The sequence below is a fragment of the Lampetra planeri genome, chromosome 40 (genome assembly GCF_965212315.1).
Source record: "Lampetra planeri chromosome 40, kcLamPlan1.2.h2, whole genome shotgun sequence".
Lineage (NCBI taxonomy): Eukaryota > Metazoa > Chordata > Hyperoartia > Petromyzontiformes > Petromyzontidae > Lampetra > Lampetra planeri.
Window position 1 is genome coordinate 5,722,238 of NC_136146.1, and position 144,179 is coordinate 5,866,416.

Below are 144,179 nucleotides of genomic sequence, written 5' to 3' on the forward strand. Positions count from 1 at the left end.
TCTTGGTTCTTTCGGTAAAGTCACGTAGAAGGGAAGTAATAAAATAATAAAAATAAAACATAATAAAATAATTCTCACGACGTTTCGGCCACAACGCAAGCAGCCGTGTGGTCGAAACGTCGTGGGAATTACTTGAGTAGTTTTATTTTTATTATTTTATTATTTTTATTTTTATTATTTTATTACTTCCCTTCTACGTGACTTTACCGAAAGAACCAAGAAGATGAATACCTGCAGTCACGAAAGCTTTAAATCGAAACTTAAGCACCCACCGGTGTGTCGGAGGGTAAAACCCACAACATTTACACTTTAAGTACCGTGACGTTTCGCCGGTGATTACAACGACCAGCGTCATCAGGCGGTTTGCCAGAATTGAGAAGAAGTCCTCCCTGCGTCCAACATGACCGAGCAGGAGCACACACGCTGCTTCTCGGCCACGTGACCGAGAAAGCACGAATTCACGCAAACAGGCTGGCACGCCCGCACATACGCACGCAAAGTGCCTTGCTGTACTGCGTGTCCCTTTGGCGAGAGTGAACCTACAAACGCGAGGTGCCCCATTTGGGGATTAATTTCTCCCTAACGCTCAACGTTTGGGAAACTACGCAGCGTTTTAACGGTTACGAAGGAACACGATCCCGTCTGGCTTCAACGTAAACCCCTCGGTCGAGTGATGCGTTTATTTTTGTCTCCGTGGGGGAAATAAACGCATCATTTTACCGCGCCAATTTACTCAATTCTGCCCACCAAGTGCAAACGTTTTGTTCTGGCAGTGGCGGTGTGCCACGCGCTCACCGATGCGCGCAACCCACTCGGAGCAACGGTTTTATGATCGCCGCGTAAAAAGCGAGACGCAATTTCCTGCAAGGTAATACTCGCGCGAAAATAAAACCCCCAATAACCACCACGTGCCGCCCAGCCACGCGCCTATGCGCAGCAATGTTCTGACAAGCGCACGCGCGCGTGTGCGTGTACGTGCGCATGTCTGCAGTGGCTGTGTGAACAGATGTGTGGGTGCGTTTGCGTGTCTGTCTGCGTGTGCCAATGTGTGTGTGTGTGCGTCAGTGTGGGGTAGCGGTGGGGTAGCGGTCAGCGCTACGCTGCGCTACGAAACCCGGGCGGACCCAGTTCGATTCCCGCTCACGGCCAACACCGGTGACGATTGTCCGAACTGGCCCTGGGCCTCCCCTCGGTCGACTCAGCCTCAAATGAGTACCTGGTGCGATGTTTAAACATCGCCACTGGGGAGACAAAGGCGGCCGGGCGTGGTGCTGGCCACCCACCCGCTCGTGTGCCGTGCCGGCCTTCATAGGTGCTCGCTAAGAATTACTTGCCCCAACAGTCTGTTAAGGCTACACGGGGGATCTTTGTCTTTGTTGTTTATCTGTACAGCCACTCCCCTTGCCCACTGCCAAAGCACATTCGCCCAATGTCAGCGGCGTGGCCTGGTTGGCATGGACCGGGCCCCGCTGATATGAACCCCCCTTGTCAAATTCTTAGGTTTTTTCGGTAAAGTCACGTAGGTAAAACATCAAAATTAATGAAAATAAAATAAAACAAAAATCACGACGTTTCGGAGGCAACACAAGTCTCCGTCATCAGGTGGGACCGTCGCAGCCGAATTAGCTGCATCAAGTGTCATATTTACGCCCATTGTTCGTAGCCCGGCACCGAGGCTGGGGTTACCACCCCTTGGGGTGCAACAAAAAAAAAACATCGGGACGTCACATGACGGGAAGACGTCCAAATTTGCCAGATTCTAAATTGACATCACACAAATTTCGATTTAAAGCTTTCGTGACTGCAGGGATTCATCTTCTTGGTTCTTTCGGTAAAGTCACGTAGAAGGGAAATAATAAAATAATAAAAATAAAACTTAATGAAATAATTCTCACGACGTTTTGGCCACAACGCAAGCAGCCGTCCACAGGTAAAGAATGAAACACCACCAAGCTTGGAGCCAGCTTAAATATACGCTCCAAGCTTGGTGGTGTTTCATTCTTTACCTGTGGACGGCTGCTTGCGTTGTGGCCGAAACGTCGTGAGAATTATTTTATTATGTTTTATTTTTATTATTTTATTATTTCCCTTCTACGTGACTTTACCGAAAGAACCAAGAAGATGACACCACAAACTGCTCGATTGAGATTATACACAGCAGTCATTGCACCCTCCTGGCAGATGAATCCCCGATCACTCTTGCAAATGAGACTTGAGTTCATGTTCGCACGTGGCGTTCTCGCGACCATTGTCATGATTTGTAATTGATTTTAGGGTCAAATCGCCATGCGAGTGAAATGCCGGGTTGTGTCGTACACCCTACTCCACCCGACATAGCCAAATGAAACAAAAGCTTAACTTTTTTTGTATCTCTTTTTCAGAAGCGACCTGGCCACGAATGATAGCACAACGCAGTGGCTTAGCACATGCAAATATTTATCAGCCAAATACTAACCTGAGGTGCACAAATCCCTGGGAGTGTGAGATGCCCTTTCTGAGGGTGCGAGACATGGGCAGATTTTTTTCTCGAAGGTAAATCATCGAAACAAAAATTTAAGCAAGGGCACGCACAACTACTTTATTTACTACTCTATTTATTAACATTGTACAAAATTGTAACGATTGGATACCAGAAAAGTCAACGCGACCACGGTTAGAGAGGCCTGCAAACCCCAAATACACAGCAGGCGTCGTCGGGGTTGGGAATGAACCCACGACCTCCTGTATACCAGGCGAGGCGGTTAACATCTCGCCATTGTGGTACCCCGCCGTGGCGACAAATATCACGTCATATGGCCAGTGCTGGATTATCATCGGAGCAAAAGTAGCTACTACACATGTAGCTACTACATATGTAGTAGCTATGGGCCCCGCACTTTCAAGGGACCCGCGCTAAATGCTTTCAAGCTATCAATTCCGGTTCGGTGATTCCGCACTTGCTCTATTACTATAGTACTATACTGCCTTCAACTTTTACGAACGACTGGGTGTTTAAGGTTCGCGATTTGTCGTATTATCTGGCTGTTTAGCAAATGATAGAAATACAATTACTTTACTTAGTAAAACATTGGTGTTAATATTTTTCGTGTTCTTAATTTGATTTATGGCCCCTTTATAACATACACTACAGGACCCGCACTCGCTTAATCTGGCGCTGCATATGACACCGCCAACGCCACCGCCACCGCCACCGCCACCGCATCGCCCACCGGTGGGAGTCGCAGGCAGGAGCCGCTTGTTCCGCTGCACTTGCGGGAAATCCGCGGCGCTGTCCCGGCTGCCACCGGCCCAGCTGGCACCCTGGTCCATCGCGGGCGACACGCGGCACCGCCAGTGCTCCCCCGCGCAGCACTCGCTGCTGCCACTAGGAGTGGGGGGCGGGGGGCGAGATTACAGGGCTGAGTTGGAGCCAGATACCGTAGCAGATCAAAGCGAGCGGAGTCAAATCAAAGGGCTCGTCGTCCGCTTTGATGAATACACCGCTGGATAAAAGTCTCCATTGTGCCCTCTCACAAATCTGCGATGTAACTATTCAACCAAGCGCGTGCCAATCGAGGGGGAGTGGGGGGGGGGTGAGCTCAGATTACAGGGCTACGACATAGCGAGATGGGATACAGGTCAAAGGGTAGCGAATCACATAAATCATCATCAATAGAATTGGCCAAACATCTAAAAAAGTGGCATCCTCCTGAAAAAAAATAATCTTCAGACTGCTGGCATGCTCTGCTGGCCACCCATGCATGTAATAACCAGGCTCAAGCCAGCTTAGCTTCTGAGATCTTTCAGGGTGATGTGAGCTATGCGGCGGCGGTGTGTGTTTCTATGTAGAACTTCTTTCACATCATACTTAGCCAACCATGCTAATCGGAGGTGCGGGGGAAGGACAACAAACTAAGCATGAAAAGCAGTTCTTAAGAAATGAGTTTTCAATCGAGATTTAAATGTTCTTAGCTCCAGCGGCTTCGTAATATCGAAAGGAAGAGCGTTCCAGACGGCCGCAGAAGCGCGTCTGAAAGTGCGCGATGCAGTGCCCGTCTTTGTTCGATGGCCAGCCAAAAGCCCCTGCGAGAATGACCGGAGTTTTGCGTCATGGTTTATGCTCCTTAACGAGATCAGTAAGGTCCATGTGGTTCGTTTGTGGCAATCACTTCGTGTGCAAGTGCGATTTCACATGGCATGCGTCCTAATGCCTTATCATCTGAGCCACCAGATTGTTTCTGTGACCTGTCATTATCCGTGTTCGCATGAACAGAACACTTGGCGCTCATAGAAAACTCACGAGGCTTGCTCTGGAGGCGAACACAATGTTAGAAACGCTGAGCTGGAACTGCTGAGATCCTGGATTTGAATCCAGGCAGACATCGACATTGCAGTTACTTCTCTATCCAGGAGAGGCACACTGAGCCATTGGACTATTTTTCAGGAGGGGTCCTGGATTTTTATGTTTTCAGACAATTGTGTGTTTATTATTATTATACAAGGGAAACGGGAACAAACCCCACGCGCGCGAGAGGGGGCAACGTTCTATCCCTTGTACAGATGGAAACAGATGGAGATTAGTCCACTTCTTGTACTGGCTTTCCCTGGTGAGCCAGGGTATGGCACCACCAACCCTAACCTCCACAGTGCTGGATTACAGGAAATTTGGTCATATCCGGTGCTTAATTTCAGCTGTAGGTTACCAGAAGAGACCAGAACGCAGTTTTTTGTAATGATGCAGTCACACCACGTTCCTTTCTTGCGTGTAAACGAAATGTGTTCATACGATTACGACAATACTCTTTGGTTCTTCCGGTAAAGTCACGTAGTTAGAAATAAAATAGAACAAAATCACGACGTTTCGATTGCAACACAAGCAATCTTCATCAGGCATTGCTGCTACATTGGCATTGCTGTTACATTGGCATTGTTGCTGCATTGGCATTGCTGCTACATTTGCATTGTTGCTACATTGGCATTGTTGCTGCATTGGCATTGCTGCTGCATTGGCATTGCTGCTGCATTGGCATTGCTGCTGCATTGGCATTGCTACTGCATTGGCATTGCTGCTGCATTGGCATTGCTGCTGCATTGGCATTGCTGCTGCATTGGCATTTCTGCTGCATTGGCATTGCTGCTGCATTGGCATTGCTACTGCATTGGCATTGTTGCTGCATTGGCATTGCTGCTGCATTGGCATTGCTGCTGCATTGGCATTGCTGCTGCATTGGCATTTCTGCTGCATTGGCATTGCTGCTGCATTGGCACTCGTGCACCACCCATGCTCCTGGTGTTGTTGATACACTTGGGCTATGCCCATCCCCAAACCTTTATAAACAGTTTGCCTTTAGAGGCTGACTCCTTTGCCTGATGACGACCACTTGTGTTGCGATCGAAACGTCGTGATTTGTTTTATTTTATTTCTAACTACGTGACTTTACCGAAAGAACCAAAGAGTATGGATTCTTGCAGTCACGAAAGCTTAACATCACGATTATGACAAAATTAAATATGAAGATGTCATCAGAGCTGAAGTCAGGAGTCTTGTACTCGAGTAGTAGTGCCTTATGCCGATAATCCCTACTCCAAGCCAGAATATATTGCGTGAGAAAAAATTAGCCCTTTAAAAATCTTATTTTACCTTTTACATTCATGGTGCAATACGGCAGGCAGCCTTACGATCGACAGTTATTTAATTAGCACTGTAAAAACATCGACTCCTAAGCGTGTAAGTCAGAACAATCGTTAGATGTGTAAAGATGAATCACAGTGGAGACAGCCCAGTGCTGCAGGCATCCCTCCTACTAGGATGGAACAACTTTAGACTCACACAAAGACAAAGATCCCCCGTATAGCCTCAACCGACTATTGGGGCAAGTGCTGTTAGCGAGCACCTATGAAGGCCTGCACGGCACACGAGGGGGTGGGTGGCCAGCACCACGCCCGGTCGCCTTTGTCTCCCTCGTAGAGATATTTACGCGCCACACCAGATACAGGTATGTATGCAATTGAGGCTGAGTCGACCTAGGGGAGGCCCAGGACCGGTTCAGATAATCGTGGTCGTGACCTGGAATCGACCTCAGTTCGCCGGGTTAGGAGCGCAGGGCGCTAACCGTACGTCCGGGGGGGGGGGCATTATTCCACGCACGGCTCACCAACCTCTTGTTCAGAGAGAGGATGCTTCTCGCTTGCTCTCTGTAGTAGATCTCTTGCTGCAACATTCTCCTCCTCTCCATGTGCTCTTCCAGAATGGCCTCTCTTTTCGCGCACACAAAGACAAAGATCCCCCGTGTAGCCTTAACAGACTGTAGGGGCAAGTGCTGTTAGCGAGCATCTACGAAGGCCGGAACGGCACACGAGCAGGTGGGTGACCAGCAACCACGCCCGACCGCCTTTGTCTCCCCGGTGGCGATGTTTACTACACACCGCACCAGGTACTCATTTGAGGCTGAGCCGACCTATTGGGGAGGCCAAGCACCGGTTCAGACAACCGTCACCGGTGTTGTCCGCGAGCGGGAATCGAAGCCGGGTTGCCGGGTTCGTAGCGCGGCGTAGCGCTGACCGCTCCCCGCGCTCCCCGCGCTGCTGCGCACGAAGACAACGGAGCGTCGTCCCCTGTCGACGAACATCAGCGACGAGAGCGAGCGTGACAGATGCGCTTCCGAACAGACGCGGATTTGAGAGGCGCTTCGTTGCACCGCTTCAAGCCTGAGCGGAGCTCCGTGACCCAGATCCTCCCCGCCCCCCCTCACCCCGGACTTTGACGCTCCGATCGGCAGAGCCGGCCCGAGAAGGAAGGCAAATAAATCGTCCGCATTGATTCATTTGCACCCCAAATGAGCACGCGGCAATCGCGCTCGCTGCATCTGAGCGACGTCGAACGATCAGAAGTCGCGCGCCATCTCCCACGCGTCGATCCACGGCTCCGCAATCAGCGCACTTCGCACGAAGCGCGGCACACAATGGGCGCGGCGGGACATCTCGTTGGAGTGAGGCTGCTTCCCTGAGCTGCTGCCCGTTCGGGGCGAATCGGGTCACCCCCCCTACCCCCTCCCCTACCCCCCTCTACCCCTGCCCCCCCGGCAATTTGATGACCTGTCACGATTTCGTTTTTTTTTTCATTTATCTAAAAAATGTAGTTTTTTTTTTATTACGATGAACGGCAAGTGCCCCTATTTGTCGCAGGGCAGGACTTTAGGCAAAGTACCTTCAAAGCTCACGACCGCTGCCGTGCGTTTCTTTGTTGTTGCGCTCACGACAAACCCCGTTCGGAACGCTGCAAGCTCGCAGCGCGTCACCGTGCGTTTGAGAGCAGCCTTGGGAGATGATGTCCGCGAAAGTCCTTAACTCAATTCGATATCAAACCAGGGGGACCGGCTATCAATCCGCTGCGAAATATCGTTCGTCGCGTGTCAATTTAAAAAGCCGACAACTCAAAGTTGCACGGCTGCAGTTGGCCGAAGGAGGTGGAAACGCACATTTAACATGATGCCTTTTTATTGTGTGGGCAAGCCATTGGTGATCGGGTCGAGACACTCAACTCGCCACGCTCTACAACACGGTTTGATCACGGGCCGGAATTTAAATCCAGGATCTCAGCAGCGCCGGCTCAGGGTTCTGAGACCTGTGAGCTTCTGGGCCACCTACTGCAGAGAGGGGCCACTGGGAAACCACGGGAAATGGTTAATTGAGTGACAGCACCACGCAACCCGCGTTTTGCACAACAGTCAGAGGCTGCCCTGTAACACCGAGTAGGAGTGGCAACACAACGATTTTGAGTCATAGATGATAATGATTGTGACAGCTGCAGTTTGGCAATTAGTATTGTGACACGTGGAGGTGGGTCGGTGGGTGGGGAACATTCTCACCGCGATTGTAAAATTGGTCATCATTACATTGAACGACCTTCGTTCGAGATATTTTGCGGGTTTCAGTGGCAGAGAGGATGCTCTTAACACATCCACCAGCCATTGTGGTGTTTCTCTATTTTTCCATGCCTTTTTTTTGTCCGCCCATAGCGACTTCAGCGTTTCTGCATCATTACAAATTGGCCAGGTGTCCCGCACTCAAATGGAAGGATTGCATCAATCAGCACCGCGCTATCTGGTTGATATGTGCGCGGTACCAATTTCCACCAACACAGAGCGCCATCGACATCAGTCGGCAGCACATAATCTCATCCAGCGAGACATCGAGGTACGGCCCCCTGTAGTTTTGCAGTATCCAGCCCATCTACTCACTCACCCACCCACTCACTTATGTACTAACCCACTCACTCACCCGCTCACCCACCCACTCACCAACTTACCCGCTTACCCACTCATCCACCCACTCACTCACTCACCCGCTCACTCACCCACTCACCCGTTAACCCACCCACTCACTTGCCTATGCACAAACCCATTTACTCACATACTCACCCACTTGCTCATGTTAGTGCAGTCCAGTCCCTCTACTTCTATAGTAACTCATCTGCTCACTCACTAATCCACCCACCCACTCACCTGCTCACTCACTCACCCACCCACCCACTCAACTGCTCACTCACTCACTCACCCACCCACCCACCCACTCACCTGCTCACTCACTCACCCACCCACTCACCTACTCACTCACTCACCCACTCACCCACCCACCCACTCCGCTCAAAGTAGCGGTGTCGGGCCCCGTCTATGTGAAACTCATTGCCCGTCAATGTCCGTAATATGTCTCTCACTCTCGCCTAGTTCCGCAGTATGTTTAGACTCAAGACGGAAATGCTCTGTAAATCTGACAAAGCATAACCATAGCGCCTTCCTTCGTCGTTGCCTTGGCACTAAAACAGAAGCGAAGACGAAATATAGCGATTCACTTTATTGATTGATTGATTTAATTCCAAATGGATCAGGGCCCGACGAGCAAGCAACAGCATGAGCTCACTGACTCACAGTCCGCTTATTAAAGCTGCATGAGACCTCCCAATGTCGTGTTGGTCACAAGGCCGGTCAATAATTTTGGCACAGGTTTACTACGTAGGCTTTCGCGACACATCTCATCCATAATATAGTTTTTTTGGGGGGGTTAGATCACGATCACGATCTAACCCCAAAAACCCGCGTTGTAAACTTTCATACGCCCGAATTGTTCAGCTCCCTCCACTCCCGAACAATCCGCGGCCGCAGAACCTCCCAACTCGCGGAGCGATCGCGCCGGGCGTCGCGCGCTACGAGAACCCCGCTGACGACCGTCGCGTCGCCCAGGAATCGACCCCCAACCTGCTGGAGACGAGCACGCTGCTGGGAAGGCTGAGCCGGCTGTATCGGTAGTCGGCGGAGAGCGACCGCGGCTTCCGGAGGGTCACGCCGTATGCCTCGCCGCCGCCGCCGCCCGCCCCGGCCGCCCCAGCCCGGCGCACCAAGTTGCCGTTCCTGAAGTCCGAGTTGGAGACGGAGCGAAGGAGTTGCCCGAGCGCCGGCGTGGGGGCCGACGGCGGCGGTCGCGTCGTCCCCGCCGGCAGCGCCCGCAGCGCGTTGGTGGGGTAGCGACGGGCACCCTCGGCCGCCCGGCCCGGGAAGGGGAACGCCGAGGTGCTGAGCAGCGTCGGAGCGGCGGAGAAGGGGGGGCTCCACGGGGCCGAGGGGCGGACGTGCGGCGGCGACGGGGGCGCCCTGCGCGTCTCGGGCTGGCGCCGTCGACGGAAACGCGCGCGGGAAGGTCGAGTCAAGGTCAGGGTCAGAAACCTTTCTCTGTTTTTTTTCCACTGGCTTAACCGACCCGTGCCAAAAAAAAAGACCTGCATTATGGTTTTATCTAGATGTAAAAGCAACGTTGTTGGATTCAAAGTACGTGTAGAGGACGTGCGCGGACATGGTGAGGATTGCGTATCGGGGTCATGCAAGGGTCAAGGGACCATGCCCAGAGAAATAATTAAATAACGGCGCAAAAAGGCGATAGGGGAATGGCGGGAGGGGGGAAACCCAAAAGAAACAGATTGGTGTGAGAGACGAGGGGAGGAGAGAGAAGGGAAATTAAGACGGGTGGGACGAGGGGAGGAGAGGGAGGGGATATGAAGACGGGTGGGACAAAGGCTCTTGGGGGCTGTCCATAAATGACGTCACGCGATTTTGGACGATTTTTGACCCCCCCCCCTCTCGTCACACGGCGTCACAAAAAGTCAGACCCTCCCTCAAATATGACGTCACAAAGCTCTGCCCATCCCCCCAAAACCATATTTCCATTTTGAAAATAAAACACGCTTCAAATCGCTTTAAACTATTGTCATTGTAGTGCGTATTTAATGTGGCGCTGCACTCTGATGTTGTAGGAGAAAACATTTATTAAAAAGTCTATTTAATTAAGTAGAACGTGTTGTCTATATTTATTTAAAGTTGCGCATTTTGATGTGACGTCACATTTCTCAACCCTCCCCCCCCCTCGTCACACATCGTCACAAATGTCTGACCCCACCCCCTCCCCAGATGCGTGACGTCATTTATGGACGGCCCCTTGGGTAGGAGAGGCTGGGCATCAACAACAGCGATGTTCGTGCCCAGCCAGTGAGTGTCGGTGTCCGAGTTGCATGGATGAATAAAGTTCCCTTGGCAGGGCGACACGCGTAGACTCTCGATTTAAAGCTTTCGTGACTGCGGGGATTCATCTTCTTGGTTCTTTCGGTAAAGTAACGTAGAAGGAAAATAATTAAATAATAAAAATAAAACATAATAAAATAATTCTCACGACGTTTCGGCCACAACGCAAGCAGCCGTCTTCAGGTCTGTCAAGTAGACAGACTCTGTCTACTAGACAGACTCTGTCTACTCGACAGACCTGTTCTCCACCTGAAGACGGCTGCTTGCGTTGTAGCCGAAACGTCGTGAGAATTATTTTATTATGTTTATTTTTATTATTTTATTATTTTTCTTCTACGTGACTTTACCGAAAGAACCAAGAAGACGCGTAGAGTCCCTTTCAAATGTATCAACTCTGATCCACTCCACCTTCAATGGTGCTGTTTGCTGTTGGCCGCTTGACATTTCGGGCCCAGCAAACATGAGATTTGAATAAAATATACATTCCGTATGACATCCGCACGTGAGAAAAAAAACAAAAGTGGCCAAAGAAAACGAACACACGGGTGAAGATTGCTCGGCCATAAACAGAGCCGTCTCATCACAATCGCCCGCTAAGTAGAACACAGATGCAGGCCGACAGGAGTTGCGTGATGTCGATGGCAAGTCAAGGATTTGCAAACAAAACTAGATCACTTGACCACTCACAAACCGCACTGCTTCTGCAGTTCCCCGCTTTCAGATTTGAGGGCCACAAAAGCACGAATGCAGTTTGTCGTCCTCAAACACCTCCGGTGGAGCAACAAGAAGACAACTGTCACACCAAACTATTGAACCCGACATTCTTGTATTTCCTTGGGGCTAATTGTTCGTTTGACGGAGCGATGACGTGAGCTCATCAGGCAGGAGTTAAATATACTGTGGCAGCGCGGAACCGTGACGGGAGATGTTTGATGATGAACGTGGGCGGGGTTTTCATCCAGCAGGGAATAGATCACGACTAGTGATGATGGCGAATTTTTTCACTGGTGGGAAGTGGTGGCACTGCCATGAGTGCACTGGGCTGTGAATCGAGTAATCTAAGTTCCATTCATGGCCATGGTTGACATCGGTGGCGAGGGATATGGGGCGCTACGGTGGCGAGATGTTAACTACCTCGCCTGGTATACAGGAGGGCGTGTATGTTGAGTCTGCGTTTGTCTCATCATCATCATCACGGTGGCTAGGAGATGTTAACTACCTCGCCTGGTATACAGGAGGTCGTGGGTTCGATCCTGACCCCTGACGCCTGCTGCAGTATATTTGGAGTTTGCGTGTTTCTCTCCCTGTGATCACGTGGATTTTTCTCCGGGTCATCCGGTTTTTCCCTCCATATTTAGAATCATGCGTTTCGAGTATTTGGGTTGCTATACATGTCCTACATGATAAGCCACTTCATTGACATATTAATTGTGGCCAGGTCGCTTCTTAAAGATAGCTCAGTGGGCCTTATCTGGTAAGATATAAATATGTTTTAGTTTAGATATCAGAATTACTCCTTCATTAATCTGCACTGATCAGCATGGCGAAGTACGGTAAAAAAATGACATAACAAACAAAAAACACAATCACTCATTAATAACACTGCCTTAAAAGGAAAAATATAATGTGGCGTTTCAGGCAATGATGCTTCTGCACACCACATGAAATGTTCTATTATATATGTCATTTTAAGGCCACAATGTGATTGAATTGTTTTTGTTATTTTTCTTTGTGCAACCACTGCCAATGCAGCGTCACTAAATAACCACCATAACAGCCACAGAGCGTGGAAACTTCTTCCAGCAACGGACTTGCAAATGGATGTCAATTATACTGGTAGGAACCTCCTGGTTACACCAGCCCACAGGGGATCATTGTGTCCATCGTGCAGGGAGGGGCTGGGTGGGGAGGGAGGGGCTGGGTGGGGAGGGTGAGGAGGGGCTGGGTGGGGAGGGTGAGGAGGGGCTGGGTGGGGAGGGTGCGGCTGGGTGGGGAGGGGGGGGCTGGGTGGGGAGGGTGGGGAGGGGCTGGGTGGGGAGGGGCTGGGTGGGGAGGGTGGGGCTGGGTGGGGGGTGGGAGGGGTGGGGCTGGGTGGGGAGGGGCTGGTCACCCCGTGGTGCCCTTATAAAACTCAATGTTTAACCTACTCACGCCGGCTTGTGCCCGCCCTCACAGTCGGCCATATTTGCGGAATACACCACGCCGCCGTTGACCCTGGCCATTGACCGAGCAACCCAACATTCCTACCAGCTCCCTCCGCAAGAATGTGTTTATTATCTGACTAGTTTAACGTTTCACTACAAATCGATGACGATGGCTTGAACTTAATTACAATGGCTTCCAATCTGGAAAAAAAGATACTTTCTTCATATATGCTAAGATGTAACAAACCTATCATGAACATACCGTTAGTTGGTTTATACAATTAGTTGATTTATGAATGTAAAATTCCATTTGTTTTCAAGAACATAAGCTAACTAATAATCGCAGTACTCTGAGAGATGGTGGTGGCTTGGAGAGGCCTTCATCCAGCAGTGGATTGACATGGCTGATGATGATGAAGATGATTCACAAATAAAATGCTTAAAAAGAAAAATGAGTCCAGGTCGCCAGTTGCTTAGCACAGCGCGTTATCCACTGCCAAACAATACATTACATTTAGTAATTCGGTTTAACTGAAGACATAACAGTGAACTAGGTGAACAAACAACAAAATATTACATTTGTTGCCTCGAAAATAAGTATCCTTAATTGCAATATTGTTATTGTTATTATCATTGTTAAATTCAGACTGAATGTAATGACATCAATTTTCTTTCTTAAGTTTTTACTCAATAGAACAACTAATGTTTTAAACAAAGGTCATTTTTTTTATCAGTGGCATTTTAATAATCAGGGTTTCTTCTTCTTCTAACGATTGCTGGAAAATGTGGACACTGCAATTACGGTTATTGTCGTGCGCATCCAGACAATCAATGGAAAGATGACACGAAAAAAACCACTCCTAAGGCTACATTAAAAACGAACACACACAGAATGTCAACGTGCCAAAAACCTTCCACTGTATTGTGGGCACGTGTTCCCGATTTTCTGATTAATCTGAACAATGCAAAGTTCGATCCTTGATGTACAATTTTATGACCATCTGAACCTCCCCCCCCCATCATCTAGAATGTTTCAGAAAATTAGATATCAAAAGGAGAAGCCAAGTGCACGATGTCACTTCTGCGTATTTTCCCACCGAAAGTGGTGTCACGTGGCATTGGGCAACGTCACATGTATAGTAATAGGTTTTTACCCTTTCAACTGGTACAAAAACTGACACCTTTATACAAGGGATCATGTTTGCAATAACCACAACACAAGCAGTCAAAGTGCAAACAAAAAGAAACAACTCTGATAATGATAATGATATGCACTGTCCTTGAAGTTGATTGGTCCACACCCGAGACAGCTTTTCTTAGAGCCTAGTCTCCATTGGTGTTGGACCAGATGACGCCAAAAGGCGTACAACTCAAAAACAGCGCACTATCAGAGTATTGAGAGCTCGGGGTAAGAATTTACACTATGAGACATCTCCTTTACCAGTGGCAAAATATAGTAATAGCTTTTTATCCTTTCAACTGTTACAAAAACTGACACCTTTATACAAGGGATCATGTTTGCAATAACCACAACACAAGCAGTCAAAATGCAAACAAAAAGAAACAACTCTGATGATGATGTGCACTGTACTAGCACGGAGGCATTTCAACTTACCGCATGAATGTGAATGAATGTAAGTGATCAGAACATGTGACGACAAAAACAAATACGCGACTTTGTCCTTTAACAAAAAAAAAAGCTAAATCCGAAATGTTGAAGTCCGAAACGCATCCCTCTCGTATTCCACTGTCTCTGTCTGCAATTGTACTCCCTTCAACTCGTCCAGTTTCATCTTCTTGGTTCTTTCGGTAAAGTCATGTAGAATGCAAATAATAAAATAATAAAAAATTAAATATAATAAAATAATTCTCACGACGTGAGAATTACTGCTTGCGTTGTGGCCGAAACGTCGTGAGAATTATTTTATTATGTTTCATTTTTATTATTTTATCATTTCCGTTCTACGTAACTTTTCCGAAAGAACCAATAACTCGTCCAGTTTCGTTCGTTTCGCACGATTGGTGTCCTGAAGAGGTTTGAAGCTTTCGTGACTGCAAGGATTCATACTCTTAGGTTTTTTCGGTAAAGTCACGTAGGTAAAAAAGAAAATAAAAATTAATAAAATTAACAATAAAAATAAAATAAAATAATAAATCACGACGTTTCGGAGGCAACACAAGTCTCCGTCATCAGGTGGGACCGTCACAGCCAGTAAATCTAGCTGTGACGTGACTTTACCGAAAAAACCTACGAGTATGAGTCCTGAAGAGGGCCACACTGGTGTGTGTTTTTGTTGTTGTCGTTGTCGTCGTCGTCACCGCGTCTGTTGTATTTTCCAACCAGCAGAACAATCTGTGCATAATGAGATGTCATTATCACCAGAAACCCCATAGGAATGTTTTGTATCTTTAAGAAGTCATCGGGGAGTCGCTTCCAATTGAAATGTGTCTTTTTTCCCCCTCCAGTTTAAAAATAAGTGTCATGAGCGTACGTACATGCGCGATTCCAATTTAGCAGAACATTAACACATGTTTGATTTGCATCTAGGTATCATATTGACAATAAAGCATTTTCAGTTTTCATCCTTACTTTACATAGTGCGCCATATTGCCTAAGCCCACCGGGCACGACACCGAATTAGCACAACTTGACACGGCAATTTACAAAATTGGCGAAACCCTTTGAGCTCCCACGGCGAACGCATAAAGCTGATGACAATTACAACGCAGGCTGGTGATATTCTACCATTGTAGCCCATCGCGAACCGACGCACGGCAACTGCGCTCGCTTTCACATTACCCGCAGAGCCACGTGCGGACGAATAACTCACGCGCAAAAACGCGGCAGTTCTTCGCATGCAGACAAAAATAAGGTAATGGGGGGGAGGGGGGATGGAAATGCAGTTGCGCGCACTCGTGTGTGTGTATTTTTTAAATATCATTTGGCTCTTTCGGTAAAGTAATGTAGATAGTTCTAAATTTGAAGCTCTCGTGACTGCAAGGATTCATACTCTTAGGTTTTTTCGGTCAAGTCACGTAGATGTCGTGGCTGTGACGGTTCCACCTGAAGACGGAGGCTTGTGTTGCTTCCGAAACGTCGTGAATTTTTCAATTTGTTTTATTTTACTTTAATTAATTTACAAATTTTTACCTACGTGACTTTACCGAAAAAACCTAAGAGTATAATGTAGATAGGTTCAATGATGATGACAAAAAAACGACGTATCAATCGCAACACAAGCGGTCGTCATCAGGAAAACCGGACTGCTTGTGTTGTGATCGAAACGTCGTCGTTTTTAGTTATTATCTTTGAACCCATCTACGTGACTTTACCGAAAGACCCAAAGAATATGAATTCCTGCAGTCACGAAAGCTTGAAGTCAATGTGTGTGTGTGCGTGCGTTTTTTCCCCGCGGCATTTTCCGCGGATCTCCATGCGACACGGATGATTACGCACCCAGGAGCAAGCTGCCTCCGTGTTCTCCTGCAAGCTCTCTGACTCATCATCATCATCATCGACATCGCGCTCATCCCCCAGGGTCACGCTGCGCGTCTTGGTTGGCGTCTCGTGCAGAGAGTCCACTCCCGCCTGCGCCGTGGGGGGTGGGTCACACAAAAAAACAAAGCCATTAACGCTCCCATCTCTCTCTATCTCCCCACCATATCCGTCGGTGGTGGTGGTGGTGGAGGGGAGGATTTTTTTTTAAAAATGCAGCGACGACGCCCCACGCCGTAGCTGTTTATCACGCCGAGTCCCACGCAAGGCAACAGCAGACAAAAAAAACCCCACCACTGTCTTCCCGTTCCTGCCATATATCTCTCAGCAGCATAAAATATTCGGATTTTTCTCAATTTTCTCGCCCTCCCCCCGCACAAGCCGTCAAAGAAACACTGTTTTATGTGCTTGTAAAAAAGAACCCACCACACGTGAAATTGTACACTCATGCACGAAGAGTATACAAAGACAAAGATCCCCCCCCGTATAGCCTTAACAGACTGCTGGGGCAAGTGCTGTTAGCGAGCACCTATGAAAAGCCGGCACGGCACACGAGGGGGTCGATAGCCAGCACCACACCACGCCCCTTGTGGCGACGTTTACACATCGTACCAGGGACTCGTTTGAGGCTGAGTCGACCTAGGGGAGGCTCAGGACAGATTCAGATAACCGTCACCGGTGTTTGGCCGTGAGCGGGAATCGAACCCGGGTCGCCAGGTTCGTAGCGCGGCGCGCTGACCGCTGCACCACCGCTCATGTGCCCACGCACAAAAAAGTATACGCACGCACGCTAATGCACCAGGGGTATTCACACAGCAACACCATGCATTGCTTGATACATACATCTCGTGCAATATAACATATTCAGTGTTTACCACTGGTTTATTTGGGGGGGGGGTGAATGGGGCTCTCAGCTGTCAAAGCTATTTTATGCGCTTGTAAAAATCCACACGTGAGTGCACCCAGAGAAGACACACATGTGCACACATAGTTTATATCAGGACATCTCTACCTTCTCATTCATGTATCTCAACGCGGCATCAAATATTCGCGAATTTCTCTCTCTCTCTCTCGTTTGCTCCCCCCTCTCGCCGCCACCGCTACATCCCACCAGCTGTAAAACCCCCAAGACTGTACTTGCACGCGTGCACCAATGGTATATCCACTTTTAATTTGACATTTACGTATCCATACATTTTGTATCCACATTTTACATAGAGATTTCGATTTAAAGCTTTCGTGACTGCAGGGATTCATCTTCTTGGTTCTTTCGGTAAAGTCACGTAGAAGGGAAGTAATAAAATAATAAAAATCAAAATAATAAAATAATTCCCACGACGTTTCTTCACCTGAGGACGGCTGCTTGTGTTGTGGCCGAAACGTCGTGAGAATTATTTTATTATGTTTTATTTTTATTATTGTGTTGTGGCCGAAACGTTCTTATTATATGCTTTTATTATGTTTTATTTTTATTATTGTGTTGTGGCCGAAACGTTCTTATTATATTATTTTATTATGTTTTATTTTTATTATTTTATTACTTCCCTTCTACGTGACTTTACCGAAAGAACCAAGAAGGTTTACATAGAGACTTAGGCTATCGCGACCAGTGTCCGTATGCAGTGTCATTTGGGTTGGATCGTCACGTCTGTTTCACGCACGATTTTTGTTGTCCACCTCATCGCCCTCCACCACCCGACGGAGGCATTCGAATGAAGTTGGCACGCGATGGGAACACACTGGGCACGCGAGAGCTGGGCTGTCGTTGGCATCCTGATGATGGCCCATGTCATCTCCAGCGAAACGTCGTACCCCATTGTCAAGGTGTCGCTCGCTCGTCAACGTTGCTGAAGGGTCAATAATTCTGCACGTTGGCCCACTTTAACATTTTATTTTAATTGCTATGAATCGTAATTAGGAGGAATTTGGCTGAAATATGATGATTCGCGTAGACTGATTCATGCAAATGTAATCACGCGTACTGTAGTTGATTACATCGGTGTAAGTTTTGTACATTTGCACGTGTAATTGCTATCACTATAGCATGTTAGCACTATCAAAGACTAATGTTATTTAAGACAACAGTATAATTGTGTATATGTATAGATCTGTTTTACATCAGAGCCGTATATATAAACAATCCACGATACATCCACATCGTGCAATCTATAGAATACAATTTACATTCACAATTACAGTCATTACTTAATAAATCATGAATAACCGCCTGAAATTGTGAATATTATTTAAACAAACGTGTCTGTGAAAGAGTTGCTTGTGGCACAACAACAACTCATCTTACTTTGTTTTCCTTCCCAACCACCTACAATTAGCACGGCTGGCTACGTACGGTGCGAAAGAAGTTCAACATACACACACACACAACAACATCGAAATTATTATACAAGGAAAGGACATTGCCCTGCACATCCTCTATCGCTGTATATATCTGTTTCCTTTTAGGGAAAGTAATATTAAACTAAAACATATATTTGTTTTGCAAAGGTCTATTGAGCTATGTAGCTCATTTCCATAGGCGACCTGGCCACAAACTATAGCTCGACAAAGTGGCTAATCACGTGGAAATTGATAGCAGCCAAATACTCGAAACGCACGATTCTAAATGTGGAGGGAAAAACCGGAGGACCCGGAGAAGAATCTACATGACCACAGGGAGAAAGAGAGAGAGAGAGAACACGCAGACTCCAAATATGTAGGCGTCCAGGGTCAGGATCGAACCCATGACCTCCTGGTATACCGAGCGAGGTAGTTAACATCTCGCCACCATGGCGCGCAATATGTTGAGATATTGACCAACGTGTTTAGATATTGACCAACGTGTTGGGATTCTGTAACGATATCTTACTTATATAAACGCACGGAGGGCTGGGGGTAGAAGGGGGGTGGGGGTCACTCACGCTGTAGCAGTGTATGTAGGACATGTAGTAATCCAAGCGCGTGTCTGTCGCGTTGTTGTCAACAGAACCCATGGTCTTCTGCTCCGGCGGCGTGGTTGCTGCCTTTGCTTCACGATCTTTGCCACTTCTCCGCGAGCTGCCCCAGCTCCGGCACTTCGGCTGCTGCTGCTGCTGCTGCCGCTGCTTGTCGCTGATTGCTGCACACGAGCACTCGCGATTGTGTGGAAGTGTCTTGAGACCACGGCTCACACGGCGCGAGCAGCCACGCGTGATGATGCACGACGCACGCGCCTCTCCCGTGTGTGCCCGTGGTTCCGCGTGTGTGTGTGTTTGTGTGTGCGCCTGCCTCTGTGTGTGCCAGTGTGTGTGGGTGTCTGCCCGGATGGGGAGCGGTGGTGTAGCGGTTAGCGCTATGCTGCGTTACGAACCTGGCCACCCGGATTCGATTCCCGCTCATGGCAAACACCAGTGACGATTATCTGAACCGGTCCTGGGCCTCCCCTAGGTCGACTCAGCCTCAAATGAGTACCTGGTGCGATGTGCAAACATCGCCACTGGGGAGACAAAGGCGGCCGGGCGTGGTGCTGGCCACCCACCCCCTCGTGTGCCGTGCCGGCCTTCGTAGGTGCTCGCTAACAGCACTTGCCCCAACAGTCTGTTAATAAGGCTACACGGGGGACCTTTGTCTTTCTATGTGCCGTGATTCTGAGTGGCAGTGGATTTTAGTGTGTGTCAGTGGATCAATGTGTGTGCCAGTGAGTGTGTGTGTGTCTATGCCAGTGGCTATATGTGTGTTCCAGTGGGTCAATGTGTGTGCCAGTGGCGGTGTGTCTGTCCGTGTGTGCCAGTGACTCTGCGTGTGTGTGTGGTTGTGTGTGTGGCTGCTTGTGTGCCAGTGAGTGAGTGTGTGCGTATGTGTCCCGATATGCGTCCGTGCGTGTGGGTATATCAGTGTTTCCCCAGTCTACCCTGTACTCGGAGCAATTCTTGTTGACCTGTGCTGTGTCACTGTGAACACCAAGTTTGCAGGGTGGGGACGACGTCAATGCGATCTTCCCAAGACCTCACTGGGTGGCATCGCTTGTGCGGCAAGACACAAACGTCAACACGTATTTTGTGTAGGCAGCTGTCCCACTATTGAATTACAACAACAACAGAAAAACATTAAAATTAGTTTACGCATTTATATTTTTGAAGGGTGTGTATTTTACTAAACATCTACGAATGTGTAACTGTCCAAATGCCAAATTAAGGCCGATAATCTGGAAACATTATTAAAGCCAAATTAATCTCAGGGCCCCAACTTCTTCTTGCTTTTTCGTACGGAATTTTTTTTGGGGGGGGGGGTGGGGGATTGCAACAGATTACAAATCGATGTCGAGATTTGATATCCCAATTCGACCGCTTCAGGAGTACGCCGCGTGGATTCGTTTCAGATCGCCGTCAAATCAACCGATTGGGGAGGTCGGTTCGCGATGCTTTGCACGGTCTGAGATCAGTGCCGGATTAAGCTAGAGCGGGGCCTGTAGCATATATGTTATAAAGGGGTCCTAAATAAAAAAAAAATATTAAAAGACAACTTTTTAACTTGCATAGTAAAGTAATTGCATTTTTTCATTCGCTATATAACCAGATAATACGACAAATCGATAACCTTAAACACCCAGTCGTTCATAAAAGTTGAAGGCGGTATAGTACTATAGTAATAGAGCAAGTGCAGAATCACTGAATTGGAATTGATAGCTTGAAAGCATTTAGCGCGGGGCCCTTGAAAGTGCGAGGCCCGTAGCTGCTACAGATGTAGCTACTACAGATGTAGCTACTACAGATGTAGCTACTATTGCTACGAGGATAATCCGGCACTGTCTGAGATCTCCAACCACCCACAGTCACAAAACTCGATTCTCGTTAATGTTCCACTCGTCGCGAAAGCGTCCCAAACATCTTCCACGAAGTGTCCGGATCATATACAAGGAGGACCCATGATCTTCCTCGATTGGTCAGATCCTGGTGGGAGGATTGTGGAGTCGTCGACGATGGATTTCTGCAGCAGGGCCCCATGGTGTATATGTGGTGTGTTTAGTGCAGTCTCTCAGTATTAGGCACTCACTCACTCTCTCTCTCGTCGCTGTCGTTTGGCTATGAAGAAGGATCATTGCTCGACACATAACCCGTTCTAATGTTTTTTTTTTACTTCGAGGGCCAATGTGTTATTGACGAATGTGTTGCGTTTTTATTATGTGTGCATGTGCACCCTTGTCAATGCAGTGTCACAAGAAACGTTGACAATATACGATCTTATTTCTTTGGTGAACGTTATTTTTTGAAACGCAGCATTGCTATCGTATTATCATTAGTAATTTTCGCAATGACATAAAATGCAATTAACCGGATTAAAATTCAATTCCGCTTTGCCATATCAGTGCTCTGTGACCTTTAGCCTATTCTCAAAGGGATTTTTAAAAGTATTATTGCATCTGTCGTGTACATTAAAGCTCACTTGGCCAGCTCTTGCAAAATAATTGAGCTCCTGTTTCTGCTGTAATGTACTTGGCCTGGGAAGAACATTGCATGAAAACGAGAGACGCATTTTACTGTATCCAGCAAACAAAAGCACATGGTAACTCGACATTCGAACAACATGGAGATCTTACAAACTGTATCCATTTAAGGTTAAAATAACTCGCAAAAAGCACTTGCCCCAACAGTATTTTCAGGCTATACGGTGGGGGGATCTTTGTCTTTGTAATGTCACGTTGAGCAGAGCGAGGCTCCACAGGGGAAGCACATCTTTTTGGGGGGTTTTAGATTGTCCTTTTTAAGTGCGTGTAATAATGTGCCATGTAAATAAATCATTTTCTGTGGGCATTCAGAAAACATCAGCATGGCTCATGCAGACAGATGGCTTCACAGCAATCATGCCAGGAGACACTATCCCACTGTCAACATTGATGAGTAGGTTCTTCTAAATGGCTCATTAGACACTGCTGTTACATTACTTTTGTTGTTTTCATACACATGTGTTCTATTATGAAAAAAATATTTCCCGAAACAACACAATCTTTGATTATATATTCGGAAGAATGAAACTATTGAACCTTTTGCAACGTATTATTATATTGCTGTCATTTTTTTAACAGCTGCTGGGATAATTATTTAACATCTGATATACATGGACTCCTCGAGTTACGAACGAGTTAGGTTCCAGAGGTCTGTTCATAAGTCGATTTGTTCGTAAGTCCAACTTTACTCCTGTCGATTACAAACACGTTGTACGTCATGTACACTAAACACGGGGAATGGCTTTACAAGTTGTATAATCTCCTGTAGAGGTAGATGCCACTGGTTCTTCATGTCCTGCAGATGCAGATGCCACCACCGCCATCTATTGCGCAGCAGTTGAACTTAGGACTCTCGGTCCGAACAGGAAACTGGACAGATGGACAGGTTCGTTCGTATCTCTGAAACTTCGTAAGTCGAGTGTTCGTAAGTAGATGAGTCACTGTAAAAGTTGGCAATTCTGTAATATCTGTAAACAAAAAATGAAATTAGTCTGCCTGCAGTGGTTGCGAAAGCCACCTGTATCTGTAGTGTTCCGCCAAAGACGCAGATTTGAGGTCGCACGTAAGTCAATGACGAAATGCAAATACACAAAGAGTGACACCCCCCCCCCATCATCATCGTGCTGATGTTAATCCCCCAATGGTTGAAAATGTGTGGCGGCCCTCTAGAAGGTGCCATTGGTTTTGAGCAAACTCTGAATCGGTCCTGGGCCCCTCTTTCACCAACCCACACTATCAACGTGGTGAAGTGTGGTCAAACTACCACCAACGAACACGGAGGCCCTTTTCCTTAGCAGTGGCGTGAACAAGACATTGCAGGGCTGCACCTTTACCCACTACTACCTTTCAGCTCGTTCCTGCTCGATCCTCCCTTCTCTCTGCCCTCCCATCACCGACATATAGGCCCAGTCATTAAATCCTTTATATTAAGTTCACTTGCTTGCGCGCTTACGACCGTGCAAATCTTTCGGTCGTTTTTTAACCCACTCCCCGTGATCCAATCGAGCTGACATTTTGCACACAGACTCGTTGTGCGTGACAATTAATTTTCGTGAATTTGTTTTTCCAAAATGTTACACTTTTTAGGATTTTTTTTTATAATTAATTACCAATTGCTTAATGGTGGCAGGCAATCATCTGACCCATAGGTGGCAGCCATCTCAAGCCAGAGGACGAGAGGACTCTAGCCGCCACGCATATAAAGGATTTATAGTGAAAAACTTTGTTTTTACGGGTTAATTTTTTTTCCTTCTTAATCCATTGCTGCTGCTGCTCATCTTGTGGCGTGCTCCTCTTTGTCTGCCTTAGGAGCATTCATCCCTGAGGGTCCAGTTTCTCCATTCATACGCCATTACTTTTGCCCCTCTTTACCATTCCTTCTCTACTCTCATCCCTTTCTCTGTTTCCACTCAGTATCATCATCCTCTGACTCTACTCGCTGCCAGTCGCGTGCCACGGGTACAGACGTTTTATGTTCAAGAAAACAAAGCATTCTGCAACCCGGGCTGAGCAGCGTGTAGTCAAATTAACAGCGTGGGGGGAGACCCTCATCCAGCAGAGGATCGACACGAATGTAATGTCTACACACACATGGGCCCCACCTAGCACTTGTATTTGTATGCGGAGCTGTACGTGCTGAGTGTGTGTGTGCGGGCAGTAATCAGAGTGCATTACCCCACCACCACCACTGACCATCGCATCCTGGAAAACCCATACCAATCTGCTTGTCAGAGTGTACACGTTTATGACGGATGGACGTGGTTAATTGCTGCACGCATAGCTATTGCAAATAATTCGAGGAATATTGTCGTACCATTAGCGGATGATTTATTGAAGCGCTATTTGGTGATACAGTAGAGCAGTGTTATGCCGTGCGCGCTGGAAATTGCCGTATGCACTGATGCCAGAACGAAGACTATGCAACTCTTGTGTTTGTAACAAGACAACGACAAAAATGTCCGGATAGAAATCAGGGAAACCCACGGCAGCTTTTGACGTAACGACTTTAGCGATTTTTGACCGTAAAGCGTGACTCAACCCGCTCTTTTTGTCGGAAGTCATCGCCGATTCTAAAAAAGGTGTCAAAGGAGAGCATCCCAGCGCGATGACACTTCTTCAACAATTACTGTAATTACAAAATGGCACTCACGTTGCCCGAACAAAAGGGCGGAGGGGGGGTTAACCTCACAATGGTTTATATATATATAAAATGTTTACGAATGCAATGAGAGAAATGGTAATTCCGGCCTTCAGCTTTGCGGAGGAAAACATATTTGGTTTTGGGTGATTTCAAATATCAGTTTTAATTCTGATGCTCAATGGCATATGCCGTGGAAACCCTCCAGCTAAGCTTAGTCCACCCACATGGAACGATTTTGGGGGGGGGGAGGAAACGACTGCGTAATGAGTCTTATGCTTTAGCCATCCATAAATTGTAATTCCGTCAAAAGAGTCACATTTTAGACGCCGCCAACATCGTTATTGGGTTCATATTCTTGGGTCTTTCGGTAAAGTCACGTTGAAAATAGCAAAAAAATAACAAAAAACTACGACGTTTCGATCGCAATACAAGCGGTCGTCTTCAGGAAAAAAAAGATAATGTTCAGAGTGCAGAACGCGTGCACTGTTTCTGACGATGGAGATACATGCAGCGAGTCTCATTTTGCACGCATGCCGTGTGCGAGATACGACTGGGATTTGTCGAATTTCTTGCGGATGAACGGGCAACACTTGTTTAACTTTTTCCTCCTTTTTTATTTTAAGTCCATCGTAAATCCACAGCTTGGCATCCCAACACTGCAGCTGTCATGGGCGTTGTTTGACCATATTTTACAATGCTGGTCAGTGATGTTTCATGAAGGGTGCTGGACATCCAGGACCAGAGGTCGCAACCGGGTACCCGATACCCGTACCCTACTCGATACCCGGCTACCCGTACCCGGCTGGGTACGGGTACCCGTTTGCGACCCTGGTGCGGCCGGGTACGGGTACGGGTAAGGAAGCAAAACCCGTTTGCGACCTCTGTCCAGGACTGATTCAGATATTATTTGCCACTGATATTAACCCTGACTGGGAATTGAACTCAATGTTTTCCGTGTTGACAGGACAGCACGTTAACCCCTGCGCCACCAATGCCCATATGTGAGCCGTAACGTCTCTATTCTAACATGCGTTTGTTAAAATGTAAACGTATTAATTGATACGCAATCAATATATTTTGAACAAAACATGCATCTTCTGCTAAATTCCTCTTGATATGCATATTCTTTTGTCAAGGCGCCCTTTCCCCCCTTCCAACCCAGCTTATATATATGCTCCAAGCACGTGTGCTGTTTCATTCAGACGCTGTCGCCTCGACAGACCTGGTTTTCACCTGAGGACGGCTGCTTGCGTTGTGGCCGAAACGTCGTGAGAATTGTTTTATTATGTTTTATTTTTATTATTTTATTACTTCCCTTCTACGTGACTTTACCGAAAGAACCAAGAAGATGAATCCCTGCAGTCACGAAAGCTTTCAATCGAAATAAAACATGCATCATTTTGCTTGATATTGGCTTACTGTGCGAGGGTTCAGAGACATGCAACATAGAATGGATGTACTTCCAGTGGATCGCTTGAAAAACCCTCCTAGACTCACAGTTCCCTTCCAGACTCCAACGAACACCTCCAAATATATTCAGACGTTTCATTATTATTCCTATTCACACTCTTTAAGCACCAGGATTGTCATAAATATATATTCACACACACACACACACATTGATGGGTTTCGTTTTCATCCGGCCGCTCTTAAGTCTGCGAGTAAACGTGGAGTGCCGTTTCAAAAGAGCTGCTGACACTCCGCCGTCACTGAAAACAGCTCGCCGAAAACGATAAAGAGGCTTTGGTGAATTACGAGGCGTGTGGAGGGGGCCATGGGGTAGATATCAAACGTGGGATTTGAGAGTTGTGGCACAGACGAGTTGCTAATCCCGTCTGATGGACAAGTCAGCCACCCAATTTATAAAGCAGGGTTTAAAAGCCACTGGCTTTGCCATGAGATAAGGGCTTTTGAGCTGAAATCAAAGCGAAAACGGGTGGTGTGGTAGGAGTCTTTTCTTTGTTGGTGCGATGCTGAAATGTACTTTTGGCACTCGTGACTCAACTCTGAAATTTTGAAAGAAATTTGGGTTTTTTTGCATGTCCCCACCCGCCAGAGAATACGAGCTATTTAATGGTGTAATGGTCAGAGGGACTCTCATAGGTCTTTCTAGTGGAGGCCCTTCTGCCAGCAGTGGCATGAGCACATTTCACATTTTGATTCACGTCCCCGATATTGAATGCACACGTTTATCCAATTAAGCCTGAACAAAATATGTAATCACACATTATGAAATAACTGTACAGTGTATGGGTTAAAGGCTGTGATAAACTAGGTAGAGGGCAGTCAACAGCACAATCAATTACCAATCACTCCAATAACTCAACAATCACTGCAATATTGTATCTCGTCTGAGTGGAAGTTTTAAATAAAGCGTTGATGAAATCACTTGCTTACTTTCTCTGGCACGGGGCAATTAGGGGGTAGTTTTTGTAATCATTAAATATGGATATAGGCAAACTATACTAATTTTAATGGCAGGACATTTAGTAGTGAAACAAATAAGGCACGACAGTATTCCCTCGTTATTCGCGAGGGATACGTTCCAGATATGCTCGTGCGTAGCAAATTTCGCGGATAATGAGATTGGCCTGTATTTATTTACCTTAAATAAATACGCAAATAAGCTATTAAATACGTGAAAATGATCATAACTCCAAAAAATGTGGTTAATAAAAAAAGTATTAAATGTCATAGACAAATACTAAAGTATCTCATCAGTTTATCTCTCATCACTTTATCTCGTCACTTTCTCGCATCACATTCTCTCTCGCCACTTTATCTCTCATCAATGTTTTTCTCTCCATCTTTCAAGTAGAGCTGCAGATGCTAATCGCGATAACCAAAATCGCGGATAGCAAGTTCGTGAATAACGAGGGAACACTGTTCACGATTTCGCTCCCTCCTCAGCGTTGTCTCTGGTTTCTTCTGCTCATGCAAAAAAAAATAACTCCGCTGTTCCCGACTGCTGAAAACATCCCGCGAGACGCGGGGTGCATTCTGCGACACAGAGGCAATTCAATAAAAACATTTGAACTGCCACAGCGAAATTCGCCAACGCCAAATGTTACCCCCAACACTCCCTCGGTCCTAATCTTAAAAAATTAACCCGTAAAAACAAAGTTTTTCACTATAAATCCTTTATATGCGTGGCGGCTAGAGTCCTCTCGTCCTCTGGCTTGAGATGGCTGCCACCTATGGGTCAGATGATTGTCTGCCAGCATTAAGCAATTGGTAATTCAATATTTTAAAAAAATTCCCTAAACAGTGTAAAATTTTCAAAGACTATTTTTTCACGAAAATTAATTGTCACGCACAACGAGTCTGTGTGGAAAATGTCAGCTCGATTGGATCACGGGAAGTGGTTTAAAAAACGACCGAAAGATTTGCACGGTCGTAAGCAAGCAAGCAAGCACGCAAGCAAGCAAGCAAGCGAACTTAATATAAAGGATTTAAAAGCAATCAGCATCGCTGCTTTAATCTTGCCGCCTCTAAATGTGCAAGATTGGCTCTTTCTCCGGCAGATCCCAGCATGGGTGAATATCCAGAGCCTCCTGCCATTCGCTCCCGCAATGAGCGGCGTTTTGATGTGCCGACATATAATTACCATGCTAATGGGCCATCAAATGACACGCTCCCGTAATTTAGGGGTGGCCGTGGCACAGTCATGGATTGTGAGAACGGCCACACGATGATTTATTTATTTTGTAACACCTTCGCGTTGTATCTCTCGACTCGTGAGCGCGCACTGCAGCAAAACAAAAAAAAAGTGCTTATTATCAACTTAGTATGATAACAAAATAAAAAAAAATATGTAAGAAACATGCTGTCCACGCCGCCTGTGAAAGATTTGTAAGGTCATAATAATAATAATAATTAATCGACGTGCAATGAACGTGCTACCAAGTTGAGATGTCTCAGAGGGAGCACTGCGTAGCTGTGAGGTTTTAATTTTGAGAGGCATTTTTCGTTGCTTCGGCAGAAAGCTCAAAACGACGGGTCCAGCAGCTGAGGTCGATGTGGAACTATGTTACGGGCAGTATCGATACGTACTCAACTAGAGCTCCCCATCAAGCCACTGCTAGATGAAGTCATCTCCATGCTGTGTCGTTCATGGGGCCTGTTTCACCATATTTCACCATGTGGGTGAGTGGGAGTTATTGATGTTGAACTTCTTTCGTATCGTACGAAGCCGACCGTGCTCATCGGAGGTACATGGTGTGCTGATGGTGGTGTGGTGGTGATGGTGGTGGTACGGTGATGGTGGTGATTGTGATGGTGGTGTGATGGTTAATAGTGGTGGTGTGGTGGTGTAGTGATGGTGGTGATGGTGACGGTGGTGGTCGTGATGGTGGTGCGATGATGGTGGTGGTCGTTATAGTGGTGATGATGGTAGTGGTCGTGATGGTGGTGACGATGGTGGTGGTCGTGATGGTGGTGGTGGTGATGATGGTGTGGTGATGGTGTTGGTGGTGGTCGTGATGATGGCGGTGATGATGGTGGTGATGATGGTGTGGTGATGGTGTTGGTGGTGGTCATGATGATGGTGTGGTGATGGCGGTGATGGTAACGACACGGCGAGGGTGACCCCCGTGTATCGATGTCTCTATCAAGCCGGGTCTCTGCGTGAGCCCCACACCGAAGATCGAGAGGGACGGTGACGAGAGACATCACCGCCACCTCCTCGCTAGCCCAGCTCGGGACGGTGCGCTCTAGCTCACTCATCGACGACGACGAGGAGGGTCGTGGGGCCGAAGTATCCCCCGAACTGAAGCGAGAGCCATCGTGCCCCCCCCCGGCTCCACCACCCTTCGTTGGCACGAAGACACATGACATTGTCACGTCGTATAAATTATCCCAAAAAAATATTTAAAACATTTATCCGAAATGATCCTAAAACAATATAGAAAAATCCTAACTATTTTCATCTGAAATTCATCCCTAATTTGTAAGTATTTTTTCCAAAGCAGCATGGTACAAACATCTATTCATAAAAAAAATTCGTAGTTTATTTAACATACTTGATTTTACGGACTGCAAATTATATATTAAAAAAAAGTAATTTAACCAACAGCATTACCATGGTTAGGATGAATAAGAAAAAAAGAATGTGGTACCGTAGTTATTTTACAGTGTTCAACAAAGCAATGAACACAGTGACCTCTGCAGGACTGTAGGGATATTTCTCCAGAGTGAGATATTAAAACGTGTCAGTAGTGACGGGGCAATTCTTCAGCCGAGTAAAAAAAAACTACTAACCGACTCGTGATGGGTGCAGCAGAACCAGCCCTAGACCTTTGGGGGCCCTAAGCAAAATTTGGTTGGAGGCCCCTTTGATGTATGATTTTTTTCACCCACTAGCTAGCAGTGACTCTAGGGGGCCCTCTGCTGGCCAAGGGGCCCTTTGCAATTGCAAGGGTCGCTTAGTGGCTGGGCCGGCTCTGGGGTGCAGTAATAGAATAACTAAAATTGGGCACACAAAATCCCGGGTCTGACATTCGACATTGCTTGGGATTCAAGGGTTGACTTCGTGGAGATATATGGGCGCAAGGAGAAATATAACGATCCTGGAGTTATATTTTGATTTAAAGCTTTCGTGACTGCAGGGATTCATCTTCTTGGTTCTTTCGGTAAAGTCACGTAGAAGGGAAATAATAAAATAATAAAAATAAAACATAATAAAATTTCGATTTCAAAGCTTTCGTGACTGCAGGGATTCATCTTCTTGGTTCTTTCGGTAAAGTCACGTAGAAGGGACATAATAAAATAATAAAAATAAAACATAATCAAATAATTTTCACGACGTTTCGGCCACAACGCAAGCAGCCGTCCTCAGGTGAAGAACAGGTCTGTCGGAAAGACAGCGTCTGAAGAACAAGTCTGTCGAGAATTATTTTATTATTTTTTATTATTTTATTATTTGACTTCTACGTGACTTTACCGAAAGAACCAAGAAGATGGATCCTGGAGTTGGCTTTCAAAAAAATGCTTTACTGTACATTTTAAGGGGAGCGGTGGCGCAATGCTTAGGGCAATTAAATCGTGACCACTACGGCCCAGTGTCCATGTTAACTGGGTCAGCACTTTCAGTGTTAGCTTCGTCGACGGTATACGACAGGCGTTTGTCTGTGTATTTAATGTTGCTGTGAACATATATAAAAACAAAATATGGTGACGAAATTAAAATTGGACACGGTGGAGTAAGCACGTTTTATTTTAATACTATCCTTGTGTATGATGGCATTATGTTGAGAAGACAAATGCCAATGTCGAGGCCTGTTAGCCACGAGAGGGCTTCAGGAGAGGGAGATCGAGCTGGCATGGTTTTGATATTCCTCCGTTGAAGGAGAGCAGACTTGAGTGGTTTACGATATGGTCCACAACATGGAACCTTTCCTGCCATTCTCAAAGTATATGAACAGGTTTTACCATTTATGGCAATGAAGCAGGTTTCGATTTAAAGCTTTCGTGAATGCAGGGATTCATATTCTTGGTTGCAACACAAGCAATCATTATCAGGTGGTTTGCACACCTGGTGATGATTGCTTGTGTTGCAATCGAAACGTCGTGAGAATTGTATTGTTTTATTTATTATTATTGTATTATTTCCCTTCTACGTGACTTTACCGAAAGAACCAAGAATAAAAAATTAACCCGTAAAAACAAAGTTGTTCACTATAATTTTTTTATATGCGTGGCATTGGTTTTATTTTATTATTCATTTCTGTTTTTCTTGAGTAAGAGTTTCAGTTTGATCACATTGGTATTTTAAATTAAATATGATTTTTTTTTCCTAAAAAGTGGAAAATTTTGGGAATTTTTTTTTTTCACGAAAATAAATTGTCACGCACAACGAGTCTGCGTGCAAAATGTCAGCTCGATTGGATCACGGGAAGTGGGTTAAAAAACGACCGAAAGATTTGCACGGTCGTAAGCGTGCAAGCAAGCAAGCAAGTGAAGTTAATATAAAGGATTTAAAAATGAGACAGGTGTGAACAGGTCCCATGTTGTAGCTTCTCACCACGAGCATTCCCTGATAGTGACGTTGTCTTTGTGTTCGTCGCCTTTTGGCGTTCTCTGGTCTCACACTGTTGAGGCTAGACCCTAAAGAAGGCTGTCTGTGGTGTTAATCCATCAGTTTCAAAGACAATGCCCATATCTTACCAAAGCATGCATTTTTTTGTTTGAATGTTCACCACAAGTGTGTGTGGTTAATGAAGATTCCTTGCAAACATATTTTTTTGGTGTTTCTACATCTTAAAACAACTGTTTTATTGCCAGAAAGGGTATATATGGGCCATAGTTCGAGTTTAATAACCACATGAACTTGACCAAAGTTCCACAGGTTTCCATCGGCTAGACTAAGACTTAAATGCTCCATTAATAACAATGGTATCTCTTCTGCAGCCACTACAGATTCTACATGCTACACAGTTTGGTGTTCAGAATATAACCATCGATTGGGTTACATTCCTATCCATCCCTGGTCGATCTGTTTATACAATCTGATTCAGATGTTGTTAAAATCGGATCGATGTGGAACTTGGATATATTTGTAGTTAAGTGATCATTGACTATCGAATACTCGACTTATCGATTAACACGAAATTATTTGTAAGGGGGGTGGGGGTCTCTCACCTTTGTTCCCACGTGTGCCGCTGGAAGGGAGGTCATGGTCGCGACCTGGTGAAGTCATTGGCTTCATCAGCCACAGACACTGGGGGCGTGGCTTGTAGGGGGTTTCATGCCTTCGGTAGGCAGCAGGAATGTTGGGAAATATTCCAATGGGCGGAAGAAATGAGCCACCAGACATTATCGGCTCATTTTCACGAATTAAAGCCTCATCAACTAATTGGGCCGGCTTTAGATCGCTGCTGAATCCACGCTGAGTCGACGTCTGCATCGTTGTTGATTCTCACCGCATCAGTGCTCCCATCTCTTGTGTAGTCGTGCAGAGAGTGATGATGTCACGTGGTTATGCACGAACTTGTCACGATGCATGTTTTGACACATATTAAAACCCCTCTGGGCGGACACGTAATGCAAAGCAGTGCATCTCAACTTTATGTTCTAAGTTTGCTCGTGACGATATCTCAGCTTGTACAAGATATTGGGTGATTGCTTTCACAGGTGTCTGCCTATCCCTGTTAAGAGGCCACTTGCGCTTTGAACGTGATGAGGCTTTAAGATTTTGTTTGAGTGCCCCAAGGGTCTGACCTAAGACCCTTGCTGTTATCTGCCCTATGGAAGCTGCCATTTCTTCATTTAACTTTCCCTATAACTTCTTCCTTTACCGCTGTGACTTTGCCTCCAGCATTGCCGACTGCTTAACGACTGCCCAATCGTGGATGTCAAGCCACTACCTCTCCATCGGTCCTTCCAAAAGTGAAATCCGTTTCTTCCCCTCTCTTCCCGCTCCACTCCAACCTCTTCTACCATCTCACTCCCTCCCTCCCCCCTCGCTCCTGCTTCCGTGTCCTCTGCTCGCAGCTTCGGGGTCTTCATCATCATCATCCTCCACTCCTCACTCTCCATCCGCATCTCTTGCCACTCACCTGCACTCGCCGCTTTCACCTATTCAATATTCATACAATCCCCCCCCCCCCATCTCACTCTCTGCCGCTAAACTCCTGGGTCACTCCCTCGTGTTCACTCGGCTACAGTCCAGCCAGGGGGGGAGGGGGGACCCCCCAGTGGCAGTTGTCTCTGTGCAGCGCGAACAAGCACGCAGCAAGGGCATGGGGCGGCGGGGGGCATTCGTCTGCCGGTAGGGGGCGAGCGAAGCTTTGGCTTCTGTCCGACGAAGTCATTCTCCAGTTGTGACGTCCGACGTCGGCATGCGGTTGGGAACCGTTGGACCAACGTCGAGCCAACGTTGGCGTTGGCCTAGACCAGGGGTGGGCAAACTTTTTCACTCGCGGGCCACAATGGGTTCTAAAATTTGACAGAGGGGCCGGGCCAGGAACAGATGGAGTGTTTGTGTGAACTAATATAAATGACATGTAAAAATCATTACATGAAAGGATTTGGCCCTTAACAGGTAGCAAAGCATTTATTTGCAAGGAAATTTAGCTGTGGGGTCTAGAACGGACTCGTGAAATTCGGAGAGAACTCGGAGTTAAGTTTTGTTGAATTACACAAAGTGCGCCATCTAATGGGGAAATGGGGTCATTGCAGGAGGAAGGTAAAATTAAATTTAAGAATAATACTGTATTTGGACAAGTTCGGCGGGCCGGATTAAAAAGCCCAACGGGCCGTGTACGGCCCGCGGGCCGTACTTTGCCCATGTCTGGCCTAGACGTTCCATATCTTTGCTGGGATGCCGGCAAGTTAACTATATATGTTTTACGAAATAACGTCACGTGATCTTTACGAGTCCAGCATGAAGCAGGCGGCGCGTACTGAATGGGTAAAATGCAGCACTCCGTATTGACCAGGGCGGCCGCAGGGCTACAACTGCGAGCCACTCATGCGAAACCGAGTTACGCCCAACGTTCTGCGGCAGACCACTCTAGTGGTTTGTATGTCTGTCTGTAGGTACTGTATGTAGGTATGTACTGTATGTATGTAGGTATGTCTGTAGGTATGTCTGTAGGTATGTCTGTATCTATGTCTGTATTTATATCTGTATGTATGTTGTTTGTATGTATGTTTGTATGTTTGTATGTCTATATGTATGTCTGTTAGTATGCATCTATGTCTGTATGTATGTACGTCTGTATGTACATCTGTATTTATGTATGTCTGTATGTTGAACTTCTTTCGCATCATACCTAGCCAACCGCACTAATCGGAGGTGGCGGAGAGAAACGACAACACACTCAACACAAAATCAGTTTTAAAGTACCCAGTCTTTAATCCAGACGATGATTTTAAAGCGAGTCCGAGTCGCGATCACCCTGCAGTTCTCCACAACGGCCAATGAGGGCACGCTACTACCTACAACGTCTCTACGACGCAAGTCGCAAACTTCCTTGGGCTGTCCTCTCTCTGCTTTCACTTCACGAGTACGTGCGTGTGTGTGCGTAACTTACCGCAGTCTTCCGTGTAGGCTCACAAACACACACACAGAGGCACACGGCAAGGCATGAACGCAGACTCGCTCCGAGTCTCGTCTCGGATTCGGCTCGGTGACACGCCCCACGTGGATTCACGCACACAATCAGCCAAAGCACGTGGGACTCGCAGAGTGACTCAGGAGTGAATTGACGCACACGCACGCACGCGCGCGCTAGCGGTCGTACAGGAACGCGGGCGTGGACTCCCGCAAGTGACACCACGAGCACTCTCTCACGTCCACTCAGCGCAGGTCACAGGCGGACGAAGACGCGCAACATCAGCGCTGACGTTGATTCATGCAGGTCGCACAAACGTTCAAAGACGCACGCAGTCGCACGCAAGCTGAGACTCGGTGACACACACAAGTTAAGAGTGACACACAAACTAAGAGTGACACAAACACACAAACTAACACTCAGTGACACACACACACACTAAGAGTGACACACACACAAGTTAAGAGTGACACACAAACTAAGAGTGACACAAACACACAAACTAACACTCAGTGACACACACACATACTAAGAGTGACACACACACAAGTTAAGAGTGACACACACAAGCTAACACTCAGTGACACACACACACAAGCTCAGAGTGACACACACACACAAGCTCAGACTCAGTGACACACACACACAAGCTAACAGTGACACACACACACACGCTAACACTCAGTGACACGCACAACTTGAGCGTAGACTCGTTGACACGCGCAGCCACACACCGAGTCGTCACACAGTCGTCACACGTGACACGCTCACGACGCACACCGCCTCGTTCGCGTCACGCCGCTTGACACTTCATCACAGACTCGCACGCGCGCTCAGTCCATCACGAGCGCCGAGCGCACACTTTGGCCGTGAGCTTCCCCTTACAAAGCAACTCCTGGGCACACGAGGACACGAGGAAGAACGCCGCTGGATCATCATGTAGGGGGGGGGGGATGATCGTGAAGATAACTCCAAGTTTCGGGACGGCTTAACCTAACTTAGAAACAGACACGGTCACAGACTGGCCTGTCGATTTTATACATGCAGAGTAAATAGATATTATAGAGAGGTAGAGAGACTTTGACTTTTAAACAACTTTATTCCTCCAGTGGCAATTGCGCTGGAGTCATTAGTCATAAGCGGTTCCTGGTGACAGGCAGAAAAACCACGGCACAGAGAGCTCGTGGAACTTAAATGCGTAGCCATGGACGGAGAGGAACCGAACTCGGCGTCGGAGGAACGAGACAACAGCAGCAGCGGCAACTCCTCAGCGGAGTCGCCGGAGCAGAGCCGGCTACTACGCAGCGCCTCCTCCTCCTCGACGTCTTCCTCCTCGTCCTCCTCGGAGGGGTCGCTCCGGGCTGAGCTGGAGCGGCTGAGTCGCGAGCTGGCGGCGAGCAGCCGGGAGAAGGTGCAGGCCGCCGAGTACGGCCTCGCCGTGCTGGAGGAGAAGCAGGCGCTCCAGGAGAGATGCGACGCGTTCGAACAGGCGTACGAGGCGATGCGCGCAGAGATGGACCTGCTCAAGGAGGTGATGATGGAGGCCGTGGTAGTCGTTCAATATTGGCGGGGGAGGGGGGTCATTGTGGCGATGATTCGTGATGATGATGATGATCGGTATTCATGTCATCAGCATTAATCAGTGCAACTTACATCGTTGTTATCAGAAGCATTGCCATCATCGTTGGTCAGGATCATTGAGAATCATCATCATCATCACCACCACGAGTGCCATTGTCGTCATCAGTATCATTGCGAACTTTCTAGCCAACTGCTGCTGATGGGTCAGACCTCCTTTCTATTATTAATCTTTGTTCGTCGAGTCAAACAAATGTCGGTATGATGTTTTAACACCAAAGCAGATCGTCATCCTCACTCTCTCTGGTAGCGTTTAGTGTTTGCTTAAAGATTTGAGAATAGGGTTTCCCATTTTTTCTGGCAACAAAACTTTTCTTGCTGTGGATTTCACACCTGATGATGATTGCTTGTGTTGCAGTCGAAACGTCGTGAGAATTTTTATTGTTTTATATTTTTATTATTTCCCTTCTACGTGACTTTACCGAAAGAACCAAGAATAACAAAACAGGTGTTAAGATGTTAGAACACCAAACTGAAACCTTTTTACAAGGAATCACGTCTGCATTAACCACAATGCTTGTGATCAGAATGCATACAAAAAAACGTACTCTGATAATATATGCATTGTCCTTGAGACTGATTGGTCCGCACCAGAGACAGCTTTCTTTTGAGCCTCGTCTCAAAACGGTGTTAGACCAGAGGACGCCAAAAGTCTAACACCTTTTGAGACGAGGCTCCAAAGAAAGCTGTCTCTGGTCTGGACCAATCAGTTTCAAAGACAATGCATACTATCAGAGTACGTTTGTTTGTTTGCATTCTGATCACAAGTATTGTGGTTAATGCAGACATGATTCTTTGTAAAGGTTTCAGTTTGGTGTTTTAACATCTTAACATCTGTTTTGTTGCCAGAAAAAAGGTGAAAACCTCTTCTCATATTTTGGTACTGGCAAAGGAGGTTCCATGATGTTGCTTAAAGATTGTCCAACACTGAGTTTCGTGCGGCGCCCCCACCTCCCCTTGTATTATGCCCCCCCCCCACACTTTTAAACAAGGCCACGCTGCTGTGTTGCGTTATCATGGCCAGGCATTATCAGTATCATTGTCGACAAGTCGGGGGTAAAAAACTTAACGACGCAGGCAGGATGTGTTTGTTTCTAGATTTGAAGCTTTCGTGACTGCAAGGATTCATACTCTTTGTTTTTTTTCGCTAAAGTCACGTAGGTAAAAAATAAAATATAATAAATGAAAACAACTAAGTAAAATCAAGACGTTTCGGGCGCAACACAAGCGTCCTTCTTCAGGTGAGGGACAACGTAGCGAAAGCTCTTTCGCGATTTAATTGAGTTGTTTTCATTTATTTTAAATTTGAAGCTTTCGTGACTGCACGGATTCATATTCTTAGGTTTTTTCGGTAAAGTCACGTAGGTAAAAATGTAAAATTTAAATTAATAAAAGTAAAATAAAAATAAAATAAAAATCAAGACGTTTCGGAGGCAACACAAGCTTCCGTCTTCAGGTGGAACCGTCACAGTACCTACGTGACTTTACCGAAAAAAACCCTAAGAATATTCATTTCTTTTATTTGATTTTTTTTACCTACGTGACTTTACCGAAAAAGCCAAAGTGGTCACAACGAGCACGAGAGGAACGACTCCCGTCCGCGTGCCTTGCGTTGCGTGTCGCGTGCAACCACCACGCTGCGATGTGCAATGTTCTCAGCCCAGCCCGGGGACAGCAACTCAGAAGAGCTGTCAATGCTGCCGTCCTTGAACGAGGCCCGAGCAGGCTGCACCTTGCCCAGCTCGTGGCCTGCATCTGGCGTGCTTTGGTCGCGGGAATGAGCGCCACGTAAACTCGCAAGTTGAGTAGAGTTAAGGGTAACGCGACGACGAGGGTGATGTGTGCCCCTGGTTTGCGTGGCTTAAGAGGTTTTGCTTTGATCACGTTTGACGTGTGGTGGGGCAGTGTGGAGAGGTGAATCTCCGGATGTGGTGGTTGTTGGCTCGCCGGAGCAAAAGTTATTTTTCCCCCCCCCCCACTATGAAGAGATGGAGACGAGAGGTAGAGATGCGTCGTGAGATGAGAGTTGAGAGCGGTGCTTCATTTCAGCTGGAACAGTCCAGAGCCTCGGTTGGCTACATACCGTGCGAAATAATGTCAACATACATACATTAACTAGTGTCCACGTATTTATAAGATGAATCATTCAGCATATTCATATGCGCATATGAATATTTGATACAGTGCTAGGCTGATACATATCGGGCTATTATGAATAGTCCTACATTGTACTCTAGTGGTAGTGCCTTGTGCTGTTGGAAGCGTTGCCTCGCAGCGTTTTGGAAAATCTAGTGAGGTATTAGGCCCCTGTGCATGAGAGACGCGAATTCGCTTTTTCATTAATAAACAGCTTGTTATGTTCGCAACGATCCGAATGAAAGCCGACACTATTTGTTTGAACCCTATTCCCCCCGCCCTCATTAACTCGTGGCCTCCTGAGCTGCTTGGGGCCTTAAGCGTTTTCTCTTGGTTTGTCTTCATGCCAAGTAGCACCCTCGACCACCAATGCTTTTCGAAGGCGGTGGGCTGGGCGTGGGCGGGGGGGCTCCTTGCCTTCCCCGCAGGCTCGGCACAGCGGGGCCACTCCTGAGCCAGCCCGTGATCGCAAGCTGATTCTCAGAAGGAAGTTACGTTTCGGCTGCACCACCATGGGCAATGCGCGCGCACGTGTGTGCAGGCGGCATTCAGCAGCCCACGCGCTAGATTTCCCACGCAGCAGCGCGAGCCGTTCACAAGCGCTCGTCACAACAACAGCAGCCACTGCGTTGGGGGTGACGTCACCACGGCGCTTGTGCCAGGCTAGGTGCACCTCGAGGCTACGTCCGGGTGTCGAAGGCTCGCTGCTGGCAGGAGGTCACGGGACAGCCTTCAGGTGCCATGGGTTTGATTGAGATCACTGGCGGATGCACAAGCTTTGCTTTCCAACTGTGCCACAGCCCTTATCAGACAGGGCACAGCAGGAAACGCATGCCGGTGTTTCCTCAACACGCATTGGCGTTGAGTGCACGGCAAAAGGCGGATTATTTTGTCATCGATTAATATCATAATCGAACACATTTGGGTTTTGGATTTTATACCTGTATGCAATCTGGCCAGAAATGTTTCGTCAGCATGGTTTATATCAGTCGTAGCCTTCGGCTGATCAACACGAATCTGTGGAGTTCGAGTCCAAGTCTCAGGCTGTGAATTTCAAGTAGTTATTATCTCGGCCTAGCCGACGAAAGCTGTCACTTCGCTCACTCTTCATGTATTAAATGTTTGTGTGAGGAGCAGCATGAAATCTTCCACCGCCCAGGTACCACATGCAACGTCGAGCCGACGTTGCCCGCGTTTGAGAGCATTGAGCCCAACGTTCGCCCAACGTTCCACGCTTTACGCAGACCTGCCACCGATGCGATCAGCGCAGCCAATAAGTAACCCGGTCTTTGTCTGCATTGTAACTCGCTCACTTCGTCAAATAAGAGTTGCGCTTTCGTTGGTCTCTGGCGGGCAGTTCAGAGTCATCGTCACGCCTGATGACAGAACTTCACTCGGGCATCATTGCCGAAATGAAAATGTGACACGTACCGTACCACAGGTCAACTTTGTCGCACGAATTTCATTCGCAACGTTGACTGACACCACTGTACGTACTTGCCGGGTGGGCGCGTGGATGGAGTGTGTTACTCGTGAAACTTGGAAGGTTCATCTTCTTGGTTCTTTCGGTAAAGTCACGTAGAATGGAAATAATAAAATAATAAAAATAAAACATAATAAAATAATTCTCACGACGTTTCGGCCACAACGCAAGCAGCCGTCCTCAGGTGAAGAACAGGTCTGTCAGAAAGACAGCGTCTGACAGACCTGTTCTTCACCTGAGGACGGCTGCTTGCGTTGTGGCCGAAACGTCGTGAGAATTATTTTATCATGTTTTACTTTTATTATTTTATTATTTCCATTCTACGTGACTTTACCGAAAGAACCAAGAAGATGAATCCCTGCAGTCACGAAAGCTTTAAATCGAAACTGGGAAGGTTGTGAATTCAAATCGAATTGGGGCTCGACTCAGCCTTGCATTAAATGCACCTTTACAACCCTTTAGTCAATCCACTGCTGGGATGTGACCGTACTTCTCCACACTGCTCAGTTTCAGTTGGTAAAGGCGGGGAGCATAGACGTGGGAGCATAGCAGTACGGTGCAACAGCGGTTTGCGCTACACTACCCCACGCTTCTTCTGCCTAATGCTGCATTAAAGCCTTGCCAGGCTGTGTCAGTCATGGGATTTTGTGCCCATATTTCACCACACTTGTCAGTGGGTGTTGATAAAAAAAAAACGAGTACCACAGTTGCTTCCTACGAATTACCGCTGCCGTAGGAATGTGGAATTAACACCGCTGGCTCGGCGCTGAGTGCAAGAGTGTACAAGACAGCAGCGCCTGCTCACGTTCAATCGAGCAGAAAGCCACTTTTTTTGCTCTCCCGTTGACTTTTTTTTCTTGAGCCCTCGACGCAATGGGGGCGGTCAATGCTACGACGGCTTTGGAACTCTTCGCTTTGACGCACGTGGTGGTGCGAACGGAGCGTCGTCAGAGCGCGCGCGCGTGGGCGCAACAATTCCGCGTCGCGATTTTCACGAAGAAAAAAACCACGCAGGCGTCCGCACTCGGAACGGGCGCGCATTCTTGCTCGACCCACGTGTGCAAACTTGCACAGATGCCACATTTATTGCTGAAGCCCACCCAGTAGCCAAGCACACAAAGACAACGCTTCCCCGGTACAGCCCTCATAGATTTGTGGGGGTCAGTGCTGTTCGCGAGTAGGCACCTTTGGAAGGGCGACGCGGGGGACGGGGGGGGGCAGTACTCCACATCCGGCCGCCTTTGTCTCCCCGGTGGTGATGTTTACACATCGCCCCAGGTACTAATTTCATACTCAGAGATATGACAGGACAGCGGCTACCTCGACAAGAGGTCGATCATGGGAAAACCATAAACTAAGGTGGCATTTTCACGGTGCTCGCTTCGTCGCATCCGCCTCTCGTCGGGGGAATGGATTTCTATTCGTTAGAGTTCGCTGCTCGTTGTGCCAGGGTGCCGAGCCGTGAGACGGATCGACTCGCGACGTGGAGGAAGCGTGCGCTTGCAGTCGCGACGCTCAGCGTTGAGGGGGCATTGCCGTAGTCCACCGCGGGGTTTTACAATCTCAGGCGACGAGCTCGTCCAAGTGGCATTCCCTGAGTCATGTGACCACGGCGTACGTACGCGTGTACGTTGAACTTCTTTCGCACCGTACTTATTTGTATGTATGCATGTCTGTATGTATGTATGTCTGTAGGTATGTATGTATGTCTGTATGTATGTATGTTTGTATGTATGTCTGTATGTTTGTATGTATGTCTGTATGTACGTCTGTATGTATGTCTGTATGTCTGTCTTTATGTCTGTATGTATGCATGTATGTCTGAATGTATGCCTGTATGGATGCATGTATGTCTGTATGTCTGTCTGTATGTCTGTATGTATGTCTGTATGTCTGTATGTACGTCTGTATGTACGTCTGTATTTATGTATGTCTGTACGTTGAACTTCTTTCGCACCGTACGTAGCCAACCGTGCTAATAGGAGGCGCGGGGGAAGAACAACAAACTGAACGCAAAAAAAGCCGTTCTAAAGAAATGCGTTTTCAGCTTCGATTTGAAAGTGTTTAGCTCCAGTGGCTCCCTAACATCGGAGAGGAAGAGCGTTCCAGAAGAAGCGCATCTGTAAGCGCACGATGCGTGACCATCTGTGTTCGATGGCCAGACTCTTTTGTTGCAGTGATGCACAAACTGACACAGAGACCCATAGACTCACGTAGATAACCAAAGGCTTAAATAGACACCCAGAGTTTCACACAGAAACCCACAGATTCACATCGAGACCCAGAGACTTACATCGAAACCCATAGACTGACAGAGACCCATTGAGTAGCTATAATGCGCTGTTAGTTGCTTCATCATCAGCAGACAGGCACACGTAGCCCACGCAGCTACCCAGGGGAACTGGTCTGGTGCATGGGCACGTGAATAAGCAAGGTTGTAAGGTTTTAAGAGCTTGGGAAAAGAGGTGATAGGAGGGAATTCCAAAGTCAAACAATGCGAGGAATGACGCATAGAGAGAGAAGCGTGTTTACCTGCGGGGTGGTAGGTAAAAGCAGCGTGGATGAGACGAACCACACATTTTCAGAAGAACATACATTTTAAAAACATAATGTCGTTTTCCCAAATTATAATGTTTTTTTGAATGCAGCGCTCGTTATTGGAATTAATTATTTGTTGATGCTGCGCTGGCAGTGGTGGACAAGCACAATTAACAACACATAAAAAAAACATTTGTCAACAACACTGCCTTAAAAAAAATTAATATTTACACAATACTATTTTAATATATTATTTGGACACTGCCCGGAACGTTGGCAATGGTAAGGCAGTGTTGTTGCACAAGTGTGTGAGTTTTCAGTTATTGGAATAAAAACGTGAATTTGGAAATGTGGAGATTTTCTGAAGAAGAAAAAAAACCTATATTAGCACAGTAATGGGGGCTGTGTACAATTTCTGTTGGTTTAACTTTCAAAATCAACGTGTCTGCTTGTTTGCATGCATTTGTACTTGGCATATGTGCAATCCAGTGTACGTTAGAAGTCGTTGGCAATGTCACACGAGAGAGAAGTGAAATTAAAGTAGCTGCTGAGAGGCAGGCGGGAGAGCTGAGAACCTCCTTTATACTCGTGGTTGTTTGGGTTAGATCGCGTAGATATGTGTGTGGTTAAACCCGCCACCACCCGACACAGCCAATTAGTAAGGTTTGTCACGTTAAACAGAACATGCCAATTCGTTACTAGTACAGCAAACTGTTGTGTTGGAGAGAACATCTACAACATTAAAAATCTGAGTACGACGTTTCACCAGGAATTACAACTAGCTTCATCAGGCGACAGCCAGATTTGTGGAGAAATCCTCCTGAGGTGTAGATGTGATGACGTCACTTGTGAGCCCTTCACGTGCGAAAGGGGGGGGGGAGATTAATGAATGCATTTACATTATAATGGGTATCCATTTCCGGTTGGGTTATTGCTATGGTAATCAACGTACATTATGCATGCATATTATGTATGCAAATTGTTCCTGTCGTGCTATTAAATAACAAATACCTTTACGATGCGACTGATTTGGCGTTACATAGCACGACCATATTGCTTTAGGACAACTTTTTTTTTAATTTGAGAACCGCGAGAGATCAAACCCCACGGACACTTTCATTGCTGTCATAAAACTTGCCACTCAGAGAAACATTTAAGAGCTCTGAAGTGTGCCTGTTGGACACAAGGAATAACAACGGCACATTATAATTGCAGAAACCCGGAGCCATATGGTTCAATGGTAGAGTGAACGGCTCACAATTGGAAGGTTGTGAGTTCAAATCTTCGATAGGGGTCGACTTAGCCCATTATCTTTGTGGGGTAAATAAAATTGGTACCACTTTGTGGGGAAGTCAACTGTCGTGCTTATTCTATCGGTAAGGATTTCTACCACTGGCTCTGGGCTGTGAACAGGAGAAGGGCACTCACTGCCTTAATGCTCATTTGAACAAGATATAAACAATTTAATTCACAGCATTTCATGATGCTTGCTTGTCCAGGAAAGAGCCTCACTTGACTCTCACAACTCTTGTTTTCTTTTCGCAGTAAAGGGGTGACGATTTCCATATACTTTATATTCCAATTGAGTATTCGGCTGTGTAATTAATGTACATTTTTTGTTGTTGGCGAATCCGGACCACGACTCCGGCGCACACTGCTGGCAACAACGCCAGGGGATCTTTCATGTGCGCCGGTGAACGTGGCATTTTTTGCCGGTTAACCAGGGCGGCCCGCCGCGCTCGAACCGCGTGAACCTCTGCAGCAAAGCCGCGTTACGCTGGACCGCCACGCCCCCGCCGCCCATTGTCATTGGCCGGTGCCCTGTGTCCGGCCAATGACTAAAAACTAAAAAAAAATTGGCATCGGCCGGCAATCGACTTGAAAGCTCATTTGACGCGGCGGCACGTGACCCTCAAGTGGTGTCAAGTGCGCTAAGAACAGGATAGGGAATCGCGCGTAAGGAATTATGGATTAGGAAACTCGTGGCGAGGTTAAAAATGAGCTTCACATCCACTCGACTGCGTCTCTTCTGTTACCATGACGACAGTGCGTGTTACTTTAGCCACACGCTTGCGTTCTTGTCGAAATATTTTATATTATGTTAGTTGCAGGTAGCGACATTCATCTGATGTTTGTTGGCCATGGCATCGCACTGCATGGAGGCGAATCGCTTTGTTCACTCGTGCGAGCAGATTGTACCCGTGTAAGGGTTCAGCGTGAGAGTTGAAGCAATTCGTAACTGTAGGCTGATCGTGGTCGGGAGCTGTACGTATTTTAGGGCCCAAATTTCAAGATATTGGCTTTCACATTTTTCTAGTCATTAGCATCGGTGAATGTTACCGTGGGTAGGCTAATGGTCAGCACACTCAACTTGCAATCCAGAGGTCGCCTGTTCAATCTCCAGGCGTGGCAGTTGGGACAATGGTGCAAGTCTCCTAAATACCCCCTCCCCCCCGCCGCTCCCTCTGTTCACCCGGCAGAATAAATAGGTTCACCACAGTTAGTAGATGGTCAGGTCGCGTGCGTTGGGGTAAGGTGTGGGCACTCCGTGGCGGCGAGATGTTTACTACGTTGCCTGGTATACAGGAGGCCGTGGGTTCAATCCGGACCCTGACGCCTGTATATTTGGAGTTTTTGTGTCTCTCTCTCTCTCTCTCCCCGTGGTCACGTGGGATTTTTCTCCGGGTCCTCCGGTTTCTCCCTCCACGTGTAGAAACGTGCGTTTCGAATATTTGGCCGCGATAAATTTCCACGTAGCGACATAAAATCTAACCAGAAATCTATAGACAGACATATAAGCAGACAGATATCACTCTATGTATCTTGGTGATATCTGTCTGCTTATATGGCTGTCTATAGTTTTCTGGTTAGATTTTATGTCACTATTTCACTATACCTGATGATAATTGCTTGTGTTGCAATCGAAACGTCGTATGCTATTATTTAATTTATTATTTTATCTTTATACGTGACTTTACCGAAAAAACCAAAGAATACTTCCTGCAGTCACGAAAGCTCCAAAATTAAGATAAAAAAAACGTGTTGATAGTAAGTATGGGTAGTTGTTGCAAGGCGTCTGGCCAGCGTGATGGAGTAGGCCAAATTTTCTCTCTCTCGAGCTCTCTCGAGTGCGGGCCCTTCCGACAGCAGTGGCGTGAGCAGGCAATTGCAGGGCCTCACGTGCGGGTCACTTTGTCGCCGTCGATAAAAAGCGCAGACTCAGTTATATTTCAAATCTCAACGCTATGGCCCATCCCGAGCGTTATTATTATTATCATTGTTACAGTAAAAATTGACATCAGTGTGTCACTCACGCAGGATTGTCGATATGTAAATGATACATTCGAGGATTAAGTGCGTTGTTTTATTCACACGTGTAGTGTAGGTTCACCCTATGCATTAGGGGTGTGTGGAATTATGCGTTCCTAAGCGTACAATACTCGCATCGAATCGCCGAGGAATTTTCGTTATTATCCACGCATATTGTACGTAATTGATACTCATCACCTCTGCAGCCACTAAGAGGCTTTCAAAAAGAACCAATAGCGGAATTTAATTGAAAGCGACCCTGAATCGCGATCATTCATTGCATTGATTCGCAGAGAGGTAATTTATAACGCACCCAATGCAGTTAAGTGGTCTAAATGGGTCGGTATACAATGGCATGCTGTACTCTTCTATTCCTGCTAATGATGGCAGCAATGCGTTCAGGAGCCGAATGCCAATGCCGGTCTGCCAGCCACGCGACGAGAGAAAGAGTTTGTGTGGTGTTGCTGTTCCTCATCCTCCGTTGAAGGAGCACACACCACCGTGGATGTACTGTGGTGGTCCGGTCCATAACACTGGTCAACAAATGTTTTTTTTTTCTGGCCTGGACTTTTGCAGCTGTTTTAGACTAATTTCAGGGTTCTGATTCCAATTCTGATCTCAGATTTGCTCTATCACATCTCATTTTTATGCTATCGGCATACCCCATTTTCATTGATTTTACCCGAAATTACCTCTGTCACTTATGATTGCAAGTTGTTGCGAGTCAGTGACTGCTTTAGTGTTAAAATGTGGTGCTGTATTTTTAGGATAGTGTGTTTATAATATAATTTTATGTAGATATCCACATTTATTTAATATTTTTCTTCTGCAGTTTTTATTGAAAATGCAATAGTTGATATCTCAAAAACCTGATGTGATAGACAAAAACTGATGCCAGATTTGGAATCAGCACCCCAAAATTACATTTAAACCGTTGGAATACCTTATGCCAGAAAAAGTGTGTTGACCAGTGTAATTTGTGTCACACTGCTGTGGCTTGCCTTTTCGTGTTGTCTTGGCGTGTCTCGATGGATCGCTGTGCATCTCTACGGTCCATAGTTTGGGTCTCATGGCCACGACCGCTCCAGTGCGGCTTGTCATTACATTTACATTGATGAAGGAGATGTGTTCATCGGCCTGTCGATGTTCCAATGCGGACGATGGCTACACCGGTGACGCTCTTAGAAAATGCAACTCTCGTATTTTTTCGGGGGAAGAAGCAGTGAACATGGGCTGCAGGATGAACATGTTTTTTTTATCTCGTGACTTCTGCATTTACATTTGGATCACTGCCCATATACGCGTGTGTGTATATATATAGCACTGTATGTACCATGTCATTGGTATGGTGTTACTGCATTGGCAGTGGTGCACAAATAACAAAGGAACACATTTTTGTCCATGACACTGCCTTGAAAGGAACAAATATAACAGGCGACATTTCAGGAAAATGGCCCTCATTCATACAATTACGAAGAGGTGCAATTTTCCTGAACAGCGTTATTCACTAATGTGTGAGTTTCCCCCCCCCCCCTCTATATACGCATACAAATTATGATCATTAACATCAATTGTATCAATCCACTGCTGGATAAAGGTCACTCCACGCCACGTCAACACCCCTGGCAAATGTTACTTAACCATGAGGTTGGGGGCCAGCACTGCCTCCGAATTCAAATCTTCGACTGTGGCAGCAGACACAATCTCCGCGTCTCAAATCGGCACCTACAGCCCAATGCAACGAGAACAAAAGCGCCCTGAGAGTGAAATATTTCGTGACATCTTTCATTTAAACCGGGGGGGGGTGGGTGGGGGTGGCACATAAAGCAAAGCATTGAAGAAACAAACTAAAAAAATGGAATGATGAACGAAGCAAAGTGCCGACTGCACGGAGCATCTGCTTGTTTCCCCTGATCGTAAAAAAATTGCGATAGAGGACACGTCCAGCGCTTCTCGCTCGCAGCGCAGAGGCGCGCGCCGTGGCGTTCGCGTGTGGCTCGTTGTTGTTGTTGTACGTTGGGCAGCAGCAGCAGGAGTCGCGTTCCTGTGTTGGACAAATCCTTGAAGACGCAGTGGCAGGGAGGGGAGGGGAGGGAGGGGAGGGGAGGAGAGGGGAGGGGAGGAGAGGGGAGGGGGAGGGGAGGAGAGGGGAGGGGGAGGGGAGGGTGTTCAGCATTCCGCCTTTTACAGTTCATCCCCGGGGCGAGAACATTCACACACACACAGCATGCGGCCTGACACAGGGAACAGCAAACTGTCATTCCCGATTGCTGGGCTCATCGTGGGGTGTGCACGCGGGCCACAGCGGGCAGCCTTCTACACGTGGGGGGGGGGGGGGCACGAAAACACCGCGTGGTCACACTTGTCAGTGGCTTAGATGTAGCCCCCTAGAGTCAAGGGGCGGGGGTGAGGGTAGAGGTTAGCCCCCCCCCTCCTCCCCCCCTGCCAAGTGAAGGTTCAGAAAGCCCCTGTGCTCAATTCGTATAATTAAGTCGAAAGATTGTTGGTCGTTGATGATGGTGATTGTGGTGGTAATAATTACATCCAGACTGTCCGTAATAGTTGGAGGGAGCCGGTCAGATTGCTAAAATCAGTACAATTAAACCATAGGCTTTGTAGCAATTTCCCCCCATGTATGCACAGGTGGTGGAGAACCAGAGCAGAATGCACGATAGGCTGAAGCAGATCGTATCGTTTACTCATTTTGCTCGGCGTTTGACGTTTGTCTAATGATTGTCGAACGTTGACTGTGCATGTCCCCCCTAAACAAGGACAAAACATGGGAGCTGCCGATTCAAATGAAGTCACAAGTGCACTTCGTATTAAGGCCATTCTTGTCATGTAAGGTTATCCCGCAGGAGCCGTGTGTCACAGACATACTCTCTCGTAGTGTCGCCGCAAGCAAGGGGGTTATGCCAGTACATTTTCAATTCTAGATTTGAAGCTTTCGTGACTGCAAGGAATCATCTTCTTAGGTTTTTTTTCGGTAAAGTCACGTAGAAAGTAAAATAAAATAAAAAAATTGGATGCAGGCACACACGGCCTCCTGTTTATATGTTCGAATAACTTTACAGCGGGGGTATTTGTCGATTTACAAGGCCTGCAGTATTAACCAGGGTGGCCGTTGGGCTCAAACTGCAATCCTCCACAATTCGGCAAAAGTGCAACGGGGAGAGCGATAGTACATTATTATTATTAATCTTTATTTTTTACTAAATCCCGATATTCTGCCAGTTGATGGATGATCCAGGCTCCGTCAGTGCGGCAGAGAGAGGCAACATTCATCGCGTGGGCGTGCCCACGTCAGCCCTTGCCTGCAGTATTTATTTTGCTTTTATCTCTCTCGGAGAATGGCCAAGCATGACAGGCTTCCAAATGTTATGAAAGATTGTGGTTTAATAGGAGGGTTTATGCGCAGGGTCAGGTTTTTAGCGACGATTTAACCCAAATATCGCATAGCATGTACTTATTTTATTGCTTTGATAGGTTTCTCTGTTCAGTGCAAGTGCAGTTACCATTATCCGCGGCGATGCGGGGAACCTATTGCCGGATCTGAGGCTTAATGTCTCGTATATCTCGATGTATGTGGGACTTCTTTCACACCGCACACACCCAACAGTGCAAATCTGACGTGCAGGACAACAAACTAAACAGAAAAAAAGCCGTTCGAAAGAATAAGGGGTTTCAAACGAGATCCAGTGGCTTCCCAATATCGGAAGGAAGAGCGTTCCAGACGGCCTCGGAAGCGCATCTGAAAGCGCGCGATGCGGTGACCGCCTTTGTTTCCGATGGTTCGCCAACAGCCCCTCGAGAGGGCCTTTGTCGAGCTCGCTCCAGCGGAGGCTCTTCCACCAGCAGTGTTGTGAGCAAAACATTTCAAGGCTGCACCTCGACCTTTTCCATGAACCCCCCTCCATCCACACGGCACTGGTAGCACCCCCATCCAGCAGTGCATTGACAAAGAGGGCCGCACGTTTAGCACGTGTGTTGTACACACATTTAAACCACGAGACCCTTGCCCTGACCTCCAATTGTGGCCGGTTTTCGTATTCACAGCGATGTTTGCTCGCCCCCTGTGGCGCTGTTCACGCTGGGGCATCCGTTAACAAGGGGTACAAACAGGGGCCTGTCTCTCCTGAGCGGTGGTATCCAACCCCCCCCCCTTCTCAATGGGAAGCTGATTAGACAGCGGTGAAAGAATGCGACTCATTCACACGGTTGAACGCAATAGAAAAAGGCCGGGGATGTGCTTGCAGGTTGAGTGCTGATGTAGTTCTGGGGGTTTTGTGGGCTCTGCTTGATTGCCCCGGTCGAAAGGCGACGACGTTGCTTAGTGCCGCATTGTGTCAGGTCGCCGAAGCCCCTAATTACATGCATAAGCGAGAACGTCTCTTGCTGTCGTATCAGCGTGTTTGTGTGTGCGTGCGGGTGCTGCCACGCTGTGATGGTCAGCTTAGTAAGTGACCGAATGATCAGATGACCTAACGCCAGCAGAGATTATCTCTCCACCAGCTCGTTGAACCAGACCAACGTTTGGTTGAGTTGTCCATTTGCTAACGCCTTGCACTTAAAAATGGTTGCCGCAGTGGTGTATTGGTCAGCACATGAATGGCAAATTTACCATTCCGTACTGTCGCCCAGATCGATGGCATTCAAGTCCTGTGCTGCTTTGAAATTGCCACATACTCCTCGCGGCATTCAGTTTGCGGCTCACTGTGTTTTAAATCAATTAATAATAACAACAGCCTGGTTGGGCACTGGAACAGCAGTCCCAAGTGGTTTGAGGGCCATTGATGACATTCTAATGAATAAATATATCCTATTTGAATGATGTTTTCATAGCATATATGTTGTTTGTCTCTTAATCGTGGTAATTAAATGTTGTTGTTCATTTTTAATGGAAGGTTAGTACCACTTAGTATGTGCTCTGCAGTTTGCCTGGGTCAAATATTGGGGTGAGGCTTTTTTCTCAATCGTGGCCAGCTGGCTCAAAATACCGATGAACGGACGAGCGCCGTCTCTCGGCGAGGCCAGGCTCCAGCTGAGACGACGGTGCAAGTTCATTAAATCCCTGCGCACCTCTCTCCGCCCAGCAGAATAAATGACTACGCCACAGTGTGTTGATCGGTAGGTCCCGCGCGGCGAGGCAAAGTGTGGGTAACTTCCAAGACGTTGAGCCGGCCTGCAGGAGGGGGTCATGTTTCCTTCTCGAGTGGAGGTCCCTTCTGCCAGCAGTGGCGTGAGCTAGAAATTTCAGGGCCGCACCTTTACCTTTTACCGACCATATGTAACCAAAAATTATATAACCTTGCAGCGATCTTAAACGATTGAACGACTAACTGCAGGCATTATAGACTGTAAGAGACGACAGCGAATTCGTGAGAACTCCAACCAGGAGAGGATCGATCATGGCTGATGATTATGATGGCGATGATGCTGGGTATCTGGTGATGTGATCATCAGTGGTCAGTTTAATAAAATGGCATCATATGATATGGGTGCGGTGATCATCACTGGACAATACGTGAAGTTAAATTCAACTCATAATCAACGTTTTTTGGTTAGATCGCGTTATTATAAATGTGTCGTAACCCTCCACCACCCGACACGGCCAATCAGCAAAAAAGTGTCACGTTGACAAAAGACAAATAATTCACTACTTTAGCCCACCGGTGTGTTAAAGCGTGAAACCACAACATTTACTATTTTTGAGTACGACGTTTCGCTGGTAATTGCATCCAGCATCATCGGGCAATTCGCCAGAATGGCGATTGGCCGTGTCGGGTGGTGGAGGGTTACGACACATTTATAAATAACGCGATCTAACCCAAAAACGTTGATTATGAATAATATTGGTCGCGAAAGCCTTCGTGTTAAATTCAACTGTCCTTCTCGTGGGCACTGATATTCCATATTTACTTTCTTACACGTGTAAAGCATAACCCTTTGTCAGTCCACTGCTGGATGAGGGCTCTCCACACGCCGTGCGTGCCGATAGGGCCAATCAGCGTTGGTTGGTGGAAGTGGAACTGACAAGAACACGGCACATAGAAGTGCAGTACGATACTGTTTGGTTATTATTGTTTCTACCCACGTGACTTTACCGAAAGAACCAAAGAGTATGGATTCCTGCAGTCACGAAAGCTTCAAATACAGCACGATAGTTTAACACGCAGTAGGCTTTCGCGACCAATATCATCCATAATACAGGTTGTTTTTGGGTTCGATCGCGTAAATATATAAATGTGTCGCTTAGTACTCGGATTGTAAATGTTGTGGCTTGGCTCTCCGACACACCGGTGTGCTGTACTAGCGATGAATTGGAGCATGACATTGCTATGTTTGTGATTTTATCCCGGGACTTATATCACGTACGAAACAGCAATGCTTCGTATGGCTTTCGCGACCGATATTATCCGTAATAGAGGTGTTTTGGGTTACACCACCCGACAAAGCCAATTCGTAAGGTTTGTCACGTGCACAAAAAATGCCAGTTCGTTACTAGTACAGCACACCGGTGTGTTGGAGAGTTAACCCACAATTGTAAATGTTGTGGGGTTTAAATGTTGTGGTACTCGAATTGTAAATGCTGTGGGTTTACTCTCCAACACACGGTGTGCTGCACTAGTAACGAGTTGCCATGTTTTGTTCACGTGACAAAACCTCACTAATTGGTTGTGTCGGGTGGTGGCAGGTTTAACGACACATTTTTATTCCCGCGATCAAACCTAAAAACCTCGATGTTGGAATGTCATAAACTTTTTCAATGCACCGTTCCAAATCTCGCCAGTGACTTAACTAAGTGCAGACCTGTGATCACTGGCTAAAGCCACTGCCGATTGAAGGGCCTCCAACACGGAGAGCCTCTGTACAGGGTATTTGGCCTAATCTTCTACGCTGTCCAGATGTTACCGAAAGCTGGGAGAGTACCCACACTTTAACCTACCGCATGCAACCTGCCATCGATTAACCGCGCTGTTCAGGGGGATTTAAGACACAGGATTCACGCCGTTGTTTCTAGGAGATTCAATCGAACCCTCTGGATTGCAAGTCCGGTGTGCTGACCGTCACACCATGGCAGCGTAACCCTTTATTTTACTTTCGTGAAATGTCAAACTTGTGCTGGACTGCTTGGCACACAGCCTGGGTACGGTCAGAAAGAAAGAGAGCGATTTCTTTTTGTTTTTAGGTGGCATTTCCTTTCCATCTGGGAGCCATGTGTATCGTACACAAAGTGAATTACATGACTCATTCAGCAAGCAATGCAAGTTTGTTTAGATAATTTTTTTTTGTCACGATACACAGTGCCACAGGCATCAACTCATTTCCATTCATGTCACGGATGGCACTAGGTCATGTGTCACTACGCATTTAAATTACAACTATTATGTAATACACATTGTAGAGTGGTAGGAATAGTACGTACATAGAGTAATAGTTATTACAGCACTTTGTGGAGCCACTGCTTGATAAAGGCCTTCCGGTCATGGTGGTTGTTCGACCATACTTCACCACGCTGGTCGTAGCAGGTCAGTGAAGTAGGGGGCCAACCAAAAACCGATTGAGGCGTCGCACAACAATGATGTTAGCCGTGCTTGGATTCGAACTAACGGCTCCATTCACAGCAGTGTATATGTTACTGTTTTACTAGTTTTATTTTACCAGACATCTCTTTTTCAGAAGCGACCTGGCCACAAATGATAGTTCAACGAAGCGGCTTATCATCGTGTGGAAATGTGTAGCAGCCAAATACTCTGAACGCATGTTTCTAAATGTGGAGGGAAAAACTGGAGGACCCGGAGAAAAGTCCATGTGATCACGGGGAGAGAGAGAGAGAGACACGCAAACTCCAAATATACAGCAGTAGGCATCAGGCTCGTAATCGAACTCACGACCTCCTGAATACCAGGCAAGGTAGTTAACTTCTTTCTACCGTGGTGTGATGAAACACATTTAAGTAATTCGTGTCAGGAGTAAAACATTGTTTAAAGCATGTTAAACAATGTTCAATATTTACTTTTCTTAATACAGGTTTCTCTGAACATTACTACTGAATTGTGTTGTTTTTAATTATTTCCCTCTTTTACGCATTAACTTTCCAATCGTGCTATTGGCATCAATCACTCGTGGAAATGCATTTCCAAACTGAACTGTTGCAGCTAGCAGTGCATCACCTTGTGTCCAGTGAACAGCACCGGAAGATGATGTCACACAACTAGTTTGGGGCTCTTCATCCACCCTGCAGGGCGTTCTTCTGAAGTCGCCTTCAAAGAGCCTTCATCAAATGTCAATCAAACTGAACATTTTTAATTCTCTGAGTTCTAAGAAGCAAATGTGAGATGATTTTAATATTAGTTTTCGTGTGCAGTCATTAGTGTCTGGGCTGAGACCATCAACTTGATAAGCCGGTTTATTTACATGTCCCTTGTCTGGATGCAAGCCCGGAATCTCAGCATAGCTTGGTCATTCTTCTAGAAAATTACATGAGCCATCGTGAGCCACCTGGCCGTTTCTATCGTAATTATTGTTTTAATCGGTGCGCCTTTAATTAAGGCAGCGTTTTCCGCACAATGTCGATCTTTTGACATGGTGTGAACATGCGATGCAACCTGATTCAGCTGCGTGGGATGTTCAGTAATGTGTCTCACCCTCAAAGCAGCACACATCAAGCTTTAAGTTAATCTTGTTTAACCCAGGTGATACATCAAGAAACCAGGGTGGCCTCATTTGCGAGAGTGAACCGGAGCATCAGTCTGCCAGTAGGGGGCATTGGTTGCTGGGTATAATCCCAATTCAGTATAAATTTCGATTTAAAGCTTTCGTGACTGCAGGGATTCATCTTCTTGGTTCTTTCGGTAAAGTCACGTAGAAGGGAAGTAATAAAATAATAAAAATAAAACATAATAAAACAATTTTCACGACGTTTCGGCCACAACGCAAGCAGCCGTCCTCAGGCGAAGAATGAAACACCCCAAGCTTGGAGCGTATATTTAAGCTGGGTTAGAGGGGGGGGGAGAGGTGGGAAGAAGAGCGCCTAAACAAAATAATTTGCATATCAAGAGGAATTCAGCATATGGAAAATGCGTAGGAGGTGGGCGGGGGGGGTTCCAAATCAATACTATGCCCGTGCATTATGCAGGATTAGCAGCATCAAAGGGGGGGGGGGGGAGGGGGGGAGCATTAACAAAGGAAAGGAATGTTAATAGTATGTAGCTGTAGTTACTAAACAACCACGTAAAAAACTACAGTATAAACTGCATGACAAACTAAAGTATAAACTACATAGCATCATCAGTAAAATTTACTATACTCTACAATAAGCTGAGTTACTAACAGTAAGTAATACATGAAAAATTCTACGTTGTAAAAAATTATATAATATGCTTCCATCTAAACTTTATTCTCTTACATCACACGCGTCTATACCGTACTATATACTTCCATAGGCAAAACCAACATTAAATTACATACTGTATTGCTATAAACCACCCTATACCTTATACATAGTGTTATATTAAAAATGTATAAGGTATAGGGTGGTTTATAGCAATACAGTATGTAATTTAATGTTGGTTTTGCCTATGGAAGTATATAGTACGGTATAGACGCGTGTGATGTAAGAGAATAAAGTTTAGATGGAAGCATATTATATAATTTTTTACAACGTAGAATGTTTCATGTATTACTTACTGTTAGTAACTCAGCTTATTGTAGAGTATAGTAAATTTTACTGATGATGCTATGTAGTTTATACTTTAGTTTGTCATGCAGTTTATACTGTAGTTTTTTACGTGGTTGTTTAGTAACTACAGCTACATACTATTAACATTCCTTTCCTTTGTTAATGCTCCCCCCCTCCCCCCCCCCCCTTTGATGCTGCTAATCCTGCATAATGCACGGGCATAGTATTGATTTGGAACCCCCCCCGCCCACCTCCTACGCATTTTCCATATGCTGAATTCCTCTTGATATGCAAATTATTTTGTTTAGGCGCTCTTCTTCCCACCTCTCCCCCCCCCTCTAACCCAGCTTAAATATACGCTCCAAGCTTGGGGTGTTTCATTCTTCGCCTGAGGACGGCTGCTTGCGTTGTGGCCGAAACGTCGTGAAAATTGTTTTATTATGTTTTATTTTTATTATTTTATTACTTCCCTTCTACGTGACTTTACCGAAAGAACCAAGAAGCCCAATTCAGTATTTTTTTCAGATATTTTGTTTTGGGAGACTTTGGAACATAACGCCGGCACCCAACGTCCCACTGTCGCAAAAGGCATCAGGGAATCTTCAACTGCCACTGTGAAGCAGACACAGCGCACAGTATTGTCATGGTTTATTATTACACCTGTAGTGGTAACCGGGGCAGCCCCTGGATTCGAACCGTGAACCTCTGCAACGAGCGGCAAAACGCGACCACGGCTGGGCCGCGTCACCGCTCAGGAAGGCGTTATCAGCCCATCGAACGTGGCATGCCAGTACCTTGGGTTGAGCATTACATCGGCAGAACATTTTGTGTGCTGTAGCCATTCGTGAGCGTGTGTTTTTTTAAAGGGTGTCACGGCCAGACATTTAGAATTCTGTAAGAACATTCTTGAAGTGAAATGCTTGGAATACTCAACTGCTGGTTCATATCACAAGGCTTATCTAGGCCTTTCAAAACACGGCCCTCTCTCATTGCTCAAGCAAACAAGCATTACTCTATCTCATAAGTGTCGTGTTAAAATTCAATGTTACTTTTCAAAAAGTGTCAACATAATCCTGAATGTTTTCATTTTCTTTTAAATATTTCAGTTAAGAAAAAAAAGAAACTTAATTAAATATAAAGCATTCAATAAGATGGAATACCCATAATTATGACCAAATCAACCAAAATGTGTATCTTCATGTCTCAGAAGCTCACCAGGTGTGAGCCTGGTTATTACTTTGATGGGAGACCATCTGGGATACCAAGAGTTTTGGGTTTGGACTGCGAGGTGCCCAGCATACGGCAATACAGCTCCAGATAGAATCCATCCGTGCAGAGCATCGTGTATTACCCCCTCGTGGAAATGTGGGTTTTCTCTGGTTACAGTAACTTTGATTTCCTCATGAGTGGAATTGGCCAAACATCCCAATGTGGCAATACCCTCCTGAAAACGAGTGTTGAGACTCAGTTAAGATATCCTGGCTGGGCGTTTTTTGTTCTTAAACTATTACAGCAACTGCGCTTTCTCCTGAACGATTAGGGACTTGTGTTTTTCGTGACACGAGGAATGGGGCGGACTGCTTCATCCCTTTGCATGTGCGTACTTCACATTGTGGTTAGTGGTGAGATGCTTTTTGAGTGAAGTCACGGATCTGGCGAGTAAGCCCCAAACCGCAAATGTGGCTGGGGTTGGGACAAATGAGGCATCGTGGATCATTATGCTTCGTGAATCATTACCTTCAATTTGATTTTCTTGGCTGCAGAAATTAAGGATTTCAGAAAAAAACGTTGACGTATTGAAGTACATTCAGAAGGTAATTTTATGACAGTCATTTTGTCATGGCTTTTCAACTTACTTGTAAGAGACGAAAGCTCTGACATTTATTAAACGATTACAGCTTCCACGTTACATGTTATCAAGCCACTCTCCATTCTAATGTTTGTGGATATTTATTTTTTACGTGCTGACATTGATAGCTTCCACGAGGAAACATTTGACCAACATCATGTTGGATTTAAAAAAATATAAATCTGAAAAGCAATTTTAAAATGCTCCTACGCGCGTACAGAATTCAATTACATTCCTGTCATGAGTATTATTTCCTTTAATATATGAGATTATTATGAGCCTGTTCTTTATGATTATATTTAAAAGGGACTTTTAGACCGCCTTTATTTCGAGTTAGAATTTGTAATGCAATACTGGTCTGCACGCGCGCGCATTTCCTGTAATAATGTTGAGCGAGCCTGCACCTAAGTAACGTTCACATATTAAACCCTGAGTGCATTAAACACTGAACCTGTTTAGGCATTCAAAGCAGCCGTCACCAGCACCTCCGGCCATTCAACTCTTTGATTTAGAGGCTTCTGTGTAAAGACATCGGGCACACTAATAGCATTGAGGGACTCTGTTGTCTTGGTGTGGTCTGCTACTGTTCTTGCTGTTGTTTTGCTGCCTTGCCGAAGCTTGGGAATTGGTCTACTTACGCAATGTTAAATTATTTTACGTTTTTATTTTGAGTGATTTGCTTTCTTTTTCTATACTTTGCACTCTTATCGTGTTTTTGCACTGTTTGTTGTTGTAACTTTCTGATCCCGTGCCTCGACTGGAAATCTGTGAAAAAGAGTTTCATATTCTTGGATCTTTCGGTAAAGTCACGTAGAAGGGAAATAATGAAATAATAAAAATAAAACATAATATAATTCTCACGACGTTTCGGCCACAACACAAGCAGCCGTCCTCAGGTGAAGAACAGAGCTGTCGGAAAGACAGCGTCCTAATGAACACTGCTAAGCTTGGCAGCATATTTTGAAGCTGGGTGGGAGGAGCAGAGTGCCTTGACAAAGGAGTTTACATTTCAATATATTTCTCTCTTGCAGTTTAACACGTTAACACGCAGGCTTTCGCGACCAATATTATTCATAATAAAGGTTTTTTGGGTTCGATCGCATAAGTATAAATGCGTCGTAACCCTCCACCACCCTCCACAGCCAATTAGTACGGGATTTGTCACGTAAACAAAACGACAATTAGTTACTACTTCAGCCCCATCGGTGTGTTGGAGAGTATTATGAGAGTCTTGCAATTGGGATGTTTTTGGCCAATTTCTCCTGTCGAGTTTCTGGCTTCCTCTGGGGTGAAACCGCGTGACCGGGAGACAAAAACAAATAAGGGTTCGCACAAAGAGCTCCACACGGATGGATTCAATCCACCGGTTGCACTGCCATCTTCTGGCCACGTCACTGCCCGGTCAGTTTGGGAATCTCAGAAATCTTCACGCGATCCACCAAGCCAACGTGCTCAATCACAGGCGTGAGGCACCATGGGAGGATGTAAACATTGTATCTTTTCATTTATGGCATCTTACTGTACTCTACAGTTAAATAGCTCTATGTTATATATCGTGCCTATAAAAATAGTGTGGATATTTTCAATGAGGCCTAAAAAAGTTTACCCTGTATTGCAGTTATATCTCGCATCATCATGTTAAGCCATGTTCTGTGCACTGCTGGATGAAGGCGTGCCCATGTGATCAACATCTCGTACGGTTCACGTGATAAAAAAAACAAATCTCGCTCTTGCACATGAGCTGGTCCCATCGTTCCATCTCAGTGGCAGTCGACCTTAGGCTGCAATTCCATCCCCAGTCTCGACCATTGGCAGTCATCCCTTCCAATGACGTGCGCTGCTCAAGCCCACTTAATTTCCTTAACGTTCAGCGCGATGTCTCTGTTCGCATCGATCCACGTGTTTCTCTGTCCCTGCCTGTGTCCGCACGTACCGTATCTGGCACGCACGCGGTACTGTATCACGTACGCCGAATGTAGCGATAAATACATTCGTCGTGAAATTACTCCAGAAAAAAAATTCACGGTTGCAAAGCAGTGGCCCAAAGGCCCGAAACGCTAAGCGGTTAGCAACAAACAGCACGAATTAAAGTTGTAACCAACATTACGTAATAATGTCCTCTGCAGCATCAAGCAAGCGATCCCCTCACAATTATTTCAGGCAAATGCCTTTTTTGGAATTTCTTTGGGATTTTTTTTGTTACAGTTTATTTTCTCACATTGCTGTAGGCTGAAAGTCTGTAGGTCCTGATGTCAATAGCTATGGACACGCGGCCTGCTGTGCCGTAAATAAATAAAATTAAAGAGAATGTTCATGCCCAAAAGCCTCGGTGCTGTTCATCGGAGTTTGCTCATGTGATCGGAACGGGCGGTGATCAAAAGCGGCGCACGGGCAAATGGAAAATACCGCACGCGTACCGTTTAGATCCGATGCGGTGGCTGCGTGCACACAAAGCAGTGGTGGCGCTCGGCATCAGCAAACCAAGTAGCTCAATAGGACACCTGATTTCTGGCAAAACATGAACTAATTACATTTTTTAAAAATGTTTTTCTTTAGGCACATTGCTATGTTACTTCTCACTAGGTCACGTGGGGGGGGGGAGGCTTTCTTGACCATACTTCACCACGCTGATCATTGCAGATTAGTGCTGGTTGGTGAAGCAAACATTGTGTTGTTCAGCCTCCTACCGAGTGCCTGACTAGTGTTGGTGCCCCTATCAAGCACGGGCACTCCTCAGGTCTCAGGTTCGTCAGTCTCTGAAGCTTCCTCGCCACGTGAAGGCGGTGCCCCCTTGAATAAATTTCCCAATTGAAGGATTCATCTTAAACACACAAAAAAAAATTTGGGCCTATAAACAACATTTCGGATAATCTTAATTTTATTGGAATTGTTGGCCTCATCCAAAAGGATGACATCACGTTAAATTGCATTACGTGTAGTGGCGTCATTTCGGTGATTTTCCACCAAAGGTGGCGTAGGGGCATATTGTACGCGTTCAATTATTACGCAACGTAACGATCAAATCTGTAAGTGACTAGATGAACCCATCGCAGCAGAACAACACCGGCAGGCACTTCTTCCAGCAACTGCTGGTGGTTTTCGCATGAGCAGAGAGGCTCTGTTATAATTCCACGTGCTTGGGCGTTGTTTGAATCTCATGTAAATGAAATGGAGATCTAAAAAAAAATCCTAGAAAATATCTGACAACCCATCCCGAAAAACATTCATCGTGGTGGCCAAGGAAAGTGAAGCCCTCTTTTTAATGGGTTTGGCTTCAGTCTCACACGCGTCCCTGCAGGAACATTCGCCACGTTCTGGCGTCCATCCGAGGGGTGAATATTGCTCGCCAAGAGGGCGCATTTATATTTCATGCGCAAAGCCTTTCCCTGAACGCGGCCCTAATCTGCATGATGTCACAACTTTAATTATGGATGGCTTAAAACCCCCACTTAATTGCAAGCCATTAACTGTAACCATCTACTACAACGTCTTTGCTGGATTTGCGACTGCGCATTCTAATATTTGCTCCACGATAGAGTGCGTTAATGCAGCGCAAATGCTGTGCACGGTTTAGGTGCAACTGCTAAATATTAGGCCTCTAACGTGGCTATTTTCTATCACTTCAGCACTTGCATTTGTTTCTAAGCAGTTGTTGCGATGGTGATATGTTTTTCAATAAATTTTCCAAAATTCTACAAAACAGGGCCTAATAAAATGTCCAGATAATTTAATTTCAACAGCTGTGCTCGCTGGCTTTTCGGTAAATACAGCGGTTTCCCATGTAAGATTATCTGCATATATAGAGCACAATAACAAGCACCTGCAGAGTAAAACAAGTTCCACTCACTGAATAAACATAACATCAATTAACTCAAATACACGTACTCAACTCAACCATTGCTCGAGGCAGCGTTGTTGTTTTCTTCTGTATAAGCAGTGTTTTTTTTAGACTTTACAACATGTCTCCCCTGAGTAATACAATGGCTGTACATTTTATTTTGCTCAAATACGTGCCACCATTCGAGTTTATGCTTTGTGTGTGCGTTTAAGCGGTTGTGTAGCGGTTAGCGCGCGACGCTACGAACCTGGCGACCCGAGTTCGACTCCCGCTCATGGCCAACACCAGTGACGATTATCTGAACCGGTCCTGGGCCTGCCCTAGGTTGACTCAGCCTCAAATTAGTACAATACCTGGTGCGGTGTGTAAACATCACCACTGGGGAGACAAAGTCGGCCGAGCGTGGTGCTGGCCACCCACTCCCTCGTGTGCCGTGCCGACCTTCACAGTTGCTCGCGAACAGCACTTGCCCCAACAGTCTGTTAAGGCTATACGGGGGATCTTTGGCTTGTGCGGAACTTTTTCGCATCGCATGGAGATGCAGCAGCTTCATTTACTAAAACGCGTGTGCCCGAAGTGGTGACCCCGTGGCTCAAGCGTCAGGACAGCTGAGCCAGCACCGACCGCTGAGATCACTGTGGGTTTCACTCCGGGTTTCATTCACTGCCTCGTGATTGAATCGGCTTCTCAGGTGCAGGCGAGTTGATCATCTTAGCCCGGTCACCGATGAGTGCATTAATGATGCGTGAAACCAAATCTGCATCTCTAGTGTGTGGAGAAAAAAAGTCACTCGAAGAGATCTCAGAAGTAGTTCTGTGGAATCTGCTTGCGTGGGCAATTCCCTAAATAGGGATGGGGCAATGTGCTGCATGGATAGGCACTTTGTCTCATGCCACGATACCGACAGCAAAGTTGAAATACAATTTCGAATAAATAAATAACTAATTTGTTTATCCGATCCAAATCATGTTCGAGGTTACGCAGCGTGTCTGCAGTCATGTTGACGTGATTCTCTTCCACGCATACGATTCATGCGATGCCAGGTATTGCCCTACGCTCTTGGGCAAGGTGGAGCAAAAATCCACCCCAGGTGCTGCGATTTAACGATTAAAATGAGAGCCACACCTGTTCAGGGCGGGGATGATCTGGCAGACGCTAAGCCCCCTCAGAGGACAAATAACGCAGACCTGAGTAGGAAATTACATTAATTTGGTTTCAGCAAAAATCAGATGGCTGTACTGTACACAGGAACAAACAAAAAAGTGTTGGTGACTGTGGAAGTGCGCCACCGATCGTTACGATTACACATTTACGAGTAGTCCTGGAAATTTTACTTCTGGTCACGAACGGTTTGTGGGCAGTGCCATGTAGCCAGTGGTGGAGCTGTCGAGTGTGCGGGCGTTGCGGCTGCACCGGTACCCGTGGAGTGGAGGGTAACCAGGCACGGGACTACATTGGAAATGGGGGTCCCAGTGCCGGATGAAGCTAGTGCCGTGGCCTGTAGCGTACGGTACAAAGGGGCCCTAAATAAAAAAAAACGCGTAAATATTAAAACACACATTTTTAACTTGCGTAGTAAAGTTTATTGTATTTTTTCATTTGCTATAGAGCCAGATAATACAACAAATCGCTAACCTTATACACCCAGTCGTTCATAAAAGTTGAAGGCGGTATAGTCCTACAATAATAGAGCAAGTGCAGAATCACTTAACCGGAATTGATAGCTTGAAAGCAATTAGCGCAGGGCCCTTGAAAGTGCGGGGCCCGTAGCTACTACTTATGTAGTAGCTACTTTTGCTACTAGGATAATCCGGCACGGGGGGGGGGGCTTTTATCCCTCGCGCCAGGGTCCATGCCAACCACGCCACCGCATATGTCGTGACGGGCATTATTCAGGTTCCCACCTGTCTGCGTTCGGGTGGCAGGAATTGATTTATTATTTTTTCTATCTACGTGACTTTACCGACAGATTCTAGATTTGAAGCTTTCGTGACTGCAAGGAATCATCTTCTTAGGTTTTTTCGGTAAAGTCACGTAGAAAGTAAAATAAAATAAAAACAAAAATCACGACGTTTCGGAGGCAACACAAGTCTCCGTCATCAGGTGGGACCGTCACAGCCAGATTAGCTGTATCAAGTGAGGCAATGATTCAAGATGTAATCCCTTAAAAGCGAGTTGAGGGAGAGGGAGGGGGGAGCTCATCAGACTATGGTAGCCAATGAAAGGAACGTATCGGGAGGGAGGGGGGGGCGAGGCCAAAAGGGTGGGCGATGGACGTGGAAGCGCTTGTGCGCAAGCGGCCAATTACTGCACACGCCAACACAATGGAGCGATTGTGCGCAAGCGGCCAGCCACTGCACCCGCCAACACAATGGGCAGAGAGGAGGAGGGGAGGTCTAATACACATGATAGACAAAAGAACGAAAATGATGATGGGTACAAACTTAGGGGGAGCTCATCAGACTATGGTAGCCAATGAATGGAACGTATCGGGAGGGAGGGGGGGGCGGGGGGGGGGCGAGGCCAAAAGGGTGGACGTGGAAGCGCTTGTGCGCAAGCGGCCAATTACTGCACACGCCAACACAATGGAGAGAGAGGGGGAGGGGGGGTCTGATACACATGATAGACAAAAGAACGAAAATGCCCATGTTTATACCAATGCTGGCTGAACAATGAAGAGAGTACTGTTAAAATAACTGGGGATGTTAACACTCGGTAAAGTGCAGTAAAATAGTGCCTGTCAGATAAGATGGTCCAAAAAATTTGTGATTAAGTCTTTTTTGCGTGGTTGATAACATCTTTCCAATGATTACTAAGTTTGTACCCATCATCACGGTTGAAATTATGTCTGTGTTTGTATATTTGTATGGCTTCGTGTACAAACCTTTGATGGTAGCCGGGAGGTTTGCAGAGAACCTTGGTCTCGGAAAAGACAATTTCATGAGAGCCCACCGAGTTGTAGCAATGATCGGCCACGGCATGGATTCCTGCAGTCACGAAAGCTTCGAATCGAGAGGAATTGATTTGTACCAAGATCTGGCACCGGCGTTGCGTTGTGCGTCATTGCAGCGCGCTGCACAATTTCGAAAGACCCCGGTGCTGATTGAGATCTACGCCTGTGTTTGTGCTTGGTGAGAAAAGGTGGCAACCCTCGCTCATGTGAATGGATTCAAAACTTTCCTGTTTAGCCGCAATAGCATGCTAAATAGCCCAATGGGTGAGGCCGGCTGAGCAATACAGCTCTTGTTCAGATGCGACCTGGCTACAAATGATAGCTCAACGAAGTGGCTTATCACGTGGACATTTATTCGCAGCCAAATACTCTGAACGCACGATTGATTCTAAATGTGGAGGGGAAAACCAGAGGACCTGGAGAAAAATCTACGCGACCACGGGGAGAGAGAGAGGCAAGCTCCAAATATACAGCAGGCGTCAGGCTCGGGATCGAACCTACGACCTCCTGTATACCAGGCGAAGTAGTTAACATCTCGCCACTGTGGCTCCCCTTACATTTCCCCCCTAAAAGCGCTCTGTAGTCCTCTTATGTGTCCTGATCACATCATCCTGACCGGTTTCAGTGGCGGTCTGGCATTTGCCAGTCACTCAGACCTCCGTAGTGAGTAGAGTCACGCCCAAGCGGTGTCTAATGTATTTTCTGTTGCTCTGTGTTGCAGGCGACTGTACGAGTGTGTCCATCATACAATGGTGCGCAAAGCATATTGCCATTTAGCAGCAGCAGCTTAGGCAAGCTGTGAGTAGCGGTCAGTGGAGCTTTTGAACAAGTGAAGTCGAATTCATTGTTCTCATCGTCATCAAAACAAACACAACAACAAACCAAACACGACAACAACAACCCAAACACAACAACAACAACCCAAACACAACAACAACAACCCAAACACAACAACAACAAACCAAACACAACAACAAACCAAACACAACAACAACCCAGTTCTAAAGAAGTGAGCTTTTTCAATCTACACTTAAAAGTGCACAGCGTCCAGTGGCTGCCTAATATCGGACGGAAGAACGTTCCAGACGGCCGCCATGATCAATCCACTGCTGGATGACCGCTGCTGCCCCCTCTTACGGACCCTGCGGTGTCACGACCCACCAGGAGCCCGCAACGGGTTACAGAATTTTTTCTCGCAGGGACCACACGCGCGATTTTGTTTGAAATAGTTTTTTTCTTCTCGAGCTCAGATGTTATTGCGTTGCCATTGGTGCCTGGAAACACCCCACCCCTCCCCTCCCCCCCGCGCTCACCTGGGCAAAATGTTTTGTTGTTTAAATACCACGGCGTACAGTGTGGGGCACAACACGGAGTTTGGGACGTGACCTGCGTAGCTTCGCGGTGCGGTGGGGGGTGGGAGGTTAAAATATATTGTACGCCGTGGATATGGGGCCGTCCATAAATGACGTCACGCACCTGGGGGGGGGGGGGGTCAGACATTTGTGACGATGTGTGACGAGGGGGGGGGGGGGTTGAGAAATGTGACGTCACATCAAAATGCGCAACTTTAAATAAATATAGACAACACGTTCTACTTAATTAAATAGACTTTTTTAATACATGTTCTCTCCTACAACATCAGAGTGCAGCGCCACATTAAATACGCACTACAATGACAATAGTTTAAAGCGATTTGAAGCATGTTTTATTTTGGGGGGGGGGGGGGCAGAGCTTTGTAACTTCATGTGACGAAGGGGGGGTGGGTAAAAAATCGTCCAAAATAGCGTGACGTCATTTATGGACGGCCCATATCACAATTACAATACTATGCAGGTAAAAACACAAACAATAGGCTGCTTTGCTACCTTCTGAGGTACAAAGAAAACTCGGACGTATCATGGGAGCATAAATATCCCACGACACCAGAACTACATTTAAGTTATGGGAACCTCATTTGCCAGTAAAAATATGATAATTGTTTTTTTACCCTTCTATCTGGAGTCATGTTTGCATAGACCACAATACCTGCAGTCATAATACAAACAAAAGAACATAACTCTGATAATGTGCACTATCCTTGAAGTTGATTGGAGACTAGGCTCTAAGGAAAGCTGTCTCGGGTGTGGACCAATCAACTTCAAGGACAGTGCACATTATCAGAGTTATGTTCTTTTGTTTGTATTATGACTGCAGGTATTGCGGTCTATGCAAACATGACTCCTTGTAAAAAGGTGTCAGTTTTGTTGCCAGATAGAAGGGTAAAAAAACAATTATTACATTTAAGTTTCTACATGGTCGTAAGTGGTGTAGAGGTTGGTCCAGATCTCTTGTGACCCCCAATTAACTGACCCCTATATACATTTTAGCATATTCATTTCTGTAAAAATAATAATTGGGGGTCACAAGACACTGGGACCATCCCGTAATTTTGTACAATCTCTCCAGAACAGCCATCATAAAAAGAGGTCATTCGAGCGAAAACTGGGACAGTTGGCAACCCCAGGCAAACGTCATATGTCCTTTTAATAATGCAAAGAAAGAAGATAGTCCATCTCGGTTAAAAGTTTCTTGACGACACCAGATATTTATTTTATATTTTTTCGAAAATAACATGGCATTTCAGAATACAAAGACAAAGATCCTGCGTATAGCCTTAGCAGACTTGGGGCAAGTGTTGTTAGCGAGCACCTATGAAGGTGTGGGTGGCCAGCACCACCACACCCTTGTCTCCCTAGTGGGGATGTTTACACATCGCACCAGGTACACATTTTGAGGCCGTATGACCGACACAACAAAATTGAGACTCCGTGATGGAATCTATATTTCAGGTATTTTGATTTTACAAACAAGTTAAGACTACACTATTTGGCAAAACTTGCCTCTCATAGCCACTGCCAGATACAGAATACCGATCTCCATCTGGGTCTGTACTGATCCGTCATGGGTATGCAGTGACACCAAGCTTGTGCGTGTGGGAGTGCAAATCGACTCAGGTCAAAATCATCGGGCATCGGCCACTGAGGATCGGGTTGGTTGGCAGTCATCGGTGACGGGACTGACACCATCAATTTCACAATTCTCTTAAATATAAAGCAACATTGTCGTCCTCGTCAATGTTGGCTTTGTGATAATTAGCGTCCATCATCATCATTAGTAGCCATGGCTTGCCCAAGCTGTTGTCGTCTTTCATGGTTTGTGTTGGAGGTCTGGAAATAAATAAATAAATAAACAAAACGGTTACATCTTCTTGGTTCTTTCGGTAAAGTCACGTAGAAGGGAAGTAATAAAATAATAAAAATAAAACATAATAAAATGAAATAATTCTCACGACGTTTCGGCTACAACGCAAGCAGCCGTCTTCAGGTGAAGAATGAGCTGAAGACGGCTGCTTGCGTTGTAGCCGAAACGTCGTGAGAATTATTTCATTTTATTATGTTTTATTTTTATTATTTTATTACTTCCCTTCTACGTGACTTTACCGAAAGAACCAAGAAGATGAATCCCTGCAGTCACGAAAGCTTTCAATCGAAAAACGGTTACAGTCAAATTCTCCACGGGGCATGATCACCGATAACTCCAGATAATTGGAAGAAGTTTCTGAATAACTCTGTTCAACACCGTGGTCTGGGCCCCAAGATATTTGGATGGCCGTGCCTCCCACATATTTTGGAAGCCAGGAACCGTTTCTTTTTGCCGACCTCGGATCAAGAAATTCCCGGATAATTGGTTTGCGGATAAACGGAGTTTGACATGGGCCACAGTGCTCGGCTTTGCGCCGCTAAATGCAGGCTAGAGAACGGCACTGCAATGCGTTGAAGCAAGAAGGAAACTCCTTCCAGAGGGCACGGTTATGACTGCCTGCTGCTGTAATCAGTCGGAAACAGGTCCCACCGCATTCCTGACAGACGGTGCATTATCAGGGCCGCGGCCCGCTCTGTGCGACTGCGAGAAAGCCATCGGCAAAGATCGGTGCGAACAACAACCGAAAAACGACAAAAATACACTCAGAAGTTTCACGAACGCGCCGGAGCTAATGCGTCCTCATGCGCGCGACGTTTGTCAATCCGCTGCCGAGTGAGGAGCTCCCCACGACGTGCGGGTCACGGGGGGCTTCTCGACCATACTTCACCACGCTGGTCATTGCGGGTTGGTCAAGACAGGTGCTTTTCAGTTTGATACGGCACGATTGATCCAATTTTAAACTTTTTACACATTACTGGAACTAACCTTGGTTTCGATCACACCAGTTTTCAACCAATCCTCGCACCGGATTAACATGAACGCGTACAACGTCTTTGCTCAATCCACTGCTGGATGAGTTCTTCCCCGCACTCAATTGGTGATTGGGCTTATTTTACCATACTCTTAGTTCTTTCGGTAAAGTCACGTAGGTAAAAAATTAAATTAAAATTAATTAAAATTTAAATTAATTTTAATTTCATTTTTTACCTACGTGACTTTACCGAAAGAACTAAGAGTATGGTAAAATAATTAAATACATTTTAATTTTATTTTTTACCTACGTGACTTTACCGAAAAAACTAAGAGTATGAATCCTTGCAGTCACGAAAGCTTCAAATCTAGAATTATTTTACCATACTTCACCGTGCTGGTCACTTTTAGACTTGGGAGTGTACGAGTATAGAACGCACAAGAGTGGCATTTGCTGCGTCACGCTTACGTAGCCCCACAGCCTATAACACCTGTCATGCAAGGTGGTCTCCCATCCAAGTGTAATCCAGGATAGTTTCCGAGATATGACGACATTGCGTGCAATCCGGGAGACTTGGTCATAAACTGCAGCATGCAACGTGCATAACCTATACGACAAAGTCGAGACTCCATGATGGGATCTTTGTTTCAGGTATTTTGATTTTCCAAACAAGTTAAGACACGAGCCTTGGCAAGCTTGCCCCCCATAGCCACTGCCAGATACGGTATGCCGATCTCCATCTGGGTCTGTACTGCTCCGTCTTGGGTATATGCAGAGACACCAAGCTTGTTGCTGTGGGAGTGCAGATAGATTAAGGTCATAATCATCGGTCACCAGCCACTAATATCGGTGACGGGGCTGACACCATGAACTTGACCTTAATTCTGTAATACACAAAAAAATCACCACCGTCAACCTTTGTGATAAATCGCACCGTCACCATCATAGTAGCCATGGTGGAGAAAGGCGACAGGCTTTGGTCACTGAGCTGACATGGGTGGAGGAAGCTCAGCTGCAGGTCCAGAAGGATGCCAAGGAGGTGAGGGGGCAGTGCCCATCTACGAGCCATTTGTAGAAATTCCTCGTTACGATTGCAGGGGGTGAGTATATAAAAAAAAAAATTGAACACTTTTTGATTTTACCAGTTAAGGTCCACTGAGCTGTATCGCCCTTTTTTCAGCAGTGACCTGGCCACAAACAAAAGCTCAACCAAGTGGCGGCTTATGATCACGTGGAAATGCACAGCGGCCAAATACTCCAAACGCACGTTGATTCTAAATGTGAAGGGGAAAAACTGGAGGACGCGGAGAAAAATCCACGCGACCACGGGCGAGAGAGACAGGGGTCAGGGTCAGGATCGAACCCACGACCTCCTGCATCCGCTGACCTTCCACGAACGTGGCCCTAGTTTTACCGACCCTCTCTCTCCCCTGTCGTCGCTCTCCGCGCAGGCCCTGGGCCAGATGTACTGCAGCCAGCGGCAGACGGTGGTGGAAGGGGCGACGCGCGAGGAAATCCTCCTGGACGAGTCGGCGGGGAAGGACGCGTTCTACCTCTCCGAGTTCCTGCGCCTGGAGGGTGAAGTTCGCCACTCGCGCACGACACTCAGCAACGCGCAGGCCGAAGCCCAGCGGCTCGACTGCCTCACCCTGGGCCTCAGCGAGGTGAGCGACGTTTTTTTGTTGGAAGTGGATATCGCATTGGGGGGGGGGGGGGGGAGGCCGTGCGTGCGAGTCGTCGCTCCTTCTCTGCTGCTGCTTCCCCCCATTGTTTGGAATTCTCTGCATTCGTGTTCGAGTCCAGGCTGAAGACTTTCCTCATCTCTCTTCCGATGGCTCTCTGCCTCTCTCTCTCTCTCTCTGATGCGTCTTCGATCACACTTTTACTAAACATCATCTTGACCGCCAACCCCTCTCTGGCCTATATTATTCTGCCCATCATTCTTACCACATGTCTTTGCCGTCTTCTCATTCGAAATATACTATTTCAGAACCTCTCTGAATCAACAAAGAACTGGAACCCCAAAATATGTATATCATTACGTAAAAAATATTATAAAGAGGTCACTATCACATTCCATATACACACCACACACGCCTGTATGTCTATGCCACCAAAGTTGCGTACATTCAGGCTAATAATGCAGTTGCGTAGCGCAAGAGTCAGATTTTTTGAGGCTGGTGTTTTTAGGGGCTGCTATATCAATTAATTAAGTTTAGCTCTCTCCAGAAAATGAATGGCTCGTGTGTGCGTGTGTACAAATTAATTGACTGCAATTAGCGAGGGAAGTTGACTGAACACACACACACACACGGGGCCGGTGAGAGATTCTCTTTCCACGTTCTTGGGGTGTGGGATACATTATTAAATCGCCTTTGGCCTGCGTCCCACGCCAGCATGAGCAGATGCAAATTTGAATGACTCCCTTGCGGTGGGCTTTGCAACATTTTCAATTATATATATAAAAAAAATGCTTGGTACAAATTACCGCTAATTAACAAGCTCCAGGGCAGAACACAATTATTTTCACGGTGGGATTCTCTAACATAAATGCACGTGTAAAGAAATATAAATCTTCATAATTTTAAATACAACGGTTACTGACAATTAGAAACAAAAAAAACATATACAGATATGCTAAACAGTGTTGTTCAAATATAGAAAAATTGTCGAATTTGGAGTGGTACGATTTAAGCCGTGGAACGGGTTGGGTTATTGGAAACAGATGCAATGCTCGGGCGTGCAGAGATTTCCTCTGTGTGGACCTAAAGCGTTTGTTTATTCAGTAAAAAAAACTTTTAGTACGAAAAAAAAGGCATGCTCAGCTCACAGTGGAACTGCTTTCGAAGGAACACTCGGAAATGCTGTTGACGGCGGCCACTCGCTCGCTTTACTCGCAATAATGTGTATTATATAACCGAGGGTAAACACTGCAGATTCCCATTACATTCTCAAGGGGTACTGGCAAGATGCCAACAATACACTCGCCCAGGCTTTGGCGTGTGCGCACGCGTGTGATCCAGCACTGTGAAGGCAGCCAGAATTGGTGGATCACCACACAAATGTCGTGAAGCTCCTTTCCCATGGTGTGTCTAGGAGGTGCCATACCCTGGCTCGCAAGGAGAAGGCATTGCAGCGAGTGGTCTGATCGCCATCCGTTTCCATCTGTAAGGAGGATAGAGCGTTGCCTCCTCTTGGGTGCTGCTGTTTCATCCCTACTTGTACAATAACTCATGAATTGGCTGAAAACTTTCTTAAAATAAAATCCACAATGATGTATCCTCCTGAAGCAGATTTCTGCAGCTCAGTGAGGCTTTCATCAAGTAATAAGTAAATGTCCATTTTTGACTTCCCCAATACTCCCTTGCTAGCTCACCCACGCACCCACCCACGCACCCACCCACGCACCCACCCACGCACCCACCCACGCACCCACCCACGCACCCACCCACGCACCCACCCACGCACCCACCCACGCACCCACCCACGCACCCACCCACGCACCCACCCACGCACCCACCCACCCACCCATTCACCCACCCACCCACGAATCTAATAACACACTCGCTGCTTGATTTTCTCTCTCTTAAATTTCGATTTAAAGCTTTCGTGACTGCAGGGATTCATCTTTTTGGTTATTTCGGTAAAGTCACGTAGAAGGGAAGTAATAAAATAATAAAAATAACACATAATAAAATAATTCTCACGACGTTTCGGCCACAATGCAAGCAGCCGTCCTCAGGTGAATACCAGGTCTGTCGGGGAGACAGCGTCTGAAGCTCCAATAAGATTTCTCTCTCTCATCCACCCACCCACCCACGCGTTAATTCGCTCACCCACCCACTCACTAACTCTACTCGCTTACTGAGCAACTCATTCACCCTCTCGCTCGCTCGCCCGCCCGCGCGTCCGCTGGTGCGCTCCGTCACTTTGACACGCCACGCGACATGGCTCTCGTCGCTCGGCTGCTCGGTTCAGAGCGTCCAGGAACTGCAGTCGGAGAGGGGTCTCCTGCGGGAGGAGCTGAAGCAGTACAAGCTCCAGGAGGCCAGACTGCTGCAGGACTTCAGCGAGCTGGAAGAGGAGAACATCTCCCTGCAGAAGCAGGTCTCCATTCTCAAGCAGAACCAGGTGGGAGAAACGCACCCAGCCACAAGCATCCGCACACCAGACCCCTAAGCAATGGGGGCCCCACACCTCCAACCCCCCTGACCCCTGACCCCTCATCCCCCACCCCCCACCCCCCAGACCTGCTAATCACAGTGTTCTTCACAAATTTTCAGATGGGGGCCACTTTCGAAGATAATTAATCATCATTGTGAGGAAGGCCGCCGCACATTTGAAACCATTGGGGGTTTGGCACGATGATGATGATGATGGTGGGGGGTGTTTCCACTCTTTGTGTATTGTGGGGGGCCGCACATCAGGGCCGCATTGAAGGCCACCAGGGGCCTGCCAGTAGCCCCTGGTGGGCCTTGCGACGAAGAACGCTGTTCTAGACTGTACCATGTGTGCATTACGAAAAATATTGGACTTTTACATTTGTGAAATTTATTTGTTTTCTTCCTAAGTCTCATTCTGGTCTCGATAAATATGTTGACAACCCAGCGTCCCGAGCGAATTGAATTTTCAAGTAAAATGTACAGTTTGTGAAACTCTTTGCGAGCGTTTGATAGGGCGGTGCTTGTTTATGTGAAGTTCATTCCACTGCAGCATTTAATGTCAACAAGAGTTGTTTTAGGGCGTAACGATATGCGCACACTCGGTGTATTTCACCAGATGCAGGTAGCATTTGGTCGTAAAAATAACAAAACTGTGTAAAATAAAACAAACAAAAAAGATTTACAGTAATTTCATAGGAAGAACCTTTTTTGTGATTTAGTGGACAAAAGAGAGATACAATTTTCATGTAAAATATAAACAATATTTATACTTTTCATGCTTTTGTGAATCCATGGCTGTATGAAGGCCTCCCTATGCTTTTTGGTCTTGGGGTATGTTTGATCATACTTCACCATGCTGGTAAACGTGCGCTAACAAAGGAGGGATGAAGGAGAGAGGAGGGGGGAATGGTGGTTGCAGGACTGGTTCAGACTTAACTCACCCTCAGAAACGTTAATTTAAAGTATTTGGCCGATTTAAATGTCCACGCGATAAGCCACTTCGTCGAGCTATCACTTGTGGCCAGGTCGCTTCTAAAAAAAGACATACGTAGCTCAGTGGGCCTCACCCGGAATAATTTTCTTCCGCAATAAATGCTCAACACCCGGTCGAACCCAGGACCCCACTTTTGAGAGCGCGCTGCCGTGTGAACGAGCCCTCTGACCGCCGTGCGTGCACGCGCACCGCCCGCGCGCGTGGCTGCGGCGACAGGTGGAGTACGAAGGCCTCAAGCTGAAAATCCGTCAGCTGGAGCAGGAGGTGGAGTTCATCAACAGCCAGCAGGAGGAGGCCCTCCGCCTCAAGTCCATGGCCGAGAAGCAGCTAGAGGAGAGCCTCGAGGTGCTCGCCGCTGAGCGCGAGCAGAAGAGCCTCCTGCGCAAGGAGTTTGCCCACTACTCCGGTTTCGGGGACGGGGCGATCACCCACGGCGTCACCCTGGCCGACTCCTCCTCGCCGGAGCGGGCGGAGCTCGACGACGACGCGACGACCGCGAACGGCCACGGCCCGGCGGCGAGCCGGACGAAGGGACGTTGCTCGCCCGGCGATCGCAGGAGTTGGGACGGCAGGTCGCCGGCTCCCGGGGTCGTCTCGGATCTGCTGAGCGAGCTGCGATTCACCGAGATCCAGAAGCTGCAGCAGCAGCTCGCGCAGGTGAGAGCTCCCGCGTCCCAATTCCGTCGCCAGATTCAAGGAATGTTATCCTGGTCGGGCGTCGCCTGGGCACGCCGTTGCTTTGACGGTCGATAGCACGGGTGCCGTGTTGTGCGGACGTCGAGGGTAGCGGTTGTCCCACGTGTGAGCTCGTCCCTGCCATAAGAATGCAGAATGTGTAGCACTGGCACAGAGCTGTAATCGGTGAGATAATCACCGCCCCCATGGTCAGTTGAGTGGGGAACAAAGATACTTTTTTTGCGTTGTGTTTCTGAGAATAAACATAATTCGGAATCTGTGATGAAAATATCTCTTAGCAACCAGCACTGAGTAAGTATTGCCTAAACAGATGGTCCCGTGGGAGCAGCGACACTTACTGACTTGTGAGTGAGTCGTGTGCCCTACATAAGACAACATAAAACAAATCAAAAGCTCCATTAACCTAATTACATTTGGCCAAATTCAGTTTAATCATAAATTAGCGCGTAAAAAAAAATACAATTCGTAATATTGTCGTTTACTTTTTTCTAAGAAAGCTGCATGGAGTCTCAAGCCTCCTTTTCAGGAGGTTTCTGCATTTGGGGGTTGCGTGGAAAATTCTATCGATGAGTGCACGTACGGTGCGTGGGTAGAAACCGGCGTACAGGGGCGTCACGGTGGCGAGATGTTAACTCCCTCGCCTGGTATACAGGTGGTCGTGGGTCCGATCCCGACCCTGACGCCTGCTGTATATTTGGAGTGTGCGTATTTTCCCCGTGGTCGCGTGGATTTGTCTTCGGGTCCTCCGGGTTTTTCCTCCACATTTAGAAACACGCGTTTAGATTATTTGGCTGCTATAAATTTTCACATGATAAGCCAATTCATTGAGCTATGATTTGTGGCCAGGTAGCTTCTGAAAAAGAGCTATATAGCACAGTGGTTCTTACCTGGTTAAATAAAAATAGTTAATAGTTTTATATGAAAAGTAGAATTTAACTCTGTGATCACATAGACCAGGGGTCCCCAACCCCCGGGCCACGGACCGGTCCATGGCCTGTTAGGAACCGGGCCGCACAGCAGGAGGAGGTGAGCGGTGGGCGAGCGAGTGAAGCTTCATCATCTGTATTGACAGCCGCTCCCCATCGCTCGCCTTGCCGTCTGAGCTCCGCCTCCTGTCAGATCAGCGGCGGCATTAGATTCTCATAGGCGCGCGAACCTGACTGTAAACTGCGCACGCGATGGATCCAGGTTGCGCGCTCCTTATGAGAAGTCAGAATCCGACACTTATTTTAGTCCGCGCGTGGCCCGCCCATTATTTTATTTACCACTTCCGTCCGAGCCTCTTTCCCGCACTGCGCACTTGTCTCAGTCACAGTTTTGCTAAGCCCACAAGCTCTAACCCCTAGTAGCCAAAATGAGTAAAAAACAAACGTCGCTAGCGAGCTTCTTTAAAGAGGGGGAAAGACCCAATGATGACCCCCCCCTCCCAGTCCGTGAACAAATTGTCTTCCACGAAACCGGTCCCTGGTGCCAAAAAGGTTGGGGACCGCTGGCTTAGACTAGGGGTTGACAACCTGCGGCTCCGTAGCGGAATGCGGCTCTATACAGACTGCTTCATGACGTAATGTATTCACATGCATTGAAATACTGAGTTTCTTACCATAATCGAAAAAAATGGCTTCTCTTTTTTTTTGGTTGCCTTCGACGCATCGCAGTGGGTGATGTTCTGCCTTTGCTCCTTCACAGGTTGAAAAGGAAAACAACGGTCTTCAAGCAAAACTGCAGGAATGTCAGAAGGCCCTTGCACAGACGGAAGAGACTCTCAGCAATCAGCGAGAACTTCTCAACCAAGCGACTGATTTCAAGGGTGACAGCAATGGAAACGTGGAGAACGGAAACCATGGAATTTACCCGGCCACGACGGAACATTCCGTGGGAAACCACGGGACGGACGGCGTTAAAGGCAACGCGGCGCGGAGAGACTGCTCCGACGAGGAGATCGCTTCTCTGCAAGAAAAGCTCCTGGACTTTGAGTCGCGAGAGGGCAACGTCGTGGAGAAGCTGTCATCGATGGAAGAGCGGGAGAGGAAACTGCGGGATCTGGTGGAGGTGACGCGGCAGGAGCTCAACGCGGCCCAAGAGGAATTGGTGCTGTTCAGCGAGGAGCTTGCCAACATCTACAACCGCGTGTGCATGCACAACAATGAAATGCCCGAGCGCATCATGCTGGACTACTACAAGAACGGCAGCGGAGAAGCCCCCGACGCCGGCGGCGTCGCCCTCCACTCGTCGGACGACGGGCCGCCCGGTCCTCGCCGCCCGGCCGCGATCGCCGATCCTCGCGGCGGGCCCGACACGGTGCCGCCGTCCCCGCTGTCGTCGGTCCGGGCCGAGCCCATGGGCGTCGGCAGCCTGACGGCCGTGGTCCGCTCGCAGGTGAGCCGCCTGCAGGGCGCCGTGGAGCGCGCCCTCGAGGTGTCGTGCCAGCGGTCGGCGGCGCGTGACGAGGAGGCGCTCTCCGCCGGCAAGGACAAGGGGACGCTGGCGCAGGAGGTGCTCAAGCTCAAGTCGCTGCTCAACACCAAGCGCGAGCAGATTCAGACGCTGCGCATCGTGCTCAAGGCCAACAAGCAGGTCGGTTCATGTCCCGCCTACCCCCCTAGCGCCTACCGCCCCCACCCCTCGCCCGTTGGTGTCACGTGGTGTTTTAAATTCAATAATGGGAGCAGCCTGGTTGGGCACTACAACGGTGCTGTGGATAGTTTGGGGACCATTGGTGAGAGTTTAAGTAAAACATAAAAATCTTATTGTAATTCTCCCTTTAAGTAGCGTATATGTTGTTTGTCTCTTAACTGCATTTCTTAAACACGTTATTGTTCGTTTTAACGTGAGGTCAGAAACACTCACTTCGTCTGGGCTCTCCAGTTGCCTGGGCAAAAAGCGATCGGCGTTTTGCTCAATGCTGGCCAGTTTCCTCGAAAACTTGTTCAATTAAATTAAACTAATGCAGCTGGGCGGGGGGGGGGGGAGGAGGGGGTGGGGCAATCGTACGCAAACCTTGGCGGGTGCGGTGTGGACAATGCAGGGGTCGTCGGTGCTGCCTTGAATAAGTGCTTTACTGTTAACCCTAACTTGATAAAACAAGATGAACAGATATATATTCTTGTTTTTTTCGGTAAAGTCACGTAGAAGGGAAATAATAAAATAATAAAAATATAAAACAATAAAAATTCTCACGACGTTTCGACTGCAACACAAGCAATCATCATCAGGTGTGAAATCCACAGCAAGATTTGATACCTGATGATGATTGCTTGTGTTGCAGTCGAAACGTCGTGAGAATTTTAATTGTTTAATATTTTTATTATTTTATTATTTCCCTTCTACGTGACTTTACCGAAAGAATCAAGAATATGAATCCCTGCAGTCACGAAAGCTTTAAATCAAAAGATGAACAGACTTCCCCTAGCTTCGCGGTCAGTAGGTGGGCTTGCGCAGGACGCGTCGCCGGAAGGGTCAGAGGTGAACGGGCGAGAATGTTTACCGGCTGGCAGCCGAGAAATGGAAACGCGTCCGCGAGGAAGCCCATCGGAGGAGGGGGGGGGGGAGACGTTGCGATGAAAACCTCTCGTGTGGATTGTCACACGTCGCGAGATCGTGAGCTACGGCGACGGCTTCGGGGGAGCGGCACGCGTCCGACGAGCCGGCGAAGCGAACGGATGTGTCGTTGTCCGCCGCCGCAGACCGCGGAGGTTGCGCTCTCCAACCTGAAGAGCCGATACGAGAACGAGAAGTGCCTCGTGATGGAGACGGTGCTCAAGATGCGTAACGAGCTGAAGGCGCTCAAGGAGGACGCGATCACCTTCTCCTCGCTGCGCAACATGTTCACCACCCGGTGAGGAAAGCACGATGGCACCTCTCGCTCGTCCGTCCACTCGTCCGTTCGTTCATTAGAAACTAAACGATGGAACGTACGTAAAGCCAGGCACGTGTGTACGTACGTTGAACGTCTTTCGCACCGCACGTAGCCAACCGTGCTCATCAGAGGTGCGGGGGAAGGAAAATAAACTAAAAAACACGGAAGGCTGTTCTAAAGGAATGAGTTTTTAAAGCTACAATGAAAGCTGCGTAGGTCTTTGTCAGAAGCGACCCAGCCACAAATGATAGCCCAGCAAAGTGGCTGTGCACGTGGAAATTTAGAGCAGACAAATACTCGAAACGCGTGTCGACTTGAAACGTGCAGGGATAAACCGGAGGACCCGGAGAAAAATCCACATGAACTCCAAATATACAGCAAGCGTCAGGTTTGGGATGAAACCCACGACCTCCTGTATACCAGGCAAAGCAGTTAACATCTCGCCACCACGGCGCAACCTTAATTCGTTTAACCCCTTGATCATCCATTCATTCAATCGCTCAATTGTAATAGTAACCAGAGCAGGTTTCGCCCCCTCCTGCAACAACTTGGAAGGTCCATAATAGAGGTTTTTGGGGTTAGATCGCTTAAACCCGCCACCGCCCAACAACTAGCTTCATCAGGCGACAGACAGATTTGTGGAGAAGTCTAACGGTTTCGTTCCTTATATAGAGGCGTAGATGTGTATAAGGCACAGTTGGACTTTGCCACGAATCTGGCTGTCGCCTGATGAAGCTAGTTGTAATTACTGGCGAAACGTCGTACTCAGTTTGTAAATGTCGTGGCTTGGCTCTCCAACACACCGGTGTGCTGTACTAGTGACGAATTGGCCACGTTCTGTTTACGTGACAACCCTTACTAGTTGGCTGTGTCGGGTGGTGGCGGGTTTAACGACACATTTATATATTTAAGCGATCTAACCCAAAAAACCTCTATTATGGATGATATTGGTCGCGAAAGCCCATGTGTTAAACTTGGAAGGTTAAACCTTGACTAGAATCTTTCGTGACTGCAGGAATTCATATTATTGGGTATTTCGGTAAAGTCACGTAGATAGGTTCAAAGAAAATAACAAAAAAATGACTTATTTTGTTTTGTTATTTTTTGTTATTTTCTTTGAACCTATCTACGTGACTTTAACGAAAAACCCAGGAATATAACTTGCAAGGTGCCCACGTGACCAATGAGATTCGGTGAGGCTTTCCTGACTAAACACGATTAATAATCATCAATGTCATCGACTAAAGTCTTCAAGTCAAGTCACAAAATAGTATTGGTGATGACGATCGTGGTGGGAATAATGATAGTGATAATGGTGATGATGATGACGGTGGTAATGATGGTAATCATGATGGTAGTGATGATGATGAGGACGGTAATAATAGCGGTAATAATAGCGGTAATAATGATAGTCATAATGGTGATGATGATGACAGTGGTAATGATGGTAATCATGATGGTAGTGATGATGATGAAGACGGTAACAACGGCGTTAATAATGATAGTGATGATCGTGATGATAACGAAGGTGGTAATGAAATAAGGGGCTTTGACTCAAAGCCTTTCTTCAAACGCACAAAGGAGTGACAGCCCCTTGTGACGGCCACCGCATTGCCCTTCTGTGGCCTTCGGGAGCGTTCCTCCTTCCGATATTAGGAAGCCACTGGAGCTATGCACTTTTAAATCATGTAGATTGAAAACTCGTTCCTTTAGAACTGCTTTTTGTGTGTAGTGTATTGTCCTTCCCCCGGCACCTCCGATTAGCGCGGTTGCCTCCGCACGGTGTGAAAAAAAGTTCAACGTACGTACACGCAGAGCCAGAGCAGAGCGCACGACAGGCAAACGCGCATCTCACCGTCACTCGTCCCGTTCAGCGTTCACCATCTCTCGTCGTCAACCGTGACACGTGCGTCGCCGTGAGTCACCACCCGGCCCGCACACCCGCGTTAAACGAGGTGGCGTTCGCTACAGGGCCGGCCGCGCTCCTGTGTGCCCCCCACCTGGCACACCCGCCCCCCATCCCCCCTCCAGGTGCGACGAGTACGCGTCGCAGCTGGACGACATGCAGCGCCAGCTGCTGGCGGCGGAGGACGAGAAGAAGACGCTCAACTCGCTGCTGCGCATGGCGATCCAGCAGAAGCTGGCGCTGACGCAGCGTCTCGAGGACCTGGAGATGGGACGGCCGGAGCACGTCCGGCACGCTCACCACCCCGGCCACACCAAGGTGCGCCCCGGGCCGCCTTCCTCCCCTCTCCCACCCGAGCATTGGTGATCATCCTCATCCTCCTCCTCCTCGGTGATTGATTTCATCCCAACCCTGACGCTTTGCTGTATATTTGGAGATTGCACTCTCTCTCTCTCCCCGTGGTCACGTGGATTTTTTCTCCGGGTCCTCCGGTTTATCCCTGCACGTTTCAAGTCGACATGCGTTTCGAGTATTTGTCTGCTATACATTTCTTGTGCCTCGCGCCTACGGAAACTCAAGGGCCTACGAAAAAAAAGTGACCACGTTTTTAGTTGTTGTTTGCACGATAAAATGTTTTAACCAACATTTGTTCTAGAATACATATAGTTATATAGCAAGAATATGCACAGTGTATATACAGCAGAGTCATGTCAATCGTTTTTTTTTCACGAGGTGAGAGAAATGAACGCAGACAACTAACTGTTGCTTGTGTCTTCGACAGTGCTGAGTGGCCTCCTACTGACGGCCAGCTTGCCATCGATCGCGTTTGACCTCCGCGCTTTGGACGAGGTGCGAGGGCTCTCAGACTTAACAACACAAAGGTCACGACCTTTGTGCTCAGGTCACGACCTTCTTGCTCCGCCGGTTCGTTGCCTCGGTTGCAGAGGACGTTGAAAGACCGCCGCCCCCCCCCCCGTGAGATTATTTTACAAAGGGCGGGCCTCTAGTGCCGGCGTCACGGCCCAAATTAGCCAAATGAGAAGAATTACCCGCAAATGACTCCGTCGGGAGACACGGCAGCAGTGACGCTGCCCCCCCACCCACCGGGGACGCTGAAGAGTGTTGAGACTCGATGAAGCATCCCAGAGTTGACTAAGTGTGTCATTATTCGTGCAAAATTAATCACGAACAATTATCAGAATATACCAAAGACGAAGGGCTACTGCTTTTCCTGCATAGATCTCGATATTGTTTTGAATACGTTTAAGATATATATAAAACAATTGTTGACACCCGCTAATCAAACCCCACATTTTTATAAAGCCATTGAAGGTACTCCTAGAGTATATGTGTATGTTAAAATTAAAAGGCTTTAATGTATACATCCACAAGTTAGCATTAACGATTGTGTGGTATTTATTGAAATTAATTTCGTGACTTCAAAGCACATTTGAAAGTAAATTTTGCACACTTGTTCCAATATTGTACGGCAATTATGATTTTAACTATTTAACGACCCGAAATGTAATCCAAAGTGCTGAGTCTTTCCCAGGGCTAAATTTCGACCTGAGCTGACTGTCACGTGGTGAGATACACAAAATATTCAACGCCCCGCCCCCCTCCCCACCCGCCCCCTCCGCCGCCCTCCCCCCCACCCCCGCCCCCCCCCCTCCACCCCGCTCCCCCTCCTCACCCCCCGCCCCCCCCCACATAAGGAGTCTACATTATAGTCTACATTATAGACTGCCAGTACGCTCACTCAGGTTCAGTTTAATAACCATTGTTACAGTCTACATTATAGACTGCAAGTACGCTCACTCGGGTTCAGTTTAATAACCATTGCTACAGTCTACATTATAGACTGCCAGTACGCTCACCAGCTTAAAAACCAAGCTACAGCCTACCAGGCTACAGTCCATATTATAGACTGCCAATACGCTCACTGTTTTATTACTTTTATCATTTTTTCTAAGTGACTTTACCGAAAGAACCAAAGAATACGGGGCAACAGGTGTTTGAGCTCAGCATTGATACGCGGTGCTTTTTCTGGAAGACTTTGCTGTTTTTCCCTGGATTTTTCTGTTGCGCGTAGTCACTTTAAGATGTTTTCTTGTTCATGTTTTTGTTTGTTGCGGTTGCACCCGATTCAAGAGCCGAATGGCTCACAGGGCTACACCTAATAAATGGACTGAACTGATGGTTTGGGGGGGGGGGGTCTTAGCTGCCTTGGCCCCACATTTTTGCACACAAAGTGCTCGCTACAGATGGAGCGCAACGCCTCTCCGACCTCACCGAGGAGCGTACACCACCACGCCAACTCGGGGCCTCCTCGCAACAGCAGCAGCGGTGGCGGTGGCGGCTCTTGGCTGGCCATCGATCAAAGACGGTGGCCGCAGGAACGCTCTTCCTTCCGATATAAGGAAGCCACTGGAGCCATACGATTTTAAATCTGGACTGAAAACTCATTTATTTAGAACTGATTTTTATGCGTTTAGCATGTCGTCGTTCAACCGCACCTCTGATGGCTACGTACGGCGTGAAAGAAGTTCAACATACGTGGGGGGGGGGGGGAGGGGGGTGCCCTCATTGGAATCGGAACGTGCGAACCAACTCCGGTGTTCACCACGAGGCGGCGCTCAGGGACCTCGCAACGCAACCCAGCGAATTGGCAGGGGTTGTGATTTTTCGATTTAAAGCTTCCGTGACTGCAGGGATTCATCTTCTTGGTTCTTTCGGTAAAGTCACGTAGAAGGGAAATAATAAAATAATAAAAATAAAACATAGTAAAATAATTCTCACGACGTTTCGGCCACAACGCAAGCAGCCGTCCTCAGGTGAAGAACAGGTCTGTCGGATTCAGACGCTGTCTTTCCGACAGACCTGTTCGTCACCTGAGGACGGCTGCTTGAGTTGTGGCCGAAACGTCGTGAGAATTGTATTTTATTATGTTTTATTTTTTTATTTTATTTTTATTTCCCTTCTACGTGACTTTACCGAAAGAACCAAGAAGAAGGGTTGTGATTGTTTTAAATCGACAACACTGAAAAGCCCAAACTCACCGCTCAAGAGGCGATGGATTTGCACAAAACAGGGATCGACCGCGTGACTTCGGGATCGCGAAAAGCCGTGACACTTCCAGGGCCAAAGAAATCTGAGAAACCTCAAGTGGCTCAACAACAACTATTGTTGTTTTTTTGTGTGGAATTCCGTGCGATGGATTTACCTGCTGCTTTCTCGGCTTAAAGAAGGTTGCGTGTTGTTTTGTACTTTAGATCATTTGGCAGGTGAGTTGATGAAATTGCCCACGGCATGTACAACTATTCTACAGTAAAGTTACGTCAACAGGATGGTCCACATGTCTTGTGACCGCCCCCCCCCCACCAATTAACTGACCCCTATCATTTCTCCCCCCCCTTTTGAATAGTCATGTCTGTTTTAAACAAACCTTACTTATTAAGAGAATTACATGGGGTTCACCAGACATTTGAGCCGCCCTGTACAACGTGCCTCCCACAGAGTATGTTTGAATCAGGTGGCGCGGTTGCGCGTTCGTTATGCTTCGTTTAACCCAGCAATATGACTGAGTTTGATTCCCGACCACGGTTAACATCAGTGGCGAATTCTATATGAACCGGTCCCATCCCCTCCAAAGACCCACACCAACCAGCGTGGTGAAGTATGGCCAAATAAACCCCATGACTGACGCAGCAATGGGAGGCCGTCTTCCCGTCTAAAGATTGGCTAAAGCGCTGCTAATTGTTATTGATATGTTTTGGATTCATATCACCGCAATAAATAGAATACATTTACATGTCAATGGAGTGACCCCCAAATAGTGACGATCCATCTGACGGCGTAGGTATTTCATTATTGTGTCCCGACTTTCAAAAACGTGCAACAAAAATTCGTCGGTAGTACAGTAACTCCCCGGTTTACGTCGGGGATGCGTTCCTGAAAGGCGCAATGACGAATATCGACGCGACGTAAATCGAAGCAATTGACAGAGTAGGTGGTGGTGGTGGTGGTGGTGGAGGCAAAGGCTGAGAGGCGACGGGTAACGAGAAAGGAACGGACGGTGCCGCCAGCGACGTGAGTGCGACGCAAGTCGGGTAGTAGCCGTGTCGATGATAAAGTGACGACGTGTTTGCGAGACGACGCTAAAGGGGGCGACGTAAATCGGGGTATTGCCGTCCTGCCCTAAAGTTGGTCCTCGGTTCGTGCCATTGATAGGGCTTCAGTCTCGCCCCGTGAGTGCCTTCATCCAACAGGGGGCAGCCCATGGTTGCTGATGTTGCACTCGCCTAGTCAGTTTGCAAGTTCAGCTGTCGAGCTGAATATTCTTTGCTCATGCCACCTAGCGGTCGCCAGTTCGTCTATTGGCAACTTCTGTGTGGTGGGGGGTAGAGGTCGCAAACGGGTTTTAATTCCTTACCCGTACCCGGCCGCACCAGGGTCGCAAACGGGTACCCGTACCCGGCCGGGTACGGGTAGCCGGGTATCGGGTAGGGTACGATTATCGGGTACCCGGTTGCGACCTCTGGTGGGGGGTAAAGTGTTGGGTGATCCCACCTCCTCCGAGACATCTGAGCAGCATGGAGATCCTCTCCAGGGGACTATCGAGAGCTCCCTCTTGCTGAGGTTTGTTCACCAGTAGTGGGTCGAGCAAGCCGTTTCAGGGCTGTGACTTTACCATGTTTAAGATGTATTTTTTTTGTTACGTTATTATGATTTAGCCGAGTCAATCTGCATTGACTGCTTACCTGCTGTAGTTCTCATTAAAACTTTTTTCTTTGTTATTAAATGTGCAGTGTAACAATGTGACGAGTTTTCACAACAATATGTAAGGCTGCTTATAAAAAAAAAGTTGTACCGTATTCATATTCTCAGGTTTTTTCGGTAAAGTCACGTAGGTAAAAACATTAAAATTAATGAAAGTAAAATAAAACAAAACAAAATAAAATTCACGACGTTTCGGAGGCAACACAAGTCTCCGTCATCAGGTGGGACCGTCACAGCCGAATTAGCTGCATCAAGTGAAGCAATGATTCAAGATGTAATCCCTTATAAGCAAGTTGAAGGGAGGTGGAGAGGGGGGAGAGCTTATCAGGCTGTGGTAGCCAATGAATGGAAACGTATCGGGAGGGAGGAGGAGCGGTGATCAAAGACTGCACGCAGTGCTCAACACAATGAATGGAGACGTGTCGGGACGGAGGGCGAGCGGCGATCAAAGACTGCACGCAGTGCTCAACACAATGAATGGAGACGCGCCGGGACGGAGGGCGAGCGGTGATCAAAGACATCACGTAGTGCTCAACACAATGAATGGAAACGTGGCGAGCGGTGATCAAAGAACAATGAAGAGATTACTGTTAAACACTGTGGATGTTAACACTCGGTGAAGTAAATTAAAATAGTGCCTGTCAGATAAGATGGTCCAAAAAGTGTAATTAAGTATTTTTTGCGTGGTTAATAACATCTTTCCAGTGATTACTGAGTTTGTACCCATCATCACGGTTGAAATTATGTCTGTGTTTGTATATTTGTATGGCTTCGTGTACAAACCTTTGATGGTAGCCCGGAGGTTTGCAGAGAACCTTGGTCTCGGAAAAGACAATTTCATGAGAGCCCGCCGAGTTGTAGCAATGATCAGCAACGGCCGAAGAATCAGTTCTGCCGTGTTTCAGATCTGACTTGTGCTCGCGGACACGATCAGCAACATGACGTTTTGTTTCTCCAATGTAGCAATCACCACAAATGCAACTCAATTTGTAGACTCCAGGATACTGTAAGTCAGGAACGACATCCTTCACAGATGGGATCAGATCAAGTCTTTGATCGCCGCTCGCCCTCCGTCCCGACACGTCTCCATTCATTGTGTTGAGCACTGCGTGCAGTCTTTGATCACCGCTCCTCCTCCCTCCCGATACGTTTCCATTCATTGGCTACCACAGCCTGATAAGCTCTCCCCCCTCTCCACCTCCCTTCAACTTGCTTATAAGGGATTACATCTTGAATCATTGCTTCACTTGATGCAGCTAATTCGGCTGTGACGGTCCCACCTGATGACGGAGACTTGTGTTGCCTCCGAAACGTCGTGAATTTTATTTTGTTTTGTTTTATTTTACTTTCATTAATTTTAATGTTTTTACCTACGTGACTTTACCGAAAAAACCTGAGAATATGAATCATTGCAGTCACGAAAGCTTCAAATCTAGAATTGTACCGTATTGTCGGCCAACTTTCTGATGTCCCTTTCCGAAGTTTGTGAGGCTGGATTCCGTACCGACGCGTCGCAGAGGTGTGGAGCGATTCAGCCGCTCGGCGATTCGCCGAATTAGCCTCGCTTCGTCGTCAGCTGCCGTGATCTGTCCACTGCTGGACGAAGCTTTCCTCCCAAAGCGTCGCCGTCTCTCGCCGTGTAACGGATTCACCGTGCCACGTGCGAATGAGCTGAGTGAAGGAATGATGTACGCATGCTATGTTGAAATTCTTTCGCTCCGTTCGTAGCCCACCGTCCTAATCAGAAGTAGGCCTTCGCCCAGCAGTCTCTATTGACAATCAGCTGTAAACTATGCTCGACAAATTGACAGGCGTTAGTTATTACACATGCGATTTGTTGAATGCATCCTCAAGCTTAATAATCGATATCAATCGATGAATAATCACACCCCTAATGTGCTGGTTTATATAAAGCAAACGTACTCACGTGGATGCGATTTTCATTAAAAAATAAATAAACTTCTGCCTTGCGTGGTATTAAACCTCGGCTATTTCAGTAATCGGGATGCTTCCGTGGAGTAAACGTGACCTCGCTGCACTTGCAAATTCAGAGGTCACCAAGTTCGATCTCTTTGCGCGGCAGTTGAGACGACGGTACAATGCTTCTTAAATTCTTCCGACGCTGTCCCAACCAGCACGGTCGGCTACGAAACTGCACGCAAGAATTCTAGATTTGAAGCTTTCGTAACTGCAAGGATTCATACTCTTAGGTTTTTCGGTAAAGTCACGTAGGTAAAAAATAAAATAAAGAATAAATAATAGAAATAATAATAGGAATCAAATATTTAAATAATACATATTGATTTTTTTTTTTTACCTACGTGACTTTACTGAAAAAACGTAAGAGTATGCACGCAAGAAGTTCAACAAACACACACATACAGTCGGTGTGAATGGGACCAGCACAGCCAGTCAATCCGTAGAGGGTACAACGCGTGGCTACTCACACCTCTTGCAACATTTCAAGGCGCCGTGTTTAGCGTGGAAGATTGGACGAAAGAACGCCATTCTCTTTTCGGCACTCTCTAGAGCTCCCTATAGTGGAGGATAATCTGGCAGCAAGTGGCGTGAGCAAAGCAATTGCAGGGCTGCACCTTTGCCTTTTATAACTGTAATGTACATACATATATAATGTAACATAGCCTAAGCATTGTATAAAGGATAGTACGTTTACTGTGTGATTTGCAAAGCAGTTGCCTTAAAGAAACTACATTTGTATATTTTGTATTTGGGTGCATGCGATGGAAGTGCAGTATTTTGTAACTCTAACTTAAATTTTGCAATAAATGCTCTGTGCTTTGTCGATTCTCCGTGGGATGTTTTGTTTAATTTCAAAAGTGAATGATAGTAAGATCGTTCATTCGACACACACACATCTGTGGAGCTAAAACAATCGCGAAGGTTCTAACATTCTAATTGTATCTGCCGGTCATCTCAGTCTGTTGCCTCACAGCACCTGGGTTTGTATCGTGACCTCCTGCCAAAGAACCTTTGTCACTCTAGGTGGGACTCAAAGGGCATTTAGCATTGGACAAGCACCACAGCCTTATACAGTGGCATGGTGGCGAGATGTTAACTCCCTCGCCTGATATGCAGGAGGTTGTGGTTTCAATCCCGACCCTGACGCCTGCTGCTGTATATTTGGAGTTCGCGTGTCTCGCTCGTGGTCGCGTGGATTTTTCTCCGGGTCCTCCGGTTTTTGCCTCCACATTAAAAAACAAACATGCGTTTAGAATATTTGGCTGCTATAAATGAGCATGTGTTAAGCCACTTTGTTGAGCTGTCGTTTGTGTGGCCAGGTCACTTCTGAAAAAGAGCTCAGTAGGACTTACCTGGTGAGATAACACTTGTAGTTTAAAGCGTGTCTACAGGCATGGGTATGCTTCCGGCATATTGGCTAATCTGCGCAGTAATTAAAGACCCGGTAGAGACCATCATCCCGCGACACTTGAGAACATAGTTTGATGATGAATCACAGGTGCTTAGACTGGAACGCACCAACGTATACGAGTTAATACGATGGAAAATTGTAAGCAGGCCACAGTAGAGCAGTTGTAACCATGCAACCCAAGCTACGGACCACCACAGTAAACCCACTGTGGTCTGCGCTCCTGCAACAGAGGAGGAGGAACAGCAAGAGCACACGAACTCACTCTCTCTCTCTCCTGAAGCCCTCTCGTCGTGACCAGCAGACCTCGAAATTGGCATTTAGCTCCTGAACATATGTGTGCCGTCATATGCAAGAATAGTATGACAGCTCGTGACAACGAAGGGTGATGAATGATGACCGAGGCCGTGAATTTGGTGCGGTAATGTTTTCGTAAAAATTCATGGCCGTGATGTGGGTCAAAAGCAAAACTATTCACAGAAAGTTCATGAAAGGCCAGTGCATTTTCGTACTAAATAGCTGAAAATATTTACGCATTTATAATGAATACAAACTTCTCATAACTGTTTAGAAGTTTGATGTGAAAAAATAAGAAAACCAATTGGCTAGTTTAAAGCAGTGAACTGCGCTACCCTTAGGAGAGCTTCACGGTTTGGAATATCCAGCGGCCGCCCTGGTGAATACCGCGGTCTGTGTGTAGTAGCCGCCACTACGCCGTGCGGTGTGCCTCACGGTGGACGTCACAGATGCCACGACGCCGTTCGCAAGAGGAAGGCCGTCGCGTGCCGCCGTGAGTGGCTCAGATTTTCCGGATCTTAAAAAATGACACCGCAAATGTATCCCACCTCGTAAGCGCGAATTCGCATAAGTTGGGGTTCGCCTTTACGAGTCTAGTATATAAAATGGAAATAAACTGTTATATACTACGATATTACATTACACTACTATATTACTCTATTCTACTATATTACTAAAACTACTACATTACGAAACACTACTATACTAATCTTGATTTGAAGCTTTCGTGACTGCAGGAATCCATACCCTTTGGTTCTTTCGGTAAAGTCACGTAGGTAGAAAAATTAAAATAAATCACGATGTTTCGGGCGCAACACAAGCGTCCGTCATCAGGTGGGAAAGCAGTTGTCTGCTGCTGAGGGAGAATGTTTAAAAAGGTTTGAAATGGGTGTAGCCTTAGGGTCATAAAGAAGTGGCTGGGGCTAGTGATGTTAATGTGAGAGATTCGCATGTAAATACTATATTACTCTACACTACTATGTTACTATACAATACCATATTACTATACACTACTATATCACTATACACTACTATATTACTGTACGAGTGGAGTATAGAAAACGTAAGAGTGTATATAACATCTATATAAATGTACATGAATGTTTAATAAAGTACATTACTCTACAGTAAACGTTTCACGAATCATCAGTAGCTTTCAGGTCAGATAGAACACTTTATTCAAGTTCAAGTTCAAGTTCATTTATTAGGTATAGCCCTGTGAGCCATTCAGCTCTTGAATCGGGTGCAACCGCAACAAACAAAAAACAAAAACATGAACAAAAAACATCTTAAAGTGAATATGTGACTAAGTGCAAACAGAACATCCAAGAAAAGGCAGCAAAATATTGCAGAAAAAACACCGCACACCAACGCTGTGTGCAAAAATCCCAGTGGGATGCAAGTCAAACAACAACAACCACAAGACAGCTTAGATTAAGGCCATCAGTCTAACTCTGTACTACAACAAACAAACATGGCTAAACCAATACACTTTTCGAAATCACCAAAATAAAGCCATGAAAGCAATGAAAAAGCAATCATAGGAACTGTGACAGAATTTTCACAATAAATGGCATAAACAACATGTACTACCAAAACCCTGCAGCCATAGCTGGCTGCATGAGTCACTCCACCTTTAAGATCAGCACACTGAATCAAAACACAGGTCATACTTTGTAGCGATCATCCGGAGCGAAACATTTTATTTTAGGTCACTGAATAGCACTGGCAGCTAGGGGTGTACAACTCCTCTAGAGCAGTTTTGAGTGAAGATCTCATAGGTAGTGACTCAAGTTTCAATTTATTGGCAACAGCATTCCAGACCCTGGGGGCATCAATAGCAAAGGCCCTTCCTCCAGTATATGTACGGCAATAGGGAATATTAAGCTGGTAAATGAGTGTAGACCTTAGGCCAAATTTGTTCTTTGAAACAGAGATGAGATCCAGCAGGTAATCTGCAGATTCTTTTGCAAGTACATCATGAATAAATAAGATCTGGTGCACAAGCCGTCGAACATTCAGAGATGTTAAGTTTGACCCAATGTAGAGGTCACAGTGGTGAGTCCTATATGGGCAGTTCAATGCAAATCTTAAGGCCGAGTGATACATTGAGTCAAGCTTCTTCAGTACAGTACTTGGGGCTGATTTATAAACAATGTCACAGTAATCAAGTAGAGGCAGTATGGTAGCTTTAATCAATTCCAAACGGAACATAGAGGGGAAGCAGTGCTTGTGTCGATATAGAAAACCAATTTTAATTTTTGTCTTTTTCCCAATATAATCAATGTGATCTTCAAAATTCAGTTTTGAATCCAGGATGATCCCAAGATACTTATAGATCTTAACTTGCTCTATTTGATCATTATTTAAGGAATGTAATTTGGGGAAAATAACTTCCCGCTTTAGTCCTGGTGAGAAGCATAGCACCTTGGTTTTGGCAGGATTTAGGACTAGTTTAAGAGCAACTAGCTGATGTTGTAGTTTGTTGAAATCACTCTGGAGCTTAGCAATCACGTCATCCGGAGAGCGGCCAGCAGTAATTAGTATTATTATTATTCACACTTTATTAGATCACTAGAGATTTGTTTGGACTCGTTTCTTGCGCGGGCGATATCGCTGCAAGCCCTTAAATCCACGTCCGCGTGATTTGACTCCTCGCTTCCCGCTCCGTGCGCGGGCAGCGATATCACGAGTCACAAAGTGTCGGGATTGATGGGGGGGAGTCGGTCGCGTACTCTGAGACCTTACGGCACTCCACTGGAATATGCATTGCCACCCCCCTCCAACTGCAACAAATACTTGGCCAAGACCCTGCTAAAAATGAGTCGTGAGGCTCTCTCCTGGGTAAACAAATGCAATATTAACAAACACAAAAATCTGAGGTTTTCTTGGCATTTGGAATCGATTCGGGGAAAACTCATTGAGAAAGTAGGTTACGGTGGAATTGTTTTTCATATATTGGGCAGGATAGGTTAAATAGGTAATATAAAAAAAACTTTTTTTTTAAACAAGCTTTAATTAAATGTACCGTACTAGTAATGGAAAAACTCCACGACTACAGGAAGTGGCCCCGAAGTTTGCCATAACGTAAGGGGCCGTGGTCAATTACAGCCAACGTCAGTTGAGCGTGGACAATTAGACCCAAGCTGAAACATAACATATAAAAAAGAATGTTTAATTTTTTTTTTTTATGATAGAATGTAGTATTGTCATCAGTATGACATAAGTATACCAAGTTTGCAGTCGATGCCACATTGGGAAGTGGGTAACAATTGAGTTACAAGATTTGAGGATACAACAACAGACTGAGTGAGTGAAAAAAAGCGTGTAATAAAATGGTGCAATATGGGGCACCTGTTTTGCATAGAGACAGCGCGATCCATGCCTCCTCTACCCCCCTTGCTCTCCCCCGGCCTGAACTGATCTGTGTCCTTGCAGCCACACCGAGCAATGTCACAAACTTTATGCAAATTACCGGGGTCAGTGATGTGCCAACATTGTGACGTACGGTGATGGATGTCGTGATGATGCTGACATCGGTAGTAAATGCGTCTTAAGTACCATTGGACCTGTGGTGCACAATGGTTGCAAGTCCACAGTCACTCGTAATAAAAAAAAAACCCTGTGGGAACTGTTGCACAATGCAAATGTGTCATTACTCAGCGGTTGCTATTCAGCAGCAGCAGCAGCAATCTCAAGTCACTTTATTACCCGTAAGACTCTTCACCGTTTGAAAGGAAACGTTAAACTTGTATTATCAAGTGGCCATGCACTATTCATTTGTAACATTTATTCATTGTGGCTGTGCGCGCGTCTGTGTCTGCGAGAGAGATGGAGAGCGGTTCGATTCCCGCTCACGGCCAACACCAGTGACGATTATCTGAGCCGGTACTGGGCCTCCCCTAGGTCGACTCAGCCTCAAATTAGTACCTGGTGCGGTGTGTAAGAATCCCCACTCGGGAGACAAAGGCGGTCGGGCGTGGTGTTGGCCACTCACCCCCTCGGTGTTCGCCAAGATCACTTACCCTAACAAATCTGTTATGGGCTCGTTGTTGTGGCCGATGATTATCCACCCTCCGTTATCATCTCTCTCAATTCAACAATTGGTATCTGTATCTGTCCCGTCACCTCCAGCCAGCGAGTCTTCGATATTTCAATTAGCCTCAAAGTGCACCTAGCCTGCCACAAGTTGTGCGGTTACGTTGCCGTCACTTCGTGGCAAATGGTGGTTGCTGTTGTTGTTGTTGTTGTGCTTTGCGAATCTGGAAAGTATGAATCCTGGCTTAGGCTCATGTCAATGAAAAGTGGTAATGAAACCTAAACTAGGCTTCTCTCTGGTTATCTGGGCCTTAAATGAGTACTCAATGCAGTGGACAATCATCAGCAATGGGCAGATAAAAGTGGTCGGGAATGGTGCTAAGCCACACGAGTGCTTTGTAGGCCGTGCTTTCCTTAATAGCTGCTCACGAACAGCACTTACACAAGAGTCAATGAAGGCTACACGAATCATCGTTGTCTTTGCACGTTAATCAAAGTGTGGGATGTTGTCATTCTAACTGAAGCAGTGTCAACTAAATACGAAAGGACACCAGCATGCGGTCGTATGATTTTTCTGAAGATAAATGTTTAGATTTTAAACAGTGTAAAAGTCTGCTCACGAAGGCAATGTAACGTCTATTTGACAGAAATTGTTTTCGTTTAGTAGTTTTCTTTGTAACCGCGGCCAACACTGGAACATTAAAATGTGCTTTTACGATTATAAATTGCAACGGGTGCATTAACCGGCTGATATAATTAGTTATGGATTTCCTCTCTGCGTCGGGCGACGTGCGAATGGAGATGTCGTGGATATTGTTTAAACGTAGCTGAAGGCCAATTCCAGCCCGAATGGGCGATGTCGCGCCGAATGAGATCGCCGCACGGGAATTACAGAGCAAAGTGCTTTTTTTTTAAACACCGCGTTGGGCTCCAGGCTTTGATCTTCTCCGCTTGTGCAGCAAGTGGCTACATCTTCCAGTACAGTATTTAGAGTATGTTTTTGTTATTTTGCCAGGTAAGGCACCACTGAGCTGTATCGCTCTTTTCAGAAGCGAACTGGCTATCACAAACGATAGCTCAACGAAGTGGCTTATAATTTCTAGATTTGAAGCTTTTGTGACTGCAAGGATTCACACTCTTAGATCTTTTTCGGTAAAGTCACGTAGGTAAATTTAGCTGTGACGGTCCCACCTGATGACGGAGACTTGTGTTGCCTCCGAAACGTCGTGATTTATTATTTTATTTCTATTTTTATTTGTATTATTATTATAATTATTTCTTTTTATTTTTACCTACGTGACTTTACCGAAAAAACCTAAGAGTATGGCTTATCATCATATGGAAATATATAGCAGCCAAATACTCTAAACGCACGTTGATTCTAAATTTGGAGGGTAAAAACCGGAGGACCCGGAGAAAAAAACCACGCGACCACGGGGAGAGAGACACGCAAACTCCAAATATACAGCAGCAGGCGCCAGGGTTGGAATCGAACCCACAACCTCCTGCACACCAGGCGAGGTAGTTAACATCTCGAGTGGCGCCCTAGATATCTTCTCAAGCAGTTCAGGGTTGCCCAAGTTTTTCCGTGGAAGGTTTGGAACTCTGCCAATTCACCGCTCGGGTTAACTGCCAGCTCGTCTTCTCGCAACGCGTTCACCACGCACCGCTGCTGCGGGCGGGCATCTTCAGGTGCCGAAGAGAATTAAGAAGAGCGACTCAACACGATGCAGCCCATCCCGGGGAAATCCACACTCGGGTGACGAGCGGCTGGAGTGTCTTGCTCGCTCGAGTCTTACAAAAAGCTTCTCCTTTCGCATGTCCCGGGACGAGTTTATAAGGCGGGTGATGCGAAAAAGGGCCATTGCCAGAAACGTCGCATGTTATATTTGATTTCCGTCCATGGCGACAGTGTTCTTGGCGAACGTGTGGCGTGTTGCGTGATTTGTTCACCGCAGTCAAGTCAGCTTCATCAGCAAACAATTGGTTTACACGATAATGTTTTTTTTTATGGTGAGAAAGGGACTGCAGAGTGTGTGTGTTAGCCGTTACTTCCTTGTCAATGTGTGAAGTTAAGCATTGCGAAACTTGCAAGCTTATCTCATCCCTATGGTTGCTCAACCAGTGAAGATATCTGTGATGGAAGGACACAACTGAGCGATGCACCAGAGTACGTACGTGTGTGTGTGTTGAACTTCTTTCGTACCGCATGTGCGGAGGAAGGAAAATCAGAGGTCCGGGGGAAGGAAAAGAGGAGGAAAAGAGGAGGGTACCCAGGGGCAGTTAATGAAAGTGGACTGGATTTGGAATGACGGGCGCAAGAGGAGTTTCATTTGAGAGTTCAACTTGATAAGGGGCCGTCCATAAATGACGTCACGCACCTAGGGGGGCGGGGGGGGGGGTCAGATATTTGTGACGATGTGTGACGAGGGGGGGGGGGGGTTGAGAAATGTGACGTCACATTAAAATGCGCATCTTTAAATAAATATAGACAACACGTTCTGCTTAATAAAATGGGCTTTAAAATAAAGGTTTTCTCTTACAACATCAGAGTGCAGCGGCACATTAGATACGCACTACAATGACAATAGTTTAAAGCGATTTGAAGCATGGTCTTTTTTGGGGGGGGGGAGGCAGAGCTTTGTAACGTCATATTTGAGGGGGGGGTCTGACTTTTTGTGACGTCGTGTGACGAAGGGGGGGGGGTCAAAAATCGTCCAAAATCGAGTGACGTCATTTATGGACGGCCCCTAATGAAAAGCAACGATGAAATTAGAAGCGCCTATCACCTGCTATGACATATGCATTAGGAAACGTGGACTCTTTAAACTTTGGCAAAGCAAATGTCGTACAAGATGAGAGTTTAAAGAAAAGGAGCACGTAGAGATGCATGCATGGGAATTATACTGAGAGGTTGAGAGAGGAACACGTGGATTAGACAACAAAAGCGAGTGAAACGGATTGTCTCGAGTGTCTTTAAGAGCCAGAGGTGGGACAAAGTCATTGTTATGCAAGTCCAAGTCGAGTCGCAAGTCATCAAATTCATGACTCGAGTCTGACTCGAGTCCAAGTCACATGACTCGAGTCCACATCTCAGAGGTGGGACAAAGTCATTGTTATGCAAGTCCAAGTCGAGTCGCAAGTCATCAAATTCATGACTCGAGTCTGACTCGAGTCCAAGTCACATGACTCGAGTCCACATCTCATAGGTGGGACAAAGTCATTGTTATGCAAGTCCAAGTCGAGTCGCAAGTCATCAAATTCATGACTCGAGTCTGACTCGAGTCCAAGTCACATGACTCGAGTCCACACCTCTGTTAAGAGCAAGTTGCCTTTGCCAGGACACGTCGCCTAAAGTGATAACGGCCTGTGGTCGCTGATGTTTACACACCGCAGCAGATACTCATTTAAAAACTAAAACAACACGTTTTTTTTTAAACAGGTAAGGCCAAGTAAGCTATATACTGTAGCTATTTTTCAGAAGCGACCTGGCCACAAATCATAGTTCAACAAAGTGGCACACCACGTGGAAATTTATGGCAGCAACCAAACTACTCTAAATGCACGTTTCTAAATGTGGAGGGAAAAACCCGGAGGACCCGGAGAAGAATCCACTCGACCACAGGGAGATAGAGAGACACGCAAACTCCAAATATACAGCAAGCATCAGAGTCGGGGTCAAACCCACGACCTCCTGTATACCAGGCGAGGTAGTTAACATATCAGGCTGGAGAGGCCCAGGACTGACTCAAATACACTGCTATTAGTCGTGAGCGGGAATTGTATTCGGGTCGCCAAGTTCACAGCGCAATGCGCTAACCACAACACTACTGCTCTCCATAGAGACGCGCACACACATTCGCGCGCGCATTCGGAAATTTGAACATTTTGTCGCACGAGTTTCATCCCTCTACAACCTCCACGTGTTCACCGTGGCATCGGTGACACACATCGAGGTGTCAGAGAGTCCCGCGTGATTTCCAGCAGCTTGGAGGGAGCTTTCGAACGATCTTCCGATGCAATGTTGAAGATCAACCTATCTCTTCGGTTTTTTTCACCATAACAATTCTAGATGCGCTATATTGTCAACATTTCTACCACACAGTTTACACTATTGTCGAAAAACTATTTTTTAAGGACGGATGATGACTTTTCTGAAATCCTGCATGTAATTTAACCATCGCTATGCTTGTATTTCTTTATTACTTTGCAAAGTGTATATAGGCTAAGATATAAGTCCATGAACCCCTTCACAACTGCTTTATATACACATATAAACCAGTTGTATTCTCATTGTTTGGACTTTGCACCATGACTAATGAATTGCACGCCAGGGCTAACATGAGCTCGCGAGCGATATCGGAACCATTGACCAGAAGGGTGAAGTATGGTCAAAGAGCACTCATGACCCAAACAGAACGGGGATATCGTTTTACCAGCAGTAGGTTGACAAATGAATGCACGTTTATACATAAAACATGAAATGAACGTCACAGTAGACACTTTATAGAAGTTAGTTAGTGATTGAAATCTCACTACCACAAACATCTTTTAGAGTCCCATTTGTTCAAAAACTAAAACTGGCACTTCTGCAGAAAGTAAGTGATCTTTATCATGCCAGATAAAAAAATAAAAACCAAGTTTCAACAGCAAACTCCTCTGAATATAAATTCACGTACGGCACTTAAATTATACTCACACATCAGACTATTACTATGCGGTAATAGTCTGATGTGTGCTAGAAAAAATATCAATTTACGTAGATTATTTTTGTTAAGTGTATTTATAATAGTGAAACGTGCACTGCACGCCTTGCTGATTACACTGCCGATATGACGTGCTTTACCTGTGACTGCATTTTGCAAATCGTAACGCTAGCACTGAAGCCAACACTGATCTCCGGGCCTGCTGCCTCTTCTGGCGAATATTCTGGCTCCGAATGTCCGCAGGGACATCGCGCACAACTGCGAGGGAGTTGACACCTTTTTTTTCCTGACGACGACGACTACCACCTTCCCATCAACCAAGACCTCACCGACGTCTTCTCACCGCCGATTCAAGTCCAGAAGCCATCCTTTCTGGGATTACGCTGCTGATGCCACTGCTGCTGCTGTCACCATCCTAGATTCTCAACCAGATCCGGAAGAACCGCTTCTGTTGCTGCTGAGCGAACAGAGTGGAACAACGCAGACGTCCGGAACAAACTCCTCATTCGTGACCCCATTATCATTGCACCTCCTCCTGGCTTTGACATCCCTCGAAGGGACTGGTGGTGGGGCCATCAAACGCATAAGAACGTCAACAAGGCTGATACACAATATAAAAAACACCAGCCACAGGCTAATCCAAACGTGGGACAGTATAGTGAAGCATTGTCGTCTGCACTCCTTCAACGGAGGAGGCACAGCAAAACAACACGGAATTATCTCTGCTGAAGCCCTCTCGTGGCAGACTTTGAAGGTGGCCGTTTATCTCCCGAACATATTGCCACATACAAGAATAGAAACCTGAGATTGTCGGGAAAGTCCACTAAGGTGACCGTATAGATATATATTTTCCCATGGTGGGGACCCTGCCGCGGTGCAACGGTGAGCCACGTGGACTTGCACATCCAGAGGTCATCGGTTCGATGTCCTCTTCCGGCGCGCAAGTTGAAACTCTGCGGTGCAAAAATGATCAATTCCCCCTGCACCTCTGCGGTGGGCCCCAACGGTGCAACTGGGTTACACCGGTGGGGAGTCGGTGGGCAGGTTGCGTGTGGTGGGGCAAAGTGTGGGAACTCCCACCTCTTCCAAGACATGTGGCGAGGGTGGAAGAGTTCGGTGAAATATATTCCACAGGGACTCCCTCGAACGAGCTCCTTCTCGAGGGGAGGCCCTGCCACCAGCAGTGGCGTTGGCGAGACATTGCAGGGCTGCGCCTTAACCTTTCAATAAATTGATTGTGCGAAGGTCAAAAGCGTGACACGTCAAGGTTTGTGTTTTTAAGCGCTAACCACGCACTTTTTTGTTTACAGAATGAGATGGTACATTTTAAAGAAGTGTAAATGCCCATTTTCGATTTAAAGCTTTCGTGACTGCAGGGTTTCATCTTCTTGGTTCTTTCGGTAAAGTCACGTAGAAGGGAAATAATAACATAAAAATAAAACATAATAAAATAAAATTCTAACGACGTTTCGGCCACAACACAAGCAGCCGAAACGTCGTGAGAATTTTATTTTATTATGTTTTATTTTTATTTTACTATTTCCCCTCTACGTGACTTTACCGAAAGAACCAAAAAGATGTAAATGTCCATCCAAGTGAAGTTCAGATGCATTACTCATCAGGACAGCAGTCACCTTCTACCCAAGCTGAGGCAAATTATAACTTTCCCCCAACCCCATGAAACAATACGTATTATTACCCCCACTTACATTCCAAACGTGATGTCAGTGTCGCGTTATGAGATGAAGAAATGTTGCATTTGGAAGTCTCACACAAAGCGTTGTCACGTAACTCTATGTTAGAGATCGGCCTCTGGAAGGAGACACTAGAGAACGACTTCTGAGACACTATGAGATCTCTTTTACCAGTGGCAAAATATGATAGTAGGTTTTTACCCTTTTAACTGGTACCAAACTGACACCTTCTGAGACCCCATAAATTGTTCGTTGTTATCTCTGCGAGCACCGCTGTACATTCTCACACGCTCTGCTACAGAATCGCGTATTGCATGGATATCACAATGACGTTTGAAAGTGGTTGGCACTTAAATAATACACATCGGATGTGAAGTGAGAAATATACAAGATGGTTTTATTTCGTGCAGTCATCGGTGACCAGATGCATACAACCATAAAACTTGCTAGACTTGAGAAACCCAATTTAATCAGAGGCAGTTGTATGAAGATCAATCTTAAGATTATCTCAGCTGTTCTATCTTTGTGCTCTGACACAAAATTAGACATCACAGCCACTCAGCTACTTCTAAATATCCCGTGTTAACAAAGCCTTAACATCTGATTAATTTGAGTTATCTATAACTGCAATAGACAGGCACATATACGTTGATTGATAAGATAATTTGTTTATGACTAAGCAATTGTATATGTTTTTCATAGGCTCATTTGAGAGAGTGCTTATTCATTCTTACCAACATTGCTTTCATGTAAGCTCTGCAAACACTGGATTTTCTATTTAAAGCTTTCGTGACTGCAGGGATTCATCTTCTTGGTTCTTTCGGTAAAGTCACGTAGAAGGAAAATAATACAAATAAAACATAATAAAATAATTCTCACGACGTTTCGGCCACAACGCAAGCAGCCGTCCTCAGGTGAAGAACAGGTCTGTCTTTCCAGACAGACGGCTGCTTGCGTTGTGGCCGAAACGTCGTGAGAATTATTTTATTATGTTTTATTTTTATTATTTTATTATTTTCCTTCTACGTGACTTTACCGAAAGAACCAAGAAGACTGGATTTTCTGTTATGTAGCAAGAACAGTGAACTTTACTTAGATTCACTAAAATATAGAGATGTTCTATAAATTGAGCACTATCTTCGGATTATAAGATGCATAGGCTGCACCTGTATCGATAAACAAACGTTGGGGGTGCAATTTGTAATCCATTAGCTATGTGTGTTTAACACGTAGGTTGTCGCGACCAAAACATCCATAAAATATTTTTTAGGGTTAGATTGCGTAAATATCTAAATGTGTCGTTAAACCCGCCACCACCCGACACAGCCAACTAGTAAGGGTTGTCACGTAAACAGAACGTCGCATCTATTTGGTTCTTTCGGTAAAGTCACGTATAATGGAAATAATAAAATAATAAAAATAAAACATAATAAAATATTATTATGTTTTAAAAATAAAACATAATTAAATATTATAATGTTTTATTTTATTATTTCCATTCTACGTGACTTTACCGAAAGAACATAATAAAATATTATTATGTAAATTTTTTTATTATTTTATTATTTCCACTCTACGTGACTTTACCGAAAGAACATAATAAAATATTATTGTTTTATTTTTATTATTTTATTATTTCCATTCTACGTGACTTTACCGAAAGAACCAAGAAGATGAATCCCTGAAATCACGAAAGCTTTAAATCGAGAACGTGGCCAATTCGTCACTAGTACAGCACTAACCGGTTTGTCGGAGAGCCAAGCCACGACAATTACAAACCGAGTACGACGTTCCGCCAGTAATTACAACTAGCTTCATCAGGAGACAGCCACATTTGTGGAGAAGTCTTACTGTTTCGTTCCTGATATAGAGGCGTAGATGTGGTGACCGCGCTATGTGTGTGTGTGAGACCAGATTTGTTGACACAGGGGAACAAGTTTAGTTTGAATCTGACATTCTGGCGCATATTATCATCCTGAGAACGCGGTAAGTACACATACAATGTATAGTGCACCTCGTCCAATTAATCCTGCAAAGTTACTTAAGAGTTTGACTTTGCGACAGTCATTTTATTGTCCTAATCGTTAACCTATTAACAGCGCGCTTTTCCCGAGGTGAGCAAGCCACTCATCGGATGCCAAAGTTTACCACCTGCAGTAAATGTCATGCGTCACGCACGTTTGCCCGATACCCACTCCCCCATTCTATCTTCCACCGCCCCACGTCACCGTTCACCTGCACGCGTCCGGCAGCTGCCTCTAACACACAACCCACCCTGCCTCTAACCCACCGCTCTCTCGCTCCCCTCTCCGTCGGCTGCCCCGAGTTGACGGCAAGAGCGCATCCCGCAACTCGAGGAACTCCCGCGCACTCGTCCCGATATTTCGTTCCGTTTTGGAGGTAAGCAAGGAACGGAAGGAAGGCAAATAAAATCAAAACCCGCAAGCCGATGGCTTCGTTTTGTCCGAGCGCTGCGGCGAGCCTTCCGTGCGTCCGCGGCCGGACGCTCGTGGTGCTCCTGGCAGCGATCTTCTCGCAGGCCCTCATGGCCCCCGGCTCTTCGGCCGAGTTCAGTTCCACGCCGACCACGCCGGGAGATTTGGGGGCCACGACCCAGCCGCAGGACGGCGTCGGCCCGGGGCCATCGCCGACGCTGAGTCACGCACGATACCTGACGGACACCAACTTCGACCAGGGAGGATACAAGGCGCTGTTCTCCATGTTGCACGCCTTCCTCGGCGTCGTTCAGAGCAACGAGCTACCGAAAGGTGAGCCCTCCGACGTTGACCGTGCGGGGTCAGGGACGCGTCCCTCGCTGCGGGGGCAGTCGTCACTGTGACCTTCCGTGATTTTGTCCTGGCGGCGCTTTGGCGTGGTCGCAATCGAAACGCCGCGTCTGATCGGTAAAGGCGGTTGTCGGGATTGTTGTGAATATGTGCCCGTGATCTCAAACGATAATTATGGGCCCCCCCTAAACGCTTGCACGCCACGCGACTGTTAAAGCGTGCGGCTGTGCTGGGTGGTCAAGGGTTGCTGATGCCACAGATTCAATCGGATCATTATGGTGAATCTGAAAAATTCAACACATTCGTCAATAACAATGCCCTTTCAAAAGTAAAAACAGATATAATGGTTGACGATTCAGGCGATGCCCCTTCTTCACATACAGAGGCCAGAACGGTAAGGTTATGACTCGAGGTTGAGCCTGGTGAGTAGTTGGATGGAAGGCTGCCTGGGAATAACCAGGCACTGTCGACTTATTTCGTGTGGCTGATGCAGATCCAGAGCAATAATTGCAATTTCACATTCAGATGGTAGTGAATTGACTTTGACTGGTGGGCCTCGTATTAGGATGTACTCGTGTTTCAGTTGAGCATTGAACCTCATCGAAGTCGGGTGGCGCAGTGTGCCAACCACCACACAAAGATCCACCGTGTAGCCTTAACAGACTGTTGGGGCAAGTGCTGTTAGCGAGCACCTATAAAGGCCGGCACGACACGCGACGGGGTGGGTGGCCAGCACCACGCCCGGCCGGCTTTGTCTCCCTCGTGGCAATGTTTACACATCGCACGAGGTACTCACTTGAGGCTGAGTCGACCCAGGGGAGGCCCAGGACCGGTTCAGATAATCGTCACTAGGTGTTTGCCGTGAGCGTAAATCGAACCCGGGTCGCCAGGTTCGTAGCGCAGCGCGCTAACCGCTACACCACCGCTCCCCACACACACACACACAGAAAGGCACATGGACATATATTAAGTAAAAAGCTGCCAACTAGAGATACCCAAACCCACACTAACCTAGCCCAACAATTGTATTTAGCTGAGAATTACATTTGGTGTTGTACGATCGGTACCACTCAAGGAGATGCATCTGCACACTCGAAGGAGGTGCGGTTGTCAGTCGCTCCGTCGACTCTTGCGGCAACGCCTTGGTCTTTGACGTACAGCGAAACCAGGAGCCGATGGCATGCGTCGCCTCAAGTTCAAGTTCATTTATTAGGTGTAGCCCTGCGAGCCATTCGGCTCTTGAATCGGGTGCAACCGCAACAAAAAAAAACTAAAACATGAACAAAAAAACATCTTAAAGGGAATATGTGACTGAGTGCAAACAGAAAATCCAAGAAAAGACAGCAAAATATTGCAGAAAAAAACACCGTACACCAACGCTGTGTGCAAAAATCCCAGTGGGATGCAAGTCAAACAACCAAGGCCATCAGTCTAACTCTGTATTACAACAAACAAACATGGCTAAAACAATGCACTTTTCGAAATCACCAAAATAAAGCCATGAAACCCATCAAACAGTGATCATAGGAACTGTGACGGAATTTTCACAATAAATGGCATAAACAACATGTACTACCAAAACCCTGCAGCCATAGCTGGGCTGAATGAGTCACTCCACAACAGCAGCAGGAGCATCAATGGGAGTATTATATTTTTTCAATGCACCTTTAAGATCAGCACACTAAATCAAAACACAGGTCATACTTTGTAGCGATCATCCGGAGCGACAACATTTTATTTTAGGCCACTGAATTGCACTGGCAGCTAGGGGTGTACAACTCCGCCACTTGTGTCGCTTGGCAGCATCATCTGCTCTTTCCTCGTCATCCGTCGCCTCTCAGCCTTCGCCTCCACCACCACTAACCCTGTCAAGCGTTTCGATTTACGCCGTTTCGATATTCGTCCTGGCGCCTTTCAGGAACGCATCCCCCTTGGACGCAAACCGGGGCGGCACCGTGTTTATCCATCGATAGCTTTGCTCGGCCATGGCAACCAGCTTCGTCGGGTAGCGCTGTCAACATCAAAGGCAACGCAACGACTTTCTCACCTCCCTTCGGCTGCACGGCGCGAACCACGTGGTGTGTTTCACTCGGCATCGCAAACCGGCGATGCCGATGACCACGCGTGACAAATATTTGTCACGGAGCGACGAACGGGTAGGGAGGCTTCATCTCGCCGCGTGTACAGACCACCACACCACCCCCCCACCCCGTCCACAAAATAATGCGGTGGGACTAAATCATCGGGCCCTGCCTTCCTGCCCCGCTGGCCCAACGTGGCCAGGACAACGGGCAAAATAAACTCCTTTAAAAAAGTTTTATTTAAAGTGCACTAAAAAGTCAATAACTCGCTTAGACAAGGGGAAGTGAATGACATCGTGATGATGAAGAGACGCGCGGCGCCTGCTTCTTGCGCGAGGCGATTCCGCAGTTTAGGGACCACGGCGTTTATCACCTACACAAAAAATATATAATTAATATGCCGTCCATGAATAAATTGTAATCGCTTGAAAGGAGGCAATTAATTGATGAATTGATGCCGCTTTTAATACAGGCATGCATTGTCACCGGATCTGAGTACGTGTGCAAAAATTGGGATTGATTGGAAAACAGGAAGTAGACTGACTTTTGATTACAAGATTTGACCACGACACAGCTTTCAAGTTAAGTAAAAGCGTTGAAGAAAAAAATAAGTAATATTAAAAAAATGTAAACACGCTTTAATGAAATCTACCGTACGAGTAATCGCAGAACTCCACGACTCCAGGAAGTGGCCCGAGGCTTGCCATAACGTAAGGGGCGTGGTGATTTACAGCCAACGTCAGTTGAGCGTGGACAATTAGATCCAAGCCGAAATATGACATATAAAAAAGATTGTTGAAATATTTTTTATTTTATTTTTAATGATAGAATATAGTATTGTCATCAGTATGACATAAGTATACCAAGTTTGCAGTCGATGCCACATTGGGAAGTGGGTAAAAATTGAGTTGCAAGATTTGAGAATACGACAACAGACAGAGTGAGTTAAATAAAAGCGTGTAAGAATACATTTTGCTGGTTCTCAAAATTCACCTTGAAAGCGTGAACCACTGATTTGCACGGGTTATCCGTGCAACGCCCACCCCCGTCCGTCCGTCGTGCATCCAAAATGGGAGGGGTGGGGTTGGGTGGAGAGGGGAGGGAGGGGTGGGGCTGGGTGGGGAGGGCTGGTCACCCCGTGGTGCCCTGATAAAACTCAACGTTTAACCTACTCACGCCGGCTTGTGCCCGCCCTCACAGTCGGGCATATTTGCGAAATACACCACGCCGCCGTTGACCATGGCCATTGACCGAGCAACCCAACGTTCCTACCAGCTCCCTCCGCAGGAATATGTTTTTTGTTGAAGTTGAGTTAACTTTTCAAAAAGCACTCAAAGTTGCCCACGTCAGCCTCAAACATTCCGCCATTTTTAATAAGCTCAGGATTACTGACGACACGGGAATTGTAATAACGGCCAAGGGAAATCAAATGTAAAGGTCTTAAGAATTGAATGAAAAAAATCTGCAAAATTGGACTCCAGATAGTGCTATTTTATTGTATTCACCAGCTAAAGCTCACTGAATTAATGGATTTTTTTTCAGAGGCGACCTGGCCACACGTGATAGCAAATCGAAGTGGCTGATATCATCACCATCATCATCACCACACGTGGACATTTCTAGTAGCAGCCACCTAACCTAAACTTGCCCAGAAACGCCGGCAAAACAAAAGCCCTTTGCAACAAGCGGTCTGAACAAACGACGGTATCTGTAGGGAGGGACGGAACTGGGAAACTCCCCATAGTGTGTACTCCTAGGGCAGTTATTAAATACAGACTGAGATCAACACAGGTTAATGTTTAACGAATGTATTGTTTGTATAGTTCTCACGTAGTGAGTATTTAGGGTTCACTTTGTCCCGTGTTTTATCGTTCTGGGCACCCAGCATGAATATTGCCGTTACCTAGCAATGTAGGTGAATTATAGCAGATAAAATGTTTAATGCGAGACTAATTTCAGAGTAAAAAAGCAGATGTAAAAAAAATGGTCATTAGGGCCGTCCATAAAGACGTCACGCGATTTTGGACAATTTCTGACCCCCTCCTCCTCGTCACACGGCGTCACAAAAAGTCAGACCCCCCTCAAATATGACGTCACGAAGCTCTGCCCCCCCCCCCAAGCCATATTTCCATTTTGAAAATAAAACATGCTTGAAATCGCTTTAAACTATTCTCATTGTAGTGCGTATTTAATGTGGCGCTGCACTCTGATGTTGTAGGAATGTTGTTATAACAATTTGTGTTGTTATAACAATTCTATATTTATTGAAAGTTGCGCATTTTGATGTGACGTCACATTTCTCAAACCCCCCTCATCACACATCGTCACAAAAATCGGACTCCCCCCCCCCCCTAGGTGCGTGACGTCATTTATGGACGGCCCCCTTGTCTAACCTTGGATTAGAACGGTTGGCTACGTATGGTGCGAAAGAAGTTCAACATACATACGTCAAAATACGTCTCTAGCTTGTTGATGTGCTACTTATACTTAAAATAAATTCATGTATGCACCCTCAATTGTTTCATTCCTGAGTAAAGCGCATATCCGAGTTTTAATGGGCGTTATATGTGAATGCTGAACGCCTAATTTACATGACTTTAAACAGCCTTGACAAATAATAACCCAAAAAAAAATCCCACGGCATGTTCACATTACTCGAGAAAATGCATGCAAAAAAAAGCGTTCACACCCCACACAAACTTTGAAAACAAATTTCACGTTTTGTCAATGAGAACATTTCGTCAGTGTCAATATCTGCTAGAAAAGCCCGGCGTTTCGTTTGTCTGTTTGTCCGTCAACTAAACTATGAGAGCCTTTCAGAAGGTCTGAATCAAAAAGTCATGGCAAGTGGACCGCCCCCTCCTTCCGTGATGTGGCGCGTAAAAAGTTGACTCAACAGACTTGATTTGAAGCGTGTGTCTATGTTGTGTGTCTCTCTCTGTGTGTCTCTGTGTTGTCTCTCTCTGTGTATCTATGTTGTGTCTCTCTCTGTGTCTCTGTGTGTGTCTCTCTCTGCTTGTGTGTCTGTCTGTGGGTCTCCGTGTCTGTGTTTTGCCTCTCTCTCAAATTTCGTTCTACCTGATGACGATTGCAATCAAAACGTCGTATTATATTATTGAATGTATTGTCTTCGTGACTTTACCGAAAGAACCAAATAATTGACCCAATAGGTTTGTAACAATCGTCGACCCCCCCCCCCCGTCCCCAAAATAATTTAAAGCTTTCGTGACTGCAGGGATTCATCTTCTTGGTTCTTTCGTTAAGTCACGTAGAAGGAAAATAAATAAAATAAAAAAAAGAATCAATAAAACATAATAAAATAATTATTTTATTATGCTTTATTTGTATTATTTTATTATTTACCTTCTACGTGACTTTACCGAAAGAACCAAAAAGACAGATGGACGTAGGCCACAGAAATTCTCGTGATAAAAAAATAATCCTTCAGGCGTTAAGATGTTTCAAACGTCAAATAGACACCTATTGCCAGGCGTCAAGTCTGCACAAACGACAAACAATTGCGGTAATATAATGCTCACAAATATGCTCCGACAATGTACGCTTTGTCCTTGAAACTGACGAACCTACACGAGAGACAACCTCTGTTATCGATTTGTCTCACCATTACTAGACCAAAGGTCGCCAAAAGCATGAATGGCCCGGTATGAAGATGTGAAATGCTGCTGGATAATTTTGGTCAGGACATTTAATAGGGGCCGTCCATAAGTGACGTCACGCACCTGGGGGGGGGGGGGGGGGGTCAGACATTTGTAACGATGTGTGACGAGGGGGGGGGGGGGCGTTGAGAAATGTGACGTCACATAAAAATGCGCAACTTTAAATAAATATAGACAACACCTTCTACTTAATTAAATATACTTTTCAATAACTGGTTTATCCTACAACATCAGTGCAGCGGCACATTAAATACGCACTACAATGACAATAGTTTAAAGCGATTTGAAGCATATTTTATATATATATATTTTTTGGGGGGGGCAGAGCTTTGTGACGTCATATTTGTGGGGGGGGTCTGACTTTTTGTGACGTCGTGTAACGAGGGGGGGGGGGGGTAAAAAATCGTCCAAATTCGCGTGACGTCATTTATGGACGCCCCCATAGGACAACGGGCAAAAGCAGCATTCCCGTGGAGATGCAGAAGACAGTTCTGCCTAAATATGACTCGACGAATAATTGTGTCATTTTGAGGAGAGGACAAACACCTAAACAAAAAACCTTATACGGCCACAACAATTGATTGTCTATAAAAGACACGTTTGTTTAGAGCATGTGGGCTCACGGACAGAAGTGAGTGAATTAGCACGCGGAACTGTCTACCAATCTGTGAGGGAGGTAATCATTTATTGTAGATTTGAAGCTTTCGTGACTGCAAGGATTCATACTCTTAGGTTTTTTTCGGTAAAGTCACGTAGGTAAAATAATAATAATTATAATAATTGTTATAATTCTAATTTAAAAAAAAATTACTTACGTGACTTTACCGAAGAAACCTAAGAGGAAGCAATCATTTTTTTAAAACAAAGACATAGCGATGGGGAAAATAACATGATCCAATGAAGCCAGATTGGGTTATCGAGTCAAAAATTGGAACACGTAGAATGTTGCGTCTCATATCCGACTCGCTGGGAACTGATGTACAGGCGGATATGTGAAAAGGCCAGATTTGTAAACAAATATAGAAAAGCTGAGTTACATCGTGCACAAATACTGTGCTGCGTATGGGCGGTTAGTTTGTCAAGTCGAATATGTGACGCTCGGATAAGCGATGATGAACTGGGCATATGTACAACAATATGTGGATCATGAATGCATTTGCAGGATACCCAATGCGAAATGTGACCATCTCGTTCAGTATTAAAAATCATGCGCATTTGGATCGCGGTATCCAGAAATCTATTGCTGTGTGATATCTTAGGTCCTCATGTTATTCAAATAAGGTGGTCACATGGCTTTGTTACAGAGACATCAACAGCTACAGGTCACCCGTGGTGGTGAGATGTTAACTCTCTCGCCTGGTACGCAGGAGGTCGTAGGTTCGATCCCAACCCTGAAGCTGCTGTATATTTGGAGTTTGCATTTTATTCCAGTGGTCATGTGGATTGTTCTCCAATTCCTCTGGTCCCCCCCCCGCCAATAATAAGAATTAACATGCGTTTAGAGTAGTTGGCTGCTATAAACTTTCACATGATGAGCCATTTCATTGAGTTATCATTTGTGGCTAGGTCGCTTCTGAAAATGTGCTTTATAGTTCAGTGGGCCTTACCAGGTGAACATTTTTTGTAGCTTTACCTGTTTCGCAAGTGCGCGAAATACGCACGTATGCATGTTGGACTTCTTTGGCATCGTGCTAATCGGAGGTGCGGGGATAGGACGACTAACTAAACACAAAAAGCAAATAACTGGAGTTAAAGTAGTGACGGAACAACTTGCCAAGTAACATGACGCTAACACATGCCTGTGGAAGGAGCTGGTAGGAACGTTGGGTTGCTCGGTCAATGGCCAGGGTCAACGGCGGCTTGGTGTATTCCGCAAATATGTCCGACTGAGGGCGGGCACAAGCCGGCGTGAGTAGGTTAAACGTTGAGTTTAATAAGGGCACCATGGAGTGACCAGCCCCTCCCCATCCAGCCCCACCCCTCCCACCCCCCACCCAGTCCCACCCTCCCCACCCAGCCCCTCCCCACCCTCCCCTCCCCACCCAGCCCCTCCCCACCCTCCCCTCTCCATCCAGCCCCACCCCTCCCATTTTTGGATGCACGACGGACGGACACAATAATCCCCTGTGGGCTGGTGGAACCAGGTGGTTCCTACCAGTATACATGCATTGCTTAAGATCATCAGTGGGGGGTGGAACTTGGACAATTATAAAATCAATGCTTTATATGTGAATGCCGACTGGCACTCTTGAGTTACAGAACGTTTAAGGGGAGATATTATTGTCTGTATGTGTCTTTTGTACGCATTTATCATTCTGTGAGCCTTTGCTGTTAACGTCTCCGTATGTGTGTCTATATTTCCAGATATAATTCAAGAATTCGTCAATGGAGAAGACCTTCTATCTGTTTTAACAAATAATTCCACGAAGGTAAATTACAGTCACGTACAAAGCAAGGTTTTTTTCTCTCCCAAAAACGCATTTTTAATAATAATACAAAATATCTGTTCGGAAATTAGGCTGGGTAATATGATGTATCGATTCATTGATTAATATTAATTGTTGAGTTCAAGGTACATTCATCGAATGGAGTGTGTAGGAAATCATGTCTTTATGATTCACGTTCCATTGTATGTCACTGGATCACACGAATCCAGCTGCAAGCCACGAGAGACGCTCCATTCACACCAAAGTGAGAAAATAATAACCTCACAAGTGATTCCGGAATCCAATCATGAGCCAGCCTGAATCTTGCTATTTCATTGAATCAACGGGGGCAGTGAATTATTACAACCTCAGCTTTAACGTAGAAAAAAAAACTGGTTGTTAAGATATATACAGGAGTTACCGAGCATATATTATTCAAAGCAATAGTTCTTATTAATTGGGATTGTGGCCACAGTTTGGCTTTTAAGCCCAGCAATTGAAGTCTGATGCTCGATCATTGTGGCTGAAACATAATTATCTGAGCGCCACGTATGATGCAAACTCAGCATATGGTGCACTTCAGTTCAACAGACATGAGCCCATAATTGGTCTTTTGTCTGGTAATTTATCCAAATTACAACAAAAAAAAGCCATTAGAGTATTCGAACAGAACAATTCATCACGAGCTACCGCGTATTTATTCGCGGTTGTGACCGTACGGATCTCTGATGCGTTTTCGGGGTTGCTGCTGTTTTCAGCACTATATCTGACGTTTCACTCCGTGTTCTGGGAGTCTCTTCAGGAACTGTTCCTGAAGCAGCTCCCGGCATATACATATTGAATTGGATTCAGTTTCCATAGAAGTTCCCAGGATGACGAAGCCAAACGTCGGACATCGTGCCGAGCAGCACATGGTGGAACCCGAAAACACATCGGGAGAGCCGTGCAACTTACATGCCCCGTGATGATATCCCAAGTACATTCACAACATGGCAATATTGCCCTCTACTGCATGGACGTGAGCAATGTACAAGTACACACTCCGGTGGGGACTCCTGCAATTCCGATGAGAGCTGAACACTTGTTGAGATTCATCTTGTTGGTTCTTTCGGTAAAGTCACGTAGAAGGGAAATAATAAAGTAATAAAAATAAAACATAATAAAATGATTCTCACGACGTTTCGGCCACAACGCAGACCTGTTCTTCACCTGAGGACGGCTGCTTGCGTTGTGGTCGAAACGTCGTGAGAATTATTTTATTATGTTGTATTTTTATTATTTTATCATTTCCCTTCTACGTGACTTTACCGAAAGAACCAAGAAGATGAATCCCTGCAGTCACGAAAGCTTTAAATCGAAATTTAACTTGTTGAGATGTCTGTTCAATAATATTGCACATACGGCTACGTACGGTGGGAACGAAGTTCAACATACTTTGATACATAGCCCTTGAGTATCATCGGCAGAGTCAAGCTTGTTAAACAAATGCTGCTGGATCACCACCCCCAGTAAACATGGAAAGATAGACCAAGCAGATGCCCTACGTTTGTTGAACGTTGCATGTTTACTGGACCGATGGCGTTGTACAATATGGGACGTTGTTCAATTTCAAAACCAAAATCTCCAGCTTTACAAAAAAAAGAGGTAGCAAAACCATCTGGTCATGCAGCACCATTTGTTTCACAAGTCTGGATTTGCTGATGAGATGCAGATGTTCAAACCCGGTCGATAGTTTTCCTGCTCAAACAAATACTGCTTGATAATAGAGTATTGATAATAGTTGGCCTGAAAAAGTCAATAGGCTCATGGACTAAAACAGATTTTTGCAAAGGGAGAGAGAATCGAGCTCTGTTTATGAATGTGATTGTATTTACCGTATGGCTGTGGTTTGCACCAACCAACAAAATGCTGGTATATCTGTTTCAGCGTATTTCATACGACACACAAAAAACCCGAACCTGGGTCGCTGTTTGTAGTGTGTGCACATCGCTACTTGGGAGACAAAGGCGGCTGGGCACGGATGTTGATCACACACCCCCTCGTGCACCGTGCCGACCTTCATAGGTGCTGCTCGCTCACAGCGCTTGCCCCAACAGTCTGTCAGCGCTATACGGGGGGATCTTTATCTTTGCGTGCGGTGTTGCCCCCTTCCACCAACAGCTGGCTGTGTACGAGATGGGCTTCCTCATCTGTTTGGCCATCGGGCTGCTGTACTTCCTCCTCTTGCCCTTCGTGGCTTTCTTCTTCTGCTGCTGCCGCTGCTGCGGGAAGTGTGGCGGACGCAGGTACCAGAGCGACGCCGAGGCACGCAGCAACTGTCGTCGCATCTCCTACTCGGTCACCCTCCTCCTCTGCTGCCTCCTCGCCACGTGAGCAAATTGGATTTGAAACGTCGACGGTTACCCCACCGCGTGTGTTGTCTTGGTGTGGTCTGGGATTGTTTTTTTTGTTGCCTTGCTGCCTTTTCCAGGGCTGCCACTGTGACGAAATGTTAACTACCTTGTCGAGTCTTGATTTAAAGCTTTAGTGACCGCAGGGATTCATATTCTTGGTTCTTTCGGTAAAGTCACGTAGAAGGGAAATAATAAAGTAATATTAATATAAAACAATATAAAGTCACGTAGAAGGGAAATAAAAAAAAAATTATATAAAACAATATAAATATTCTTCTTGGTTCTTTCGGTAAAGTCACGTAGAAGGGAAGTAATACATTCAGACTCTGTCTCCCCGACATACCTGGTCTTCACCTGAAGACGGCTGCTAGCGTTGTGGCCGATACGTCGTGAGAATTATTTTATTATGTTTTATTTTTATCATTGTATTACTTCCCTTCTACGTGACTTTACCGAAAGAACCAAGAAGATGAATCCCTGCAGTCACGAAAGCTTGAAATCGAAATATTAATATTTGTTTATTATTTCTCTTCTACGTGACTTTACCGAAAGAACCAAGAATCCCTGCAGTCACGAAAGCTTGAAATCGAAATCGAAATATTAATATTATTTTATTATTTCTCTTCTACGTGACTTTACCGAAAGAACCAAGAATATGAATATCTTGCCGAGATCGCGGGTTCGATCCCGACTCGGACGCCTGTATATTTGAAGTTGGCATGTGATCTATATTTCTCCCCGGGGTCGCGTGGATTTATCTCTGGGTTTTTACGTCCATATTTAGAATCGACATGCGTTTATTAGAGTGTTTGGTTGCTATAAGAATAGCACGTGATATGCCACGTCGTTGAGCTATCATTTGTGGTCAGGTCTTTTCTGAAAAAGAGCTGTATAGCTCAGTGGGCCTTACCTGGTAAAATACCAAAAACAATTCATTTGGTCTTCTTGGTTCTTTCGGTAAAGTCCATTCGGTAAAGTCTATTCTACGTGACTTTACCGAAAGAACCAAGAAGATGAATCCCTCCAGTCACGAAAGCTTTAAATCGAAAAATCATTTGGTGTTGAAAAATCATCAGGAATTGATGTACTTATGCAAGTTGTACTTGCATATTTTCTTTTTATTCAGTGACTTGCTTAACTTTCCTATACTTTGCACTCCTGTTGTGTTTGTTGTATTGTTTGCTGCTGTAATTCTCTGACCTTTTGCCCCACACTGGACATCTGTGAAAAAGACTTCACAGCTCATCGGACTCTTGCAGTCTAAATTTTCTGATTCCAATCGCTGTTTCACGGATCCTTCTACCTGCCTGTTTGTCTGCCTACCCACCAGCGTTGATGTGGTCAGCATCCAAAAATAACGACGATAGTGCAATTTAACGTTTAACTTACGTACTAACAGGACCCTGCGGGGTGGGCTGGTAGGAATAATACTTAGTACCGGTACAGGGATATCGACCGGGCTGGGTGGGGAGGGGCTGGGTGGGGAGGGGCTGGGTGGGGAGGGGCTGGTCACCCCGTGGTGTCCTTATAAAACTCAACGTTTAACCTACTCACGCCGGCTTGTGCCCGCCCTCACAGTCGGGCATATTTGCGGAATACACCACGCCGCCGTTGACCCTGGCCATTGACCGAGCAACCCAACGTTCCTACCAGCTCCCTCCGCAGGAATGTGTTCTATGTGCCACTCAGTCCGTATTTAGCCGCCTATTCTGTTGTTCCACTCGGTCGACTGAACGGGTTTAAGGCAGTGACTGGAGAAAATGTGTTGCCCGTAGTGTGCAAAAACTCATCTTGCTGTGATTTGCTTACTAATGTAAAAGCGGGGGTGCTGCATCATTGTTTTTAATTATAATATCACTCAAATATTGGTGGGGGAAGAGGGCGGGGGGGCAGGGCTGGGTGGCGCGTCTTACTTCTCGGTGGTTTTGTTTGTGTGCAGATAATAAATCGCAACAAAATTGAAGCAGAGAAGTGCACCGCCTCCTACACCAGTTGACAGCCCCTCCCCCAACACCCCCCTCAACACCACCCCTCCCACCAGCCCTCACCACCCCCCCCACCACCCCCCACCACCAGCACCCCACCACCCCCCACCACCACCTTCTGCACTAGGCCTCGCGAAGCCTCCCGCACTAGGCCTCGCGAAGCCTGCCGCACTAGGCCTCGCGAAGCCTTCTCTGCAGTAGACTTAGCGAAGCCTTCTGCACTAGGCCTCGCGAAGCCTTCTCTGCAGTAGGCCTCGCGTAGCCTTCTCTGCAGTAGGCCTCGCGATGCCTTCTCTGCAGTAGGCCTCGCGAAGCCTGCCGCACTAGGCCTCGCGAAGCCTTCTCTGCAGTAGACCTAGCGAAGCCTTCTGCACTAGGCCTCGCGAAGCCTTCTCTGCAGTAGGCCTCGCGAAGCCTTCTCTGCAGTAGGCCTCGCGAACCCTTCCCTGCAGTAGGCCTCGCGATGCCTTTTCCGCAGTAGGCCTCGCAAAGCCTGCCGCACTAGGCCTCGCGAAGCCTGCCGCACTAGGCCTCGCGCCGTGCTTTTCGTGCACAAATAAGGCAATTAAATGTATCTCGTCTCCGTGTAAATAAATGTATCTGTGTTAAAAAAGTGCTGCGTTTCAGTAAAGTAAATTTGAAGCGAAGTTTAAAGTTTTGCGCGAAGCGCCGGAAGCGATGGCCATCTTGTTTAGTTCACAGATCGCAGGGGGAGCGGGCGGCCATCTTGTCGGACAGGGTCATGCCAAGTGTTTGCAGTAGGGGGCGATGTTGATACACGGACGGACGGACGGACACATTAATCTATTGGTGGTCTGGTCCACTTCGTTCCTACCAGTATAATTTATACTTAACTAGAACGCCTTCACTCGAGGCGTTTGACATAGCTGACAAAACAATCGATGACAAAATGGAATGATAAAACCGGTTATTGATGGAACCAGCAACCTCACAGGTTACAAGTCCCGTCTACTCACCAACACAACATAGCAGCATCGTCTGAATGTTGCGAACGCGCTGTTAATGTTGTCTCTTTGCAACGTTGTGATGTTGTTCCTAGCGGGGGTCTCGTGTGCATGTTCCAAGCCAACATTTACACGCACTACGAAAGTGGGAAAAGCTTTGCTGGCAGTGAAGTCAGAACAATTGTGAAGAATAACCTGGCTGACATAAACACCTTCGCGGATAACACAGTGAAGGTACGCTTTGTACGGATGATTGTATCGAATGATGAAATCAACAAGTGCTAGGCTGCAGTCAGCTTTAGTGCACGGATCAATCCGGGTATATTTCTCAGCCAGATCCAGGTCTCTCAAAACAGTGCAGTGCAATTTTGTACATTATGGAAGATGCGATTATCGCGTATCTTCATATCTTGCGATATATATCGTAGTATCGTTAAATCGCGGCAAACAAATATTTGACAGGGAAGACCAACAGCGGAGTGGCTTTTGAGACATTGTAAAAGTTGGCAGCGGGATTTAAAAGATGGGGGCAACATTTAAAAGTCCAAGGGATTAGAATTTTCCCTCCAGGCCCAGAGTGGCCATAGGGGCAGCAGTCCATGGGGCAAATGCCCCGTGGGGTGGGTCCAGTCAGTGAGCCGGTGAGGGGCCGTCAGAGTAACAAAAAAGAGTTGTTTTTAATTAAAATATTCTATTACCTCTAATGTTTCCGCTTCATTGCTTATTTACGCTCTCGGTTGGCATTACGTCGCCGTATTCGGGCAGCCCCAAAGTTTATTCCTCACTGGTACCATTTGTTTTTTTATTTGGACCCAGCACCGAGTGGGTCAATGAGATCGGCACGGCAATTTGTGCCCTGCTGTGCGTTTAACAATGCCTGGGCCCATTGCTAGTCCCAGTCCGTCACTGGCTCCCTCCATCCGCGACACTCTACAAATGTGGGACCAATGCATGCCCTCTCTTTGTACAATTGACGACATGCTTCCCGAGTAGTTTCCTACCATAAATTGGGTTCACTGCTTGCACAGTCTGAATGCAAATACTTTGGTTCGCTGCCTTCATCTCGCCTCCGCCTTGTTTTACTGACGCGCGTTAATGTTTTCCCGTCGTGAATTTTTTACAGGCTGGTGGTATTTTGCATTTCTTTTAATGTTTTGTCTTATGGGTTTATATATTTTTTAGCTGTTGTTCCTGCTCCTGTTTTTTGTGTGCCTTTATAGCAACCGGTTTCTGTTAAAAGTATAGATTTGTAGTGGAAATTGACTCTCAACTGAAAGACAATCATACACTGAGATGATACCGGGACCTACGGGTAATTCAAACACAGGGCTTCATTCCAACATCTGAATATCCCTTGGGTGCTCACATACAGGATTTATAACGTCTGCCATATGCTACTGCTTAGCCATATAATAATTATTGCATACTCTCTTTCACTTACATAATCATCAGCCATTATCTATTCACTGATGTATGAAGTTATTTCCGAACTGTTGCCATCTCTCACAGGTCTTGCGATGCATCGATTCATTCAGATATTGCACACGACCCACAATGCACTTCTTCAGGAAATGCTGAGGGTTTTTTTGATGCACGTGCACAAATGGCTGTGCATCTTTTGCACATTTTTGCATCTTGTTTGAAACTTACTGCGCGCGAGCTGATTTAATCCCTCCATGCCTCTGGCGGATGTTCCCTTGGGCGAGTTTCCCCCCTTTGGCTGCCACTCCATCATCAGTCTCGGCCGTTGGACTTCCTGCCCAAGCCCCACTTGCCTTCGTTCGTCTGGATTCGCTTTTAACTTACTTTTTCATTTCATTCTGTGCAGCAATTGGACGAAGTTGTTGCCCAGTATGGGCCAGTCAAAGATATCGCGAGCAACAAAGTACAGAGTAAGTGATGTTTGTTGTCCTTCTCTGGCACCTCCGATTAGCACAGTTGGTTATGTATGGTGCAAAAGAAGTTCAACATACGTATACATACACACGTCGCGTGCAATGTGTCCCTCTCGCGTGCTTAGTGCTGACATAAATGGTTGTGGATGTTCATACATGTTCAAAAATGTTTTTTCTGTAAACCTACTCCTGAAATTAGTTTTGCTTGAAGTTGTATGCAAATCAGTCAATTAGTCCTCTTCTTGTATGTATGTTCAACTCCTTTTGCATCGCACGTAGCCAACCGTGCTGATCGGAGGTGCTAATCTCGAGTCCCTTAGCTTGGGGGCCGTGATCCACGGCTCAACGATCCCTCCGTCTGGCTTCCCTTTAGCATCCTCAACAGTCTCGTTCAGGTTACAGCGTCACCGCACGCCAGGTGGCTCAGTGGCAGAGCAGGCTGCTCGCAATTGGAAGGTTGCGAGTCTCATTCCTGATTGGGGTGATCGGCTGGTTAATACGAGCAGCGCTTTGTGGAGAAGACAACAGCGGTTGCCTCCCGATGGTTAAAGACTCGCCCACGCCATAGCAACATGGAATTTCCACCTCCCGGCTCAGAGTTGTGAACAGGAGATGGGCACCGTCTCGATGCTCATTTGAGCAGAAAATAACTCTGTCTTGACCTTGACTTACCACCAGATGTAGCTTAACAACATTTCCCACGAGAAAAAAACAACTGCACAATTAGGTCACGCTATTTTGTATTAACGATGTCTCATTAGATGACAACATTTGCTCGTTTATTTTTCTACCTACGTTTGAACCTCCCAACAAACGTTGTGGCGGTAACGTGACCCAGCGACGGTGCCCTTTTGACGCCTGTTGCCGAGGCTCGCGGTTCAAATCCGGCAGGCCAGCCCGGTTAACACTGCGGGCGAAATCAACCATAAAATACTACGCGCCGTCTGCTTCCCAGTGGGCGTTCAAATCCCCACAATTCAAAGCGAGTAGGCCCTTGTGTGCCGGCGTCATGGTCCAACCTTGTAAAAAAAAAAAGAAATCTCATTCACCCCTAAAATTACACTAATTTGAATAACACGTGACAATCATGACACCCCACTTCCCACTGGCCAGGCTAATTCCCGACGGGAGTTCAGCTGCTGAGATCGCCTTGTGCCCACAGATCAGAGGTCGCAACCGGGTACCCGATACCCGTACCCTACCCGATACCCGGCTACCCGTACCCGGCCGGGTACGGGTACGGTTACCCGTTTGTGACCCTGGTGCGGCCGGGTACGGGTACGGGTAGGCCGTGAGTCACTGGTGAGTAACCGTTTGTCACTCATTTCGGGTAGGGTACGGGTACAGGTAGGGAACGGGTACCCGTACCCGGCCGGGTACGGGTACGGGTATCCATTTGCGACCCTGGTGCGGCCGGGTACGGGTACGGGTAAGGAATCAAAACCCGTTTGCGACCTCTGCCACAGATACAGCAACCACAGGGGGGGGGGGGCTGCCCTTTTTGAAATGTGTTGAGATGGGATGTGATACGAGTTGCTTGTTGTGTGTGAAGTGTTCTGAGATGTTCCAGTGCAAAGGGTGCTCTGTTAAAAAAAACACACACAAAAATCGATTTCATCGTACATCTGCAGCTAATCCCAACGTACGCATCTTTCCCACGTCAGATATTGGCAGTATTGTCGGAGGAAACATTCAGAACAACTTTTTGGGAGTAGTCGCCGGGCCACAAAGTGCCGTGCTCGACCTCGTTGATGGTAAGTCGCAATGCTCAGCGACGCTATTCATTTATTATTATGCATTCATTGTGGTATGGAATTAGTGGATGGTAATACACAACGCTCAGCTACACGAGATGCATGTATGTTGATAGATAAATGAACGTATATATTCATGGTGGACCACCGTGGTGGAATAATTTGCACAGTGGACCTGGAATCTAAAGGTCGCCGGTTCGATTTCACCCCCCCCCCACCGGTACGGCAGTTGAAACATCGCAGAAAGTTCCTTAATCCGCCCCCGCCTCTGTCCACCCAGCAGAGTAAATGGGTTCACGGCAGTTAGGGGCCGTCCATAAATGACGTCACGCACCTAGCGGCGGGGGGGGGGGGGGTCAGACATTTGTGACGATGTGTGACGAGGGGGGGGGGGGTTGAGAAATGTGACGTCACATCAAAATGCGCAACTTTAAATAAATATATACAACACGTTCTACTTAATTAAATAGACTTTTTAATAAATGTTTTCTCCTACAACATGAGAGTGCAGGGTGGGGGGCAGAGCTTTGTGGCGTCATATTTGAGGGGGGGGTCTGACTTTTTGTGACGCCGTGTGACGACAAGGGTAATGGGGGGTCAAAAATCGTCCAAAATCGCGTGACGTCATTTATGGACGGCCCTTTAGTCGATCGGCAGGCATGCATTGCATTTGGCGAGGTAGAGTGTGGCTATCCCAACCTCTTACGAGGTTTCTGGGCATCGTGGGACAGTAGGCCATAACGACCCTTCTACCACCAGCAGTGGCGTGAGTAAGCACTTGCAGGGCTGCACCTTTACCACCCTTTGTTGCATGCTGAACATGCAAACCACAATGATTCGGCAGAGACATAAATGCGTGTTTTCAGTGTGGAATAATGTAGACCTGCAGGAGAAGGTTCAGCCTAATGTGATAAATTACTTTACACCTCATGCTAAACGCTTTAAAAACGTCGATGCCAGCATCCGTTAACTGAGGCATCCCCTCCCCTCCGTGGTCAAACGATCTCACGAATCGACAACGGCGTGGGGTGGACTTCATCCAACAGTGGATTGACAAAAACGTCTGTAAGGTGACGTTTAGTCACTGCGGGTGGCAGTCGAGAAGGGGGAAATGAACCACGAGCGGCGCTGACTCACCTCGTAATCTATGCAAATTTCACGTACATTTAGTGCCGAGGTCAAAGTTGGTGGTGAGAAAACGGCCACTTTTGTCAGTTGATTATTAATAATTGTGCTTTCATTCAAGCCGCACTGAAATGCGTTGTACTCTAACATTGCCGTTGGTTGTGTTTACTCAAACATTGGTCATGATTTGTTTGCTTCTCACTTTAGTTATTAACAGGACCAAGGAAAATCTGAACACCGTGAATGCGTCAATGTCCACGCTAAATATGTGGGCCATCAATATAAACACAACGTTAGATGAGATTAGAAACAACTTGACAACACATTTAACTCCATGTAACGGTACCGGTAATTCGACTGCATGCCAATGGCTCTTGGATGAGTCAAATAATATTTCTCTTGCTGCCGACTTCAGCCCGGTAAGAGATTTTAACAATATTATTTTTTGTTATGAGATGCAATTACTCTGTGAATTAAAAAAAAACTGTTTGTTTGATCGAGTGATTTTGTTTAATCCTTCAATTTTGCAGCACTCTAAATAGATTACAAAGTCAGTAAACTACTGTGTTAACGTGAGGGACATGACTACATTACAAGCACAACTTACTCCCTCAGTGATTCAGTAAATTGTCATTCATCATGGTTGTTATTATTATGCTTATTCAGATGGAAAAATATCACTATTTTCCAGGAGGGTCCTGTATCATCATTTTTTTGTTACATTTGGCAAATTTTATTTGGGGTCAAAATCCAATTCAAGACACAAATCGTTTACCTCTTGGTGAAAAAAACAATAGACTTTATTTACCATTTCATGCAAAACTACACGCTGTTAAGATGTTCAAACAGACACACATTGCGAGAAAAATAGACACTTATTGCAAGGTAAAACTAATTCTGTTTTTAATAATTTTTAAACTGACAAAAAGGGTCCCACGTTTTTCTCTAGTCTCTCATCTAATTTGTGTTGTTTCCCATTTTGAACAATTTCTAACCAAGGGTGAAAGCATTCACGCATTCGCTCTGTCCGTCCGTCTGTGTGTAACGGGGGTGGGTTGGGGTCACGACAGCGCTCATGAAGATGACCCAATAGAAATACAAATTTAGCATAAAGTTGTGGTACTATAGTGGACTTACTCTGTAGAAAACTGTCCAAAATTGATCAACGGATTGCCCAAAACATGATATATCGTGAATCTCTGCATCTTTCCACGCATACTAATTTAACCGTCCTATTTATCATGGGATTTTCTAATGATGTTAACATGTGTTTTATGGCATTTGATCATGCCCTATCAATGTGTTTTGAATGCATCACGTTTAATTTGTCCAAATTTTTAAATAGGTTTGCAGCCAATATTATATATGTTTGTGTTTTTTGCAGTTGTCTGGCATTGTTGAACAAGTCATTATAGATCTACGATCGATATCTGAAGGTGATCTAAAAGATCAGCTTGTAAAGGTAAGACCAGCGGTTAAATTCGAATAAGTTCAGGAGCCTGATTTACATGTCGAGGTCTGCTAGTCTTGAGAGCTCTTCGGGAGAGAGTTGGTAGAGTTTTGCTATTCCTTTGTTTGAAGGAGCACAGATTACAGTGGTTTACTATATGGTCCATGGGTTTGATTGCATGACCACACTCGCACTACTGTGGCTTGTCTCTTTAATTTTACATTCGTGAAGGAGATCGGCGTCTTGATGTCAAAACCAGGAGGTGCGATATTTGGGTCTTGAATGAGGTGTTCTGGGCGTCCACATTTTGAATTCTGGATGTCCACATTTTTAAAAACCACCTCATTCTAGTAATAACGATCACTGGATTTCCGGAAAATCCTCGCCGAGTCCTACGACTTTTTAGTCTGCATGGTCCTGGTAGAATGGGACGTTTGTTCAATTCCACGAATACAAATTTGGGTTGACGTGGGAGGAAACCGGAGAACCCGGAGTGAACTCAGTGTGCTTGGGACAGGATTCCACTTAAGTCTTCATGGAATCACAGATGGGTTCAATTCACTTGCTGTACTGTCATCGCTTTTGCCATCTCGCAGCCCAGTGGGATTGGGAGATTCAAAAGTCCACGTGATTTAACAATAAGGTCCCATGTTGAAAGCTCTCATGTTGATTAATAATAATTACCGCTTCAATAGCAATTTTTAATAAAATCTTCAAGAATTTTAAATCAATGACAATGGGCGGGGGTTGGGGGGCATAAGAAGTGGCTGAGGTACAAACGCTTTGCCTGTCAAGGTGCTAAGTCACATATGTGTGCGCGTGTGTGTGCGTCCGTTATTGGCTGGTGGCTGATCGTTTGAGCACAGGACGCACCCGCTACGTATACTCCCTGCTACGAATGCTGGCGTAATGACCACGAAATCATTCCTATCAAGTTGTAAAAAGTAAAACGTGTCCTTCAACGTCTCATCAGTGCCTCTTAAACGAGCGCTGTGCGAATCTGTAGAAAGAAATCGCCGCGGTTTACAACAGGCAGGGTAGCTCACTTGCCCTATCCATTCACACATTTTTGTCGTTGACATGCTTTGTGATAAGCAAAAAAGAACCGGTAAGTCAAAGGTGATTTCTTACTCAAATGAGCATTGAGGCAGTGGTCACCTCCAGTTCAACAGCCCTGAGCCAGCGGTGGAAATTCCACATTCGGTGCTCATTGTGTCGGCCAGGTGGCTCAGCAGAAGAGAGATGCTCGCAATTCGAAGGTTGCGAGTTAAAAAATCCTCGTTGGAGGTTCACTCCTGGTTCTTTGCGATTGTTGCAGTGAATGTGGCAGGCGTGCGGATGACCAGGTTCGTTGCACGGAAGGCGGTGAGATGAAGTGAAAAGCGTGGTTTTTATTCTTGAGGCAGTAGATCACAGGTTTCTGTACCGTTGTCGCTTGCCCTAGGGTAATGAAACCATCAAGAACATCACGCAGCTCGTCGATGCGGCAGCTAGCGGCATCAAAACAGGTAACAGGAGCGACACGTAAATGCTGTGGTTTGCAAGTAGTTTTAGACCTCCAAGGGTGAGCATGGTGAACCCTAGCGCACAATTCTGATTAGTATCGGTTGGTGAAGTGGGCTGGGTTGGGGAGGGGATGGGGGGGTTGGGGGGGGTCTGAACTAGTTCAATCGGTTCGATACCGACCCTGACGCCTGCTGTTTATTTGGAGTTTACATGTCTCTTTCTCCCCGTGGTCTCGTTGATTTTTCTCCGGGCCCTCCGGTTTTTCCCTCCAAATTTAGAAACATGCGTTTAGAGTATTTGGCTGATATACATTTCCACGCGATGAGCCCCTTCGTTGAGCTATCATATGTGGCCGGGTTGCTTCTGAAAAAAAAGCTATACCGCTCAGTGAGCCTTACCTGTAAAAACCAAAACTCTATTGGTGTTAGCTGTGGTTGAGAAATCAATAATATTTAAGTGGCCAGTGCGCTCACCACTGCCACTGCTCGTGCTAAAGTCACGTCTAGTGGCTTGATTGGCGCTGTATATTGCATGTTACGGTGGCCGTAGATTTTGCAAGTGAGACTATTAATTAATGGGTGACTCAGAGATGTCAGAGCATCGAGCCGACCACACAGCGCGTGGCGAGTTCATGGTCTTGGCGGTTGGTCACCAATGTTTTCATTTTTTTAAATTCCAAAATATGATTTGAATGCCATGCAATTAATAGCTTTGCGGTTGGCAAGTAGCAAAGCACAGTGCCCCTGGTGAGTGTGAATCAGAGGGGGTTGAACAGGCTTCAGAATTTATGTCGGTGACATCGCCCACCAGAGACCATTCCTTCTTCTGCGTATGGATAATGTTTAGTTCGAGCAACAACTGTAGTTTTACACTCAGGTGGCTGAGCCGGGTAACTGCGTCGTGAGTGCCGGAATGGTGCACTGCCGTGAGAGAGTTCCAAATGGGAAATACAAACACGTGAATATGTAAATTGTTCTTCATTTTCCCTGTCATGTGACCATGGTCCATGCGATATTTTCGATGAATCCAGGGACCCTTGAGCTGCTTGGGGCCCTATGCGTAAGTTTAGTTTGCTCGTGGCTAGTGCCGCCAGATTCAGAATATTTGTTTATTTTCAGAATATGTATCTATACTGCAGGAGGAATCCAATGAGATATGAAGCTCTTTTTTCAAAGATATCCAGTAGGGGGGGAGGGGGGGGGCAGGTCAGAACGTTACAAAGACAAACAAAATTTCGATTGAAAACTTTCGTGACTGTAGGGATTCATATTCTTGGGTTTTTCGGTAAAGTCACGTCGAAGGGAAATAAAAACATTAAAAGAAAATTCTCACAACGTTTCGACTGCAACACAAGCAATTATCATTAGGTGTGAAATCCACAGCAAGAAAATTAGAAAAAAGTGGTTTTCACACCTGATGATGATTGCTTGTGTTGCAGACGAAACGTCGTGAGAATTTAATTGTTTTATATTTTTATTATTTTATTATTTCCCTTCTACGTGACTTTACCGAAAGAACCAAGAATATAAAGACAAACAACACAAAATCACCACCAAACGAGACCCCGTATAACGGCGTAAAATGTACATTAATATACAACAATTGATTTTACGTTGAACAATACACTTCAATAACAGTACACTGTAATAACACACAGTTGAAGCACGAGGGAGGTGTTGATCTTCTTATTCTGGTGCAACGTTTAAAATGGAATGTGAACCTCATTTAATAATAATATTTTTTAAGGACAATAACAACTGTATACTTCCTCTCGCAGGGGTCTTGAATACGCTGACAAGTGTTGGGAATGAAATCCAAAACTTTTCGAGCCAATTAGATTTATCCCAATACCTGGACCAAATCAACACGCAAACTGAGGAATTTTCCAAAACACTGACTAATATCCAGGATGAGGCCATCTTCTTTGACAAACTTCGGTGAGTGGTTTCCGTCACTTCCTCGGTAAAGTGTGTATCACTGCGCCTTTTGGCGTCATCTGGTCCAACACCATGTGAGACTAGGCTCTAAGAAAAGCTGTCTCGGGTGTGGACCAATCAATTTCATGGACAGTGCATACATTATCAGAGTTGTGTTTTTTGTTTGCATTCCGACCACAGGTATTGTAAAAAAGGTGTCAGTTGTGTCGCCAGATAAAAGGGTAAATAACCAATTATCATATTGTGCTACTGGCAAAGGAGGTTCCAATGGTGTGTATCACTGTCGAGGTTGAACTGGCGTGCGCGTGTCTCATGTGGTTTGGCCAACATGTGACTTCTTATTGCCTGCATATTTTCACGCAACGTAGCAAACCCTTAAAATGCGCGTTTTTTTAAATCGCGGTTTTGCGTATTTAGTGACGCGTTCATCGTAAATGCTACGTATTTGGAACTAGCGTGCGTGCGTGTGCGACTACTCCTGACAAAGAAGCGGTGAGGCATTGGTAGCGGCATGGATTGTGAGGGAGCGAACGTTTTTCACTTTACCCACCCACTGTACCTCTCAATAGGCCTCAGTCTGCTACACTCTTTCCTTTACAATGCTTTGGAATTGCGTACTGTATAATGTTGATTTATTCATGCATTCATTGATAATTGCACTTTTAAATATGTTTATTGTCCATCATTGTTAAAGGTAGGTTTAATAATACGATTATCTATGGATGTATGTTGAACTTCTTTCGCACCATACACAGCCAAATGTGCTAATCGGATATGGGGGGGAAGGACAACAAACAAAACACAAAAATCAGTTCTAAAGAAATTAATTTTCAATCTAGATGATTTAAAAGTGTATAGCTCCAGTGGATTCCGAATAAAAAAAATACTATACAATATATGTATTAATTAATATATACATAAAGTTAATATATTTATGTTTAAACGTAATGTGTTCATGCACTCTAACCCTATTTTCCTCATAAGCTTCGAGTGATAATATCTGCGGATTTCATATTCACGACCTTCTCCATGAACGTGTCCCCCGCACATAACGTTTGTCGTGTAATGAAAAAAAAAATCACACAAATCTTGTCCCGGGAAACTTCTCCTGAAAATGAATACGAGGAATTATATTTGAACGATGCAAACTTTTTTTTTTATTTCACGTCGTCTCAGTCGCCGAGTTCATTTCTTTAAATGGCCGATAAAAGTGAAATGTAGGATAACCTTTTCGGATGAGTGGCTTTTCACGTAATTCAATTTCATTGGCCACATAAGGAAATTAGCAGTGAAGCCCTCAAGTGTTTTCCAGCTTTTCTTTGAAGTTCGGGGCAGGGTTGTGCTGTCCAGGTTCACTTGGTGGTCAGAGCACTCAGCTGCCACTCCGGGAGATCCCGGGATTGAATTCAGGTTTTTCAACCAACCATTGATTTTAAACTGGGTTTAAATCACCTGGGTGACGATCTCAGCCGAGACACCAATGACTGCACACAAAAAAAACCCCATCACGTTGAATACAGTCCTCGACTTAATTTTTTTCTAAATTCCAGTTTTGATAATTCAAAATATTACTTTGACAGGAGCACTATGAACGCTACTCTAAGTGGCGGTGAGTGAACGATTACTCTTTGGTTCTTTCGGTATAGTCACGTAGCTAAAGAAAAAATTAAATAAAAAGAAAAAGTTAAAATAAATAAATTAAATCACGACATTTCGATTGCAACACAGGCAATCATCATCAGGTGTGACAACCACAGCAATACATTTTATTGAAGTGGGAGAGAAGCCAGGCAAGGGGTTTATACTGGGCAGGGTGGGGGGGGGGAGTGGGCGGGGCTGTATTATTATTTTATTGTTTCTTTACCTACGTGACTTTACCGAAAGAACCAAAGAGTATGGCTCCTTGCAGTCACGAAAACTTCAAATCTAGAGTGAACCATTGCAGTGCTACCCGCCGTACAGCGCGCGAGCTTTTGTTGTTGTCGCTCTGGAGACCGGCAGATCGGCGATCGATGTTCGGTCGCCAAGTCGTCGTGATTTTTCTTTTAACGGAGTGGGGCCACGTGACCACTGCTGCCATCTTCCACTGCGCTGCTCCTGACGCGGCTATCTCGGGTTTGACCACCCGAACGCGAAGTTGCCGTTGTTGCTCTGCGTCTACATCAGCAGCCGCACGACAAGAAGAAGAGGGGCGCGAGCCTGCGCCTTGCTTGCTGCCGTAACCTCGTCTGCCGCGGCTTCTTCCCTCGCCAGATTCCTCGCCATACTCGGTGTGGTGCTGCTGCTGGCCCTCATCGTGCTGTTCTTCACGATTGGTCTCTGCCTCGGCACCTGCGGCTACAGCAAGAGGAAGTCCCCCGCCAACCGAGGCTGCTGCTCCAACTGTGGTGGAATCTTCCTCATGGCGTGAGTCCCTGTGCGCGTTCTGGGGTTAAACCTCGCGGTCTTGTTTGGCAATCCGATTGATGGCTTCCTGAGATGACAAGTGGAGAAATTAAGTGGCTTCCACAGCAAATATCAGTGGGCAGGTTTTCATGTTTTCCATTGACAGGGCACTTGCTTAATTTCTGCAGAAACTTAAAGCACCATTCTCCTTCTCTCCCCCCTCCTCTGTTCCGAGCATAGATGGACTCGTCCGTATGAACAACCGCTAGTTGATGTCCGTGGTGCTGACGTTCAGAAAAAACCGCCACTTTTTTCAAATTGTCTTGCTGTGGTTTTCACACCTGATGACAATGGCTTGTGTTGCAATCGAAACGTCGTGATAATTTGATTGTTTTATTTGTATTATTTCATTATTTCCCTTCTACGTGACTTTACCGAAAGAACCAAGAAGATGAATCCCTGCAGTCACGAAAGCTTTCAATCTAAATTTGAGTTTTAATTGTACATTTTCAATTCAAGAACCCAGAACACGGGACAATCACAGATGAGACATACGAATGTCGAACCCGGAACGATACACCCTCAAACGGGGGTGCCGTCCCGAGGCACTTGGGCTCGCTGCCCTTCCCTTGGCGGTGCAAAGGTCAAAGGTCGGGAGCAGCGGATTGAGGAGGGAGCCAATATTTCCGATTGTTGATAGATTTTTGGGGTCGGATCATCGCGAGTAAAATGTTGCGTCGTAAACCCTTCCTCCACCCGACACAGCCAATTAGTAAGGTCGTCCTGTGATGGTCAAACGTGACCAACTGATTGCCGTTTCAATAAATTGGCCAAGTTTGTTCACGCGACAGTTTCATAGATCGGCCGTGTTGGGTGGAGGAGGGCTTACGACGTGCATGTTACTTACGAGGTCCGATCCAAAAATCAATTATTCCTTTTCTTTTTCGATTTAAAGCTTTCGTGACTGCAGTGATTCATCTGCTTGGTTCTTTCGGTAAAGTCACGTAGAATGGAAATAATAAAATAATAAAAAATAAAACATAATAAAATAATGTTTTATTTTTATTATTAATAAGATAAATATTATTAATAAAAAAATGTATTAATAAAATGATAAAAATAAAACGTTATTTTATTATGTTTTATTTTTATTATTTTATTATTTCCCTGCTACGTGACTTTACCGAAAGAACCAAGATGATATTCCTTTTCTGTTCACACGTTGCATCGACTGCAAATGCCTGTATACTTGAATGATATATTGTGTATGCTGCGTCTTCCCCCTGCAGTGGTGTTGGCTTCGTATTTATATTCTCCTGGATATTCATGTTCATCGTGGCCATACTCTTCTTTATCGGTGGGAATATCCACACGCTGGGGTGCAAACCGCTAGCGGACCAGTCCCTGTTTCACGTAAGTCAGCGGCGGTGCTTGCGTGTGTCTGTGTATGTGCTTCTAATCGACGATGTCTTTTCAGCTAAGGTGAGCAGTAGTGTTGCGGTTTAGCACGCTGCGCTACAAACCCCTCACGGCCAACATCGGTGACGAATATCTGAACCGGTCCTGGGCCTCCCCTGGGTCGACTCAGCCTCAAATGAGTACCTGGTGTTGTGTGTAGTAAACATCACCACTAGGGAGACAAAGGCGACCGGGCGTTGTGCTGGCCACCCACCCCCTTGTGTGCCTTGCCGGCCTTCATTGGTGTTTGCTAACAGCTCTTGCTCCTAACGTCTGTTAGGGCTATACGGGTGATCTTTGTCTGAAAAAAAATCAGAAGCCTGCTTTGAGGGATCGACTGATAATGTGATGGCTGTGTGCCCCAGTTGAAGGGCATCGTCCAGTGACCCATGAGGTTAATTAGAGGGTGGGAAACAGAAGAGCCAAAGGCATGCGAGGAGATCCAAATTAAGGCCCGTGCCTCGAGGGTTACAATGACCTTAACCAATTCTTAATTACACTTTGAAAGTGGTTCATATAAGAAAGTTGATAAGTACATTGGGCGAGCAATGTTGCATTGATATGCCTGCAACCTATGCAATTGTGTGCTTCAATAATTGCTTATTTACGATGTAAGCACATGGCATATCGATGCTGAATGTAGGCTATGGGGTGACTGAAAATGTGCAAATGAGAGAGAAATATAAGAAAAACAAACGAGATAGTAGAAAGGAGACAAAATAAATCGATGATTGTAATAAATTCTGATTTCAAATTGAGACAATTTATCTGATCGTGTGCGGGGTGAATCAGTGCTGTATAATGGACATCGTGTGGGTGGGATTCCAGAACAGGGGTAGAATTTAGATGCATTATATTTGTTAAATCATTCTCGTATAGATTGATTTCAATGACCAGTTACACCGAACCTATGTGGCAGACAGCTTACTTCAGAATATATTTTAAAAGTTGATCTTAAAAATGTGCTATTGTCATGGTATATATATATGTGTGCTAGGAGTGGACCAATGCATCGATTAAACAATGAATACTAATTCTTAATTAAACTCATAACTAAGCAGATGATACTCGTCACATTTCATCACCTTCTGGGAAGACATCACCTGCTTATTTATTTCCGTCACACATTCCACGAGGACACTGTCAATGATGTTATGTTCCTTCATTCTTAATGCTCCCAATGCAAGTGAAGTACCGTTGATGACTCTTGGACACCGTTGGTGAGGCACACGTATTTATTCTGTACAAGTAGTCACAACTGTGGACATACAATACTAGAGGGGGTATCGGCCCCCTCACCCGGCTAGCTGGGAATACACTGCTAGCTATCTCTGACCTACCTCCTAGTCCTCCACTAACGGGCTAGGGGAGGCTGTCTGGCCCGACACTGGTAAGTCGGGCTACGGTACCCGGAGTCCCAGAGCACTAGCTCTGGTTCTCGGGACCACGCCGCTGGCTCGGTCCTGCGCGGCCCTGACAAGGGCGGCGTCCCAGGGGAGTCCAGGGCTCTAGCTAGACGATCTTCAGTCTTCACTGGTTTAGCTTTAACATTCTGCCCCGAGCCCTCTGACACATCCCCCTTTATACTCAACCCCCGCTGAGGGGTGGGGCCCCGGGCTGCCTGGTGCGGACGTCGTTGAGAGCACCCCCCCCGTGCACTCACGTAGCCCCGCCCACTGTGTTTGTTTCTCATAAGCTGCCATGCATAACGGCTCTCTCTCTAACACCCCTACACAAGTATGGGGGTGGGGTGGCACCATGGTGGCGAGATATTAACTCCCTCGCCTGGTGCGCAGGATGTTATAGGTTCGATCCCGACCCTAGCGCCTGTATATTTCGAGTTTAACACTTAGACTTTCGTGACCAATATCCTCCATGGATATATATATATATTTCGAATTTGCGTGGATTTTTCTCTGGATTCTCTGGTTTTTACCTCCACATTTAGAATCAACGTACGTTTAATATATTTGGCTGCAATACATTTCCACGTCACAAGCCACTTCGTTAAGCTATGACATGCGGCCAGGTTGTTTTTGAAAAAATAGCTAAAAAGCTCAGTGGGCCTTACCTGCTAATGTTACATATAATGTTACATACAATCTACTGAAGCGAATATGGCTCTTGATTAGACCCCATCGTGTAAAGTGCAGTCTCCAACTTATACGCGATCTACTTCTCTGGCCCTCCTTCCTATGTGCTCTGAAGAAGGAATATTGCCCAAAACGTCACCTATTATATCATTGTCTTTCTAGTGCCACAGTTTAATTGACACGCATGTTGAGTTTTACGCCTCTAATTAAGGAACGAAACAGGTGGACTTCTCCACAAGTCTGGCTGTCGCCTGATGAAGCTAGTTGTAATTACCGGTGAAACGTCGTACTCAGATTGTAAATGTTGTGGCTTGGCTCTCCAACACACCGGTGTGCTGTACTAGAGACGAATTGGCACGTTCTGTTTACGTGACAAACCCTTTACTAATTGGCTGTGTCGGGTGATGGCGGGTTTACCGACACATTTATATATTTACACGATCTAACCCAAAAAACCTGTATTACGGATGTTGAGTTTTTCATAGCATTCAAAGAGAAACCGTGGTCAGTCTCACATCTTAAGTTCTTGAATCGATATTAAACAGTCACATTGTATTTGTTAACTAACCGTGATGCATGTTAACATTTCTTTAGCTCTTAGATGGATTGAAACTTCCTGATCAAGCTGAAAATGCAACATTTCTGGGCTATATCACCAACATTGGCAGTAACATCACCATCACACAGGTCTACGAGTAAGTATTACTCATCGTCATCTCATCTTGTTGAAACATGTGTTTTGTGTACTGCATGTATACAGTACATCCCATTGACCTTCGTGACTAAGTATGTTTAGTTTCATATATTGCATAGTTCGTGCAAATTGCATCTCACAATCACCAAGGAAATCACAGCCAAGCTGGAAGGCAGCCAGGCAGTGAGCTGCCACCAACATTCGCCCAAGCTCTGCTCTCCTCTATATATTCAGATGTTTTAAGCCGAGGACACGAGTGGTTATACATGCGAGAGAGAACCGCAGCACCCGGAGAAAGCCCACACGATCAGAATAGACTGCACTTTGCTCTGCTGCCTTCTGGCGAGCCAGGGGATGGAACCTCATCGACCAACCATTTGCGTGACCCATGAACCCTCGCCGCTGCCTCCACAGTGCTGGATAACAGGGCACGTTCGTAGCCGCCACCACCACCGGGTGGTATGACTGACACAGCATGGGGAGGCCTTCATAGGGCCTCATAAAATTTGTAGCCTCCAGGCGTGGGTGCACTTTAGTACTTCAAATGCATGCTTACAAACTCCCCAAAGATAGTATTTTCATTCTCATGTTTCCGGTGCAAATCGGTGTTTCACACGGAAATATATTCTTTACTTTTCAACAATCAGTTGTACGATATATTCTGATGGTTCTGAGTCTGTGTAGGATTTTTTTTGTTTAATTGGGCTCTGGGTCATCATCGAGCAGTGTAATGGTAAGGGGCTGTAAAGTTTTACAAAAAGAAACGCTAACTAATCCACTTTCTTTTCATTGGAAAATTCTAAAATTCGCTGACACCCCCCCTCCCCTCCCTGCGGTCCACAAAACAAATTCCACTCAGGGGAAAAAAAAACTCCAAAACAATTTATATATTTCTCACGGATTTTAGGAGTCACTTGACTAAAACCTCCCCTCGTTTGCAATCCTGTTCACCACGATGGCATGCCATTCACGCCAACAAGGAGATGGAATTGTTCTTACTCTTTGCATAAACTTTATACATTTATATGTTAAAACTTGATTTTGAGCTTTCGTGACAGCAGGAATTACTCTTTGGTTCTTTCGGTAAAGTCACTTAGAAAGAAAATATTAATTAAATAATAGCACACGACGTTTCGATTGCAACACAAGCAATCATCATCAGGTACAAATGAAAGAGAAAACAAACTAGTAAACTTACAAACACAATGCAATACAACACAGAGAGTCGGCTAACATAACAGTCAACACCCTACCTGGTTGATTACGTTCTTCCAAAGAGTGCTAAATCTGAGAGACAAAACACAGACACGGAGACACACAGACAGACACACAAGCAGAGAGAGAGATAAACACAGAGACACACAGAGAGAGACACACATAGGCACACAGGAGAAACAACGCCTCTGTATCGAGGCCTTAAATAGAGAGAGGGGGGGCAGAGAGAGGGGGGGGGGGTAGAGAAATTAGCATGTCAAAGAGAGATTTGGAGCTTTCGTGACTGCAGGAAATAATAGAATAACAACACGAGGACACATAGAGAGAGGTAAAACACACTTAATCAAACAAACGTATTTATATTTTGATTTAAAGCTTTCGTGACCGCAGGGATTCATATTCTTGGTTCTTTCGGTAAAGTCACGTAGAAGGGAAAGAATGAAATAATATTTTTTAAATAAAATTATAAAAATATAAAACAATACAATTTTCACGACGTTTCGAAACGTTGTGAGAATTGTATTGTTTAATATGTTGATTCTTTTATTATTTCCCTTCGACGTGACTTTACCGAAAGAACCAAGAATGTGTATTTATATGTTTCAGAAGAGTATTGCGGTGTGGTGTCCACACCGGCATTGCCTATCATACATTCTTGGCCTTCACCTTGAAAAGAAACTACACACAAAGATAGCTAAACTGGAATGTACAATTATTTACGTGTTAAGTGTTAATCTGTAAATCATCGTCAATGGTTTATGGTTGCCATTTTCACTTTTTAGTCAAACATTCCCCTGTTGCAGCATTGTCTGCGTGTTTTTATTTCACTTTGAAACAGGGACTGCAAGCGTGACGCTGCAATCTACTCCACATTGAAAATGGATCAATTTCAGAACCTGGATGAACTCATTGATATTCGAGAGGTATTTAAAGTCGATGTGTCTCTCCGCGCTGGAATGAGTTGTGTTGTATGCACCACTCCGCTACGATTCGCACACTGCACTTGCACTACCGAGGTTTGCCGGTTTCACCTCCCTGCCTCGGGAGCATGACACTTGGGTCACGTTTGTCGAATAGCCCTCCCGCCTCTCGTCAACCCAGCAGCATAAGGGGCCGTCCATAAATGACGTCACGCACCTGGGGGGGGGGGGTTCAGACATTTGTGACGATGTGTGACGAGGGGGGGGGGGGTTGAGAAATGTGACGTCACATCAAAATGCGCAACTTTAAATAAATATAGACAACACGTTCTACTTAGTTAAATAGACTTTTTAATACATGTTTTCTCCTACAACATCAGAGTGCAACGCCACATTAGATACGCACTACAATGACAATAGTTTAAAGCGATTTGAAGCATGTTTTTTTTTGGGGGGGGGGAGGCAGAGCTTTGTAACGTCATATTTGAGGGGGCGGGGGGTCTGACTTTTTGTGACGTCGTGTGACAAAGGGGGGGGGGGGGGGATACAAAATCGTCCAAAATCGAGTGACGTCATTTATGGACGGCCCCTAATGAAAAGCAACGATGAAATTAGAAGCGCCTATCACCTGCTATGACACATGCATTAGGAAACGTGGACTCTTTGGACTTTGGCAAAGCAAATGTCGTACAAGATGAGAGTTTAACGAAAAGGAGCACGGAGAGATGCATGCATGGGAATTATACTGTAACGCCGTGTGACGAGGGGCGGGGGGGGGGGTCAAAAATCGTCCAAAATCACGTGACGTCATTTATGGACGGCCCCTAACCGCGTACACCGCAGCTTAGTCAATAGTCAGGTCACGTGTGGTGGGATACGGCGTGGGCACTTCCAGGGCTGCACCTTCACCTCTCTTACCTTCGCTGGCCATTGGAGATGACGAGACGGCCACGGGCCGAGCGTGGACACGACAGCGTTGATTATAATGCCGATTATTTACTCAGGAAGGCCTGGTCGAACGTCCATTGGGATGTTCTGCTCAGTTTTAAATAAACACGAGTGCGCAAAGGGAAGGCTCGTTCATATGCCGGGGTGACAGTTAAAATTCCGCACGGATGAATTCAATAATCATACGATTCATATGTGGGGGTGGCAGTTAAAGTTCCGCACGGATGAATTCAAGAATCATACGATGGATTCAAGAATCATGAATCCATCACCGGACTGCCATCTCCTGGCCAAGTTGCGCTGCCACATCTCGAGGTCACCTGAGCTGCCAATCATCAGATGAGAGATCCAGAAGTTGAGAAACGTTGTGATAGAATTAGACGATCGGGAAAGTATGGGCAGCCATTCTCTATTCACTGCTTCATATAAAAAAATGTCCCCTTTCGTTAAATTGCCACTTCTAACGTGTAGGTGGATTCCATCTGTTCTTAATTTGTCCAATTTCCTTCCTGATCACTCCATTGAGACACGTTCTCTATCTCATCTGAAATTCTCAAAGGGCTATTCTCCATTGGTGTTGTGGCAGCCAATTCCACATTCCTGTCACAGGGTCAAGGCTCTCAATAGGATAACCATCGTCGACCTATTCACAAAGTGGTACTAATTTTATTTTCCCCGACGAGATGATGGGCTGAGTCAGCCCCTCAACCGGGATTTGAACTCGTGTCCTCCTGAATGCGACCCGCTCACTCTGCTGCTGAGCCACCCGGTCAACTTATGAGTATTTACTTTTGTGTGGTAGAATGTTCACTTCAATTTTATTTCTTTTTCTGAATGTTACATGACAATTTTTTTCCGTTTTCTGTCGGTATTCCTGTCCTAAAGTCAGCGTGACGTGTTAGAACATGCTGTATCGTCGTTTAAAATTCCATGCAACTTCTGGGCAAATTAGGTGTGTATTCTAACACTCAAGGGTGAGTGTGTGCGTGTTTCTGTCTTTGCAGTACGGTTTCCTCCCTGTTCCTTTTTCCTTATGGTGTGTAGTTTTTTTGTTGTTGTTGTGGGGAGCGGTAGTGTAATGATTAGCGCACTGCGCTACAAACCCGGCGAGCCGAGTTTGATTCCTGGTCGTGGCCAACACCAGTGACGACTATTATCTGAACCAATACTGATTCTCCCCTAGGTCGACTCAGCTTCAAAATGAGTACCTGATGCAGTGTGTAAACATTGCTACAAGGGTGGTCGGGCGTGGTGCTGGCCACCCACCCCCTCGTGTACCGTGCCGGCCTTCATAGGTGCTCGCTAACAGCACTTGCCCCAACAGTCTGTTAAGGCTATACGGGGGATCTTTGTCTTCATGTGTTTGCAGTACGCTAATACACCAGTGCGCGTGTGTGTGTTTGTGTTTGTGTGCGCTTGCAGTACGTACAAAAGATCAAGGATGATATCAGTGGGATCCAGGTGGATTTGTCAAGCGTTAACCTTCTGGATCCAGCAGGGAAAAACATAATACGTGCTTTTGGCAACTCCGGGGTGGACTCAATTCGCTATAACTTATTTCTGGAACAGGTGAGCATACTGTTTGTTAATTGTTGCTCGTAAAAATAACAAACTCTGTTATTTCCGAATTCTCTCACCGGAAAGTGAGACCAACAACCACTCTTTAGCGTTATTTTGAAAAAAAATAACATCTGTGAGGAGATAAATCTACGACACGGGTAGAAAGGCCTGGTGTCGTTACAGAGACTGTGAGGACTACGGCACTGGGTAGGAAGCTCAGGGCTCACGTCGAATTATCGCACAAGCAGTGCACGCCACAGCCAGTCTCAACACTCTGGCAATACCGACACAAGAGTATCAAAACATGTATATATATATTTACATTTTACCAGGTAAGGCCCACTGAGCTATATATAGTTATTTTTCAGAAGCAACCTAGCCACAAATGATAGGTCAACGAAGTAGCTTATCACGTGGAAATTTATCGCAGCCAAATAATCTAAATGGATGTTTCTCAATGTGGAGGGAAAAACTGAAGGACGCGGAAAAAAATTCAAGTGGACACGGGGAGAGAGAACGTGCAAACTCCAAATATACAGGTGTCAGGGTCGGGATGGAACCCACGACCTCCTGTATACTAGGAGAGTTAGTTAACATCTCTAACAATAATGTGTCTCCACATGTAATGAAAAACAAATATATTTACACACAAGGAGCACAGTATTAACCCCCTCCCTATCCCCCACCACCCTAAAAGAAAAATGTGCTGTTTGCTTCAAGGTGGATCTTAAAGAACTCATAACGTTATTCTAACAATTCTAGGCCATGTGAGCCACCGCCATGGTCCGAATTTGAAAAAGTTACCTGCAAATAACTCACCTGGGAAACCGCATTGGAACATAACCCCCACCTCCCCGACTGAAACACTCCTAAATCCGTGCAACGTAGTGGATTGGTGATTGCCTTGCGCGATAGTGATGGCATGCCTGTCAATTCTAGATTTGAAGCTTTCGTGACTGCAAGGATTCATATTCTTAGGTTTTTGTCGGTAAAGTCACGTAGTAAAAAAATTAAAATTAAAATTAATAAAAGTAAAATAAAAATAAAATAAAAATAAAAATCACGACGTTTCGGAGGCAACACAAGCTTCCGTCTTCAGGTGGAATTGTCACATAATAATAAAAAGTGGGCCGTTCCTGGCCATCTCCCCCCCCCCTCAACCATTATATATACGGAGTGGTATCTCTTGTAATCTCTCATTTACTTGATACAGCTGTCGTGCTGTGACGGTTCCACCTGAAGACGGAAGCTTGTGTTGCCTCCGAAACGTCGTGATTTTTATTTTTATTTTATTTTTATTTTACTTTTATTAATTAAAATTTAAAAATTTTACCTACGTGACTTTACCGAAAAAACCCTAAGAATATGACTGTCAAATGCACTAATGTTTTGATTTCATGACACATTGTGTCCTGTGTGCCGGCGTTGTTTGACCTCTAGATTGACAAAGGACTCGTGAATACAAACCTGTCCAGATATGCATCCGAGCTGAGAAAAATCGCACTGAGTGGGGTAAGTTTGCCTTGCAGTTGAATCAATGGCGCGGCAGTTGAATCAATAGTGCGGCAGTCGAATCAATGGCGTGGCAGTTGAAGCAAATGGCGTAGCAGTTGAATCAATGGTGCGGCAGTTGAATCAACGGCGCGGCCGTTGAATCAACGGCACGGCAGTTGAATCAACGGCACGGCAGTTGAATCAACTGCATAGCAGTTGAATCAATGGCGTAGCAGTTGAATCAACGGCGCAGCAGTCGAATCAATGGCGTAGCAGTTGAATCAATGGTATGGCAGTTGAGTAAACTGCGCGGAAGTTGAATCAATGGCGCAGCAGTTGAATCAGCGGCGCGGCAGTTCAATCAATTTCGCGGCAGTTCAATCAACGATCCAAGTTTCTCAATTCTCCCCACCCTCTGTCCAGCCAGCAGTGTCAACGGCTACGGTGCAGTTCGTTGACCAGCATGTAGGTCGCGTGTGGTTGGGGTATTTATTCAACATCACTGATTGGCAAGACTCGTTGCGTGTGATCTCGTTGCATCACTCTGATGTTGTTGCCGTTGTCCTTGTGCTACGCTGATGCACCACGGATCTCCCTTGCGAACTCGCTGGGTCACTGGCACAGATGCGACTCTCTTAGAGACACAAATGAGCGTTGATCGATTCATCGATTTGAAATAACTGTGACGTCTTCGTCTAACACAATGGTTCTTAACCTGGGGTGCACTTTGCATGCCCTAGGGGTGCGAGATGCCCTTTCTGGCCAGATTTCTTTAGAAGGTAGATCATCAAATGAAGTACGGGCATGTAAGTACAACTACATTGTTTCATCAAACGCTGTGTATTTGTTAACATTATACTTTTTGAATGATTGAGAACCAAAGGGGTGCAAGGGTGCAGGTGAACGTTGACAACGACTTTTTCGAATAGGTTCCATTGCATGTTTGACAAGTGCAACTCTGTTCGTGTTTAACTGCATGTTCCTTGAGAAACGTAATATTCTGTTTTTCACGCATTTCCAGCCAAATCCGAATGACGCTGTGTTGATCGAAATTGCCGGCCAACTCGAGGACATCGACATGCCTACTCAGGAATTGGTCAGTCTTCCTAACGCTTGCTGCTAGCTACCAGCTTCACTATTGCTCTTACTTTACTCTTGCACGGTCGTTGCAAAAAATGTCGGCCCCCTGTTGAGCGACGACTGGGGGCCTGTGACGCGGCCCAGCGGCAAAGAGCTCGCCGCTTGTTGCAGAGGTTCGAATTCCAGCGGCCGCCCTGGTCAATGCCGCGGTCTGTAATAACTGCTCGACAGCGGACGATTTTACGATCACCATTCGCAAGCCGTTGTGTCTCGGAGTAAAACAAAAACTACCTGCAAATTGGTACAGTACCGATATAGCTGTCAACGCATACGGTTTACCCGTATTTTTGTGCAGGGAAATTGAGTTTGCAGGTCCATACGGCGTACAGCCGTTTCAATACGGGCAAAAAAAAAAAAAGATGTGTCTATTTGTTTGTGTTTCTGCCCTGTGATGGGACTTTGTAGGATGAACGTTGAGATTTATAAGATGCACGGGGTGACCAATAAGGTCTGAAATTGTCTGTAATAAGGAAGGCAATGACTAGGGGTTGACAGGTATGCACTGTATCCTGATCTCTGGAGTTAAATAAAATAAACTTGACAATCTGAACTCCCCAACTGGAACTTGGCTGGGAGGAGCGGCGTTGCAACCTATAGAGTGCACTCCTCCAGGAATCCGGCGTGCCGAGTTCGATTCCCGGCCATCGCTAAAATCATTGGCTTGTGGTATCTGAACCAGTACTGACCTGGTGCTGGCCCACTCTGCCCTCTGGTCGCCAACCTCCGGTCACCCCTTCACTAACCTGCCCTGCTCTATCGTGCCCACCACACACGCGGCCCACCCATCACAACTACCGCTTCCTGATTGCACCTACAACAATTCACTGCCGCGTTCAATTCCCAACTCGCCGATATCGACGATGCGTGACCATGCAATTTTATTGTGATTATTTAAGAATATGTGCTAATCGATAAGTACACCTGTTGACACTGTGTGACTAATATGCATCTTGTGCATCTTTTGTTTCGTAGGATTTGATGAGAGCAAGCATCGTCCTTCTTAAGGAGGATACATCCAATATATCCGTAAGAACGTTCTCTCCCTGGCAAACAATATGTTAAAATGGCACCTTTTTTGCTAGTATCAAAGTATGAAAAAATAACAATTCGTTTTATCCTTTATGGCAATAAAACAGGTGCAAAAATGTTCAAACACCAAATAGAAACCTTGTGCAAGGAATCAAGTTCGCTCTGATAATAATATACAGTAAAACCTTGGATTGCGAGCATAATTCATTCCGGAAACGTGCTTGTAATCCAAAGCACTCGTATATCAGTTATGATCACGTGACGCTCGGCAGACAAAGCGTGTACGTACTACTCGTATTGCAAGACCTCGCTCGTTTATTAAATTAATATTTACTTAAAAATTTTGCTCGTCTTGCAAAACACTCGCAGACTAAGTTACTCGCAATCCAAGGTTTTACTGTATTGCATTGTCTTTGAAACGGATTGGCCTACACCAGAGACGGCCATCTTTAGGGCCTGGTCTCACCAGTGTCAGGCCAGTGAACGCCAAAAGACGAACAGTACAAAGACAATGTCACGATCAGAGGATTTATAGCTCGGGGTGAGCAGCTACAGAATGGGACCTTTTTGTTGTTGCCAATATCAAAGTATGAAAACACAAGAATATGTTTGTATGTTCACCACAAGTACATGTGCTTAATGCGAACTTGATTCCTTGCATCCCAACACCTCCCGTTTTACTTCCAGAAAGGGTCAAACCTATTCTTATTTCTTCAAACCATATATTGCATGAATATGTTACAAAATATAGTGAAATAACATCGTGCCATTGTTTGTAATTAGATAAGTAGATGAATAGAAGAGTGAATGTATAACCAGGCACAAGATAATTACACTGTGTAACAGAAAATACATTCTGTTCCTGGGTAGTAGGTATTATTTCCTAATATCTTATGCCTAAAAAGTATAGGAAGTGGCTATTTATCTCCACAAACTTTGCTTTTGTGACCAGAACATTGATATTTTAAAATGTACCTATTTTGAATGAGAAAACGGGTGAATTTGTGTCTTTTCGTTTACGTAAAGTCCTGGTCACAAAAGCAAAGTTTGTGGGAAATAATAGCCATTTTCTACACTTTTTCGGCATAAGCAATTAAAAAATAATACTTAGTACTCAGGAACAAAATTTGTGCTACATAGTGTTATCAGACAATACTATTTCGATCCATATGTAAAATATTCGTGTATTTTTTTTACACATCCCATCAACCAAATGGCCTTCCGGGAGCAAACTCTGGAGCAGTTTTGACATTCATTGTATAACTTCAAATCTAGATTCATTATATCGTCAGCACAGTCAGGCGAGCTTGACCCAATGTGGGTGACCTGCCAGATGTATCTCGGTGGGGGGTGATGGCGTGAGGAGGGGGGTTTATGGAGTCTAAAATATTTATAATGAGCAGGTAAATACTATTTGTTTTTTTCGGTACATTCACGTAGGTAAAAAGAAAATATTTATTTTTATTTTCTTTCTTTCTTTTTTCTTTCTTTATCTTTTCTTTTCTTCTTTCTTTCCTTTTTCTTTCTTTTTTACCTACGTGACTTTCCCGAAAAAAACAAAGAGTATGGACCCTTGCAGTCACAAAAACTTCAAATCTAGAATGAATGGGCAGGTAAATGTTGCTAAGGTTGTATTTCCATCAATTTTTGCAGCAGTGAGGCTCTCCAGAGATCCCTCGAGTGGAACCCGTTCTGTCGGCAGTGGTGCGAGCAAACAGTTGCAGGGCTGCGCCCATGCCCATCGAGATGCGCGAGTCATTAATGTGCTCATTTGAGAATGTTCTAGTGTTTATCATACTTTAGGAATCTTGTGGCTATCATGTCAACCCATGACATACAATAAACACGACTTGAAAAAAAAACACATACATTCTTAAGCACACGATTGAGTGTGTGCATCGTGAGCTTAATAACGCATTTCAATGGATTCATTGCTGCATCTGCAAAGCTCTAATCGTGAGAGGAAGTTACGTGAATTGTGTCTATGGTGGTGTCGTTGCAGAACAAGACGGATGATCTGGTCGATCAGCTGGACAATGCGCAGAATGTTCTGACCAACATTTCAGCAGGTGTCATCCGTCTTGTACGTATATCATGAATAATGAAAACTGGGAATGCTACGTTCCATGGAGAGATGGGGGAAATAACACGAAGCTGACTCTCAGTGCCGGCGTTATACGGCACGCTTTTGACATCCACCCAATTGTCAAGTCACCCAAAATGAGAGCACAGAGGCTAAGGAGGATTTGACCCTGGTTGCTACTTGGATGGGTGCCCACCGGGGCTTGCCAGGTGTCGTAGGTGTGGGGGCTGCGAGATGTGGCCAGAAGAGGACAGTGCTCAGTGTCACCCAAGTCCTCTGTGGGTTTTCTCTGGGGTCTCTGCTTTCCTCCCACGTGGACACCAAAAAGGCCAGGGAATTTTGACAAAAATTCCAAGGCAGGACCCTCCAGGAAAAAAGGAGTCTTGAGACTCAGAGAGATTTTCATGCGGAAATTATTTCATACTTATTTTGGTTATTTTGCATGTAAACTAAAAATATCTTCTGTTACATTTTCCTTCGACAGGAAATTTCAAACTACATTGACTTTCTCATATCGGACTTTGACGTCTACATTGGCTGGATCAAAAGAATGGTGAGGCCACACGTACACATCTCAGGAATGGCTCGGTGGCTCGGAGTTCAGAGTGCTGAGTTTCCACCGCTGAGATCCTGAGCTTGAATCCAGGTTTCAGCTGCCCATGATTCCTTCACGTGTATTGAGTTGATGGTCTCAGCCTGGACACCAATGGCTGCACACACACACACACAACTCTCGTTTGATTTGTTTTTGCACTTAATCTGGGTTAATTCCAGCTGTGAGAATAAAAATCTCGGTTTGACGGTCGTGCGACGAACCTCAACTCTCATATGCACAGCGAGTGGAAAGTGCTCCCCCTCGATCGTGTTTGCACCAGAAGACCACTTGAAGGGAAGTCAGATGCAGTTCTGCAATATCCACTTCCGTGGTCTGTCCCTCTAACACGAGGTGCCTGCACTGCAAGCGATCCGATTGGAATCTTAATCTCTCGTGGTGCGACACCGATAGCAGGATCGGCGACAATTCAGGGGAAGATGGAAACAACAATGATACACATTGTACATCGGCCACTGATGTGTGTTTAGTTTGGTCTTTAGCTTGTTTGTTTTTAGTTTGTTGTCCTTCTCCCGCACCTTCGTACGGTCAGAAACAAGTTTAACATACATACTGCTGTAGCTGGAAATGATTCAGGTCACAAGGTTCATTGTTTATGAGCGAACCACTGCACCACACTATGTACGTATGTTGAACTTATTTCGCGCCGTACGTAGCTAACCGTTTACAGTATACATAGGTACAGATATACAGTGGTTGAAATGGATTTCCTGTAGAGAATTACGAAATATATTTATCCTGCAGCCCAAGTTAACCGTGTTTCCCCAGTTTGTATGTTTGTGTTCTAAGAAGTGCATGTGTGGCATAGCGGCCCATTTCAAGCACTAAATATATTTCAATAAACATCACGATACTGCCTTTGTATATTATTTAAGAAGGGGGTGTGTGGATTTCGGAGACAAATTGTTTAACTTTGACACTGGAATATTACACAGAGCGGCATTAATCTCTTGAAGTGGTTCAAGGTAATGGTTATTATTATCATTATTATTTTGCACGCTTTCCACCCATGTGTTAAATTGTGTCTGTGCAGATACGATGGGAAATGGGGGGTTGCCTGCCCGTGGCAAATCTTGTTGACTCAATCCACATCATTGGCTGCAGCTGCGTCGTTGATTCACTGGTAAGGTCTGCATTGCCACTATGTGTGTGTGATAACATCTCCTTTGCATACACTCTGGAAGCCAGCAGCAAGATTCGTCCGATGTTTCTGGAGACAGCCGCACAGGCGTATTACCTTGATTCTCAAGTGAGCCTCACTCAGCCGATGAGACATCGAATGTCACAACCGGTCAACCAATGCTGCTGAAATAATGCACTCTCAGAGGGCTCTGTGACTGATGGGAAGTATTAGAACACTTTTATGTAGCGGTACAGAAATGGGAAGGAGGCGGATTGTCTGCTCATTAATATCGTTACATTTTGGTGCCGGTCAATCCTGGACAGGTGGGAAACCCTAGCCTCACCCCTTATTAGACTGTCATCACTGTGCACAATTGACCTTTTTTATTTAAATGTGACATTCAGTGAAACTTGCTCACTTATTATATCAGTAGTATTACCGTATAAATCTTCTTATCACACGATCGTGCGAATTCAACTCGAAGTGATTGTCTCTTGCAGAATGGCATTTGGTTTGGCTTGGGATGGGCCCTGGTGTTCTTGTTCATCAGTCTCATTTTCGCCGTCAAATTGGCCAAGTACTTCCGTCGAATGAAAAAAGAAGACGCCTTTGAGAGGTAAATAAGCAACAACAACAAAACGTGTATAAACGTATTTTTTGAAATATGTATAAAGTTTTAAAAGCGTCAAGGCGCAGCCCTGCAATTGCTTTCTCATGACACTGCTGGTGGAAGGGCCTACACTAGAGGGAGCTCTGGAGGGACTCTCTAGGGCAGTGGTTCTTCTTATCCTGGGGTGCACGCACCCCCTGGGAGCGCTAGATGCCCTTTCTGGGGGTGCGAGACATGCCAGGTGTTTTTAGAAGGTAAATCATCAAAACAATTGATGCACGGCCCCGTAAGTACAACTACTTTGTTTCATCAAACC

At 46.0% G+C, this 144,179-nt stretch overlaps 2 protein-coding genes and 1 long non-coding RNA gene across 5 annotated transcripts in view; all 3 read left to right on the top strand.

Annotated features, from left to right (window-relative positions):
- Positions 1-34,316: 34,316 nt before the first annotated feature.
- Positions 34,317-81,242, top strand: LOC144731799 (protein bicaudal D homolog 2-like). Of its 3 annotated transcripts, XM_078613046.1 has the most exons (8): positions 34,317-35,893; positions 69,453-69,665; positions 71,980-72,132; positions 73,375-73,815; positions 75,541-76,428; positions 77,538-77,689; positions 79,682-79,934; positions 80,398-81,242. In XM_078613046.1, exons 1-8 carry the CDS (start codon positions 35,567-35,569, stop codon positions 80,401-80,403), a joined length of 2,433 nt encoding a protein of 810 aa, XP_078469172.1. In that variant the 5' UTR covers positions 34,317-35,566; the 3' UTR covers positions 80,404-81,242. The 3 variants fall into 3 exon arrangements, with proteins under 3 accessions (XP_078469172.1, XP_078469171.1, XP_078469174.1); XM_078613045.1 differs by having other exon boundaries at positions 79,682-81,242; XM_078613048.1 differs by having other exon boundaries at positions 34,318-35,893; positions 79,742-81,242.
- A 1,242-nt stretch (positions 81,243-82,484) lies between these two features.
- Positions 82,485-87,200, top strand: LOC144731800 (uncharacterized). The gene is made up of 2 exons (XR_013588010.1): positions 82,485-84,479; positions 85,832-87,200. It is a non-coding gene; the product is annotated as an uncharacterized LOC144731800 (long non-coding RNA).
- Positions 87,201-100,654: 13,454 nt separating this feature from the next.
- Positions 100,655-144,179, top strand: part of LOC144731801 (prominin-1-A-like) — a 46,873-nt gene continuing 3,348 nt past the window's right edge. The window contains exons 1-22 of the mRNA XM_078613049.1: positions 100,655-101,286; positions 109,427-109,491; positions 111,649-111,857; positions 114,927-115,065; positions 116,660-116,723; positions 118,391-118,480; positions 119,813-120,024; positions 120,990-121,067; positions 122,500-122,563; positions 124,339-124,498; positions 126,752-126,904; positions 128,173-128,296; positions 131,029-131,129; positions 133,182-133,266; positions 135,634-135,780; positions 137,212-137,283; positions 138,287-138,361; positions 139,378-139,431; positions 141,437-141,517; positions 142,002-142,070; positions 143,164-143,253; positions 143,754-143,869. Of these exons, the coding sequence (XP_078469175.1) occupies positions 100,968-101,286; positions 109,427-109,491; positions 111,649-111,857; positions 114,927-115,065; positions 116,660-116,723; positions 118,391-118,480; positions 119,813-120,024; positions 120,990-121,067; positions 122,500-122,563; positions 124,339-124,498; positions 126,752-126,904; positions 128,173-128,296; positions 131,029-131,129; positions 133,182-133,266; positions 135,634-135,780; positions 137,212-137,283; positions 138,287-138,361; positions 139,378-139,431; positions 141,437-141,517; positions 142,002-142,070; positions 143,164-143,253; positions 143,754-143,869 (2,567 nt within the window). The 5' untranslated portion in view covers positions 100,655-100,967. The remainder of the gene's footprint in view (positions 101,287-109,426; positions 109,492-111,648; positions 111,858-114,926; positions 115,066-116,659; positions 116,724-118,390; positions 118,481-119,812; positions 120,025-120,989; positions 121,068-122,499; positions 122,564-124,338; positions 124,499-126,751; positions 126,905-128,172; positions 128,297-131,028; positions 131,130-133,181; positions 133,267-135,633; positions 135,781-137,211; positions 137,284-138,286; positions 138,362-139,377; positions 139,432-141,436; positions 141,518-142,001; positions 142,071-143,163; positions 143,254-143,753; positions 143,870-144,179) is intronic.

Coding starts and splice junctions, on each gene's coding strand:
- LOC144731799 (XM_078613045.1), top strand. CDS start 35,567: ATGGACGGAGAGGAACCGAACTCGGCGTCGGAGGAACGAGACAACAGC. Junction 69,666..71,979: donor TCACCCTGGGCCTCAGCGAG/GTGAGCGACGTT, acceptor TGCTCGGTTCAG/AGCGTCCAGGAACTGCAGTC. Junction 76,429..77,537: donor TGCTCAAGGCCAACAAGCAG/GTCGGTTCATGT, acceptor CCGCCGCCGCAG/ACCGCGGAGGTTGCGCTCTC.